Source organism: Acipenser ruthenus, chromosome 39 (assembly GCF_902713425.1).
Source record: "Acipenser ruthenus chromosome 39, fAciRut3.2 maternal haplotype, whole genome shotgun sequence".
In the NCBI taxonomy this organism is placed as follows: Eukaryota; Metazoa; Chordata; class Actinopteri; order Acipenseriformes; family Acipenseridae; genus Acipenser; species Acipenser ruthenus.
In genome coordinates, this window is record NC_081227.1 from 3,572,315 (window position 1) to 3,690,629 (window position 118,315).

The 118,315-nt window shown below is 41.2% G+C and overlaps 1 protein-coding gene across 6 annotated transcripts; it reads right to left on the reverse strand.

The window, feature by feature from the left end:
- Positions 1-9,780: 9,780 nt before the first annotated feature.
- LOC117966620 (protein turtle homolog B-like) lies at positions 9,781-101,587 on the reverse strand. Of its 6 annotated transcripts, XM_059009647.1 has the most exons (22): positions 101,247-101,587; positions 75,766-75,963; positions 71,725-71,874; positions 56,910-57,061; positions 49,502-49,619; positions 47,126-47,267; positions 45,134-45,279; positions 42,420-42,562; positions 42,104-42,244; positions 41,060-41,176; positions 40,210-40,360; positions 37,340-37,463; positions 29,702-29,877; positions 29,138-29,364; positions 28,248-28,332; positions 27,195-27,356; positions 25,828-25,873; positions 21,992-22,078; positions 14,944-16,605; positions 12,482-12,606; positions 12,099-12,170; positions 11,403-11,513 (listed from the first exon to the last, which is right to left on the reverse strand). In XM_059009647.1, the coding sequence occupies exons 1-21, from the start codon at positions 101,308-101,310 to the stop codon at positions 12,103-12,105; spliced, it is 4,284 nt and encodes a 1,427-aa protein (XP_058865630.1). In that variant the 5' UTR covers positions 101,311-101,587; the 3' UTR covers positions 11,403-11,513; positions 12,099-12,102. The 6 variants fall into 6 exon arrangements, with proteins under 6 accessions (XP_058865627.1, XP_058865626.1, XP_058865629.1 ...); XM_059009644.1 differs by lacking the exon at positions 12,099-12,170 and having other exon boundaries at positions 9,781-11,513; positions 37,352-37,463; XM_059009643.1 differs by lacking the exon at positions 12,099-12,170 and having other exon boundaries at positions 9,781-11,513.
- Between the last annotated feature and the right edge of the window lie 16,728 nt (positions 101,588-118,315).

A 118,315-nucleotide genomic window follows, 5' to 3' on the forward strand; every position in this document is an offset into this window, starting at 1 on the left:
CATTCTGAGACGTGACACCCACATTCCTTGCATGTGTGTTTGTCAGCCTGCTGAGTAGAGAGGCAAAAAGATTGTGGGGAAATACAGCAATATCATATGTTACATAAGGCTTTGGTACAGCACCATATAGTTTTTTCTATCTTTCACAGAAGAAAACTTTATTGAAAAAATATTGAGTTCTTAAGAATAATACCTGAAGTTGTTAAAAAATTAACCCTCTGGCTGCCTTAGTTGTATATGAAATAAATTCAATTACCAAAAAAAAATGGAGTATTCATAAATCACAATGGTAATCAAGATAAAGTGTAACAATGTCATGGTATGTAAATCAAAACAGCAAGAATGATCATCAGGTAAGTGGCTTGAGTAAAACTGTATAGAACCCGGAAACAGGCTGGGCAGTGCAGGCGAAGCTACTCTGGTTTGTGAAAACCCAAAAAACATATTCCAAACCCTTCAAGTAAGCATTCATGCTCAGCTGGTCATGGTAAATATGCAAAAACACACAGACTTACAAGCTCGGAATCCTGTCCTCCCATCAAGGAAACACGCAATCATAACTTATGCAGTATTTCCACAACCTTCAACCTTAACCTTAATAAATCAGCCAACACAATCTCAACTGAAATACAGAATTACGACCTGTTTTGCACTCAGCTTAAATAAGAAAACTGCCAATGCGGTCCTTGCTATTCACTACAGCGACAGTAAATCAGTAGAGTATGAGGCAGGGAGGGCTGTCCATCCCTAAGTACTGTACAAAATGAAAAGGGCTTGTTAAGTGTACATATGGGCATCAAGAGGGTTAATGTTACTGCAGTAGTGTGCTTGTAAACTGTGGCGTGACACCTTTATTGGTATATAAATCTGTAAAAAGCGTGTGAAAGTGTTTCTTGCTTTGAGCTATAAGCTCGAACCCGAAAGTCTGGGCTGGGAGGGAGCGCCTTTCTCTTGAGTAGCAGCAGTGTGGAGTATAAAACTCGCTCAAGCCTCTGAACTAGTTTTTAAAACTAAATCTATAAAATAAAAAAAGATGAAACGCGTGTTTGTGAGCTACACTGCACGACCTCGATTTCTGTAAGAAAGCTACTCGAGCTGGAGGAACGTGTATGAGGTTGCATGTATACGATGTTAGACACACCTGTCTTTACAGACTCTACGTGGGCCCTATTCACAAAGATTTTACTATGTCTGATAGTTAAATGCAATTCATGAAACTGTTCTACACTGCTGCGTGTTCCTTTGACAACAGTCTACGACAGTTGCAAGCATACCAAACACAACTGACTTCATCCTACTTCGATATTTTTTTTGTGAATATTGCCCTTTATTTCTGAAGATGCTTTAATATTCACTTTTTCTCTGCAAAGGTATCAACTTTTATCACCCCAAATGGCCACGAACAAGAAACTTGTCACCGGTATAGAAGTTTGGAAAAAAACTAAAGAAAACTTTCACATAACGTGTTTGTGAAGCTCAAGGAAAGGGGTATTGCAACTATAGAGAATGCCCATCTGCCAGAACCAGGGTTTAAGTTGATACAATGTTGATGCTGCAGAGCACAACACAAGAACATCAGAGACAATGAATTCTAGGCTATTAAGTAGACTGGTTTGGTACAGGGCAAGCTGCAATAAAACTGCCGGACAGGTGTGTCAATTTCCATCTCAACAGACCATCTCAGACTGCATCTTTACACAACCGCTGTGTCTCCTGGTTCTGAGTCTACAAGCCAAGCCTTCGATACTCTGGATGCCACCATTCAATCATTATTTTCCCAACACTTCTTATTTTCAGCAACCCAGACTCCACAAAGAGCCCAATCTCAATTCACTCCATTTTTAACTGGACTTGTGGGAGAGTATAAGACCATCCAATTAACAGTCATATTTAAGTGAAATGAATCATCTTTCTGTCTTTCTCAGAAGTTTCCTCTAGGTAAAAAGAGGATGAAAGCAGATGGGAGATGAGGCTCCTGTGCAGTCTGATTAACTTGAACCCTCCAGTTGCTTTTTAAATGTGCTTACAAACAAATAAAAATGCAGCTGAATCTCAGTACAGTCATCACCAATGGATGGTAAATTCTAAACTGCTTTTTCTCCAGCATTATTCCTATGGCAGACGTTGTGTAAAGTTTATCCAAAACGTGTTTTAAAACCTACACTAAATAAATAAACCTTTTATTCATGATAGATTTCAACGATTTGAAAGGTAGTGTTCGTTCAACCAAATAAAGACACTTCCTTTTGTTTCTATTGAAGGTAAAGCCATCCAAGATGCTGAAATGAAGACTTGGTAGTGTTTCAGTGGTCATGGTTAACCCTTTGCCTTTCCTTCTTTCTTTCTTTCTTTCTTTCTTTCTTTCTTTCTTTCTTAGGAACCACTGATTTAAAAACCTACCCAGATACACCCAACAATCTCACTTCTCTGTCATGGTAATAATGAGGAGTTTTTTAATCATTTCATTGTTTTGGTAACACAAAATCTTCAACACGTTACAATACATCTCAACATAGTAACACAGCGGTCTGTACAACATTAATTAACAGTTAATGTAGTGTGATCACACCTCATTGCAATGCCATTTCATTGGACGTCCAGTACAGTACAGTGATAAATGCTGTAACTTACTCCCTTACTTGCGTGTGCGTTTTTGCTTCCCAAATAACAGCAAGAGTCACTTCAGGCAAGGTGGTCATTTCTAATGAAATTACCAAACGTATGCTCTAAGGACATAGCACCAAGCTAGCAATGTGTCAAGAGAAAAATCGGAAAGCACACCATTAAAAAGTTCAACAGTAATGTAAACACAGTGTGCATTATTTTGGTAGTTCTGTGACGGAGCCTAGTTAGCAAGACTAACGCATTTCATGAACAAGCCTAAAGGACATGTAACCTGATGCTACTGTACTTACCCTAACGCTGAATTACTGTATGCACACAAAATGATCTGATATTTTGAATATTATTTTAAAGCCTTGAATTAGAAACACACTTTTTTGTTTTTATTCTACATCAAACGCCCGGGTGAGGTCAAGTTCTTTTTCAATATTGGTGCAGACGATACGTTATAGTGTCCTACTCAAGAGGAATACAGACAAAGACTGGCTTCTACTGCACTGCTAGAATGAGCTCAGTGAGGCACCCGCTGTGTTGAAAGTGCAGCTAGCACAGTATATACATGTAGAGAGCATTCCCAAAGTCAATGAATGCTGAGAATGGTACAGGGTTCAAGTGGACCATTACAAAACATAACGGCTGGGTCGGGCATTTCAAACTTATCAGTCAGCATTAGCAAAGCCAAAACATTTACAAGGCGTTCAGTGGAGCTAAGCCATCATTATGAGTCAATATTTCTTAAACTAATGCCACAGTGTTGTAAATGAAGATTGCTGCCATCTGCACTGGTATTTTTAAAGCGACTCGCTACGAACGCAGCTGACAATGAAAATGAAGACTTTTTAAAAATCTTTTATTCATTTTCTACCCTAGTCCTGATCTGTACAGTATATGGTGTATGTGGATTTTGCTTTGCGATAATTCATTTTAGCGTAAGCTTTTAGTACATAACTAGGTCTAATCAAAACCGTGGCAGAATGTCGATGGTTACATCCGCCCGCATTTATATGTTGAATAGATCGTGCCAGAGCTCTTCTGCCCTTGTGCAGCATTTTGGGACACAGCTCCCCTGCTGTAGTGGTCATATGGACCCTGTACCAACACTTCAGCTTCCATTTAAGAACAACTTACAGTATTTTGTGTTCTAAGTTTGTAACTAACAATGTTTATATGTGAATAAAATATCTTCTTTATTTTTACTTTTATGATACAGTATTGCTTGAAGCAGCAATGAATACAAAAATAAAGTAACTTATGATTTCTATATATATTTTTTAATCTGGAAAAAATGGAAACGCTCTATAGAGTGACAACAAAAATAATATATATATATTTTTTTTACTTTCCAAAAAGTGGATTCCTCCATCTGCATTGGCTTTTATAATAATAAATATTCTGCATTGTATGCTGTATGTACAGTACCGGTAGTTAGATAGTGTGTATGATCCAGCTATACTCAAGTGTTCAACTAATCAATAAAGCGAAAAGAAACATTGCCACTTCTTTATCTGAACTCTTTCAGCACCAACTTTACAGAAAGATAACCCAAACATAACGAATTCAATCTGACGCTGACAAATAAATAAAACGCATGATCTTTTCTAGTCCTCTATACAGTGTTGAAAGATTTCAGTACAGTTTCGGACGCTGTGTTTGCTTGGGGACTCTTACACTGTTTAATATGTAAGCCACTGGGTTAGGGGCCCTGAAGACTGGGGCTCCCCCACGAAGACAAAAAGACGACTACGCCAGCTGAGATGCTTTTACCATCTATTGACTCTTACAAAAAAAATATATATATATATGTATAATTATGTCAGAATTCAGAATCAGTCACACAGTATATTTAGCTGAGATTTCAAATACTTAAAACCGCAAGAAATGGGAATTATCATTATTACCCTAACCCTTCATTTTTTTGTTGCAAATTTCAAGAGAGGTGTCCAGGTAAATATATAACTGTTCTCTGGGCTGCAATATATATATATATATATATATATATATATACATGTTAGTAATCTTTAATGAACCGGCCCAAAGTTCTGAGCATCTCTTTGTTTTATGGTAACAAACTATCTAAATAGCTAGGCTTGTATGTATTATTTTAGTCGTAGCAAATCTAAAGTGAATTTAAGGTTTCTTACTAGTTTGCCTCTAGTTTGATTAAATTACACCCATTTACAATGTGCACTTTAATGCTGAAATGAATGGCTAATAAAATGCAATCCCCATACACAAACAGACTAGTATTTAGATACATTCTACTGCATACAAAAATGTGTCTTGAACAGCAGCAATTATTATTGCCTTCTGCAATCAAACAATTGTGTACAAAATATTTTATTCCAAACACCCAACTGACACAATAAAGAAGACTTCAGAACTTAGCTTAATCAGGAAAATCTCCCTATTCTCATTCCTAGAGTGGAACTGAACCCACAGCTTCCTCTCAACCTCAATCATTTCAAAAACAGCTGCAGTACAGTATAAATCACCTATACAGTAACTTTAAACACTCGTGCGTAAGAACTAAACAGAAACTCCTATATCTGTACCCAACTGCAGAACTCCAGTTACAATCGTTTATTTCAATCACATCTCCTCAAACCTGCCTGGTCTGTATACCATTTCATACATCGCTGATTTTAAAACTGGCGAATGATTGTAAAGATCTGAACCTTTAAATAGTTTTGAAACCTTTTAATGTTGAAATGGAAGACTTGCCAATGTCAGACTCCACCCTCGTCCATGCAATAGCTCTCTGTTTTACAGAGAGAAACGAGTTCAGCCAATTATCAATAGAGGTCACAGCCAGCGTCCAAATCAAGCAATTCAATGTCCAGACCCAAAGTATCACTTTCATCTTTCTTTCTTTCTATCTAAAAGTGTATTAGTGTTTTTTTTTTCTCTTCAAGTACACCCTAAAGCCTTTACCATGCAAGGCAATCTCTCTGCTATGCAATGTGTACAATCCCTGGGACACAACATTCACGTTTATAATAGTATATCTCTCTCTTTCTATATATATATATATTTATGAATCTCTTTACTTTGATCCAACATGCAATCCAATATCTTTAAACAAATCAATCTGTACATAGCTGTATCATCTGAAGCACCCTCCCCCCCCCACCCCCACCTCTCCACCAACCCTCACCCTGGCCTTCTGAAACTCTGCTTTACTATAATACATTAAAAAATATAGCAATTATCGATTACTGTATGTATAGGCCAAACATACGTGAAAATAAAGTGTTAGCCCTTAATCTGCTACGGCACCAACCAATATAAGGACTAGGTTTGCTAAAGACTAGAAGTCTTTGTTCTTCTTTATAACCCAAAACTGTCAGGTGTCAGAATGGAGCGCAATGGCTCTGAAATTGTAGAAAATCTCCAGTTGTTGCACCGCAGTACAGCTAAACACACAACAATTAACCTAATGAATCTAGTTTTTGTTCCGTGGCATTCTCTGCCATACATTTTCACTTAGCGGTTTAATCCCTATATATTCAGCTCTTCCGTGGTTCATTTAAGATACATTACAAAACTACAAAGAGTGAGCTCTCTGCAGTTCCATCAGAACCTATGGAGCCTGAGAAGGAGAAGAGACCATTTGGCCCAACCAGGCTGGTTCCTTCTGAGGACACCCTTTGCCCAGACTAAGGGGGCCTAATTGAATAGGACAGATTCCTCATGTTTTAGATGGTGCTACTTCACCTGCCATGCTTGATGCATTTATAACTCTCCCACTTCCTGTTCTAAACAGTTTACTTAGCTTCCAGTTCCAGGCTCTGTGCTACATTTGAAGCAGTAACTTGGGTTTATGTAGGTTCCTATAAACTTCAATAAAATCCCCCTTTTCTCATCTTTTTTTTCCCCAAGCTGCAGCAGGTGATGAACTGTAGGAAAACTAGCATTTCATGTCCTCCCAAACGATTGTCTGAATCAATATCTTCTAGTGGTTTTTGAGATTCATGGTGCCTCTCTATTAGTTTAACAGTATCTCCAATATTTAAACATTTTGGAAAAAAAAAACCAAAACCCAACAACAATATTATTGGCAACATCAGAAGAAGCGACTCTGCAGGTCCGTTCAGCATTGCTCGCGTTAATCATTTCTGAAGGGACGTTGAGGGGAAAAGTAAAGCTTGTGTTATCTATCATTTTGTTCAGCTGCATTCGCTTCATAGATCTGAATTAAATCCAATAACATTACCCTGAAGGTCTTGTAACTCCTTTCATTGTCTCATTACTCAAACACTGACACCCAAGCAGTGACATTTCACGCTAGCTATGAAGCTCAACGCATAGGAAATGGAGCCACTTTATCATCAATGTGGCATCATAAAAGCATCTCAAGGGCTGTATTTGCAGAACTAACAGTTACATTTAGACTTTTGCTTTGATCCATTTTAGAGTAAGTTATCGTAACAATATAGTTAAAGAGAAAATTCAAATAGCAGTTAAGAATGCTCCAAAAAACTACAAAGCAGCCTGTCCTCAAATGATGACAATGGCAGGTAATCAGTTAGCGACACAGCCTAAGCATCCTTGACTACCACTAGCACACCACTACAGCCATCCTGTAAGATTCTCACAGAATGCAGAACAATGCTGGCCACAAAGAAGGGCTTTGTAAAAATTCATTTGAATTAGCAAGGAAGAAGATATTGCTCATTACCAAGAACATAAGATCATGCATCTTACAGTACAGGGGCAGCAGGTCCCACAAGCAAAGCATCACAATGCATTGTATCCGCAACTGATCTGATCCCAGGATCACCTTCAAATCGACCAAACCACTCCCTACTTTACAACTTTTTATAGTTCTGATATAACTTCATCACAAGCTGTGCTCTCAGGTCAGGACATCCCCTGAACCGCACTAAATACAGTATGCTTTACTCCATGTACTATCAATATACAAGAACCACTCACAGTACACTGAGATACTAATAGCACACAGTGAGGTACCAGGCAGGCATTCTGTATACTGCATTTGATAAGCTACCAGTATTTTAGCTCAACGTAGAATAAACCTGCAAAGCTGTATACCACTAGTTTATTATTTTATTTTATTTTATATCAGCTGCACAACAGTGATACTAGTAGTCTACTAGCATATTAAGCAAGGAACTGACTTTCCTTGTAGAAAAGCTATACATTATGAATATTCCAGATGCCCTAGTATACAGTTGTTTACTGGCTATACCATCACTTTTATATAAGCAGTGAAGTACAGTGTTGAGAAACTACATACAGAGGTTTTCTAAGAGCAACGTTTCACATCTAAAGATTAAATACAAAAAGGTATATCAAAAGAAAAAGTTTATCAAAAAAATCCTGTGTTCAGTTTACCCTTCGGAGACCACAAGCTGTATCACAACCATTTCACCCTAGTAAACAGCACCATGATCAGAGTCACACTCACTACACTGTATAGAAAACTGTTTTTTTTAATACTTTTTTAATGAATAATTGCGTAGGATACAAAATATATATTTGTATTTGTTTTTGTTTTATCTACTACTAGAATAAAGTACAGGTTTGATTCGTCCTTGTGGTGTCGTAAGAGTTAACCGTATTAGTTTAAAAAAAGAAAAAAAACTGTACTCATTGAAATGATTATTATTTTTTTTTTTGTTTATGACTGCTCTTGAATAATGTGGAGTACACCACTGTGAAATTCTTATTACTCCAGAGAGATCTATAACATAAAAAAAATATCTCAGTTTCAACACTTGTTATTATTTGCACCAGTTTCTTTTTTGTAATATACATATATTTTGTAATGCTGGAACCCCCAAAAGGTGTAAAATATTGTAGAGCATTATTATTATCATTATTACACTATGTAACACAATTTTTGTTCCTGGGTAGTAAGTGTTATTTCCTAATTGCTTATGCCTCAAAAGTATAGAAAATGGCTATTATTCCCCACAAACTTTGCTTTTGTGACCAGGACAGTGATATTTTGAAATTTATCTATTTCCAATGAGAAAACGGGCGAATTTGTGTCTTTTCGTTCACATAAAGTCAGAAAAAAACAACATATGAATCCAAATTAACATGTATTTATACTAAAGTAATACAAAAATGACTACAAAAGATTTAGAAGTGAGTAGTTTTTCGATATTTACGATTATACTGTAAATCACTTTCACGAATCAGCCCCCAAATGTAGTCTCCCATCATGATCTTGTTATACTGTCCTTCATTGACAGCTCATCCAGGAGCCTCAAAGCCGTGCTGCTCCATAATGGTAATAAGTACCCGTCTCTTCCCCTGGCTCACTCGGTGCACCTCAAAGAGGATTACAACAGCATCAAGACCTTGCTGGACGCCTTGAAGTATGATGAGTACGGCTGGGACCCCCGGAAGGTGCTGATGCCACCACTGCACATCAAATTGGGCCTTATGAAACAATTTGTCAGAGCTCTAGATAAGGAGTCGGCAGCCTTCAAGTACCTTCAAGACTTCTTCCCTAAGCTGTCTGAGGCAAAGGTCAAAGCCGGTGTCTTCGTCGGACCACAGATAAAGAAGATCCTGGAGTGCAATGAATTCCCCAAGAAGCTCACTAGTAAGGAGAAAGCGGCTTGGAACAGCTTTGTCGCAGTGGTTCGGGGCTTCCTGGGCAATCATAAGGCCGAAAACTATGTGGAGCTGGTTGAGACTCTGGTGAAGAACTACGGCACAATGGGCTGTAGGATGTCCCTCAAAGTCCATATCCTTGATGCTCATCTTGGTAAATTCAAGGAGAACATGGGAGCGTACTCGGAGGAGCAAGGCGAGCGCTTCCACCAGGATATACTGGACTTTGAATGCCGCTACCAAGGACAGTATAACGAGAACATGATGGGAGACTACATTTGGGGGCTGATTCGTGAAAGTGATTTACAGTATAATCGTAAATCTCGAAAAACTACTCACTTCTAAATCTTTTGTAGTCATTTTTGTATTACTTTAGTATACATACATGTTAATTTGGATTCATATGTTGTTTTTTTCTGACTTTATGTGAACGAAAAGACACAAATTCGCCCGTTTTCTCATTGGAAATAGGTAAATTTCAAAATATCACTGTCCTGGTCACAAAAGCAAAGTTTGTGGGGAATAATAGCCATTTTCTATACTTTTGAGGCATAAGCAATTAGGAAATAACACTTACTACCCAGGAACCAAAAAAAAAAAAAAATTTGTTACACGGTGTTATTATTATTATTATTAAATCTAGATGTGACCCTCCAAAACAAAACTGCAATACTAAATGTATCGATTTATAAAGTCACTGATGCGAAAAAAAACTTCAGAGAATAGTAAATAAAAAAATGAAGCATACAGTAAGTATTCAATTATTGTTATTTTGTTTTCAAGCTAAAATAGCCGCCTTTACAATAAATCAAAGCACATGCATTGGTTGAACTAGTCATTTTGGCAGTAGAACAGAATACTATAGTATTTTACATATGGATATGTAGATAGAAAGTAATTCCTATACAGCACCTTGCATGTTGAGAAAAACAAAATCAAAATGATAACGGCCACTGGCAGGCAGTTGTATCCCTGTTGCCTGTATAGAGACTCCTGGATAGTCAGGGTCGGGGGTCAATTCCTTGTTTTTTTTAATTCCAATTCCATTTCCAATTCCTTTAAAAAAAAAAAAAATCCAATTCCACTTCTTCTGAAGGAATTTGGAATTGGATTTGGAATTCGGAATTGATTTTAAAAACCGAAACGGAATTTGGAATTTCAAAAAAAAAAACAACAAAAAACAGGAGTTGATTCCGACTCTGAAAACACACACCAGAAATTCAGTGTAACGAGGTCATTGCTAAATCATGTGTGCACATATTAAACAGGGGGTTCTGCGCAGATCATTAAAACAGACCCCTTTAGCTGCGGACAATTGTAGCAGCAAATTGACTTTTGGACCATCTGGGTCATCAGGCAAAATAGAAGCACCGCTAATGTACAGGGCGAAGGGGTTACAAAGCGACCAATGCCAGCTACCGATTCTGCTATCTAAATAAAGTAGCAGGGAAGATGAGTGAAGAATTGAAGAGTAACAACTCTGAGCTCTTTTTTAATTCAAGTTGTGCCAGCATAAGCCCATCATACTGCCGTATCTGAGGGTCCTGCACCGCTAGATTTAAAAGAGAGCCCTCCCATATTTAAAAATACTACAGTATACTATGGCACAAAATCCCATAGTCCTTATACAGTACAGTGTGTTTTATTAAGGAAGCTGTTGTTTGTTTTTTGGCAGAACTATAGTACTTTTTTAAAACAGGATGCCAGAGTCTGTATTCACAAAACATTAGCACATAGGACAGCAATGTCCTGATTATTATGCTAATGCTTTACCAATAGAACCCCCACAGGCTAGATTTACTAAGCCTCTGCTCCAGTGTAAAGTGTGCAGCATTGAACTGCTTCAAAACTAGTCATAAAAACATCAATTTAACTATTTTGATAAAACAAACAAAAATAAACTGCACTGGAATTTGGTAAAAAAAATCTGCCCCCGTGTCATCTTTTAAAACATACTTCTGTAACTCAAAATCTAATAAAAATAATAATCAACGCCTTTACCAGAGGCTGGCAGATGAGTTATTAGGACTGACTGACTGACTGACTGAGATGAGGGTGGCGTGGTGGTGTGCCGCTGTGTCCGTGCTGCTGACTGATTCAGAGGAGTGTGGCGTGGTTGGGGTCAGCTGTGTCCATGCTGGCCAGAATGGCCTTCTGGTCCTCTGGCCGTCGGCGGTAGAGGAGGGCGGAGAAGCGGGCGTAGGGGTCCTGTCGGGACTGCCTCTTCTTGCGGAGGTAGAGAGCTTCTTCGAGTTGCAGTACCTGAGAGGCATGGGGCTGCTGTGTCTGAGAGGAGGGCCCAGCTGAGGAGACACAAAGACAGCAGCTTCAGGCAGAGTGGCCCTCTCCACATTCAACAAGTAAGAACTAGAAAAAAATACTATACAGTAGCATAATATAGTATATATGCATATGCATTTGAATAGAATACTATAGCCTTGTACATGTGGCTATGTAGACAGCCCCAAAAAGTAATTCTCGTACAGCCAGTATAACAGAGGAAAGTGAAGTGGACTAGTATACTGTAATTGTACACTGTTGTCTACTTGACTCCTTTTAAGTTTTGCCTTGTAATTGATGATTGTTTTTGAAGTGATCAAATAATTGCCTGTTCGGAATGATTAATTAGAGTTAGAGTTAGAGATGCCAGTAAACTGGAAAGCAAAATTAAAAGCGGAGGATGTATCGTCATATGAGTTTAATAGAAAACGTTTTTGAATTAACAACGCTCATCACAAAGCTGTTACTAATCATATTAAGAGACAGAGAGGCAGAGGTTGAGAAGAGAGATGCCACAGAAATGCTTGCGGGAGTTTGAAAAGAAGTGACGTTAATTATTCTACACAAGTTTTGACCAGAGCACTGCAGTCAGATTGTAAGCCTAATACCTTCTTAGACCTCAGTGGCATCGTGACAGGAAGTCAGTGTCACCTGGTGCATATACACAATGTGACCTTGGCCTGAAAAAAAGGAATTGCTCCATTAATCCCAATGTCTGCTGTGTTTTCAGTAAAGGACTGATGTGGACTGAGCTCAACCCTGTTCTTCTTGAGAACCGTTATGGAAATATTTTAACACACCAACAATTCTGAGCTCAAATCAAGCTGAGCCTGTACAAGCCCCTTATGCTGGTTATTCACAGGGGAAGAACTACATGCAGGTGTTTTCTAGGAGGCTCTAGAGGGCACAGTGTTTTCTATGCTAACTGGTACCCTAACTCAAACCCTATCTTAATAAGCCACAGTAAAAGCCCCCTTGTCTTTAAACTCACTTGTTTTCTTCCTGGATTTCGGCGTGCCGTTGGGGACCCTTTTGGGTTTTTTAATCCGTTGGTATCTCAGCGCTTCAAATCTCTCAGACGCAGCAGCAGCACCACTCGATGCAACGAACCGTTTCCTGAGAGAGAAAGAAGAAGAAGCAAACACAATTCCCTTTACTGACCGGCTCCTCCAGCACAGACAACAGCTCCATTGAGTCGCATGATTAATTCAACAGCAGCTAAAGAAAGCGTGGCTGGCCAGGGCTTCTTCATGGCTACAGGAACGAGGGCCTCACCTGTAGAGACACGTCCTGGAGACCTACAAAGCAACTGCAGTTAGTTAGTTGTCCCTCAGGGATCCACACTGCTTGTCTTCATCTGGCATATACATATATTCCACGTTAGCTGAGGTTTGGCATATACTTACCAATAATGGTAATCCCATGCAATTCCCTGTGTCTGGGCTTTACTACAGTGGTGCTGTACAAAAAGCACAATGGGCTTTTGCTCGTTGTCTGTGTGTGTGTGTGTGTGTGTGTGTGTGTGTGTGTGTGGGCCGGTATTACTATCAATCTGCGGACAAAATTTGAGCTGTGTGGAGTTTTGTCGGACTGGAGTTAGAAATAGTAAATAAAAATATAGTGAGAGTCAATGAGAAGTCGCCACAAATATTGGAATGCAAACGTGTGTGTGTGTGTGTGTGTGCATGTGTGTGGGGGGGGGGGGGAGGCAGTTTCAACCTGCTTTCCCCCACACTGCAGTCCGCAGCTCAAAACACTGAGCGACTGTAACAATCTCAGGCGAAAACATGATAGGATAAAACAAAGCAGTAAAAAGCTGTACGGTGTCGTTCTGCCGTCGCTGTGAAGAGAAAAACTAAGGCCTTTTAGTAGATGGGAAGACACTGCTGCAACAAAGCATTGTTAACATGTGTTTATAGACATGAGTACTTGTCTACAATGGGCTTTACCATGCTGACAGGGGGAGAGATGGCGGGAGGGGGAATGGCTACTTGGGAACAGTCACAGAAGGAAAAGAAATCAAAGCACTCGGACGACAAATGTAACAGAGTTTATCAAGAGATTTCTTTGTTTGTTTTTGTTTTTTGAAGAGCAATATTTAGCAAAAGCATGCATGGCATTTTGCACAAGTAACATGACTTTAAAGGGGAATACTTGTAATAAAAAAGAAACCCCATTTACTGAGAGGTTGAACTTCAGAGGTATCCAAAAAAAAACAAGCAAAAAAAAAACACAGGACATGGGAACGTGCTGTTATTGCCCATGTTGAATGGACTCTTTCAGACTGATCTGCAATACTGGTTCAAAAACTGTTTTTTCTGGTTCAATTAGTTTCGATCACTGCCATAAATATCATAACCGTACAACAAATGCTAGCTGAGTCATAGACAAAGAAAACTCAGTTCATACTGGAATTATTATTCTCTGTGCTGGGCATTCATGCTAGATAAGTGACACTGTCCCTCTTGCCCTAAATAAGGCCTGCTATTTTTGATACTAATGCTTCAACCATTTCTACAGGCTCTACTGTATAGCTAAGGATCTGTATCATTTTGATAAGGATAAATGGAGGGATATATTTTAAAATGTATGGCGAAGACTTTATTTGTTTTAAGTTTATTTGTTGTTATAATAGAACACTATAGTTTTTTGTTCCTCAAATTAAAAGCAAGACTCTGTTTCTTTGTGTTTAGCTCTCATTGTTCTGTTTCTGATGCTTTTGAAATACGGTATTCCCCTTTAAAGGAAGATGTGATTAAAAGCCCCACCTGCTGCCCCCCTCCCCTTTCAGACATGGATCCAACCCTTACCTATTGAGGTGTAGAGGACCTGGTCACAACAACGCTGCCCAGATAGCTGAGATCAATCAAAAACAAAGCAGTTAAGACTACAGGAGCCATTAAAGAATGACGAATTGGCTTAATTAAGCAGATGAAGACAGAGCAACAGATGAGAGCGGAAATGTTTAGTGACAACGTTTCTTAATGTGCCTACCGGACTATTTCTCTTTTTGGTTACTTTAATAGGAGCTAGTCATGCTGTCAGACCACAAGGGAAGATAAAGGGTCTTCGTAATGTACTCTACTACCCCATTGCAGAGCAGTAATATTATATACAGTATTTATCAACCACTGTCATGCACTTTAACTGCTTAATCGGAATTAGGAAGTCAAATAGACAGAACTGCTTAAACAAGCATTTGTACTGATAGGACTCAAACCTGAACTACAGATCTGAGTGGTGGAGTGGTGTGCAGGATAAGAGAGTACAGTCTCCGAGGCACTTAAAGGAAGTTTAAAAACGTTTATTTCAGGACCTGAAACCTTTATTTTTTAAAACATTGGTTACAATGACTGGTAATACTGACATCATTTTATAATCTAACAACAACACAAAATGCAAAGCGACTGAAACAGTTTGGGATCTGCCCAATTCTCAGTTTTGGGCACCTACCCTGAAGACGACAACTGAGGTGGCGAGGGCTCTGAAGGAAGGATCTCTTCTTCCGTCCTCCTCTGGGACAACATCTGCCCGAAAATGTCACTGCTTTCCATGGGGGGAGAGGGAGACTGGGAGGGGTAGCTGGTGGCTGTGGTGGCGAAGGCGATCTGGGGCCGGTAGCTGGGGCTGGGCCGCCTGCTGCCCTGGGCTGGCGAGGAGGTGGGTGATGATGTTCTGGGGAAGCGGGCGCCAGAGGGGGGCTGCAAGGTGATCTCAGACATCTCCGGAGGAATGGAGGGCTGGATGAGGCCAGGCCGGGGCCGAGGGCGGACCACCAGCTCTGGGGAGCCCTCATGAGAGCTAATGGGGCTCTGGGTGAGGGGCGAGAGGCGGGATGGTTGGAGGACCACTTGGTGCAGGCTTGGATCGACTCTGCGCCCCTGCCTGGGGCTGAGCTGGGGCCTGGGCTCGTACCACCGGGTGTCCAGCCCACCGAATGTGCTTGTGCTGCCTGGGCCCCACATGTGGGCTGCCGGATCGGGGTAAGGCAATACCGGTACGCCCATACCGTTGCTGGTATGTCTTAGCTGCCCTTGACTCTGTGCCTGTTGCATAGGTAGATGCTTGGCTGTGGTGCCACTCGAGGCTGTGGACTTGACCTTGCTTGGAGACTTGCCGGGCTGGCTCTTTGGCGCCTCCAGCTGCAGAACGCCAGGGTAGGAAGGAATCACCGGGAGGGTGCCTCTAGGATGGGGGGGTGGTAGTGGAGGCTCAGGGAGCTCCCGATGGGCGTAGTGGTGGAGGTGAACAGGATGGTGTGGGGGGAACACCAGGGAGGGTCCCTCAAGACTCCTGAGGGGGAAATCAGGACGTCGCCAAAGCTCAGGGGATCGTCCGGAGGTGGGGGTGTGGGTCAGGGGCAGGGTGCTGCTGGAGGCAGTGTAGTGTGGCATCTCACCTTCCCCAGTCTCCTCGATGATAGTGGGATGTCCAAAGGGTCCCTCAGGCATTAGAGGCGGGGAGGACATGACTGAGCTCAGGGGGCTGACATCCGGCATGTAGAAGGGTGGGGGAGGGTCAGGACTGCCTAGGTAGCTGTAGAACTGGCCGTGTGGGAAGCCCCGATGATGAGGGGCCCTGATCTGGCCCGTCGCCTGTAGCCTGCTGCTTTCCACCATGCCCATGCCTCCCATGGGCCTCTGAAACCTGGGGCTGTAAGCTGGGGGTTGGAGATAAGACTCCTGGCTGGAGGAGAGTGGCGAAAGCTGGGATTTGAGAGCAGCCACTGCTGGCGGCATCAGTCCCGGGTCATCATTTTCCTCATCCGACTGTCGGAACTCGGGGTACAGATCCGACTCCTCCACAAAGGGGAATCCTTCGATCCTCCTCTGCTTGATCGACGGCTCCATCTCGGTAGGATCCATCACGAAGCGTCCATCCGGGCCCCGGCTGATGAGCTCGATAGGCGTGGTGGCCTCGGCCTCAGCCTCATGTTTGGAGACGCTGTATTTCTTGCTGGTTATTGCTCGCTTGGTCTTCTTGTAGAGGGACAGCTCCTTCTCCTTGCCAGGACTCAGCATCTTCTTCCCCTGCAGTGTCTGGCCGTCCTCCGAGGATTCGGACAGAGCGCGCAGTGTTCTGATGCTCTCCGGGCTCACTTTCCCCGAGGAGGATCTGAGAGGAGACAGAACACACAGGAGGCCTGTTAGACTCCTGCAGAGTTGTGTATCTTTGCTTTATTGTTTATTGAGGTACCCATTGGGCCCCCATACTCATCTACAGTACGTATGGATCTGGCTACCAGGATCTTGAACTGCGCCTGTGCTTATAGACGTTTGTGATATCTCTCCCACTACCCATGTGAGGGGAGAATTAACGCAAGCACTGACGTCAGCTCTCACCAAAACACTTATTGCTTTCCAGTCTACAATGTGAGGAGGCTTTCATACCCTTTCTACCACCTACAAAACTAATTATGCTTATTAATTCTACAAGTCTTAAGAGTATGTGGTGATTAATATTGTTTTTTTTTTCTGTTCCACCCAAGAGCCTACTTTTTAAAGTGCTTTTATTATATAAAACGAAGTATATTGAGTTCCATTTTTATAATTAATATTAATATTAGCACTCTTTTCATACAGGCATAGGACGGCTTTGAGTTAAAGTGTGTTTATCAAGGTGTACTTTATTCACAGGACAAGCCCTTTGTAATATGTTTTTTGTGTTACTTGATCTAATGAATGTGATTCTGTTTTCATGACGGATTGGAATCCGATTGTGGGAAGTTTTGGAATGGTTTTGTTGCAGGAAAAAAAGGTTTTACTGTAGCTGTACTGACACAGTTCTTCAACAGTTACTCCTCTTTCCATTGAGGAGTGCCAGCCAGCCATCTTTACTTAGACAATCCACTGCACAACACACCCACAGTCTCTGGCAAGATGGAAGCTGGTTCACTCAACTGAAACCATGGGCTTGCTGGCCAATCAAGTACTCTGTGAAGAGAGTAGTCAGGTACCAAAGTATATTGAGAGGGTTAAAAAACTATGTTTGTAGTGCTGTTAAAACTTGCAATTCCAACCACCCTCCAACATATATAGATTGTCTTGACGTTTAATTGTATTTTTTGTTTAGCTACACAAAAACAACAGTTTAGAATGCAAGTCATTTGTCTATGTAGGTAACAATAAGATGTATGTTTCATGAAATGGAATCTATGTGCAACACCCCCCCTGGATATCCTCCTAATCTCAATTTGCTTCAGAAGTCCCTTTATTCAGTGCCAAGTAGACTAGATTAAATGCCCTTTTCTGGGTTTTTTTGCAACATCAGAAACCAGTACAGGTGACTCTGGGTTATCCGGACACCTCTGCAATGTGGTGTCTATTTTACAAGTATTCCTGGATAAATGAGCCAGAAGAGCTACCCAACCATGAAACAGGCAAGGGGCCAAGGTGTTCACCCAAATAATGCAGGTCTGGAGTGTAAGATCAATCATGAGTCTATTGTGCAGAATTTGGAGAAAAAGAAGACATCTCTTTATTTGATTGTTTTTGTTTTGTGTTACACACTTTTACTGTTTCTGTGATGATATAATTCTCACAGCTATTGCTGTCAGGGCATTATCTTGTTTGAGTGTTTTGGAGGTACCTGTGGTGTTTTTCCTTTATTTTTGGTGATGGATGACTTGTTTATGTTACATGTTGCTTTTCTCGTGTTTTAATTCAAGGTTTACAGGCAAACAGAAAACAAATAGTTTTCTTGGTTTATGAACAGATTCTGAAGTGATCATTTGCTGAAGTCTCTTCTTCATTGACCAGTGGGCTGGCCCTTCAACTTTTCAACAAAAGGACCCCCCCCACCCCCCCCCACCCAAAAAAAAAGCAAAAAACCACAAGAATCCTCCTGTTTTATTAAATATGATTGCTATCCAATTAAAAACAGCTTCCTCTGCATGAAGTTCTTCTGCACTGTTAATTTAGCACCACAGCATTTGCATCTGGGAACAATTCTAATGCAGGAAATAAACAGAAGATGCACAAACTAATTATCACTTGAAATCCGCTAACCTGGATTTTGTGCAACAGCAATTTGTGTGTGCATATAATATAATATAATATAATAATATACTATACTATACTGAGTGTTCATCTACAGTAGTTACACCTAAGATCTCCTTGACCACAATCAGCAGTTGCAGTCCAGTCTTATTTAAAAGACTAGATCCTCCAAATGCATTTACTGTAAATTACACAGCCTGTGAAGCACCTACAGTACACATAGTATACATCAGTGGTTCCTAACCCTGATCCTGGGGACCCACTGTGTCTGCTGGTGTTCATTCCAACTGAGCTCTCAATTACTTAACTAGACCTTTAATTAAATTGATCACTTGCTGAATCAGACCTTTTTTAATTAACAGTTGCATATTTCAAGTTAGCAATAAAATTGTATAAGTAACTTGAACTCTACAAATGTTTAAAAGCTGAAAACAATTACAAAGGTCTAATTAAGCAAATTATCAGTGCCATTGTGCAAAGGATATAGCAATATACAAATGGATGTATTTTCACACCCTCTGCAGTAGGTCGCTGATACATGGTAATGATTGTCAGTTAAAAGTTAACTTTATTCCAAACCCTTTCCTTTGGGCAGCATCGAGTCATCCATGAATACCGCTTCAACTTACATTTGTACTTGTACATTATGCTTGAAATGTTTCAGTTACTTTCTGTGTTGTGCTCAATAAAGCATAGGGAGACGTGAACATGTATTTTAACACAGTTCACTGCATCAATAAAAATCAATTATAAAAATCATTATCCACTGTCTAATTATATTACGGAAATGACAATTCTTTAAAACACCCCCGCGTTTGCCTCAATGAGCCTTGATGGGTTCTTTCTTGTTCTAGCCAGTGTGCCATGCAGTGTGTTCTACTGGCAGAGCCCCCTGACTGCTAACCCAGTGCATCTCAATAAAGCTCCTGCTTGTTTGCTTTGACATGGAGGCCAATGGAGACTTGGCTATTCTTTCCATATTACATCACAGTCTCCTGGAGCGTTATATTCTTTCTTAAAGGTATCTTTATAGCAGCTAAATCATATGGAGATGGAATAACAGGTCAGTATTTCTGCTGAAGGACAATGATGCAATATTCATGGTACAATATTCAAGGTAGTGTCCATTTCACATACTACTACTAATACAGATACTTAATAATGTTGGGTATCCAATGAATTAGTACAGCACCTTTTGTGATACTATTCAGGGATGGAAATGAGACTGCCCTTGCATAGCAGTTTGATCCATTCCTGGTTTTACTAGGAGTATAATAAGACTCGCCTGAGCATGCTGCCCGTACACTATGGCTAATCAAGCTCCTAATAAAACCTGGAATAGGTGTAGCTGTTATACAATAGGAGTCTTATTTCCATCCCTGCAGTTCATTTTAAGTGAATCAGGATGTAGGCCAGTCAAGCTCTACAGGATTTCTTGGAGGATATTTCGTACATCATAGTCTTTGTTTTCATTTACCTATAACGTCACATACTACTGCGTCGATTCTACCATGAATGTGATTGGCCCAATCTATTTAATGTATGGCAAAACTCAGGAGCCTTTTGTTTATTTCAAATGTTTAATACAGTACCTTTACCCATTGCAAAAGCCTATTTGTCTAATTACCACTAATCATGAACAACCTTAACTGATGTGTATTGTGCATGACGCCCAAATCTGCTAAGATAACTGCCTGCTGGGCTTCCTAACAATTACAGAAAGGACTAGTTTATCGTTTTTCTAAAGGGAGGCGGGGAAGCCTCTGCATTACTGATCGAGCCACTGTTACATTGCTGCGCTGATAGTATAATATACTATAAGTGCTGCTAAAGCTGACTGACTCCTTCTCATCACTTGTACAATGAGACAGAAGAGGGTTTGGAAGGGTTTGGAATCGCTGCAAGCTCGCTGAAAGTGATTGCATTTGCTTGGCTTTACAGAGAAACACAGAGCAAGCCCAGTCTACCTGATATTGATCTACCTTTGTGTACTGTATATGTATGGGTTTGTGATACACAGGTGATTTACAGTATACATCAAACAAAAAGGTATGGATCGGGGTGTTTTAGGGGGATCCACACATTGCAAGTTAACTGTTTTTTTACAGATAGGGCCCCAAGTGTTACTCTCTACGCTATTTACACAGCCATATCTAAGTGCAAAAATATAATTTTCAAAGAAAAATAGTGGATTATAAAAGGGCTTAAAACAAACAAACAAACAAACAAACAAACAAACAAACAGAATTCTTATTTCATCCCTCTAAGAATTTTGTATCTGAAAAGGTAATAAATCACAAATGAAAAATGCTCCACGTAGGCACCACAGACTGGTGTGATGAATACTAAATGATTTTCTGGCCCAGTAGCTCGGCTACAGAGAGACAGTGGGACAAGTTAATGCCCAAGACCGTTTCCTCGTGTGCTAACTCTGAGGGCTGGAGTCTGAGCAAGAGACTGAACCCAGAGGAGAGAGTACGGCAAGTTTTCCAGTACTGTGGGATTCAAAACCAGGACTAGAGCTATCCTGCCCTGGTCAGAGGCATGCTTGATACATTGTGCAGAGTGTGTTGCGTTCCATGTGCTTTCCTGAGCTCTCTGCTGCCTCTGCTGTTGACTTTTCACACTGCAAGAAAAACGTTATTCACAATCAAAAGGTTCCCCATTGTGTTAAGCATTGTCAGTTTATAGAAGCTGAACCTTCTCATTATGGTGATCAGTTGCAGGGGAAGCTTTATTTTGTGCCCATGACCACATGTGTGGCGTCGAACACACTGTAGAGCTGCAACCAAACTAAGACGGAGGGGGAACACTTCATTCTCTGTTAAAATAGGCAAGAATAAAACCATGGCCGTGGTATGAAAAGAGAAGCAGCAGCAGCAGAGATAATGAAACCGCTGGCATGCTTAAATCAGGGCAGTTAAGAGAACGGTGCTAAATTGCCAGGTGAATTTCAAGTGGTATCAGCAAGATCATGGGTAGTGAAACCAGGTCTTTGTTTTTGGTTCGACTGCTGAAAATGACCAGTTGAATGCTGAAGGTGAACCTGCCCCTTCCATCTTCCGTAACAAACAAAGGAGAGAGCTAACTAAATACAAAAACACGTAAAAAGATGCACGGATTATGAAAAGTTATGTAGTAAAGGCAGGGGGGTATAGGCATCAAAAGTCATCAGTTCTCCCCAGTGGTTCAGCTCGAATACCTGATTCTTAGTCTTTAACCACTTCCCATCTTGGTAACATCCAGAAGTAACTATAAGCATATGCACACTAACGGCCCCTACTGGACACTAATGGCACTGCTGGAATAAAAAAAAAAACATGGCTATCCAATCTGGATTAAGGAGCAGTGCACTGTACTCTGTGTGTGTGTATTATATATATATAAATAAGATGTGTATTCTCGGTTGGCAGTCGTCACAACACACACATCTCTGCTCAGCACCGTGTATGAAGCATGAGGCTAAGCCAGGGCACACTGCTGAACAAGGAGCAGACACTCACAGAGGACTGCTGTGGGGAAACCTGTAGCTGTTCCTGTCCCTCCCCTCCCAGCAGGGCTCACTACCGGGCAGTGGGGTAAGAGGAGTCCTGCGGTGGAAAAGAAAATAAAAACGGGGGAGAAGCGACCGTCAATAAGGCTCGGTTCAAATAAAAGAGATACAGAGACACAAGAAAAGGTTGTGGCCAGTGAAATTATTACATTGCTGTGTTTATTAGTCACATATAATACAGAGTACAGTTCAGAGCTGCTGCATGCAGAGCCTATGATACGATCTCATGCCATTAGGAATGAACTGTAATAATTCTTTGTACTTATGTATATATTTATAGATGTCTATGCTAGACTTTTGGACGAATGCGTTGTTCACTGAAGGGGGGGTGACTTTTCGATTCTTAATCTGAAAATGAAAATAATAACAAAAACAGAAAATAGTTTTAAAAAAAAAAAAGATAAAAATAACTAAAGAATCAAAGATGCACCGATGCAAAATGAGTATTTAAAACAGAGCAAAACAAACCCAAAAAAAAACCAAAAAAAAAACGCTTTATAAAACCTGCTACTGTACAAATGGTGGCAACAGAAAACACATTATATATATATATATATATATATATATATATATATATATATATATATATATATATATATACATACATATATATATATATACACATATATATATATATACACATATATATATATATATATATACACATATATATATATATATATATACACATATATATATATATATATATATACACATATATATATATATATATATATACACATATATATATATATATATATACACATATATATATATATATATATACACATATATATATATATATATATATATATATATATATATATATATATATATATATATATATATATTATTTTTTTAAGTGCAATATTGTTCACCTTTATAACTTGTTTTTATATAGGGTGTTTTGGACACTTAAAAACTTGCACCACACAAATACAGCAGCCGTACCCTAGATATAGAGGTATTGGGTTTGGTAGCATTCAATATCAGGATGTGTTGAAAATGACCTTGATTGTTTTAGGTTTGTCTTCATTAACACTGTGCAATCTGTGGTGCATGTACAGTATACAGTGCAATGGGATTCCAGCCCAGGCGTTTCTGACCTGTGTAGTCTGTAACACTCCAAGTTGAGTCACTCATACCATATAAGTAAGCACCACTGAAAAGCCACACTGACTTCATACAATATTATTATACAAGTTAGCATACTTTAATTGACCAGAGATGTACAGACATCAGGTTTATTTTACTATACGGTTCAGTTTCTGTACAGCAACAAGTGGTTTATTATTTTATTAACACAAACACTGTTTTTACATGAAACCCATTCTGATGTGGCATTTACTGTCTGTAACCCAGATTTATTCCAGTCGTCATTAGTCTTGACTTTAGCACCGCACAGGTTCTTTTAGGTCTTAAAACAGAAAAGTACAATACTGCATAGAGGACAATGCATCATAATAGTAACAGAGTTACATCATTAAGCCACTACTCTGTATAGCAACTGACAAAGAAAATCCAAAATCGATCATAGGTGGAAGTTACTATAACTGGAAAAAGAAAAAAAGAAAACACACAGTAGTTTAGTTATATATGAAATGCACCTACAGTTACACAAAACAAATTCAAATTTCAAAACCACACACCATTCAGTTTCTCCAATGACTCCAGGTCTTGCATACCAAAGCGAAAGGCTTCGCTTACCACAGTGAAGAGGTTCAGGCATATATATATATATTTATTTTTTAACTGAAATAATCAGATTAACACTCTGCATTTTGAAAACCTAAAAAGCTGTAGTTCAAAATCGGACTTGTAAATGCATTTTCTGCATTTGTCATTCAGGTATTGCTGACCTTGAAAAAAGGTCTACTGCAGTATAGACTATGACAAACAGGCTCAGTAAAGCACAGTCGAGCATTGTGACAGCAAGGCAAAGCCAGAGCCACACACACTAAGAACACAGTAAAGCACAGGAAAAGCATTAAAAAATGAGCTATGAAACTGGCATCAGATTCACCATGGGAAACTTCACAAGGGCGCTGGTTAAAATGCCTGTCAGGCACCCAAAGAATAAGCGTCTCTAATCTGTTTGCTCCACACTTCAGTGCAGTCTCTCATAACTGATCCCAAGATAAAGACTGTTGAAGTTTTGGGAGGAAACTTGCAGAGTGTCCCTCTTTTAAAACAATCCTCAACCTCATAGCAAATGTGATCAAATGTGACCACACACACACAAGTTTATAACTTGTTATAAATGTGTATTTATTATTATTATTATTATTATTATTATTATTATTATTATTATTATTATTATTATTATTATTATTATTATATCCAATTTTATTTACATTTTTTGAAATTTTAAAAACAGTGTCTGTGAACTCTATGGAGTTCGAGAAGTTGCCCTGCCAAAACTTTGAAAAAACAAAATATGCATTATGAAATAGATACATAGATAGGAAACTTAACCTGGTACAATTGTGCACACAGTGACTGAAGGGGATATTAAGTGTGTGTGTGTGTTTGTGTGCGTTTGTGTCAGTGTGTGTGAGTGTTTGTGTCAGTGTGTGTGAGTGTGCATGTGTGTTTGTGTCAGTGTGTGTGAGTGTGCATGTGTGTTTGTGTCAGTGTGTGTGTGTGTGCATGTGTGTTTGTGTCACTGTGTGTGTGTGTCAGTGTGTGTGTGTGTGTGTGTGTGTGGGGGCGCTGTCAGTGTGTGTCAGTGTGTGTGTGTGGTGGAGGGGGGAGGGTTGTCACTGTGTGTGACCAGTTTGAAGTATTTACAGGTGTGTTTTCCATTCTAGGTTCTCATACCCTTTCATAATCTTCACTTTATTTTCTACCTGTTCACTGCATCCTCCAGAACATTTCCATATTTAGCAGTTTTGTAATAAAGGAGGGGCGTGACTCTTATCAGAATCAACATTCCTGATCCAATATCATTTCTGCCAATTCCCTCATTGCTATTTAAAGAGCTCAGCCAAATCACTTTTTTGTTATTGCTTTTTAAATAAAATATTGTCAGAGCCTAGAATAAATAGAAAATCTCTTTATGAGCGACGCGCTTGTACCAATAATAATATCTGTGTGTATAATACCTGCTATGTCATTGGAAAAATATATTGTGTTATGAAAGAATAAATGATTCACATCAGCTGAAGGCTTGCTTTCCACCTCGCTGTGCACAGTTCTGTGACTGCAGCTGGATTAATGAATATTACATGCATAAAATACATAAATATATACTTCTGTTAACCAGCTGCTCATAAAGTAGCTGCTTTTTCAAAGGCTGGAATATTGGAAGTTTGACTATATGCAGCTGAACGTCTTTGCCAGCTCTGGTATCATACTGGCAAGAACTGGTAATTATGTTATATTCAGCTGGGATTAATGGGCCAAGAGAATGTGTTGCTGTTTTTCTTAGAACTGGTAAAGCTGGTATGAGAATACTTCACTGTCCAATACTGCGGTCAGATTATTGGTGCATAAATCAGTTGACCTATAACCTTTTTTTTTGTGTCTGTTTTAATAATCATAAAGAAACTATAATAATGTTCGAATTCTAAACTGAAAGTTACTGGATTCTGAAGCAGGAACGTGGACCCACATAACCAGCTAATGTTGGGAACTCTTAATATTTCCTCATAGAAAAACACTAAAGGACTGATGCCAAAGGGTTTTGCTTTTGTTATACCGTGTCTGACTTCTCCAAGACAAGCACAGAAGCGAACCACAAAAAATAAATGAATAGAATCCAACTGTTTGCGTTGTATTACTTACGGAGTTTCCACGCTTTTTCTGCAGTGAGTTATTGAAAGGGGAGGGTCTAGAAAAAGAAAGAACAAGCAGTCAGGTATCCCAGCACGTCTTGGTCACAGCAGTGGTAAAGTGAAAAAGAGGGGCTGGGTGGCTCAGCGAAATCACTGTATTAACAAGGGTCCCATCTACGGATCCCAAATCAGTGAGAAGCACAGGAACGCCGTTTAACTCTCAGAGGTTACTGTTATACAATACCTGCTGAGCAATCGGCTCATCCAGTTGATATTTCCCGTAATAACCGGCCAGTTATTACGGGAAACACAGGCTCATCAACACCAGAGCGTGAGCCCCAGCGCGAACTACAAGCAACACAGAACTTAGAACTCTGGCAGGAAAGAATTGCTCACCAGAGATTACAAAAAATACTGCATGGGGTAGTGTGTGATAAATGAGAATGTAATGCCCAGATCACAAACTACCCCATGCATTAGTCTCTATTTATTATTACCATTATTATTATTAGTAGTAGTAGTAGTTGTAGTAGTAGTAGTATTGCCTAGTTGAGATGTGCTACTAAAATGCCAGCAATCTGCTTAGAACCAGCCAGTAAAAACTGCTGCCGGAGCTTGCAGCTCTGCAGCACCTCCTGCAAGAGATCCAGGCAACCACAGAGAAAAAAAAAAACTGTTCTACTATAATCAGTTCAGAGCAGATTTAACTGAGCAGATTCCTGGAACGGATGGCTCTAGCAACACATTTCAATGAGGTAGCTATAAGAAAAAAAACCGGTCTGGGTGCTGAGCAAAAAGATCCCCTCAGCCCTGAGGAAGTGTGATTTACCTCTCTATGCATATAGAGGTACCGTCTCAACAGCAAGGGGCTGATAGTCATGTGTATATTAATGCAGGATCACTGAAAGCAGAATGAGTAGTGGTACTGGGGATGGAATCTGGGGTTTTAAAATGAGATCCCCCTAGTAGGGGTGAATGATGTGCTGGCAAGGGACGATCCATCACAAGGGTACCCTGGGTGGAGACTAAAGACACCAGTCCCTTGCTGACAGTAGTCCTCAGTCATCACACATTTACTGAGAATGAATGTCACCATTATTGAGAGGCCAAGCATTGACTGCACATCAAGACTATAGTACCCATTTAAGAGCAATTGATTGGTGATATTGGGTTCCCTCCAGCAACTGCCCTGTAGATAAACAGTGGGCTTCAGTCTCCACAGCAGTCATCCTTTCACAAACACTGCATTCATCACAGACAAAGAGGGAAAAGAACACCCCACAGGACACCCCCCCCCCCCCCCCCCCCCCCGTCACGTAGCCAACGGAAGCCAGTTCCATGCTCACTATGGCTATTCTCATGCTACGGCCCGCCTACCTCGCTTCCTCTTGAGTTTGCGTCTGCGCTGCTTGTTGACGAAGCAGGCCGCTAGGGTGCTGAACAGGATCGCTGAGGCCAAGAAACAGATGGTGGCAACAATCCCAGCCACCACGGGTCTCGCCAGCCCTTCCTCTGGCACCTCCAGTGGAGGGAAGAGATCTGAGCGTGATGGGGAGACATGCGGCACGTGAGAATCGTTTTGCAAGGGCCAGGTTCACTGATTCACCAACTGGATGCAGCAGCTTGTCACTCACACGCACTAACCTCAAGATCTTTGACAATGCCAAAAGACAGCTGAAATAAATACTAAAACAGGTAACTCCGTATGACAAGACAAGACCAGAGCATCCTAATTGCTCAGTTGTATAGCAAAACATAAAACTGTATTGGAAACTAGACCACCCCTGGTTCTTTTTACATTATTATTATTATTATTATTTATTTCTTAGCAGACGCCCTTATCCAGGGCGACTTACAATTGTTACAAGATATCACATTATACATTATTTCACATTATACAGATGTCACATTATTTATATATTTGACATACAATTACCCATTTATACAGTTGGGTTTTTACTGGAGCAATCTAGGTAAAGTACCTTGCTCAAGGGTACAGCAGCAGTGTCCCCCACTGGGGATTGAACCCACAACCCTCTGGTCAAGAGTCCAGAGCCCTAACCACTACTCCACACTGCTGCCATAAGGTAAAGGCTGTGTGGTCCAGTGGTTAAAGTAAAGGGTTTGTAACCAGGAGGTCCCCGGTTCAAATCCCACCTCAGCCACTGAATCACTGTGTGACCCTGAGTAAGTCAGTTAACCTCCTTGTGCTCTGTCTTTCGGGTGAGACGTAGTTGTAAGTGACTCTGCAGCTGATGCATAGTTCACACACCCTAGTCTCTGTAAGTCGCCTTGGATAAAGGCGTCTGCTAAATAAACAAATAATAATAATGCTGAAAAATCACCAGTTTCAGCAGTTGGCCACTAAGTTGGCCACTAAGGTGCAGTGCTAGGCTGCTAGATGTGCGTGTCGGTCTCTCAGTCCCTCACCTGTGCTGGAAACTGCAACAATGTTACTGGGTTCACTAATGAGGTCATCCATCACAGCCAGCACCCGAAACTCGTACCAGGAATCCTGGAACAACAGCAACAATCACAAATCCAGCTCCCGTCATTGAAAATGCACGAACCTAACCCTCAATCTCTGCTACAGCACAACACTTTAATTACAGTATACTGTATATCAAAAAGAGAAAGGGGGTGTCATTTGATTACATCTGATTAAAAAAAAAAAAAAAAAAAAAAAAAAAAAACACATTTTCAACCCAGACCGAAATAATATGATCTGGGGTGATTTGTTTGTATCATTCCGAGCGTGCTTAACTGTAATTACTGTTGACCTTCAGCAAGCTGTTTTCCCCTCCTCCCACATGACTACTGGCTCTATTGAAACAATTACCTTTTTTTTCCATACCAACCCTGTTATTCACTGGATCATACATTATACTTTCAAGGCAGTGCAAGGTTCTCTTCATAATTACTGTGTTTGGTGACTGCATACTGAACGGGTCACCAGAGGACCAACAGGCTGGTTCTGTGCTACACAAATCCCTAACTTTATATGGAAGTCCCAGAACAGCTTACGAATGACACCGAAATGGAGGTCCAGAGAGGCTACAAGAGTCATTACACTGGACATATAAACACAGCGGTTCCCAAACTAGGGGTCCGGGACCCCTGCTGGGGGCCGCAGCGCATAGAGAAATATTTAACACAATGGAGTTACATTCAGAGTTCTATTCTATGCCAAAAGATCCAGGCTCCATTTGCAGAGTATACAGGTAGGACTTTATAGCGCTCAGCTCTATCGTACAGGGTTCATTTATTTCACTATAGTTAGCCCTATATCTAATGTGAAATGAATAGAGAGCTGCCTTTACCTGGACTAGGTCTCTCGCTAACAGTTCTGTCTCTCCTGCTGGGATGGAGTCATCCAGGATGTCCCACCTCTCTCCTAGGCGGAACTCCATGATGAAACGCGCGATCGGAGAGCTGTGATTGGCCGGAGGGAGCCATGACAACAGGACTCCTTGCTGCGTCCGATTGGCTGTTAGGCACCTTGGTGGTGAAAGCAGCACCAGGGGTTCAGGGGTAACAATAGGGAATACTAAGAAAAAAAAAAAAAGAAAAAGTATTTCTGTGTACAAGAGTTACAGGGTTCTACTGTACAAAGAAAACTCCAGGAAACCAGGCTCCCTTAGCCCATATATAACATTTGTACGTATGACTTTCACTACTGTGTAAGGCAAAAGGATTTTATACAATCATTGTTGTTTAAGACTATCAATTCCAATTCCAATTCCAAGTCCTTAAAAAGGAATTGGAATTAGGAATCAATTTTAAAAAGGAATTGGAAAACAGGTATTTATCCCAGCCCTGAGCATTACTGACAAAATGCTGTGTGGGTGGAAGATGGGAGTAATCGGATTTCCCCCCCAACCTACCTCGTGTGTTCACAGTGACGACCTCGCTGAAGGGCCCTGTGCCCAGTTTATTTTGAGCTAGAACACTGAACTGGTACGCCGTCTCCGGTTCCAGACCCTCCACCAGCAGCCAGCTCATACTGCCAGGCACGGGGAGGGAGAGCCAGTCATGGGGCCCGAACTGAGCCCTCTTCACCCTGCGCAGAAGAGAGGCGAGCACACAATCACAGGAGACCTGATCACCACTTCATCCAGAGCCGGGCCACGTGGTTACAAAACACAGACCTCTCTCCTGCAGTGCTTCTCAACTGTACAGTTTAAAAGGGGGTTCTTTATAACTGAAACCCCTTTTTTTATAAAAGCAGTGTCTCTATATATAGCGTTGAGCAGAACGACTATAAAAAAATACAGAATCAGTCCTCACTGGCTTTTTATGTGCAAGGAGATTTAATATAGGTCCAGTTAAAACAAAAAACGTGGTTGAGTCTCTAGCCACTGTCATTGAGAAGCACTGCTCTACAGTACTGCAGAAACTACACTGCCGTGCGCAAGGGCTGAACTGCACACCTAGGCGCCTGAAGTCCCTATGGATTCAGTAGTCGACTTGTCGTGTTGACCTGTAGATAGTGTTTTTTATTTCAAATCCCTCAAGTTAGCTCCACCTCCTGTCTTTTATAAATCACACCCTTGAGTTCCTCACCCCAGGGGTAGTCCTGCCTGTAGCTCCTTCTAGACTGTATTGGGGCAGAACTCGGGTCAGTGATACAACGCTGTTTCCTTCAACTACAAACTTACATAACAGCTGCTGTATTATTTTCTGCAATACTGCAGTACAGTGTAGATTTTGCAGATGGTGTTAACTCTTTCTTGTGCTGCTGTAGGTTCGTAATGAATTCATTATGTTAGACAGCATTTGGTTTTCTAAACTGGAATAACGTGGGTATATGACAGTACCCAAGCAATAGCTTCTCCACCACAGCTGAGGAGCATTCATTGAAACTGCGGTTTTAGGTTGCCTGGCAATCAGCTGTGCTGGAGGAGGAAGCAGGACTTGGAAATACCAAGATAAATCTTAACAAGATCAATCTGAACGCAACTAGTTTTCAAATCAATAATAAAACTGCTCTCTGACGTTGTGTTGTAATAGAAAGAAATGCCCTCTATGAGCTATAAGTTACAGCTCTTAGTTGTCATTGAAGTGTCCTTTTTGAATGATTTAATTGGCACCTGGGGTATTAAGATCTTTCACTGTTTAGATCAGATGAATACACCTCATAGACTTGTGTGCCTTTTGTACAGTAAGATTACATTAATAGGATTGCAAATCATCTAAAACTTAAATCAGTGTCATTTCTGTCTGCAAAAGTGGTGTTTTAGTTGGGATGTGCAAAGACGCACAGAGACATTATCCAACAGCCTTCTGGATAGATGCCAGTCGTTGAATCCAGCAGGTTAAGAGTTAACACCACCTAACACCTGAGAGCACTCACTTCATGTTTGCAATGCATTTTGTTGCAGCTGTGCTTTTACAGCGAGTGCAGTTAGCAAGGCTTTTTTTATGAGTGACATTCCTTTGCATTCCGTGTCGATGATGTGCAAGGCATGCCAGAGTGAGTACAGCATGTCGTGCGTGGTGATATGACAATTTGTTATCTGATGTCTGGTAATGCAGCACCCTCCCAGGATCCCAGCAAGAATTAAAATGGAATTAAAATCACCGGGGGGCTGGAAAAACAAAGAAGCACACAATTTATTTTGTGTGTCAATTGGCTATCCCTCGCATGCCTGGTTAATTTGCAATGCAATGTGATGTGTAAAAGCTGCATCTCCCTGTTGCAAGTCAGTTTTAGGTTCAGGCGCGACAACAAATCTGGTAGTAGGCTCTCGATTGGCTGGTTTTGCCATATCCAAGACTGCACAAAAGTACTCACGTTTCAGGAAGCTGCAACTGGTGGCCCTACACCCTAATGACAGTGGTATGGCAGGTGCTTTTAGTTTTTTGTTCAGCCCCTGTATATGCAAATACTGTAAACACAAACATGTATGCAGTATACACAGAGTACTGTACATTTACACATACAGCACATGTACGTACACTGCAGCGGTATACCAAATACAAACTTGCTAACTATGTCTTACATCATTTTCTTTACATCACTGTTCATTAGAATGTATGGGGCTACCCCCAGTCCTTAATGTATTTTTTTTTTTTTTTTTTAAAGAGGAAAAAACTCTTTTACAAAAGTTCTGTAGCATTTATGTAGAATTATCTCTTAAAAAAAAAAAAAATTTTTAAATCAAGCAAATTTTGGAGTAAATGCGCCTCTCAGTCCTCACACTACTTTAAATGGATGTTAGATTTTTCGTTGATAAATCAAACCCTAACCAGAATCTAGAATGCGTGCACCAAAAACCTGCCATGCATATAAGAAAAATACCAACATCCATTTAAATAACAGAGACTGAGCGGGATACCCGTCCATGAAAGACTGCCAGACGAAATCCACTCTTTATAGACACGCTGAAACTTGAATTCATCGTAAATATGTTGCAAAAGAACGTCCAAACAGCAAAGAAGCTCCCTCGCACACTGTCAGTCCTTCTCCTTATTTAAAGGGATCTTCACTGTTTTGTTGGTAAATCACATTTGAAAAAAAATTGTCTCTAAATCGATCTGTCCCAGTGCTGGAATTATCTCCCACACTAAACCCTTTTCTGCCTCACCTACTGTACCCATCGATGAAATTACACCATCAGTACTGAAAAAAGCACATTTTAAAGTTTAGGGTTCAAAGCCTAACCTACATTTACTCAAAACTGTCCTTCCTTCATAGTTAACCAAATCACCAACCTTTACCAAATGGTCTTCAATGGCAGTGCAATGGTCCTGCCCTACGGGTAACTGTATGAGAATAATTCATTGCTGTATCATGGTACCAAACACCACTGCGCAATATTAGTTCCAAATGTGTTACCATAGCTGGGAACACTGTGCTCTGCTAATTGTTCTGCTTGGGGAATGTATTCAACCAAACTGACAAGGGAAGTCACCAAGGAAGACAAGGACCTGAAGGTCAGCATCTTAAAACTGATTTTAAAAATCAATGCTGTACTTGGTAGTGCTAAAGAACACATCCACCACGCATGCTTCCATGCTTATTAACTCTGCCAACAACGGACAAGAATAGCGGCTTATAAATTAGGAGCAATTACTGGAAGTGAATGAGTTTGGGAGTAAGAGAATATAGTTAGGATTTCATATAAATGAATGTGGGATGCATGGCTTCCACCCACGGAGGATCCCTATTATGTTTCTCCTTATTCACAGACACATAACCAGGGAGCTTTTTCATCTTATGAAAAGCACATTAAAAGGGCATTGGGGGAGACGGATGAAGACTATAATTTCTGTGAGCATGATTCTCATGTTGAATGTAGGCGATTTGACAGGGTTGTTATTAAGTGTGACATGAACTAAGGAAACTGGGAGCATTATAATCACTGGTGTTGCTTTCCAGAGGTGCCATTTCTGTGTGTGTCACAACCAGCGATCACCTTGACAACCTCACTCCCCACACAGAGATGCAGCACTGAAGAGGCTGATGGGGGCCGATTCTACCTTTTGTTTTCTCGTTTTGACTTTTTATCTGAAGCAGATGAAGTGCTGCCTCGTCCAGCCCCACAGAGGGCTCGTATCATCCAGGGAGAATGAGAATAAACCGAAACAGAAGGGGGATTTGTTGCGCACGCTCCACTAAAGGACCTTGAAATTAGAGCGCTAGTTCGTCTTAATCCACCAGCGATGGACTCTCTTTGAATACAGACGATGTCCTCTGCAGCCAGTGAGACTCTCAAAGTCATTACGTGAGCTGCCTTCTCAATCAATGCTCCACCAGCCACTGCCGCTGCCTGCCCTTCGAATTAGGTTTACAGCGTGCAAGGTTACTGTCACCTTTCCAACCAGGCCTGAACACACACCATTGCGAGCAGGGAGAAGGACACACAGGCAAGAACAAAGGGAACAAGCTGTTCATGAGCAAACGATTAGGAGAACAAGGGTTAGATATCATTGCTGAGGGTCTGCCTTGAGGTTAGAGCTAAATGGACGCAGTGCGGACCAGGGGCTAAAGCTGAGACTGGATGACAATATAGCCTATTGGTGGGATCTGTGAGGCTGTGACTCTAGTAGCTGGAGGACTTGGGGGGCAGTATGGCTTAGTGTTTAGAGATGAGGGACTGGTAAGTGGAGTAGAGGGACAGGGAGGCAGTGTGGTCCAGTATAAAGAACTGTCAGCATTGTTTTCTTAAAGCCAGCCAAACCAGCGAACAGCATGGCTGGGTAGTAGGAAAGACAACAAAGTACAGCACACAAACTTGACTGGTTTTAATCACCGACAGAGTGATCAGGGTTGATCTACCGCACAGGGCTTGAAAATCTACCTCCTGCTGCCACAGACAATGCACAAGCAGTAGATCCTCAGTCAGACAGAGGGCAGGGTGCCAGCAGACTGGCACGCTTCAGTTTCAGTCACTAGAACAAGCTCTAGACGGGCACTGAAGCGAGGCTGTTGTTTCTAATCTGAAACAAGTTCTTTAAGAGGCAAATCCCTGGCAATACTGCTAAACCCCCACATAATCCTCTGAGCAAGCATCAAGTCAAACACATCCTTTAACTAAGGGATATGCTTGTAGCGTATGCAGATTGTATTTGTAAGAAATAAAGTACGGATACATTGTCAGACATTGTTGGACTTGAATGGCTATGGTGAATTGTGGCGAAAGAAGGCACTATAGCTAACTCAGCTTTGAAAAAAAAAAAAAAAATCCTTTAGCAGCTCTTCAAATAACTGTAAAACACCTTGAAAAAACACAGGGCCATTTATTATTAAAACCCGAGTTGGATTTCTGGGCCACACTGCTAGACTGCTGTTAAAAGACTTCAGGAATCGGTCATTACTCACTGCTCGGTCCTAACGGCCCTCTTATTCAGACACAGCTAGCGCAAATGGCAGAAGTGCAAAACAGGGGAAGTGTCTGTTCGCTTGCTGTCCTAATAGTGTGCTTTGAAAAATCGTCAGACGCGTTCTGTAAAGTATTATCAGAACAACATTCAAGGCAAAGAAGTTTCGCTCTCCGCTTTGGTTCACTGGTTGAGAGAATCTTAACGAGCTCATTTAGAACCCCCTATAGCTGCAAGAAGCAGAAGGACTGACGGTAACCATGGGAGGGTTATGAGAGAGGACGCGTGTGTCCTGGGAAATGTAAACTAACTGTACTGCCAAAGGTAGGAGAACATGCATACATGGCTTATTTATAGAACAAAGTGGTAGACAGATGCCAAATGGTTACACTGTAGTATAAAGCCTGATTGCTGGAAAGGTGTTAAGTGACTCTAAGGCCTTTTTTGGGCCATTCTATATACCAGTGAATTTTAAAGAGAACTGTAATTAGCGTCAAATATTTTATTTGCTTTTTCAGGTTCCCCTACTATTTCATGGATAACCATTCAGAGCGTAGCAGGGCTCTGTTTCTCAAAAAACATTATGCCGTTACTCAAAACTGATTACAAGAATGATTGCAAACACACACAGAACAGCAAGGGGAATTTATAAGCAATTCAAATGACGGCTGAGGCAATTTCACTTATAATCAGTTCAGGCTCAGTGGCAAAAAGCAGCCATCAGCAGCGACCCTCATCTGTGGTAATTATTCTGTGTGCATCGTCAGACTAAAAAAAAACCCAATGAAAACAAATACATAAATACAAGGACAAGGTTGATACAACAAACACAAGCTGATAACATGGGAAATGGAAAAGTATTTAAGCTATTGAACAGTTCACTCTATGTGCCCTTCAGAGGAAATATCCATTCAAAGTGCCTGTCCACAAGACAGTGTCTTTATATGAAGAGTGCAACCTGACAGCTTCACGTCCTACAATTACATACTCCAAGTGGCTCCTGTGAATAAAAGCTGCAGTTGCATTGAAGAGAGTATAAAACACAAGATGCAGAAACAAAAGCAGCCTCTAGCTTATTCTTATAATTCAATATAACTGCATTAATCTTCAAGATCGTTGCATTGGAACAGATTGTCAATACAGTACAGTGCATATTGCTCAACAGTCTAACAGATTTTCACTGCAGCTTAATTACAGTTTTTATTTTCCATACAACAACTTCTAAAACAGTCAAGCTTTGAAAATGGTAATTATTTAAAGCTTCAGAAAAGACCAGCTAGCAGTTCACCACCCTGCCTAACGATCTCATTTAGCTTCATTTAGTGAAGAGTCATTGTCTTGCATGGTACATAACTTGAACGCCTACTTGAAAAGCAGTCCCAGGATTTCTACAAACACCTAATCAATCCTGCTCACATGCATCACTTAAATGCAGAGCGAATTGGACAACTGCCCATCCTCAGTAAAAACTTTCTAATGTACTACACATCATGTTGTTTACTGGCGGAGATTATAGTTGGGCTCAAACATCTACTATTATTATAGCTAAAATTATTATTATTTTTTTTTTTTAAATAACCGCTAATCACATAATATTCTAATTGAACAAATCCATCCATTATCTGTAACCGCTTAATCCTATAGAGGGTCGCGGTGAGCTGGAGCCTAACCTGGCAGACACAGGACTACACCCAGTCCATCGCAGGGCAAGACACAGGACTACACCCAGTCCATCGCAGGGCAACTAAGGGGCAATTTAGAGAGGCCAATCCACCTAGCCAGCATGTCTTTGGACTGTGGGAAGAAACTGGAGTACCCGGAGAAAACCCACGCGAACATGGGCAGAGCATGCAAACTCCACACAGACAGACCCCTGAGGCCGGAATCGAACCCAGGACCCTGGAGCCGTGAGGCAGCAGCGCTAACCACCGCGCCAGCATGCCACCCTTTGTAATTGCACAAATATTTGATGAATTTGTCGTTAATTAATTATCCAAATCCCTTACCCACCCCACATTTTTTTACATACTGTAAAATCGTGCAAGTAGGCAACGCTTATAAGAAGATAATTACGCTGACACTTGGAAAAAAAAGAACATATTGCTTATGTGGATTTATAATATCATTTCCTAAACCTCTATTTTAACAGCCCTGGATATGCAGTGGGCACATGTTCTTGTTTTTCTTATAGGTGCACGTTACTATCTGAGCCATTATACTGTTGTTGTCTGTCCAGCACAACTATGAAATGTACTCAAGCAAATAAAATGGAGAACTAGTTCTGGTAGTCTTAGCCCAGTACCTGGTTGTGCCTACTGTGAGTATAAATCTAATAGATGAAGCACTGCCAAGATAGAGCTAAGAGTGTGAAAGGGAAGGAGAGAGAGGGAGAGGCTGAGCTATTGTACGGCTGTGTTTCATCTCCCCCAAAACAGAACTGCCATCAGGGTAGTGGGAACAACTCCTATTGTGATTGCATTAGAGTCACTTATTAATGACACTAGAGTAAATTGCCTTGTGTTTCGGTTATTCCTCACGCAATTGGTCTATAAACAATACACTAGACCACGGTACTACAGTATTATAAAAAAAAACATCCCTCCCTACCCCCTCCCCATGATGCAGCCTTACAGAAGCAGGATAGAGTTGGTTAGTCATTAGGAAAGAAGCAGAAAGCAAAGCATGCTGGGATGACTCACACAGGGCCGTACCAGACTGAGAATGTCTGCTCGAATCCGCCGTCGTAGCCGGGGTCCCAGGACACGTTGGCAGAGCTAGTCGAGGCCGACACACGCACATGGGCTGGGGCGTGAGGGCTTGTGCCTGGAAAACCATCAAAAACAGCGTCATTAGAAAACGAGCAAAGTCTGAGAAGCAGCCATTAACTACTGTGCCAAGGCCTGGGTTAAATCAATAGCAAGGCGGTGCCTATATAAACTAAAGAATGAGCCAGATAGGAGCTATTGTGAACACGTACATACGCTGCCTCCCTGCAAATGGGATGAGCTGCCAAGGTGTGAGAGAGCAGTGTATTCTGACAAACAATTAGTGGAATGTAGTTAATCTGTCAATAAGTCATTTGATCTGACGCACTTTGACCCCCCCCCACACACACAGGTGACTTCACTGCCCTGGGAAGGTTGTTCGGAGCCGGTGTTGTGTGAGGTGGGAGGACAGACAAGCTTTGCTCAAGCATGAAATTAAAATGAAAACCCTTCCGCGTCCTTTTCCATGTTTCCTCCACACTTCGGATCTTCACACCCCTCCTCCATTCCCTCAGCAAGACATTTAAAAGATTAACTAACACTGAGACCACGGTTACCAGCAAAAACCGTGACGCATGGGTCTCTGGTTTCATTCTATCAACGGGTTACAAAAACCTACTCCTGCTTCGTATCAGCACTAAGCTATAAGCGTGATAATGGGGAAAGTAACGGCTGGGTGTGGCTAAGCTTCAGTCCAACCTGACTGTAAATGAAAATGACTGTTCTAGGCATCCTTGCATGACTGCTATCATGGTAAGTCGATCGGTGTTTGTCTAGTGCCCAGTTTTCAATGAAATGTTTTCAACCTGAATTCATATTACAGTATGCGTCACAGTATTAGGGTAGCGTATAGCAAATATAAAACTGGTCTGATTTATTTTTATTGATGTTTCACTTTACATGGAGAATTACAGTGTGGTTTATATCTGAGCACGCTTAGATAAAACTGATCGCTAAAGAAATGAGGTTTTTATAAAAAGGAATAATTATTTTTACAATGTACAACGGATCTTTAAAACAAAGCTTTAAAACTGAATATGATTTATCATCAGGCTCGTAATAATTAAGCATGAGATCTCTCCAAACCAAATTACATGCTATTAGATTAAGTGATCATTTAAATACAATGAGTTTCCATAACAACATGCTGTGACTGGGTATCACTGCAATCTTCTGTAGTTAATGAAAAGGACCCCTTTGCTTCAGATGTGTAATTGCAATATGAACTCACTATTGTCACATTGTTACACAGACCTGAAGAGAGTTTCTGTGAGCAGACATTCTCTTCAAGTAGTATAATGGGGTTGCACAGATGAAGGGGCAAGCTGAAACAGTTGTCTACTTAACTACGGAGCTTGACTTTAAAATGCAATCTTTCTGTGTGCCATCGGGATGGACATGGAAGTGAACGGAGTCCTGTCCTGTTCGTATTCATCAGCAGCAGATCAAGATTGAATGATTGGGACTCTTGACAGCCCCAGTGAGAATTTGAGCTAGAAGAACTCGATCACTCCAACTCCCATTTTTGGAGGAAGTTACCTGTGCATACAACAGGGGTTTGTAAACGTACTGCAGAAAATAAACTGTAGGAAGATGAGAGAGCTGTGAATAAATTCTATTATCAGGGACATATTGGATGCAGGTTTATCCATTTGTAAACGGCTATTTGGACTGGCAGACTCGAACTGGTGCAGAGTCCTTGCTTTCAGTGGCCAAACTGAACTTGGATTTAATTGCCTGCATAGTTTTAAAAGCCACCAAAAGGTCATTATCAAATGTCATCATTAAAGCTGATCTGCCTGCCATTGGCCCATCACGTCATGCGTCAAGTTAGTGAAAAATCAGACAATTTAATGACCCGTGAGGCTGCTGGGAGACGGGCTTAATGAGTCACTGATGGTGACGGTATGTTTATCTCACAAGGTGCCGGGGGTCAACAGTTTTCAGAGAGGAAAATCTTTAAATAGAATCGAGCATGATAGCTGAATGCATTACTGTTACTCACCTGAGAATAAAAATGCACATATGTAACAGGGAGAAGGCTGTGCGCTAACAGTTCTTTCACTCACTCCCCCAGCCAGGCTGATTCCACAAGCAGTGAAAGAGCTTTTAATCTCATCTCACTCCTGGGGTCAGAACCTGTGACGGCAGCGGGGTCGACAGATGCTGATGCAGTGGTTAGGACTTCCAATGAAGCAAGCAAATATTCAAGACACATCACAAAGCAAGAACACTTTCTGGGGCAACTGACTTCTAGCTACTCTTCCTATTCGTGAGATATTATGACAGCAAGCAGATAACTCTAGGAGGTGACAAATCGGTGCACCTCCCAATTACAGTGAGGAGAGATCTTGACAGCACTACTGAACACATCCCATTACAGCAAGGTGACCACTGGATCACGGAGACCACCAGCTAATATCAGTGGGCTGATAAATCTGGATAGCAAACCAATTTCAGAAGAACTGGAACTTTAACAACAGAGACTGCTCAGCGAACACAGCCCAGTGTCAGTACACAGAGAGCAACCATTGTACCCAAGCCTTATCTTATCAAATGGGAGGCAGGAATACATTTCGAGAGACTACAGTGCTGTGACTTCTGCAGGAATAAATAGCTGCTCTGCCAGATGACACAGAGAAGGATGTACATTGGCTCCAGCTACGCATCTCTTAGTTAAAGTTGGAGAAAGATAGATAAGCCCTTTCATTGTGACTGCATTTTTTTTTTCAACAGGTGCAAAGACAAAGACAAGGTTCCACTGTCCAAGCCATTTAAAAGAGGATCGTAAACGCAGCCCGTACCGATTACTAGAAGATGAGTGCTGGCAGTGATGCTTGTGACGACGTTGGTGGCGACACACTCCCATTCCCCATGATCCTCTTTGCTGAGGGATTTGAACTGTAAGCTGCCACTCGGAAGGACATTGTGCTTGCTTCTGCTGGGCTTCCCTACCTTTACAAGAGACAACATGGGTGAGCAGGGCACTGTGTGCTGACATTGCATCTCTCATGGGTCACATTGCATTGCCCTTCGGGGTTGGGATCAACTCCTGGTTTTCAATTTCAATTTCAATTCCCATTCCCTTTTAATCAATTCCAACACATCAGTGATCACAATCGCAATTAGCAGTGTTCTGTTAAAACGAGCTTCCCGCAGTGGCAACAAATAATTACATTGAAGTCACTGTTAGTCAATTAAATTGGCTTCAAATGAAAGCAGTTAAGCAAAAACGATTCTTATGTCTCTAAAATATAAATGAGAATTGATTTTCAAAAGGAATTGGAAGTGGAATTGGAATTAAAAAAACAGGAATTGACCCCAACCCTGCTGCTCTTAAGAAAGTATACTGTGTTAAACATAATATATAGTGAATGCATGTGTAGCAAACTTCAAAATCTACCATGGGTACCATCATTAATTCAAATCTGAAAGCAGGTCGTTTAAATTCATTTCAGTAAGCCGTTATGCATATATTGCCCAGCAGGTGGCGTCAGCGTGTATCCTTATGCAAAGGAGATTTGGTCATGAGTTTACAGCACAGATCACATCTAAATTTGAAATTATCATTTGCAAAGTTTCCTCTCCTACCTGTCTTCAAATATTATGGGTAGCCTAGATGCTTCATGGATCAGCAAAACTCTTATCCCTTACCTTCCTCCAAGCGATAGCTGGAAATGGATCTCCGGCAGAAGCACAGGGGATCACCAGCTCTCTCCCAGACTCCTGCCTGTATTCCCAGCCCGGTAGCACCGTGAAGTAAGGGGGATCCTGCAAGCAGAAGGAACACGGACAGGCAAGTCTAGTTTAGCACCAAGAGACCCGGTTATAATTAGGAACGGATCCTGAAATTATACTGGAGCGTACCGATTCAGCAATTTTGATACATTTATTCTCTGCCATCCAAACAATATTGCCCGTTCGAGTCACACCATCAGAACTTAATTCATGCAGCTCACGTTACGAGATATAAAGCAGAGCATCCTATGCAATTACTGCTATCTCTAAAGACCAGTCTTCATTTTATTCACTGCTGTACATTATCTCCCTCATTTTTGCTGCTCGCTATTATTATTTCTTCCTTTGTTACTCGATCCGACCACATTGTACAAACACAAAGTTTGCCCCCGTCTCTCTGTCACACCACCGCTGGGGGGGTAACAACGACAGCTCTGAGAAGGAGACACTCTTCTAATTGATTTCCAGTGACTGGTTATTGCTAAGTCATTGAGCTCTAACGCAGAGGAAAGGACTTTCTGACCAGATCAGAGACCTGGGAGAGAGAAGCAGTCATTGCAATGGTAGCTGCCTTCGTATCGTTGAGTGGACCATGGTGTGGAAGCAATGGATTCAAGCCCCTCGCTGTGCAGCTTAACAGCCCCTCTAGTGCCGATTGTATTTGCCCTGGTTTGAAAAGCTGCTTGGGAAGTAAGTTAATTACCTTTTTTTAAATGAGTTTTGTATTGGGGAACTGTGATTTCGCAGCGCTACTACTGCAGCTGAATAATTCTTTCTAATTTAAGCGAGTCATGCAAAAACCCTGTGTCTTGACTCCTAATGAAAAATAATTGTTTGTACCAGCGTGGGCTGCGATATCCTGGTCAGAATTCTGGGCTTGATAGACTACACCATGCCTTGACCAAGTCTACCACTACACTTACAAAGAGATATTTAGTCAAGGCAAAAAGCAGACACTACCTTTAGCACCAGGCGGGCAGGGGGGGACTGTCCCATAGTACCCAGGGTGTTGTAAGGCACACAGGTGTAAGTGCCGAGAGAATCTTCAGTCACCTCCTCCACTCGGATCGTCCCATCTTCCAGCTGGCTCCAGCCACGGTACTGGAGGGGCAGAAAGGTGAAGGTTATTTTTTACTGGAGAAGCAGAAGCAGGTGGTCGCAGACTAGAGACACTAAATGCTGTATTTGTAATTTCGTCAAAATGTTTCTAGTTTGAAACTGCAGCAAGGATCTTCGAGGAAGAAAACGATGTTCATAACAGACGAGCCACACTTGCCTTCTCGATTCTCAGCGGACGCCCGTCTTTGTTCCACTTGACCGATGTCACTGGTGGGTTGGCGTCTGCTGGGCAGCGGATGAATCCAGGCATTGCGATGGGGACGTAGATGATGGGTGGCATATTCACAACCCGGGCAGGATCTGGGCAGGACAAATCAAAAGAGAGACAGGGTTAGGGGTCCGCAGCGAGAACCAGCCTTAGGTTTAGAACGACCTTGACAAGTGCTGCAAATTGCAATAGACAAGCATACTTGTAGGAAATTCCAGCTTACATCAGTGTACACTTGTACAAGCACATCATTCTTTTAAGAATTAGCATAATGACGGTTTCTGGGGAAATAGTGATTAAAGGAAAAGTATATTATCTGACTACACCCTTAATAACACAATACAGTTTAAAATCCCTTTAAAGGATTCATAGCACAAAATACCGGACAAATGGTACATAATTATCTTCCCCATGAAGAATGCAGGCCTAATTAGGTACATTTGCTTGGATTAATAAGTATGTTTTTTATATGCATCTGCTGATTGAAGAATGATTTAATGGAACAGGAAGTTAATTAAAAAGAAAAGCATTATATTTGCATAATCTTAAATTTGGAAGCATCTGGCACCACTTCAATAAGCAGTAATGTTATTTATCATACTCGCTAGCCTGTGGTTCTACATACTGTATGAGCTATTAAAATGATCATATCTTAAAATAAATTCCAATGCAATAACTCATCCTTCATATCTCCCAAAGCAGATGGGAGGACGCGGACCTGCATAAGCTACTGAAATAGAAGGCTCAATTTCCCAACGATTTCTGACAACGTCACAACAATCTTAATGATCTTCCCCTTTTCTTTTTAAATTAATGATTTTAGTTCCACGTTCAATGAAGTTATTAATATCGGCACCCTAATCCTCAAACAGCTGCTTCCTCTTTCACATGGTCATTAAAAGTATTTAGTGAATATAATACAAGGTTAAATAACATCCACACTACCTCAATAATGTGCAACCAACGCGCATTGAAACCACGTGATTGCCATCCACTTAATTCATAACCAGGTGATAATTGTGCCTTGTCCACTAGATGTGCCACTGTATCGATCTCAAAAAACAGACCCCTGTCTCTTTACCGGACACAACAATTCCAACTGAATGACTCACCTTACAGAAAACACTGTTCATGGGTAAAAGGACAAAGTCGTTAACATGCAGCTTGGCAGCAGACGAAACACGCTGTAGCTTGGGAACAGTTGGCAGACAGGCAGCCGTGCTTGTTCCAAACTGTCGCCCCCTTTTACGGAGGATTGGAAAGAGATTGAAGCGTATGTATCTGCGTGCGATTCATTTTAAACCCGGCTGTCCAGAACAATACATGCTAGTGGGTGGAATCACAGCAGACCCCTCCATCTCACCACTAGAACCTGAGACAGCAAACTAACAGCTGGTATTTAGGGGATAAGGAGCCGTGCACTGGAGGCAGATACACCCCATGTTTCAGGTACTACATTCTTGCATACTGTTATCACCAGCTTACTTGTATTAGAGTTGTGTGCTGATCTTGAATACTTATCTACATTTAATAGCCATTAAAATCTTTCGTGTAGCCAAGCTTTGTGTATTACATGAACCAGGACCTGGTTTACACAAGGTGGTAGTGACATGTCTATCATTTCTGTTTCAGGATCATATTAAAACACCACTGTACATCCTCTCAGCTGGCATGCCAGCACTCCAGGGGTTCTGAGGAGCGTGCAGCAGCAAACGCGGTAAACAGAGCGAGTCTTTCGGGGCACTCCGGCTCAAAGGGCCGAGTCTGGACGGCTGCCAAGCCTGGCTCTCCTCTCTGACTCTGACGGTGCTGCTAATGTCTGAGCTCCTGCTGAACAGAATATTGAAATCGCACTCTCTGAGCCAGACTGCCTGTCGCAGCCATTACTTCTAGAGCCACAGCCGCTGCTAATAAGCTTTACTTATACACAACGCTTCCGTCTGATGATGGAATTACTGGACTGGTTTTTCTTTGGGGAATGAGATCGCGCTTGCTGGTGTTTTTTAGTAAATGAGTGCGCCTCTTTTCCTCCTCTTGCTGAATTAGGACATCGCGTCTCCCTGAGAGGGGAACGGGATGCTCCTGCTGACGTCTTCCTCTTGTTTAACTGGAGGGCCGCTTCCCTAAGGTGTCCCTCGATTTGGGTTTTCGGAGAGAAAAAAAAAAAAAAAAAACAGCAGCAGCAGCAGCAGCCTCGCTTTGAATTCCTGTGCTGACTAGATGTGTTGCAGGCGCGCTACAGTGATCTCCACACACAGTTGGAAAGTCTTGTTATTTTGATCTAAGGGGGAAGGGGAGGGGTGCATACGCGAAAGTCCAGTTTAACTAGGACTGTCGTCCTCAACAGACAAGACATAAAGAAATACAATTTGTAATTAAATTAGACAACTGTTTCCACTAAAAAAAAAGTCATTTAAAACAAACTGAACACACTTTTTTTTTAGGATTACTGTATGTCTTTTTCAGAAAGCCTCAAAAGCACAGACGAGCACACTGTATGCTGTATAGTTTTGCTTTGGCTGTTTGGTTGTATTAAAGCGTATGAGGCTTATAACTTCTGCTCGCCTTGCTGGATGGACCTGATCATGTGTGTACAGCTTCGTAATGAAATAGGCACAGTTCCAGATTATTATCCCAAACCGTCCTGCCTGTCCGGTACTTACACTCTATTGTCAGGTGTGCAGATGCGGAGGGCGAGTGTCCCAGACTGTTGCTAGGAATGCAGGTGTATTTCCCAGCATCCTCTGGCTTCACCCGGAAGATGATGAGGGTCCCGTCAATCAGGATCCGCACTCTGAGCTTTAGGTCACTGGCGGAACAAGGAGAGAGGAAAGATTAACAAAACTACAATGAGGATGTTCATTCACACATGCGGTCTCTCCGTTAGTTAGGTATTCGCTTCTCCTAGCTAAACTGAGAATTCAAGTCCTATAGTACATATGTGCATGCGTCTCAATCTTAAACTGACATAACTTTGCTGCAAGGGTCATTCTAACATTCTCTGTTTGTTTCGCAAAAGATACGCAAAACTCCACTCTAATTTTCACTTTACTTTTTAATACAAAAAACAATTATAATAATTGACAGGGAATCTGTACTGTAAATGTATCCCTTGCATGCAAATTGTGAAACAGCAGTTTCGTGTTTGTGTAAAAGCTTGACACTAGAGGGCAGTAGGTAGCTTGACCAACTGAAGAAAATTCTTCAGTAAAAAAAATTGCTCATGAAAAAATATATTAAAAAAAGAACATTGAGCTGTTAAGTGATTGAACTCATTGGACAGCAGCTGGTTTTACAAAACAGGAAGCGAAGCAGCATGACTATTCTTAGTCATGGAAGCCATGTGCTTTATACATTTTGATTACCACAGCAGGCCTTCATGTTTCTATAGAGGAGCTTGCTTCACAGACCACCCCACCCCCCATTTCGATATGTTGTCAACTCCACACAGTGCAATAAAACCACAAGCTCTGTCTGTTAGATACGAAGCAGAGAAGAGGGTTGCAGGTAACATGCATGGCGTCTGCAGCGATCAATCACCCCCTGAAGGCAGCAGAGGTTCAACAGCTATCTCTGTGTAACAAAGCGGTTAACCAGCCTGTATGCTTTTCTACAGAGTCTACATGCCCTGCTCCCCATGAGGACCCACACAGAGTGAAGAGTTCCCATTCCACAGAGCCGCGGCAGCACGCATGAGAGGGTGCTTTGCGCCTCCAGGCTATATTTTTGATAATCAGCGGCAGTGAAGAGTGTGATGCGACAAGCGCGGTGTCACATGAGATTCATGTCAGGAGAAAGCAACCTGTCCTACACACGATACACACGAGCATGGATCTGTCCAGCAGGAGAATAAAACCAGCCAAACAGAGTGGCCTGGGTCACAGTTCTAAAACATGTTGGTTTGCTGTAACATTAGTGTCCACTAGGTGGATTAGGGGCACATAGTCCTGCATGGCTCAGCTGGTAGATATGGTTCCCTATCTCACTTCTAGAATGGCCATATAATTCCCATCTGAATTAGAGCCATCTAGTCTTGACACAGTTACCTTGTGGTCTTTTGGTTTAATAGCCACAGCTGTCCCATCTTGCATGGACACCACACTGCTTTGAAAGTCATGAAAGGTGTTTTTTTTCTTCTTCTAGGGAATTATAATTGAATAAGAAGAGCGGGGATTGCTGGCACGGTTTGCATGCATAGATGTATTTCATGTTTCCTTAAAGCTATTTAAAACTACAGCGGTTATCATGCATATTACAATGCAACAGGGTCATACCTTACAAGTGACATTATTTGCTTGGTTGCCTTGAACCAGTCTAGCAGTTATGATGCAGATTACCCATGTACTGTAAAAAGCTGGCTGGAGGAATTCTGTTCCATTGTATATGACATGCGATGTACGTGGGCTTTAATCTTATTTATGTTGAAGTGCTCAATCCGTTATGGAAATGCTGGAGAAGCCTGCCAGGAGCATTTATATATGTTCTATCAGGGGTCTTGGACTGGGATTTAGCACACAGTGCCCCTGGTGGCTAAATGTTAGAACCGCAGCAGGTCAAGTCTAATTTGCATCTCAAGCCTGTTCAGCATCTAGGTCCCTATTCTTATCTTAAGGGGGGGAAAAAAGCAAGACATTGCTTTGATGAAACAACTTTACTTCTTAAAGAAGACGTTATCTTCCTCCCAGAACCAGGTGTAGGTCAGGTTGCCGGGATACGCCTCTGCTTGACAGGTGAACAGTGCATCCTGGGATATGTTTACGGTTATGTTCTCAGGAGGCGACACGATAAATGGTGGTCCTGCGTGGAAAAATAAATGAAAACGGTTACTCTCTTACTCTGAATATATCACCCATACCTCTCAATAGTGCTAAATTTTGAAATACCAGAAGAAACTTAATAAATTCAATGACACACATTTTTGCTACCAATCTTTCTCAATGTCCACAATGTTAAATATATCTTTATATATTTGCTTTGCTTCGTTTTCTGTTTCACTCATCGCATCCCGGTGATGAATGCACCCCTGTCACTTCTATTTAAAATAACATGGCAAACCACGATAAACTACGGTAAATGCAGGGTCCAGACATAGGAACACATGGCTGCCAAATGACTGTGATACGCCTTACTAAACCATGTCACTAGTTTACAGGAAATGGCACACTGTGCCATTTTGGACAGATCAGTGAGCATTTGTTGACGCCCAGCTCACTAGAAAACAGTCGAAGCTGGTTCTTGGATACAAGTTTTTAAGACATCCAGTGCAAAGAGAAAGTCTACAGTTAATATAGAGGAGGGGGTGGCGAATTACATTGACAAAGACTCAGTAATAAGACATGATTGATAAACACTGATCTCACTGCTGTGTATTCACTGTTTTTAAATGGAAAGCTCAGTTAAGATCTACCTCCAGGCACTACATAAATCAATGGTGTGTTTAACAAGGTTTTTATCATCCCCATTGGCAGTGTGTTACAGATTTCTCTCTTTCTTTTGCAGTTTGACAGCATCATTGATGTGTGTTTTCACTGAACGTTATAATTCTGGGTTTATTACTGACAGTCTTCAGTTTAAAGAAAATACGAAGTGCTCATCCATTGCGACAGTAAGTTTCCATCTGAATACAGAAAGAAAACTCTTGTTTTAAAAATAAACAAACAGATTGCTAGTTAATGTGATTTACTTTTGGATGTGTTGGTTAAACCCATCTGTTACAAATATTGTATTCTTACAAATATTATAAATATTGGCTTCTTACTGTTTTTTGTATATAAATAAAATGGTTTGAACAGCAAGGAGATCCAAATTGTGTGATTTTAAGTTTTAAAATGATTTTCACATACATGGTAAGAACAGACCAAGTATATTGTATTACGTATGTTATCTAAAGGTAGATTCAAACCTGGGTCACTGGCTATGAAAAGCTATAGTGCCACTGTGCCACCTAGCCTCCAAACAGTATATCAATCCAGATAAATAATGAACAATCACTTACAAAAGCGATGTCATTAGAATGAGGCGGGTGTCCTCTCTCCAAGATGAACGTGCCCGTGTGTAAAATCCCCTTTGACAATTAGGTCGCTGCTAATTTCCCTTTCATGAGTCTACCTACGGGCTTATTCCCCATGCAGCGGCCCGCCATCATGGATTTTAATCAAGCCCTCGATCTTTCCCTGCCTTTGACTAATTGTGCATGAAACACCGGTTCAATATTTAATCTAAGAGAGTGAGTGCCCGCACATCCCCAGAGCCCCCAGACAAGGAAATGCAAAAAAGCAGCTCACGGCATGAGAGCGGAATTGCGTTGGCACTGCCTAACCATTTCTAACCCCAATGCAGCATGTTTTAAAAGGGTATGGACTGAAAATAATGTATTACAGTTCTTTATCAAGCGGAGAACCCTCACAGGATTGAAATAAGAAACTCCATGAACGTTTATACGAACATAAAAGAGAGTTTCCCAATGGGAGGAAGCCATTTGGCCCATGAGAGCTCGTCCGGTCCCTGGTAGAGCCGACTGACCTCAGAACGCTGTCATGCCGGGTCTAAAAGGATCCAAGTGTTTCTGCCATCAACAACAGGACCACTGTGTGAAGAAGCATCTCCTTCCCTCTGAGCTAAGTCTACCTCCTCTTCGTTTCCAGCTGTGCCCTCTGGTTTGCTTTACACAAGAAGTGAGCTGTGGGAAGCTGCCAGGTGGTCTGATTCTCTCTCTGATGTCACATACATTCATTTAATAAATAATACAGTGCTCTTATTCTAGTGCTGCTCTACAGAGTGAGCACACAGCCCACCAATGAGCTTCAAGCCTGTCCCGGGAGAAACCACCAAGACAGGGGACGAGGCAGTATTTCCGTCTGCATACCGACTTGCAGTTCTCAGGGCCCATTAGCAGTGATGATGATTTCTGTGATGTAGACACCTGTCCACCAGGGATGAGAGAATTAGAAGGACCCAAACGGCACTCTATATAGATTGGGATGTTCAGTAAAGCAGTGAGCCGGTACACATGAAATGTAAAGATGAATCACCTTGCACCAGCAGGCGTGTTGTGTGCACAGCCTCTCCCTGGACGCTGTAGGCTCGGCAGGTGTAGGCCCCTCTGTCCTCCCGGCTGATTGACAGGACTGTGAGACTCCCGTCACTCACCTAGAGGAGAAGGGGGGAGGGGGAGGAACCTTTAACCCTTTCAATCCTCAGTTATTTTTGTCGAGCATACAGGACCACATTATTTTTTTTACCTATATTTATACACTACCTCAGACTGGGACCGATGAGATTTCCGACAGCACGTCTTAACATACGGTGGGACCTTGGGGCCCCGCCAGGACTGAAAGGGTTAACTGACCCAGCATTGACAGTAGTGTTTTTCAAGAAAAACAATTCAAATGATAACAAAAGCTAATAAAAGCAAAAGCGCTGTATGTAACGCATTCATAAGCTCAGGGGGGGGGGGGGGGGGGGGGGGAACGAACAGGTATTTAGTGATAAATAATATATAACCTTTACTGAGGTGCACTTAGAAGACCTCTCAGAAGGTATTACTGGATAATCCTATTGAAGTCGTCTGTAGCAGAAACTGACATCTGGACTGTGTTATCAAAAGGCATGCTAAACAGTTAAACGCCGAATCAAATTTCCATACATACTGTGCCTGCATGCAGAATGAATAGAAGGCTATGGATGATTCCTCCAGTGTATTCACATAGTCTTATCAGGGCTAGTGCTGTGAGAAATATCAGTTAGTAACATTGTTTAAGCTGTTAGGCCTGCTTCAGACATATTCAATGACAAATCATAACAGTGATAATAACAGGAAGCCGCAGCGAGAGGGATCGGACACGTTGGCTCTCATATTTGTTTTTACCAGTGCAGCGTCGGCATAATTGTTAATATCGATCGTCTCTCTATTTCTTCTAGGTGTGAAATGTCTTTAAACAAAAGAGGAACAAATTCTGATCTAGCAGAAAACATCCTTATCGGCATAATACATGACACTGCCTGCGAAGCCTGACTCCTGTGACACCCTGTGCAGCAGAATGTATTTCATGACATTAATTCATATCTCAAGCAGTATTCTTTGCATCCCGTTAACACACATTGACAAACGGATGCACGCACAGCAATGTGCTCACACTTCTTTAGCATCGCATTAGCATGCTGTCCATGCAGGCGGTCAACATCTCAGATGTAATGTGTAAATCTGCATGCTGGAAATCTAAAAGCGACGTTCCGGTCAGTAAGCCCGGTGGGATCTACGTACTCTCATACCAGACCGTGCTTTAGGAGTGCACCCTGCAGCTAATACATAGCGCGCTGGCTGTTGTGTTGGAGGATACCAGATTCTGTAATACTGGTTTCTAACCCCATTGCTTCCCTTCTCATCCTTTGGTGCCAGATCTTGGGTACAGTCTGCTGGGATTGTGACTCAGATGGTTCCTGGTTGTATTTTGGTCTTAAGACTACTTTTTTTTTTTATCTGCTGTGATCGCTCCCGTCCCTTATTTATTACAAGGTCTGTAATTATCATCAACATGCCAGTGAACATCCCGGCCTGCCTTGATCCCAGTGGAACTTGAACTGCAGCTCCGATGACACTGGTTTACCCCCTTCAATTATTCACTTCTTAAGTGTCAAAAATAATCAAGTGCCTCGTTCTTCAATCTGCGCCTACAGCAATATGCATCCATTAACTTCCTTTTGATGCATGTTTTTCATATCTTGAATATTCTCTCTCTCTCTCTCTAACTTAAATACATCTCTGATGTTTAATTCACCTGCAGCAGAAAATGTGCACGTTATAGTTATTAAAAAAAACACTGAAGCAAGTGCCTGCTGGGTTGAACAAAAAATATCACAAACAACCCAGTGCTTTCAAAAGCAGTGGTCGGCATGCTGCTAAGGAATAGTTCTTCGGTACACAACAGCCCCATTGCCAGCAATCTTCAAAGATATTATTACCTACAGCACCCCCTGCTTCTCTGTTCTAGGCAGCATGATGAAAAACAGCCCTGTCTCTCCGACGCTTCTTCAGCACTTGTTTCCATGTTGGGTCTGTCACAGTGAGGCAGTACAACCAACATGATTAACAATCCCTGAGTTTCTCAGAATATCAGCAGCATGGTACTGCATGTACTTATAATATAATCCAGGGGGTAGGACCAAAAAACAAATACCTGCTATTTGGGGTGATATTACGTGGTATATCGTATCGAATAGAGGTATGCATCGCTTGTATTGCGATACAAAACCAAAAGCACAACATAGCTCATTGTAGATCACCATATGGTTCTTGAATGAAGAACGAGCGTGTTTTATAGTTGTCCCTCATTAAATGACCATTTGATCTTATTATGCATTGGACAAGTACACAATCAGGACAATCACATGTATCGTGACATATATTGTATCACAAACTGCATATCGTGACATGCATTGTATCGTGAGATTGGTGAATTGTTATACCCATTCCTGCTATAGCACGGTCTATGAGGTGCAAGTCAGGGGCAAAATGAGATAATTAACTACTTTGGGGTCTGCCTGGAGGTTCAATTGGTTCAATTAAGCAATTTAGAACAGGGCTGGAACAAGGCTATGAGTGGAAGGTCAACTTCAGACACCCATCATCCCATTTACAGAGATGTGCACTACATATCAGCTACATATCACTCCTGCTGAAGCGTGTTTTTGTTCATGTATACCATACAGAAACGAAGATGGGGAAGCTACTGTATTACCAGCTTTATCTCATGCATTTACTTTGGCTGTAGGCTTCACACAGTCAGAGAAGACCGCTAGAGAACGGTTAACCTCAATGTACTTGTGTTGTTTGCCCTCAGGACAATCTTATCATCTAGTACTTCCACGTGCCTGAGGCTACAAACCAGCCAGTCTTCTCCCACTCTCCCCCAACTCATTAAGCCTCTTCTTTTTTTTATCAGCGCTGTATGCAAACCCTTCTTAGCACAGGAGGCACGCCAAGGCATTGCATCTGCTGCTTCATACTGGAGGTGTACAAGACTCAGCTAAGCAGTACAGGTGCAGCTGTATACTGTACTGGAGCAGCTATTTATCCCAATCTACTGTAATACAATTTCACTGAGGTCCCTTCTACATGCACTAACAGAACAGACATTTCACAGATGATCAATTTCTAAAAAGTCATGAGACCTGACTTTTAATTGCACGTATTTCTCCCTTCGGTTTTCATTACCGCACACATTGCTGCGCTGCACACTGCGTCGGAAAACACCCTGCGTTTGCTGTTTTCCCGTCCTGCCGCTCCTGGGAATGTGCAAGTCAGAATCCGGGATCCTTCTGAATTATGCAGCAGTTAACGAACGTGTTGGAATGTGACCTATTGATTGCAGCCAGGCACACGCAGATCGCCGCGGGACCGTGAGCGACGCTCTCGAGCCCTTCTCTCTCGGATGTACTGGAGATGCATGTACTGCAGTCAGGAGACCTGTATGCTATAGATCCAAGGATCAATTTACTTATTAGAACGGAGTGGCACCATGGGGCCTGATGGATCTGTGCATTGTCAATGGGCCTCGGTTGGGGGTGACTGTGTTATAAATGAATAATGTATCTAGTCGAGGGGAAGCCCTATAACAGGGGGAGAGTGTGGAAGCTCCAAGTAGAATGTAAAGCTGGATTTAAATGCGAACAATCTCTCTTTGTAACGTGTCTGTTGCGATGCTTTTGCACATCTCCGGTTATGGTTACAGTAATAGTGTGTGATTTGGCCACAAACGGATTAGCTGTTCTTAAGATCTTCCATTTGAAATCATTATTACTCTGTGGCCATTTTTTAAGGTCATCTTAAGAACTACCAAACGCGAGTTATTCACACGTTGCTCCTACGAAATTCTATTAAGTTTCATATAAAATGTGCATAAAAACTAAAAATAAAGACTCCTGTGTAATCCTATGAAACTCCATTGCAGCCATTATATCATAGTGTTGTTTCTGACACATCTTTCACTTAAAATTCAGCAGCAGCAGCCAGGCCAGCCAGGCCAACCATCCCAATAAAAAAAATAATAATACGAGCCCATCTCTCCCAGAGATGCCTCAATTGACTTTTATCATCCCAGTCTTTGCGAGAACTATAATAGAAACACGTGGATCTGCCGGAGAGAGAGCTGCTCTGATTAATGATTCAGCGCTACAAGAGAATGCCAGGGCTGAGTTTTTAAAGATCATACATGTGAACAGAAACAGTGATAGAGCCCATTTGCTTGGCGGGCAGACACAGTCTGCGTCACTGACGCTGTGAACATGCTGTCGAGCGGCTGGCAGGACAGTTCTTGTAGGGAGTACAGCCTTCGGCTAGCCCAGGTGGCATACTTCCTAAAAAGAGCCTGTAAGTATTTGACAGTAGCAATCAGGCAAAAAGGCATCTGTTGAAATAGCCATGCTGTTGAGTATGTTTTTCAGAACAAACTAGAAAACAACTGATCTTGAGTACATTTTTGCCTCTGATTGACTGTGGAGAAATTATTTATAGTGTATCAACTATCTTAAGAAAACTGGTTCCTTTGTATCATTCTGCAATAAGGTTTATAACCAGCCTGGGTCATTAAACACTGGTACAGAATTGTTTATAAGGCTATCTTATCTCAATAAATTGCTAATTATCTCTAGCAGTACTTATAATCTTAGATCTCAGACTGGTCTAAGTTTCTCAGTTCCTAAAGTTCATATGAAATTTGGAAAAAAGGAATAATTATGCACATGTATGAAAACAAGTACTAGTACAAAATAAATAAGCTACTGACATAAAATAAACACACACAAATAAACACTATTACATGTCAGGGGGTTTCACCTCATCACACAGCCCCAACCTTTTCCAAGACAATGTGCACACGGTCATTTAGCAGTCTTCCCATGTTTTAACTATGGATATACTGTGCATTTACCACAGCATTTACCATGGTTTGCCGTTTTTTATATCCCCCTTCTGTCATGATTTTTCATCACATTTTTTGGGAAACTTTAAAACAGTTTATGTGAACTCTATGGAGTTCAAGAACTATAACTTTGAAAAATCATATATGCATTGCAAAATAGATGCAAAGATAGGAAACTTAACCTGGTGCAATAGTGCACACAGTGACTGAAGGGGCGATAATTTGCTAAACCTCTCCAGGTTTTACAATTTCACTATGCATTAATACACATTACTTTCACTAGGAAGGTGCAGTTAAATTATTGTTTTGACTGTAATAACTACCCTGTTCACAAAAAACCTACAACAGCGCATTCAAATATGCATTGTTTCAATTCTATAGTGGTTTTCAATCCACTTAACCACTGTGATAAACGCATCAGCTTCTTGTGTTTACAATCAATATGCCCTTAAGCGAAACGCACACACACACACACACACACACACAGCCATTCTAGGAAACGTAATTCAATTTTTCCACAGATCTCATGTGGAGCTGTATGCTGTTTTTTTTTTTTATTACCCTAGAAAACACATGAAAGAGGCACTCATAACTGAGCTGCCATTCAGGAACAGCAGAGGCTGCTTTTTAAAAAAAAAAAAAAAAAAACGAACGAAAGAGAAAAATAGCGATCCTGACATCGTCACGACATCGAGGTATCCCCCTGCCTCGAGAACATTTTGGACAATGATTAATCTGATCTAAATTATAAAATGACATTTTGAATCGATTAAAGAAATAAGATAAAACAGCATTGATTCATTTAAAATGATATCATGTGCAACTTGAATTAAGAACCCACCAATGAATGGAGTGTACATACAATCACGTGCTGACAATGACAAACCTCAGTTTCTTTACATCACCCGAACAGTAATCTTACACATGCATTTTACTTTGCGGGTTGTTCAATACCTGTGGGTTTTAATGTCGATTTGCAGGTCACTTCGGTGCTCTGTCTAAGTAGTAATGCTTAACAATGAATACATGCCTTCACGGTGGATTCAACTCATACAGTATAGATTTGTATATGTCTTGTGTGCACTTAAGATTTTGGCAGTTGCTCAGACAGAGATGCTCCCTTTGCCCGCTGGCTAGATCATCTCATTTGTAAAATATTTTCTCCTCACTCTTCTGTGCCACTTTCTGCTTCACTCCTGCCTGTTTCATCTTCTCAGGAGTATTCCCAGTGACATCTCAAGTGCAGCATTTAAAACACAGCTGTGTGGCGTGACAGAAGACAGCGGGTCTTGCTGTCACATACGCTGAAGAAGAAAGTACACTTTCCTCCTGCAGTGGTCTTTTGAGCCATGCACCTACACAGGGAAGCTATTTTAAAGAGGACAGCTCGTCCGATGTTTAGCACAGCATCTTGTTTTCATTGACTGCTTTTATAAGGGAATAGTAATCCACTAAGTACCATTGCCTTCATTTGAGGACAGGCGGCTTTGTAATTTTTTGAAGCATTTTAAACTGGCATCTACCTGTTATTTGAATGATATGTTTCTTGGTGTTTTCTTACCCACAGTGATGATAAAGCTCAATTTTTTATGTGTTGAGATTCACAGCTGCCGTGAAATTTCACTGCTCTGATCGCGGGCACGTCTAAGACTGTAGTAAACATGTTTCAGCAGCTGCTATTTTGAGGACAAACAGGTGACATCTTAAAACTGCTTAAAATAATGCTCAATTTTCCAGCGTGCGTGTGGCACATTTAGCAACAGCAATTCAGTTGTCAATTTTTTGTCGTCAACTAGAACCGACAATACAAATTGCTCATGTATCTCTGGCCTAGCAGTAGCTGTAGTGTTTCTTTAATTTTTTTTTAAAAAGAAGTGCACATTTTATACTCCCCAAATGTCTTTAATATCCATGAAGTTGGCCTGTTGTCTTATTCAAAAAGTGGTGCCTTACAGAGGACAGCGCCCCCTAACACCATGTTGAAGTATTGGTTGAGCTCTGCCCCCCATGGAGTCACTAGCGTCACTTCATAAACTGCCCCCCCCCCCCCCCCCCCCGTGAGATCTGCCATGAACGGACTCTGAAAACTGAAGACTCAAAGAGAAAGAAGAAGCTGAGAGTGTAGTATTGGCCAGTGGCACAACACAAATTCATTACCCAGAAACCTCTCCTGCCCTACTATATACCACTCCAATTATTCATGAGAAGGACAAATGGCATTGGCCTCCGTGTAACAGGAATTATATTGTGCAGCCTACCCTTCTAATTAAGATTTGATCAATTATTTGGTGCAGCATTTTTATAGGACAAAAAAAATAAATAAAAAAAAAATCAGAAAGTGCTGGAATGATGTATGAATATAAAGCAACTGGAGCATTACTTACATCAAAACAGATAATATTATGAATTAGCATTTCAATGAAAGGTTGAAGTTGGCACAGACGAAATGTTCTGTGCAGATACTGTTGGTTCAGTAAAGCAGCTGACAGACGGACGGACGGACAGACGAACATCGGCCTACCTTGTATTTGGCGTCGCCCCCCAGGAGCTGTCCTTCACGCAGCCAGCTGACGATGGGGTTAGGGTTCCCAAACGCGGTGCAGGTCAGGGTGATGCTTCCCCCCTCCTTCACCTCCACATACTGGGGGGGAGTCTCCGTGAAGGTGGGAGGGGCTGCACAACGAGAGAAAAAAAAAAAAGAAATAAAGGTTCTGTGATTTTGTTTAACGATTTTGCACGATCATAACAGTTGCTATAAAATAGTCTAAAAAAAAAATGCAGAGGGGAACAAACAATGAGGCAATAATTAAAATATACAGTACACAGCAAGAAAGGAAAGTCTCCAGGAACAGAATGGCATTTCAGCAAAGGAAATCTTTCATGCCGTCAGTGAATGTTGTAGTAATAAGAGAATGGTCCTGCATAAACAATGCACAGTATTCCGTTGCAATCAATTACACACCCCTGACACAGCATTTCCAAAGCCATTTCTCACCTGGGGGGGCCTCGTGTGTGAAAAAGCTGCAAAATCTCAAGAAAAGAGAACAGCAGAACAGCGACTTTTCCACTGTGAAGGCTTATCCACCATGCAAGCACAGTGAAATTGTGGCAACACAGTGCAAAGCAGGGGACTTCGTTTATATGAGCTCATTTACTGTGGTTAACTTTCTTAAAAGCTGATCTTTTCATAAATACTTTGTGATGAAAAGTTTGCATTCCATTTCAAGTGTGTTCTTGCTGGAATGTATTCCAGCTCAGAGAAATAATAAATGTACGCGCTGCTTGTGCCGGTAACTTGATAGGCTTCATTCTTTCTTTCATGTGAATTATATCTCGCTGCACGTACCCTGCACTTCTCTCAGGACCCTTTCATTTCCCGGCTCTTGATTTAGTAAGTGCCCCACAGCTCTCTGTTTTAATAACTCACTGACTGAGAAGGTAGAGCCCTGGAGCTCTCCTTTTCTCAACCCAGAACAGAGCGCTTCACTGCAACCACATGACTAATACAGTACATGCAATTCACTGGTAACCAAACTGAACTGGATAAAGCCGTGTTTCCACTGGTACCATGAAGTCTAGTTACAGTATGAAAATTGGGCTGCTGCGGGTTCCTTCTGCAGTCTAGCACCCAATCTGCACATGGAGAGTTGCATTCCTGGTGTCTGTCTTTTGGAAGAATAAGATATCGTTCACTTGTTGTTTTTGTATGTATTGTGCATTGACCCCGCCTTTAAACTGACGCTGACAGCTGCTTAACTCTAGAGTGAAGATACTCACTGAAAGACTGTGCACTTTTTATACAATATATTACACTGCTTATTATATAGAAGGCCAGTGTACTGCCACAACTGCATTGCCACATTTGATTGGGACTAACACCTGGATATACTGTCTGAACTGTACTTAAATACCAATTGAATATTACTGCAGTTATGTTGAAGCTGCAGTTCAGCACCACCAAAACTGCAACCAAACTACAGAACAAAGTTATTTCATGCACTTTCACCGAAGTTTAAACTCGCTGCTGTATAAAAACAAACATGTGTTAACGTACAGGCAGTATACAAATCTGCCTTTTTTTTCCCTTCTTCAGTTGCAACTCCAGTTTCCACACATAAAAAGACAGCCCTTCGGGGTATTTTTTGTGCTTTTAGAAATCCGAAGCTATTTGTCTACAGGAAGTGTAATTTGTATTCCGTTGAATAGCCAGCTGTGATGACTGCAAGACAGTCTATGACCATGAAATGCATTAGGCCTTTGATTAATGACTGTGTACCTCTTTAAGCCTGTTTAATTCAAATAGAATTTCCTGGTGCCTTTTAGCAAAGAAATGTACAGGCTGCATGCTGCTTAACACGACTGACTGCTTCCTAGTCTAGCAGGTCCCTTATGCGTTTACTTGAGTACGGATCTCCTTTCTCAATTCCTACTGTCACTTTTATTAGAGTATTTCCATGAAGATGAAGATGAAGAAGAAGATGAAGAAGATGAAGAAGAAGAAGATGAATGAGAAGAAGAAGATGAAGATGAAGATGAAGAAGAAGAAGATGAAGAAGATGAAGATGAAGATGAAGAAGATGAATGAGAAGAAGAAGATGAAGAAGAAGATGAAGAAGATGATGACAATCTGTTGGCTTCTTAATTACTGTTTGACTGTAAAGAATGATAATTATCGAAGCTTTATATTTCACATACAGGACTGATCTTGACTAATTAGCAATACGGTACACCAGCACACTTCTGCGTTCACAAACTCATTCTGGAATGCAGGTCTTCGGAATTCTTGATGACAATGCAATACACTGCATAACTAATACAAGTGATGGAACGGGTACACTTGACAGCATGGTCCCAGGTGGAAATCAAAGCCACAAGGTCAAATGCTTATTAGGAGGGCAGACCTGCCGTTTTACACCTTCCTGCCTCTCCTGACAGCTCAGGCACAGCGGTTGGTAATGCTATTCTTTAAAGGAGTCGTCCTTCAAATGTTCTTGAATACCAAGCCCTGCTCTGTTCTGTGAATTTTAAAAAGTGCCCTCACTTATCGTCAACAATTACGTTCAGTCCCTAAACATCCTTCTATATTACTGCTTTTATATTACTAGATGTTTACCACTTAAACAGTCTCTCTGCTTACTGTCCAGCAAGCGTTAAAATGAATCCAGGAGTGTCGTGAAAATGTACTGGTGTTCTACCAATTGTAACCTTACGACAACCTCAGCAGTGCTTAGAAGCACCATAAACTGGCTACTGCTTCTTTAGTATACTCCTGTATTCTTTAAGCAGGGACATCATCCCGTTTCCCTTTCAATCACAGCCTGGAGAATTGTACCGTGTTAAGTTTCCTATCTATGTATCTATTTTATAATGCATAACTCCCTAATTCTAATAACCCCAGCGGGTCTTCCATACTCACATCATTAAACTCAAACTCAATCCAACTGGTGTTTTCCAGTTTCTTATATTTCGGTACCTTATATTGCGCCTCATAAAAAGGAGCCTGGTTTTGAAATTAGTCATTTTCAGAGTCGTTTTTTCCCCAAATGCGTTCGGTTTATTTTCCCAGTTCCGAGTGTGCTGGCTTTTCAGGTTATTAACGACACAGCAGGAAGTTATATCTGACCTCCCTTCCAAACTTCATCCCTTTCATTTTCTCTATCCGGATAATGCAAAATTACAAAATATTCTCTTTCAAGCAATTTATAAAAAAAACATAATTTAATGCTATTTACTTTCCAAGTCTGCTGCCTTGGAATTTGGTTCAGCGTTTGTATTTCCAAAACACACACAGACACGTAAAGTAAAGCATTCTGACAGGATGGAGAAAGACACTTTGTGGAAATACTTGTAGAAATTAGATTAATGCATTACCGAAAATATGTGTTACGGGAAGTTCACTATACAAGTAACGTGAATTCATAGAATAATAATTCTTGTTTAAGAAAATCTATATTTTAGTGGCGTTCCGGTAGCTTCAGATTTAGGACGACACCACCGATCTCAAACAGGAAATTATTGTGTGAATGTTCTTTGTTTGCTTGTGTCTTATTCTAAAATGAATAACGATAACTGGCCAAAAAAAACCTAAATAGGGACAAAAAAGCACCTGTTTAAAAGTGCCAAGTGCAATGAACTTGTTTAGTAATTTGGACACCTGCAGCACAGGAAATGGGTTGAATCCAGCAGACATTATTAGGCGCACATCTCCAAACAGCCAGCTGATGGGAATGAAACCAAGAGTGTGTGTGAATGCCACAGTAAACAGAAAATGTGCATCTAAAATCAGCCAGCACCTGCAACACTACCAAAGGGCTCTTTTCATGTGACTGATTATTCAGACCAACTACTGTGTGAAGGAATACCCTTGAATAACCCTTTGAGGAGCCCAACACTGCCACTACAGCAAGCTAGCCCGCTGGCTGCACCAAGGGTTAATGTAAAGCATTCGTCGCTGCCAACGACTAGAAACGCATGACATCTCTTTAGACTCAGCGATTAGATAACCACGCGCTCGTATAATGATCTTGCAAGAGAAGATTAAAACAGTGTGAAAAGCATGCATTAAAAAAGACCCTTGCAGACTATAAATGTACACAGATGTTAATTCTTCCCCTCTTAACGCGAAGGTACAAGTGTGATTTAATTGGCAGAAAAACTGCTTTCATGAGAACGCTGACAGAATGCCAAGATTGCTCCAAGCCAAAAAGCACAATCAAGGCATGCTTCTATTACTCTAGTACTGACCCAGCACTGCCAAACAAGACGACCGGGAACTTAATCGAAAAACAGGCCATGGCATTAATGCAGGCATCAGTCATGGTTTTGTTTTTTTTGTTTGTTTGCAGTGGGATGGGACGGATGTTGGCTGGGGAAGCGGAGAGGGCAAATGGATGAGGGTTTAAAAGAACTTCCGAGACGTGACGTGGCACTGAAATCGGGTATCAAGCTGCAAGGATGTTTATATATTAGCTCGTAAAGTAGGATACACCTTGCTGATCCTTGACATTTGCAACACATGCTTTATTTTTGAAGATACCGTTAAACAGAGTCACTTACCAGTTCAGCGCCATAGATGGTGTAAATACGGAAGAATTCTATCCCCACCCATTCAGCACTTGGAATTTCTTAACCCCATTCACAGCTCACTATGACTGTCACATGAGTACATAGGGAACGCATCAGAATGGCAAGGTAAACAGAGGATCCACTGTAGATCAATGTAGAGCAGGAATTACCTTAAATACCTTCTCTCTAGAGCTCCTTCAAGGCTCAACTGATTGAGCATTTCCACAAACCGCACCTCAATGGGACAAAGCCATGGAAACATTCTGAGAGCTTTTGATAAAGATAATCTAAGCAGATAAACGCCCACAGAAAACTCAAATCGCATGGCATTTTGGTATTTAAGGTGTAAAAGGTACCTAAATGCATTGGGAGGTGAGTTACAAAAAAACTGAACTGTCCTAAACTTGGAACCCTATGGTCACTCTACAATAACCTAAAACACTGGACAGTGTAAGAAATCACATACACTTGCTTTTATGAGTCTCCTAACATTATATACCCGTGGATCAGGTTCACCAAGCTGAGACTGAAGGCTCACAAGAACTGCAAGCATCGGCTGCAATTCAAACGTAATACTGCCTGCTTGTGAAAGGATGAAACAAGGCTAATAAATCAAGTAGGGTGTGACAAATGACAATGCTGTATAAAGAAGTCATTTATGTCACCAAAAGGTTGAAAGATAAGGTCTGCTGTCTGGCTCCTATCATTGATAAAATATTCAGCTTGGGCCTGAGCCAGAGTGCAGACGCAGAGGTGAAGACTCCAGCATCTGTAGGCCCTCATCAACACTGCGTCCCAGGACATTTTTTTTTCAGGGTCTGAGTCCTTGCTTCTATTTGTTTCTACCTCGTTATTAAAGCACTTGGTGCCTTCAAGGTTAGAGTGTTTTTTTTTTTTTTTAAATGTGCTGATGCTTCAAGTGATGTCAGGGGGCTTGTTCTCCGAGGGATTGTGCATAGCAAGGCATGTTCCCTGACCTCTCATTCTGAAACGACACCTCTTCATTCTCCAGCACCCATAGTAACTTCAAATACCGGAACTCAGTGGGGAAGGACATGCAAATGTTTCTTTAGTTTGAATCTGTAATGCCGCTGCAGGAGTGTAACAGGGACGTTCGCAAACGTGTTGTAAAGGAGTTCAAACTAATACTGAGAAATTGCACAACGGTAATTACATGCAACGGTGCTCCGTGTTGAGCAGAATGTAATAAAATAAACTGTCAAGTAACATTGGTACTGAACCAAGTTTAAACATTAAGTGAATGGGTTTTTAGTAGGAAACTAACCTGAAGCATGGACACTTTTAAACTGAGCACTCCTAATTTCAGTTGAGAAATGTACAGTACTTCAATTCCTTAGATGTAATGCACCACCATAGATCCATCCAGCATCAATATTAACATTATTCTGAGAATATATATAATGAAAATTTGTATTAACCCTTAAAATATCAATTATGAACAGTTGAGTGGAAATACTCATTGAAGCCCACTTTATTCATAACACACTAAGGTCTGTCCATGCCATTTCACATCCTGCAGAACACAAATTCTGGAGCACCTCACTATAGAGAGCCATTAAGGCTACACTCCCATCAACCTTGCTGAAGCAGGTCAGTGGTCCTGCTGCACAAAATGCAACCAGACAGCAAATACTGTAGAGAAGAGCCAGTCTGCATCATCACGGGACATCTCCAAATCCTGCAATGGAAATGGTACTCCTCTATAAAAGTGAACAGGCCAGAGCTTGGAAAGGCTAAATGGATTGCTACTGTAACCTTTTTTTCGTGTTTATTTGACCCGTTAATGAAAGCTAACTCGACCTACTACACCTCTTGTTAAGAAATGGATCTACGGCACTACAGGCTTTACCAATTACCCCTTCTTGTCAATACAAACTACTCAACCGGGGCTAACTGTCTCTTAATAACAAAGCTCTATTGAGTAATTCATTATTCAATACTGTCAGCTCAAACGCAAGAAACACAACCACCACCGTTCCTCCAGCAATCTACAGGTCATGAACCACAGTGTGAGACAGACACTCACTGAGTCAACGTCCATGCATCTACAGGACAATGATAAAGGAGGGAGAAGACTGTACTACATACAGCTAGGGTCAGACGTTTTGCATCACCTAGAATTTTAGGATTGAGACAATTAAAACATATATATATATATATATATATTATATATATATATCTCGCAAGTCAACCAGAAGCCATAATAGTAGTACAGGATTTCATGTTAGATTTCAAATAGTCACCTTTTAAGTCTATGGAAAACTACAAAGCGGTATGTAATTAAACATGCTAATGTAACATTATTCAGTAGGTTGCATTCGACATTATGAAGCAAAATGAGTTACTTCTATAGGCCATGGCTGTGTGCTGTACAGTAGATACTGTCCTTTTGTTTGTCTAGTAATAGAGCTCTAAAAAAAGACCATCATATAGATTAATACAGTGACACAATACAATGCTAAAAGTACTGTCAGCATTGCTGTATGCTTACTCACAAAGCACTGGATCTATTGCTGACTGCAAACACGTTTCAGCATCAGTTTTACTGAGAGCCATGGCTTTATTGGATGTGCTTGAGATGAATCTACCGCTGATATAGATGCATTCAACCTGTCTTCTGCTTTATTGGGTTACATAAAGATGGTTTGTGCTCTGCTGCCTGTCCTCGTGTCTGTTTGAAACTGCAGGGATTGGTGCGACGCTCTCAGCACCTGCTGGAGGAGCATTTCACACCAGGATAAGAGGCTGGCAGCGCGGCACAGGGGAGCGTCACGAGATCATGCAGCTTCTAATTATAGAGAGCCGGCTCCTGCTTCTCCGACCTCGTCGCTATTTATTTAAAACAATAATGTCGACTGAACCGCCTCACAACACCACCACTGTTAAGATTGCTAAGGTTTAGATAATGAAACGCCCGGCAGTGCACCAGGGCCCTGTTTTAATATTGTAAGCTTAGCCAATGTTTAGATGCATTGAATAGGCTGCAGTGTTCCGTAATGAAAACTTTTAATAATAGGCACCTGTGTCGATTGGTGCAGTGGGTTAAGTCACTGGCCTGGGTTCGAATCCAGCTCAGGTGTGTAGTCAGTAGTACAGGTCAGAAAGCCTCTTACAATCTTACTCAATAAGAGTCTTGAACTCGTTCTTTTATATATATATATATATGGTATCGCTGTTAACTGGCCATTCGATTGCCCAAGAAAAAATAAAGCTATTCCTACTGGCAGCTGCTGAAATCAGTGCAAACCCACCACTTCTAATCTGCTCAGCACAGCAGTGAACGGGACCTGGTCAACAATATACATGATGCTCTGGTTAAGCTCAGACTAATACCACATGTACCATATATCCTTCAAAATGCCTAAAAAAAAAAAGGTTTTCCCTAGTTCTTCCATTTTTTTCCATGTAATCACCTTTGGAAACCTGATCTGCTTATAGCTGTTAATCCTTGGTTTCTCCTGCTTTAGTTGCTGCTTGCATGATGTTGTTTATCCTCAATCTGCAGCAGGGTGGCTACAGCATTAACAGTGACTCCTAAAGGCAGGGCGCTGCACTTACAGTCTGCCCTTAGTGATTCAGTTTTGTTTTCATATTGGTACAGGTGGGTATACAGGGTATTTTACTCAATAGCATCTTCACTGTTTTTTGTGAGCAGTGCAAGAATTAAGGTTAATACACTGATTCCTAAGAAAAAAAAAACTGCCCACCTTTCTTACACATATTGCATATTACATACGATAAGTTTTATATAAGACACTGTTTCTCCCTAGTTGCAGTATAGGTATGTGAGTTCATGATTTTATTCACACAGAATCGGGAAAACTACATGTAGTATATGCATGTTCTATGTATTGCATGCATGTTGTGTATTATATGAATGTTATATGTATTGCATACATGTTATGGGTATTGTATGTATGTTATATGTATTGCATGTATGTTAGTCTTCAGCCAGGGTGACTGTGCTTGCAAAACGTGGTGGGGGGTGTTTATTGCATGGAATTGCGGTCTGTAGATCAACAGCTGCGTTTCAGCTCTGAAGAAAAAAAAAAAATGATTTAAACAAACTGTAAGAAGTATTTCCAACTTCACGCCTGACTGCCTCCGGTAACCCCAGCAAATGAAGACTGACAGTACAGGCGCCTGGCTTGATCCGGAGTACTTTCACAGCCAGGCTGCTGCAATGCCTCCTTCACCTCACGGATTAAACACTGACAGCTCTGCCATCGGCTCAGGCTCTTCACTGAAGTAACGATGCACGCGTCCGTGACAGCACCCCGCTGACAAAAGGGTGCGTAAACTTTTTAAATTCTCCCTAATCTTACCTTGGGCTGCGATGTAAAGGACTCACTACTTAGAATTTGGATTGTCACAGGATTTTCTTTTTTGTCTAAGATCCCTCAATATTAGTATATCTGTGTCGCTGGAATGGCCTTGAAGAAGCTAATAACACAATCTAATTCTAATTCAAGCTAATAACACAATCTAATTCAAGCTCTTAACACAATCTAATTCTAATTCAAGCTAATAACACAATCTAATTCTAATTCAAGCTAATAACACAATCTAATTCTAATTCAAGCTAATAACACAATCTCATTCTAATTCAAGCTAATAACACAATCTAATTCTAATTCAAGCTAATAACACAATCTCATTCTAATTCAAGCTAATAACACAATCTCATTCTAATTCAAGCTAATAACACAATCTCATTCTAATTCAAGCTAATAACACAATCTAATTCAAGCTCTTAACACAATCTAATTCTAATTCAAGCTAATAACACAATCTCATTCTAATTCAAGCTAATAACACAATCTAATTCTAATTCAAGCTAATAACACAATCTCATTCTAATTCAAGCTAATAACACAATCTATTTCAAGCTAATAACACAATCTCATTCTAATTCAAGCTAATAACACAATCTCATTCTAATTCAAGCTAATAACACAATCTATTTCAAGCTAATAACACAATCTCATTCTAATTCAAGCTAATAACACAATCTAATTCAAGCTCTTAACACAATCTAATTCAAGCTCTTAACACAATCTAATTCAAGCTCTTAACACAATCTCATTCTAATTCAAGCTAATAACACAATCTATTTCAAGCTAATAACACAATCTCATTCTAATTCAAGCTAATAACACAATCTAATTCAAGCTCTTAACACAATCTAATTCAAGCTCTTAACACAATCTAATTCAAGCTCTTAACACAATCTAATTCAAGCTCTTAACACAATCTCATTCTAATTCTTGAAAAGAAGAGGCTGTGTAAATATTAGTTGTGGTCGAAATCCCCCAGCCAGGTAAGACTCAAAGATAACATCGCAGCTGGCCTGACAATGAAGTTGTAAAGAAGTTGGGTATAAATAGAGCTCGGTAGAGGCTGATGTTAGATCAGAGAAGGAAGGGAAGACTGCAACACTCTGCATCTCCCAAATTCATATACATGCATATCTATTCTGCAATGCTTAGACTGAAGTTTTATAAAGTATCAGTATTGAACTTACCTACTCTTGCTGTACTGAGCTAATGCTTTGGGTCGATCCACAACATAACACTCAATTCGGTGAGCCACTTAGCAGGAGTAAACCTGTCCAGCAGCTTTGCTTGCCCACTAAATCTTCTTTAGCAATCCCTTACAAACCTGGATTCTTGCTTATCCGCAGTAGCTGAGCTAAGCTGCTTGACGAGTGCACAATAAATTAATTTGATCACGAACTCAAACTGCAATAGCATTGAGGAAAAGCATGTAGATCTGGAGTAGAAGCCCACGATTTGCAACACTGTCTAGAATAACCCTCAATACAATGCAATGCAACGTTCACTTTACAGAGCCTTCCATGAATCAACTCAGCTGAACAGATTTAGGAAAGTCTGGAACGCAGGCAAGTTAGACTGAAGGATACAGAATATACTGCAGTAACGTTCAAGAGCTGAAATTAAATCACTTTACAACAGCCAAGGATGACTGTAAATGATTATAAAATAAAACCAAGCACTGTCAACAAAATGCAGTATCTTCTCTACTGGAAGCGCTGCTCATTTTTAAAAAATATGTCAGACAGGGTGAACTGCACCGACGTTACAGGAGAAATAGGAAGATATGAAGAATCAAGTACACTACTCTCCAACAACTAACACTAACACAACCACACGGGCATTACAAGAGAGGCTCTGCCACTGCACTAAAATCCAGCATGTCAGTCACACCTGCCCGTTGCGTACAAATCGGTCTGTTCATTACCAAAAGGATGGAAATACATGCCTACATTAATTGGATGTAAGTGTCCTGGTGCGAACCAATTAGACGAAGAGACTGGCAACTCCTTCGTGGCATGGGTATGTTTCTATGCCTGTGTTCTTCACAAGGAGACAGGGAGCAGGGAGTACAGCCGAGCAGAACTTTCTCCAGGGCTCGGACACAATCGCCGTCACGTGTGTTTCTTTATCATGCTCGTTTCAGAATGTTAAGGATATTCTTAAATAGACATTCTATTTTAGAAATTCTACATAGACTCTTCCCCTTAGAACCTGCATGGGCCTAATTAAATTCACTTTTAAAATCTCAAGACTTAAAATGTAAAATCTCAGGAGGTCCAAATTAAAAACACATGATCCCAGTGCTTAATTTGCAGCATTGTTTTATGAAAAGGCAAAAATCTGCCTGCTAATGGTACTGAACTACAGTAGCAAGCTTAATCAAGCATTGCTACACAAGAAAGCACCACTTCTAAGCAATTTGCTTAGAAGATTGTAGAAAAGAAAGAAAAAACTATCCTGACACCTACCATAGAAATCTCAAGACAACTCTCAATAAGTAATATAAAAATATTAACAGATAAAAACTGGCCGAATCTGCTGGCCAAAAACAAAACATATCCGTGCTTGCTCAAAGCTCATCTTTTTTCTTCTTCCCTGAAGCAGGCAAGAACACACTGTGGTCACATGCCACTGCACTGTGGATCTGACTCTCTTAATTAACTGTAAACCGCTTTGCCTTCTAATTAGCAGCTGATTGACCTGTCAATGACGTGATGTACTGAGGTAAGGAAGGAAAAAAAGAGAGAGAAAGAGACAGAGAGAGAGAGAGAGAGAGAGAGAAAGTTGTGTCAATTTAGCTGCTTGTTAGACTGAACTATGGAAGACACAACATGGAATGTGACCATGGTCCTGGAACACCATACAGCCAGCGTAGGGAACAGGAGTGGAGAACATTGATATACAGAGATTCACTGGCATCTTACAACAGATACGTAGCCCCCCGCTGGTCAGATGACTAACTACGTTTGTTAATAGAGTACCCAAGAGGGAGGGGCATATTAACCTGTTAAAACCCCAGCCCCTCACAGACAATTTCCGCCTGGGGGGCTGTGCCCTTAAATAAATCACAATATCTTCCAAAGTATAGACAGCACAGGCATGGTTCAGGGCTTGAATTCAAGGTAACCCCTTGGGCATCAAGACTAAAACCTCAGGTGTGATAAAAGTCTTACTCAGTACCACACTGGAAGGAGATATCCAGAAAAAACACATAAAAAAACAACAAACGCTTTTCATTTTTTTATGTTCTATAGTCATTTTTTCAACTTGTAGCATATGAAAAGAGCCAGATTTTTTTCCAGTGCTTCACCAACATGTCTAATATACTGGGTAAAAATTTGGAACTGTTTGAACAAAGGGATCAAATTCTACAGGAGTTTTTACAAAGCTAAGCCCAAGGGTCCCCAAACCTCTCCAAAAATAAACATTGTGTAAATCTTTATGTCAATTGATATACTAAGTTCTAAAAGGGATGTTATCTTCTGGCACCTCACAGGCTAGCCATTGCCACAAGCATTTGCCTTTGAAAGGTTTTTTTTTTTTTTTTTTTTTTTTTTTTTTCCCTTATCTCATTCAAGAGGTGGGCGTGTTTGTTTGCACATCAATTACTCTGTGATGTATTGGGTTACAAACACAGTAAAGGCATGAATGGAACGCTTGTGACCTCCCCTACCACGTGATCAGGGAGATTTCATCGTCATGAAGGTTGTAAGACCACAGCAGCAAAATGCAAGCTAGTCGATTGCTTTTGTTTTGAATGCATGGGGGTACTAGACACATTGTGAATGGGATATCTCAGCGGTGAAATGACGGATTCGAAAAATTCCTTCGCTGTTTGACGGTAGGAAAACAACGATTTTGATATCGAGTCAGCTTTTTTCTCTTTTGCTTTTGTAATAATATTAAAAATGAGTTATGAAATATAATATTTACGTGCAGTTCCGTGTTCCGCCGGCGGGACAAGAGGGGCGTAAAAGGACAAATCGTAAGCAGACATGATCTTGAAGGAAAAATGGTACACGGCCTATTAAATTCATAATAGCTCTCTAGCACACCCTACTGGAACAATAAAGTATTGGTTTTACAGCTCAAGCTGCACCTGTGCCAAGCCTCGAACTACCACAGATTTACCATGGCACTGGGGAAGTTTAACACAGAACCCACTGTACAGAACCACATCTGCAAAACACTAAAAACACCTCTGCTATGAAAAGCCTCTCTGTTGCTGTAGGTCAAGCTCAGGAGTTAGTCCTTAGCTTCAGAAGTAACATTGTGTGGTTTCGCACCAGTATAAAGCAAATTATTTTGGTTTTCCAATGTGGAAACACATTGTGATTTAAATTGGCAGACAAAACAGGGTCAATGTCTGTGCTTTGTTTTAATTCACCATTGAGATAAAATCGCTATCTTAATTGCCATGGAGTTCAATTTCCGAAACTAAACCCATAATCTTCTTTGGGGATTAAAAGGGGTTCCAGACTAATATGTTCATAAAGCAAGGAGATCAGGTTATTAAAAATTAATTTAATTAACTCTGCATTTACAATGGACTCAAAACCTAGAAGAAGGAGTCTCATCCTGAAAGTTTGATTAAATATTGAATGAGACTTCTAGAAACATAAGAATTAAATTTAAAAAAAAAAAAGCTGTGCACGGTAAAACAAAAACAGCCAGTGAAAAAGCGCCTTCCCAAGAACCTCCTGCTCCACACACCGTGCAATGATCAGCAGAAGCACTGCGTTGAAAACGTGCACTGAATCCACAACGCCTTGCAATTGGTTTCCACAGCCTTGGTTTACAGAATCTCTTCTTTCTGCCTTGACTGCTTTTTAATCCTAAGGGATTAAGGTTGACCAGGAGGCATGTAAATCAAAATCCTTTTTAAAAATAATCTTTTTTCTTTCTCTGAAACCAGAACTAAACTGCAAATTGGAAAGTATAAAAACACAAGCCGTTTTGCCTGTAGCACCGTAAACCCACTGCCCTCTTTCTTTTCTGGCCATTTCATTGACTTAAAAGAGTCGGAGACGTCTTCAAAAGTACGTTTAACTAAGCGCACGTCCTCTTAACTGCAACGCCTATGTCATGCCACTCTGGTAAACATCGATCTGCTCCAGCTTCTTGTATATGCCTCGGCTCACAGTCAATAGAAGCAATGGCATTTAAGTTTTATACCCAGTGATCTGGAAAGTGATCTGTGTTAAAAAACACCATTTACAGACTCTTCTGTTTCAAGGCAAAAAAAGGCTCAGGGCTGACGAACAGGGCTGTCCGCACAACACTCCCAACGTGATCAAGACCACATTCAAGGCATGCACTGTTCTCCTTAAATGACTAGGATTTCCACTGCAGCACAGCCTTAGTGTTGTGGTAACTTCAGGGCTATTTTGCAATGTGCTGCGTTTAACACTGCACTCTACTGCTCGTAATTGCTGTACGTTTTTATCACGCTGCCCTGTGCTTTGCAAATCCTTCGCCGTGCTTCAACTATGCTTTACTACAATTGACCATGTTTTCACACTGGTAAACCACTGCCAACTTTTATAGTGCTGAGACAAAACACTTGAATAAATGAACAAGCACTGTGATAAACAACCTTGTTTGTGTTCTCCAGAAGTATCAAATGTTATTTCGCCTAGGTATAAAGAAAACGTTATGAAACGAGAGGAGGCCATTTGGCCCTTCTGTGTTCGTCTGGTTCATAACATATCGTTCTCAGAACTGACGGCTCTTAAAGGATCCCAGAGGATGAGTAAATAAAGTCTCTGTTTCCTGCCCTAAATGTACGCAATGAATAGAAGGATTGTAAAACAATTTGGAGCCATGTACTCTTTAAAAGCAGAACTAACTATAAAGAACAGTTGTACACCACCACTTCCTGGTGGAAATACCCACAAACCCATGCTTACTTACCATTCACCGTGAGGTGCACCCAGCTGCCGTTGTGAAAGGTGTCGTACTGCTGGTCCAGCAACAACAGGACTTTACACTCATACCAGCCCTGGTCCTCCGAACGCACCTGCTCGATTCGCAGAGAAGCCTTGTCATGCAGACTGGCCCGACCTGCAACAAGACACACAGGAGGGTTTAGTGCACAGGATAGCCAACATGTCACTGCAAGGAGTGTGATCAATGGGAACGTTAAGCTGGATGTTAACCCTCAAAGAGGACAATGAGCTGCTCCCCATTGGCTTCTTATTCCATTCAGTAAACTGTTCAAGAGTTGATCGTCAGTTGAAGTGACCTGAATTAGTTAGAAGCAAGCAGGTGGCAGGTGTGACAAACCTTGACCAATTGTGGGGTGGTTTTTTGGATGCAAGACTGCCATCCACTGAGATAAACCAGATTCAAAGAGGCAGGGAGAGTGGAAGGAGTGAACAGGCTTTACCATCTGCAGCAATGTGTCCCAGTTAGGATTGCTCAGCAGAAAGCGAAGTCTGAGGTTTCAGCTGCACTTTGGCAGCCATCCAGCGTGGGCTACAATGCAGCAAAGAAACAGACAGCTGAAGATTTCAAGGAAATCTCTCCATCCTCCCTGCTGCTCACACGAGCTTTAGAGCCTGATCTGAGAGGACTGTTTTTTTGCTGCAAGGGTTTCTTTTCTAAACACCACCCGCCCTTGTAAGGTTAAGCAATCAGACAAAAGGGGGAAAAAGCAGCACCATGTATTGATCCAATTAGGAAGACAGATAGGGTTGTCTAATTGGATCACCACAGCTAACACAGCCAGTGTGTGTGTGTGTGTGTGTGTGTGTGTGTGTGTGTGTGTGTGTGCTGGGCTGCCACACTTTCAAAGGGAGGGGCAGTGTAGAGGCTTCTATCGCGGGCAGCTGTGAACTCTTAATGGCACTGGACGTCCCGGAACAGCAGCCATTTGTAGCTTTCCCTTTCCATTCCCTCGCTCATCCATATTTAAAAGAAAAGCATTATTGTGGATGGAGGTTGGGGAATCTGAGTAATCCAAGATGACATGACCAGCACACTGTACAAGCCGAATAGACTACTTGGTTATGCATCTCGCTGGTAATACATGCGTATAGTACATGCATACTGTACATACAGACAGAAATACACACACGCACCGCTCTGATTTCACTGCTCACTCTATACGGAAGAGTGATTCCATTTTAGCCAGGGAGAAGATTCCCCCACGGAGGATAAAAAAGAAAATGTGCGTAGTCGATCGTAAATTATAGATGAAGAGAACGCCAGAGAGCTGGGCAATGAGATGAATTAATATTCGTTATAACATTTAGTTGTAGTGTCCCGCAATCAAAGCTCCCCACAGGTCCTTTAATACCTCAGTTATACAGCCATACGCCTGCTACTAGCTTCAGCTGTAAGAGCTTATGAACGGGCAGTGTTGTGTGATGCACTGCTGTCATGTATTCTGACTCCTGTTAAAAGCTCCATAACCACACCTGCAGAGGAGCCTGGCTCTTTCGTACTCGTTTGGGCTCAGTAAGAGACTGATTGATTGAGAAAGCTTGGGCTTGCTCTTCACTTGCCTTCCAGCAGCTTGATCCCAGCTCATGCTGTACCATCCTGAACCTGACTCCGGCTAATGAATGAATGAATTCTGAGAGGAGACAGGATGTATTCTCCCCATCTGAAATCTATAGCGCTTAGGTTATTGAGTTTGCTGGGACTGAAACTTTAAGCCCGCTCTGGCTGCACTGATTCAGCAAAAAAAAAAGACACCGTCACGGAAAATAATTCTGTTCATTATTCATCGTTTTATTATTCATTCATTCAGCACAACAGCACAAAGCTCTGGCTCCAGCTGATTCAAGATGATTTTTTTGGAACAACTAAGAGTTCAGCATTTTCTGAAGAGAAATAGAGTTGGTAGAGTTAGGGTGGTCCTAATCCATGAGATTTAAAATCAACACGATAACAAATTGCAGTACTTATGTTTCAGTCCTTTCCTTTGGTCCCTCATCTGCTACAGTAGGATGTTAAACATGAGCAGGGGAAGGTCTGTGTTCATGATCCTATCCCAATGGCAACCATTAGGTCCATTCTTGAATGTGCACTTCGAATCAGGCTTGTTTGTGTGCAACACTCTCAAATTCTCCAAGGAAAAGAAAAAAACACTTTTAATACGTTTTTAATGAACATAACCTTTACCGGGTTTACATTTTAACACAGCCACAAAGTGTTGTGACAAGGGGCACGGATTTAACTGCCAGCTTGTAAGCAAAGCAAAAGCGTCCAGACAACTAATTTACATTCCTTGGAAGGATCAGCCCATTAAAAATGCATGCCTTGCCTGTAGTGACGCCTAATAAACTATCATCGTTTCTTTCCTTTTATTAAACCCACACGGTTTTAAATTGCACTCTTCGTGCCTCTTCATCTTATCTCCAGCATACATTGTAATCTTCATAATGAATGCGTTGGTCGCTTTTTCCAAATTTTGCTAATCTTTTGCAGTGGCACATTGGCCAGCTGGCTCACTATCATTAGGCTTGACAGCTGTCTGCTGAAGTACGCTAACCAATCATTTTTTATTAGAATATTTTTTCTTCTTCTTCTTCTTCTTTCTTAAAGACCCCAATCAATTGAACAAACAAAAAAAAGGTTATGCTTTGCATTTGGAGGATTTCAACAACATTGACAGTGAATGATGAAAATGAAGGGTCACCTTCTTCTAGTTCATATTTCAAACCAGCAAACAGATGCTTGGTAATTAAGACATTGCAACAGAGAAAGGACTGAATTGATGTGCTGTAGTGAAAGTGTTGCTGGTCCCAGAGGATATATATATATATATATATATATATATATATATATATATATATATATATATATATATAGGGGGGAGAGAGAGAGAGAGAGAGAGAGAGAGAGAGAGAGAGAGAGAGAGAGAGAGAGAGATATTTAACATTCCGATAGTACATAAGAAAAAAGAAAGATGTCATTATGCATCTATTCAGAATTTTGGCGAATGTAACATCAAAAGGTTTTGTTTGTTTCTAAATTTGTTCAATGGATTTAAACAGTATCTCAATGCCATCTCACATTTTTCAAATCACGAATCTATTCAGAGCATGCTCTGCTCTTATTAGGATTATTCCTGTATGTTAATGTCTGAAGACAGACAGATACACTTCTTTGTATGGAATGGGTTACCTAGCTAGAACGGTCATCAAAGCTGAATCATTGGGATCCTTCAAGACCCGACTTGATTACGTTTTGAGATCAACCAGCTACTAGGAACCGGAAGAGCACTGATGGGCTGAATGGCGACCTTAAGCCCTTGAATATCTCTGCAGTGCTATCCTTATAGTGGAACAAATATCACTGATGTTTTTTTAGCATTATATGCAGCCTTGTCATGAAATAAAGTTATCATAGTTTTGGTATTTTATTTCTAAAGGCTGCTGTAAGGAGAGCAGTGCTGGCTTTGCAATGCAACCCTGTCTTCATTTGGGCGTGCATTATAATCGTTACTCTGCTCTCTGAAACTCCCGGCAGATAATTAATATCTTTACAGCAATTTGCAATTTGTCAGGGCTAGAGCTGGGCGGGGGAGCGGTCAGCTGTGTAAACAAGACAAATAATGAGAGTGCTCTTCCAACTGAAGCTGTAACAAGAGAAGGAAATCGATCACACACAGCTCCTCCACGCAAAGACACCTGCCTCATCACTACCGACGACAAAAATACATTGGAGTGAGAACATTTATAAAAAACAACAAACACAACACACACACACACACACACACACACACACACACACACCCTGTGTGCTTTCAACTACAGTTATGTGACTTAGCATCCTGCTTGGAGGGCAAAGTCTTCAAACAAGCTGTCATACTTACCATTATTTTGCTCCTTCTGGTACACAGCAGTTTTCCTTTTTCAAATTTTTTACAGAGAAAGTTAAGATAAAAAGGGAGACGAGAATTAAAAAAAAAAAAACCAAAACACACAGGTCTGCACAACCTACCGGCATACTCGGGGTCCACATGAGGAAGATAGAATCCGAACTTGATAAAGATGGGGATGGGGACTCCGAATTTGAACCACTCCACCACATAGGGAGGATGCTGGCCAGTCAATGGCTGGACCACGTCGCATCCCAGTATGACGCTGTCTCCAGCAAGGGCCGTCACAAACTGGGGCTCCTCCCGGACTGCGTGGGCACCTGAGATACAGTGAGACAAGAGCAGAGAGCTGAGTACACCTGCCCAGAATAAAACACCCCCAACACCATACGCTACGCAGACTGAAATACAACAAACATGGCACCATGTTCACAAAGCACATACCCCCCAAGCTACATGTGCACACCTTGGGCTTTATTATCCTTATTGGAGTGCTCTGGTAGGAAGGACTGGCATTGGCTACAGCTTACACCCTCAGGATTCTGTTAATGTGGCTGTTCCAAGGGTTTGAACATGGATAGGAGAATTATCTTTTGCCTATCAATTCCCGAAGAAGTGGAATTGTTTCCATCACAGTATAAAGGAATCTCATGATCTTTCGTTCTCTGGTTTTAAAGATCGTATCTGGGAATTGCTTAGAACCTCCTGCCAATGCTTCTCCTTCACTCCACATTAACTAATAGACATGTCTTATTTATTCTATTCTTTGATCTCTGTATGCAGTTGATTAAGTTTGAACCGCACCTGTTTTCATTGTGTTGTTTGTACATTGTAATTGTTTTTTTTATACATTGCGATTGTCTTTCTTTAAATTGTTTTCCAGGACCCCCTTGTAAATGAGGCCTCGGTCTCAATGGTTAAATCTCCTGGTTACATAAATAAAATATTCACAACGCCTTTACCCCCACTAAATGTGCACACCTTGGGATATATTCAACTTATCTACTGTAAATTAGATTTTATTAACCAATGCCATTTAAAACAATAAAAAAGTGCTGCTCCCTGAAGTGTTTTATGTTGTGTTAAAGATACACACTAGCACCGTTAGACTCTAACATTACCATAGACTGGGGTGCTCTAAGACAGTGGATCTCAACCCTGGTCCTGGGGACCCCCTGTGTCTGCTGGTTTTCATTCCAACTGAGCTCTCAATTACTTAACTAGACCCTTAATTGACCATTTGCTTAACTGACCATTTGCTTATTTAGACCTTTTTAATTGTTTTCCGCACTTAAACAGTTGCAGAATTCCAGTTACTTATAAAATGTTATAACTTGAAATAATAAATTTCACACCCTGAATCTTCATGACAGTTGTCATTAAGGAGTCAATCTCCTGTGGTGGTATAAAGAGGCACTGAATACAGCCCCTCCGATAGCATTAACCCCAAGAGCACAATGTGGGGGGATTTCGGGTCTTCAATGCACAGGGCCACCTCTTAGTGTTGCCAGCTTCCCCGATAACCCTCGCCCCCCATGCTACACATCCTTAGTGTACTGGGCTAGCCTTCTTAAGCCTCTTTCCATCACAGAGTGCAGTAGAATAAAGGGAACCCTTTGAGTAAAAGGATCTGAAGGCTGAAAGAAACAGAGCGTAGTGTTCTAAACCCAGGCCTGACCCTTGAAGCTGCCTCTCGGGTCACCAGGGGTGGCTGAGTGACAGGAGTTCGAAAGGTGACTGGTGGAAGTCAGAAGAAGGACCCGAATGAAAATTGATTATATTAATAATATAAGAGCCTGTTTGTAATCTGGCCCAGGCTGCGCTATTCCACCCACCCACACGCCATCCAAAACGACATGGGAGGAAAACCGCTGAGACACAAAGTGACGATTTAGACAAAAATATAAATGAAATAAAAACCTGTGCTGCGGACTCGGCAGGGAGCCCAAAACAGAGCCCAGTGTATCAAAAAGAAATACAGCAGCCTACAGCATCTTGAGCAGATGCATACAAAACACACTGGGATTCTGACCAGTGCGTCACGGTGACTGGGTGATTTCTAAAACGTGATTCACACATATAAACCTTCACAAGAGTCCACTGCCTGCCCCTAACCCAGCGGTTCAAATGCTTTTCCGAGTTAACCCGCTGTATCTCCAATGAGCATTGTTGTAGTTACTGTTCCCTAAACACGAATTACGCTGCAAGCCACCTTCAGATTTAACACAAGCCCTGGATATTCAGTTGGGAGCAAGCCTGGCACTCCACCCCACCTCCTTCCCTTATTGTAAAGGACATAAAGTTAACAAACTCAATTTGCAGCACAGGTCTATTCACAATGCTTTTCTTGGTTCCAAAATCAAGATGCCTTTGGAGCTGACTTCCAATCGCTGTGTCTCCTTCAAATTAATTGACTTACATGATTACAAACTACCAGCAGACTTCAATATGTCTTTACAGTATTCGGGGTACAGCTCATTATCTTTACCTCCTTTAAAGTTTTTAATCTGAGTACACTGCAAATCTGCTTTCCGAGACTTTCCAGATAAAAATGTTCAATGAGGATTTTTAGCTGGAGGGAAAATTATGTATGAATCGCAGGAATTATTAATGTGATACATATAGGAAGCTGCAACTATACACTGTACACATTATATATGCGTGTGTGTGTGGGTGGGTGTATGTGGGAGTGTTGCAATATAGCAGACACGTTAATACTGATCCTAATGTGTCAACAAAGCCCCTCCAGTATCCAATCCTATAAGTCATTCCTATAACCACTCTGGATCTTTTTTTATCACACATTATTTCACTCAAGAGTTTTCTGTATTCTGTAGATGCAATCAATAAAGTGGCTGGCTGTGAAGCCTGCCTCCCCATTGATTGAGAACGAGCTCTCGTCTGGAGGAGGAGAGCCGGAGCGAGGAGCTCTGCTTTATTGTTTTAGCTGTCGATCCCTCATCCCCCCGGACCTCGGGCTGCCTGCTGGAATGGCAGAGGTTACAGTTTCTGCCTTGGCAAAGACAGACAAGCTTTTCACATGGATTCTCTCCTGCAGTGCTGCGCATTCATCTATATGCAGGCAACAAACGCAGCATGAACGCTTTTGGAAATTAGTGGTGCAGAAAAAAAAAGAGATATAATTTAGGGGTGGCGTAATCAGAAAACTTTATGGTGCAACTACTTGCATTAGGGGCGCGCTGCATTTACCGACTTGCTCAGGATTTATCAATACGTCCCGTTCTAGTTCAAATCATTTCACCCTTACTGCCAAATCGGTTCAGAATCCTGGAAATTCCTGATGTGGATGAAGAAGTATACAACCTCCGACATACCTGTATAGGTTCCTATAGTACAGTTCTTATGATAGCCAGGAAGTCAAGACAGTCTGTCCTTCACACTCACGGAGACCAAGAGGATATCATACAGGAGTACAGCCAACAAACATGCTACATGGGAGTCAAGCTCAAACTCAAGTGTGCTAGGGAAGAAGCATTTCTGTTTGCCCCTCTTTCAGGTGTCCCACCACGCTTTTCTACAATGTGCAGAGAATGAATGACTCATGCTAGAGCACCTGCACAGAAGTTCGTATGCTTGCATGAACACACAGCATGCAAACACACTTTCAGCAGCGTGTCAGCAGGTTACCATGCAAACCTGCGATAAGGGATTGCAACGTAAGATCCTCTGCTTTGTTGTTTCACATATCCTTGGACATTGCTGTCATTTATTAATCTGGGACACAAACAGATTCTCCAGCTATGCATGATGGCTTTCTAGAATGCCAATTCTTCATATAAATAATGTGTGAAAATGAATATCGATTGCCTTCCGAGGAAGCTATCGTATCTGTCTGAAACGTTTGTATAAATCCTGTATTATTATGATTATTATTATCAGTGCAGAACCACTCTGCATGCACCCACATCACCCTGTTCCTGCCTCAGCAGAGATCCCTGATTGGCTGACAGTGACATCATGGTCTGCAAAACAAGGTCTCTCACGGGTGACATCATAGTTTATATAAAGGTGAGCAACAAGCAGTAATTAGCAGACCTCATCCTCCCATGGGACGCTTCTGCAGGTTTACAATCAAAGTCTCCTGGGGGCGGGGGGTGAAAGAGGCTAGCAGGTTCACGTTAGCAAAAAAACAGAACACAGGCTGCTCAAGCAACGCTCACTGAGCTGCACATCCGCAGACTACCACCAGGGGGCGCTATATATAATTCAGTGACTCGCCATGGCTTGGTTGTGAAAGGTACATCTACTATAGACCTTACAGAAAACTGCAATTAAACATCTATAACAATCTTTTCAAAGCCGAACAATGACAGAAGTACCCATTTGGCAGTCATGCATCACACCAATTGCCCCTGCTTGCACTGAAACACAAGGAACTACAATCCCTTCTGTGTATTAGTAAGATTGTTTGGCAGGCTCTGTGAGCTGCAGATGGTCGGGTCTATACAAAGCAGTTCAGCCACAACAGAAGAACACGTGTTAACCCCTTACCCAAATGTTACAGGTGGCCTGATCGGAGAAACGTTTGCCATTCAAATGTGCCCCCTGAAATCTCTCACAACTACATTCCTTCAAGGGGAATATAAATGACACAGTAAGCACTGGATAGAAAAAAGATAAGAAAGGAGAGGGAAGGTAGATGTTCTGTTTAAAATGACTGAGAAACAGAGAGAGAGAGAGACAGACAGACAGAGAGAGAGAGAGAGAGAGAGAGAGAGAGAATATCTTTGGATTTCAGCTCTTTATATTTTATCGACTTTCACTTCAGAGGTACTTTGGATAAAAGAAAACATCAGAGAGCAAAACTTTGTAATCAAGTGGGATGGCGAGAATGGACACAGTCAGCGTACCTTGGCAACCACAGTAACACTGCAACAGTAATCTTTCTTCAAAAGGCTGATCCTTCACTCAGAACTCTAAAAATAAAACAGTCCCTTCAACCGGTACAAAATTACAGTTTTGTAGAAAAAGTTTTTAAAACCCCACTGTGAGCATTTCCTCAACTGCTCTAGATTCCTCTAACTTTTTTTTCCTTTTTTTCTTCAAATTAAAAACAGTGTTCAATCAGTGCAAATCATTTCCATAATCCAATTCAGGATGAAAGAGCCCTGTTTTCTGTTTATTTAAAATGCTATTCTATATAGCATGCTTCCAGGTTTACAAATCTATGTATTTAGTTTGTTTTCTTTTCCATCCTTTACCTGGACAATCTCTACTTTATTAATCTAATCATGCCTCTATTGAATATAATAGAATTTTATTTTTCAATCATTATAAGTGATATATGTAATCCTTCAATTTCTCTCTGAAGAGCTCTTCATGCAAGGTTGAAGAAGCACCGCCTTAGGAAACTGCTGAAACACTTCCAAAGTGTTTTTCCTGGACAGAAAAGGCATTTTCATGAGTCCTCCTTGCATATTTATACCAGCTGCTTCTTCACCCCAGCGAGGGTCTGTGGCTTGCTGTGAATGCTGAATATAGCTTCCAGTTTCTTTGGGATTATGGACCAAGTATCAAAGTTTCAGCTCAGTGACATACTTTTCTTCCGATGCAAGTAGGGTACAAGACACAAAGGGGCAGTTTATCAATGCCTTTACACCAATGCACAATGTGGACCCCTTTTTGGGTGAAAAGGAAAAAGGAACTGTAATTTTCCAGTAACTCCAGGCCAAATAACCTGAAACTCATCATTGCATCTTCTCTCGTCAAAACGTGTGAGTCTTCACTTACACCAGCTTCTCTGCATGAGATAATAGCTTCACACCAACAGTGCTGTCAGCTGCTTTGCAGATATATTCATCTTCCTCTCTGTTGTTTCTCATTAAATTAACATTTCTTTGTGTTCATGTGTGGGTAATTAAGGGAGCTGGCTGCAGAACAGATACATGCACAAGAGCCATCATCCACTCAAACTCCCACTCGCTCCGCTCTGCCCTATACTGTATGAGCATCTCTTCCTGCTTCATTTTTCAACTCACAGAATGAAGATATTTTACCGGGAGGTCCTGACCCCACCTGTGTTAGTGCAGCGAAAGGTCCAATCACCCTGTTAGGACAAAGACGCACTTCCCATTGGTGTTCCCTATGTGGGACAACCAGCCCAAGTTAAACCCCAGGCTCTTCAGTTGAAACTCCAGAACAGTTCACTCTTGGTTCACTTTAAGAAAAGGTGTGGTCTCAGGAACAATTCAATCCAACAGAAAAAAAAGTCTATATCCACCTTAAAACAGTTTTGCTTTCACTGAACTGTACCCGAGCCAACTAAATATTAGTTAGTTTATTAGTTTAAGTCCCTTATAGCCCAAGCCAATCAGATCGAGAGGAATTTTCAATTTCCGCAAGCTGTCCTCCAGTGTAATTTCAGTGTAAACAAGATTACCATGCTCCGTGCTTCCCTACAGATCTCTCCCAAATGAAAATTGCCAGTCATTTAATGAAGAATCTGCTGGTTAATGGCTTCTCAGCAGAAATCAGCCTGCTTTAAACTTTTATGAAAAAAAAAGAAATAAAAAATGGTTTTAAGATTGATATCAAAGTTTTTAAGTCTCAGAGGCATCCAAGCTCCATACTGAGAATGCATGTTTACTGTTGCACAACTAATACTAAATTCAATTCAGTGCCTTTGACATTAAGAATCAGACAATTAGGGATATAGACAATTAGGACATTTACCCATAAAGTGGCATCAAGTGAGAGGCAAAAACACCATTAGAAATCAAAAGTAAACAGTAACTGTAATGAATCCAGTTCACTAATTGAACACTGATGAACTGCACACATTTAGAATCCTGTTATTACCTCTGAGAACATCAAAATGGTAACGTGTTAGATTTTCTGTGGGCTTTGCAGAGCCAGTGATGGCAGCGTTGGGGCCCCTAAATAATTTATGTGATCCTGTTGGTTGTCTGTGGCACCGGCGGTTATGTATTCGCCAACGGGGACATCAGGTAAACAAGGAGCTCCTGCGGCAAGAAGTGATAATAACCAGGCAGAGAGCGGCCGGTGTGACACCACAGCTAGCACTTCAAGCACACACCGACACCGTTTAGGGACCGTCTACAAAGCTCCACGTTTATCGAAAGACGTACACTCTTCTGTACCAGGTGCAGATTAAACAACGAAAAGGTTAAAAAAGCACCAAGACCAGCAGTAAGCAGCACACTGTTTTCCAGTAAAATCTTTACTAGGAGCTCAAGTCATTTCATGAACTTCCGACCTTGCTGGTTGACATAAATCAGGATTACAGTTTAACCTAGATTGGCTTTCGCTGCTATTCAATGTACTTGTCCTGAAAAGATTGAATTAAAGGCCCCACTTTTCCAGTTACTGTTGGCTTTAAAATAGTGGCCACATGGACTGCAAGAACATACAAAATATATAGAAATAAGAGAAGGCCATTCGCTCCATCAGTGCTCGTCCGGTTCCTACTAGCTGACTGATTCCAAAACCTTATCCCGTCAGCTCTTAAAGGATCCCCAAGAAACCACAACCACGCCCTCACCACTCTCTCTCCCGTCTGTCCGACACCTGTCTATCGCCACTTCTATTCCAACAGTGTCCTTTGCGCCCGGTTTCTGTGCTGTGATGTTGAAATTATTGGCTGGGGAAACTTTGTCAACTCCTTTTAAGATTTTAAAAACTTTTTTTTTTGTTTTATTTTAAGATTCCAAGCTTTAGTGCTAAACAGATCCCACAACCATTATTCATAACTCGGTCCGGTTTATAATGATGGCCAATGGCACATCGTAGATAGAACTAGCTTTTTCATTCGAGTTAGAATAGATTTGCAAGCATTGCTTGAAAGAGTTACCCAAGCTACAGCATCTCTCCCCCCCCGCCCCCGCATCAGTTAGCAACCGTGTCTGCTTCTTCAATCCGCTTTCTTCTGTCGAAGAGTTCATCCACTTTATTTGATTAAGCTTGCACAGCTTTCTGACTGCAAGAGAGCAGATTTAATCAAATTCAGTTGTGTGGGGCTGCATCCTGACTCGGACTCTAATTGTTCATTTTTACAACGCACAGGGGGTGACGTACAATCAGGACCTAATAATTCAATCTTTCCCCGGGCAAGAATGCTATGAATAAATGCAGTAAAACTAATTGTGTTTTATGAATAAAATTAAAAGTAATATAAATACGTTTTGTGAAAACGAACAGCTTCTAAACATTTTGCATATGGTGTTTACAGGAATCTGTGCTGTCAGTATGGGTGTTATTATATGGTAGTCTGGGGTGCCAACAGACATATTGCTTTCTCTGTGCAGATTTAAATTACTATAGAAACCAACACTTCAGTCTGACTACAGCACAGTCTGTGTACATCGGTCTCAACACTAAAAGAAGCAAGCTCCTTCTCAGGGTCTTTGTTCATCAAGCGTGATGCACAGCAAGTGATATTATTTTGGCACCAAACATATAATCACAATATGTCTGCCTGGCAACTTTTCTGAATGCTAATGGAATAATTAGAGGTCTCCTATTCGCTGGATAATGAGCTGCAATCATATAGTGTGCACTCCTTTTATTTAGATCATTTAGTTTTTACACAGCCTTCCTGGGTGTAATTACCGCTGTTGGTCCAACAGGCGTTGCAGGGTATAATTAGGGCTTCTGATTTTCAGCCTTCCCCCCCCCTGACTTTTCAACTCTCCTTTAAAAATGCAATTGATACCTCTTGAGCCTTTCGTGTATCTCAATCACAACTGGGAAACGCGTCTAACTTTTCCATTTCAAAGCAGAAGCGACCCCTCTTAATTAGTGTAAATACAGCCACACTGCAGAACGATGGTAATAAAGTGTGTCCGCCATCAAATTTGTCATTATCGCTTTAGTAAAAGATTAGTCTCTTATTATAACCTCGTTGTACGTCCTGCTTGTAAATAAAAAATGAAAGGCTTGGCCAATTTAGTTGTGTTTCACAGAAAAAAAACAAACAAACAAAAAAAAACACACACCTGTAAATAAATCAATTTTACTATGAATACGTTTCTCGGTTGTGATTGAGATACACAAACGGCTTAACGGGTATCAACTGAATTCTTAAAAAGGAGAATAGAAAAGTCGAGGTAAAACACGGAAATCAGAAGGTCTTGGTATAAATCACCAGGACATGCCTCCAGAATGCCAGGTACAGGAAGCAGCAGGCTGCTCCTAATCCACCGATTGGACGGGCTGAACAAACAGTGAAGCTGCTCCACTACACTGAGAAGACAGCTGAGCAGCTTGGAGGCTATTTTGCTCCTGCTGCGGAATTTCACTCACTATTGCAAGCGACTGAGCTGCTGGTTATGTTCACTACCTCTAAGGTTTTGTTTTTTTTTTATATGCTGAGGGCTTGGCACGTATAACAGTAGACAATGATATACCATGTTAAAAGCAGAGCAAAGCACAGTAAAGCACAGTGAAGCCCATTAAAGCAAGATCAATCGCAGACATCCGTGCGGTATTGTAAAATCTAAACAGTAAATCTTTGTAAATACAGCAAACGCATGAATAATTAAAAAATGACTGTCCAAATTTACTGTGCGAGTTTACAGAAGTTGCTACAAGAGTCCAGTTAGGGGTTTATTGTTACCTCGGAAGGTGGTTCAATGTTTAAAAAACAGACTCGTTTTTGAGAAACTAGTTTGTTTTACGCACAGTTCTTCGGCTCATGAAACCAAGAGCGGTAAACGATCTTTGCAAAACGAAATACCAGAACTGAGGATTGTTACCTGAAGTAAGACTAAAGAAAATTCTGCATTGCCAGAACACAGTTTTGGAAGCTACAGTATAATGCATACAGAATTTCCTCAACAAGAAGAAAGGTTGAAAGTAACAAGTAGTCGAGTAGCTTTTGGGCTAATGTCTCTATAAATAAGAAAAAATATTGACGCATCTATAAAGAGAAGCCTTCAAGGACTGCCTGTACTGCATCTGATATTGTATCAGGCTAGTCTTCAATGCAGAGCTTCAAGGCAGTGCTAAACATAGTCAGCACAGCCAAAGAGGAGAAGGGGATGGAGAGCTGCCAAACTGTATATAAAACCCATTGCGTGTGAATACTAAAAAAAAAAAATACTGGATTGGAACAGAGTGAAGGGATATCAAATAAAACCTTTCAGGTGTTTTAATATAGCAAGAGAGGAGCAGACAAGGAGACTGCAGTAAGATTACTCATTATCAGAGGGAAACGGCTTTTCAAACCCTTTTTGCACAATTTCAAGCTCAGAAGTAGGTGCATATAAAAAAATGAATGCATTAGTCAGCAGTGTAGTGTGTGTGTGCATGTCATGATTATATTAAGAGATCTTTTAAGAGACTTGTTTTTTAAAAAACAATATTGCAGTAAAAAGAAATCCAATAACAGACTTTAATAAACGCTCAAAATCAATAGATCCTAAGGCAAAGCTTAAAAGCTGACAAAATATTAGCGTGACTAATTTAAGCCACAGCATTTTATTTCGGCTTCTACTGTTTAATATTTGCATAGACGTTTCTTTGCGTGTTAACACCTTTGGAAAGTGCTGACTGCTTCTTTCTAGGAATGCTAGAGCACTTTGTCACACTTAAGGAGTTCTGCTCCATTTCCCACAGTTGTTCCAGACACTGGGATGCAATTTAGAGTACTCTCTTATGAACAATCAAAGCTTCAAGCTTAATCACAATCCCAGAAGTTGCTTTATGTGCTCATGTAACAGTATTTCATAATCTAAAAAGCCAGCGTACAGTATCCAGCGCTCTTCGTTTCTTGTATAAATGGCTTCAAGTGCAGAAAAGCTCTGTGGGGTTTGGGGTGAAAATGCTTGGAATATTTCCAGTGGTTTCGTTGTACCTACTGCATGTTGGAGAGATCAGGAGCCTATTGTAAACCCTCTTGATTATATGTGGGTTACAGTCTGCATGTGAACCATGAGCAGAGTTAACACAGATTCATTTCAGAACACGGCTGCTTTATTCCCTGTGCTTGCATTAAGAAACAAAAGAACTGCAGTGTTATACCCTGCATTTCCAATCAGCGCAATTAAAGGGGATAATTCATTCACTGCCCTGCCATTCTGCAGCTGGGAATTCAGACCCATTGATTGGCTCAACGCTATCGAAAGGTTTCAATTCCACCTGCCGTGAAAATGATTCTCAGAGCGGTGGAGAGGGGCGCGTACGTGGGTATTGCTGACACTTCCCCGTTCCTTTCTGCTCATCAAGCTCGCTTCAGCATGAAACTACCCAGGGGACACTATATAGATCCTTCTAAAATTCAGCTGGTATTATCCTGCAATTAGATGCCAGGAAATCTCTGCTGAAATGAATGCTGAATTATGGGATTGTTTCTGTGGTGAGCTTGGAATGCTCAGATCAGTTAAGCAGCCCCGTAGACACAGCGACAATTACATTGCTTTTCTACTGTCTGCTAATCTTGACAGACTAGGAAGAGCAACGCACTCCTCTTCTTACACGTTACAAAAGAGGCAGGACAATGTTTCACAGATAGCGCTGTGCCTTAAAATCTGTCGTCAGCCACTGAAGCACAACAATGGGCACCAATCAAATCCACCACTTTCCTAACACAGTTGCTTCCTAAGCTGATTTTCGTCTGTCAGAAGCGGGGGGGGGGGGGGGGGGAAGGGGGGGCAGATAAACAGTTTCTTTGGATTATCCAGTGTCCAAATAATTGAAGTGTGTGAATCTAATTAGCCTAATTGAAAGTTTGAAAACACTCTGGATTCCAGCCAGGTGGTTTAGAAGTCTGCTTGCTCCTGTCTGAGGTCGTCAAGGCTTCCATCACAAACCTCCCCATCCGTGAGCGTTCCTCGTGCCCACACCACCCTGCTCGTTCTTCCTTCTTATTCCTTTTCATTAGTCACGCTATTCGGATGTGGTGACATTTGATTCAAACGCCTCCCATTAACTATCCGGCTGCACCAATAGCCCCTGCTGTATTTTCCGCAGTCTTACCTCTTTAATTGTATCGCTCCAAAAATAGGTCACCTTTCCTAGTTTCCACCCTTTCCCTGCTAGAGAATCTCATGAAAAAAAAAGAACCAAGATAACACTTCCACAGCCAACACCCATTAAACTAAGTGCACTGTTATAGGAAATGGGAGATGTGCTGTAAGGGCCTGCATGTAGCTATTAGTAGCTCAAGCTGATTACTGGAAGTGCTAACATAACCTCCTCTTTGTACAACACAATGCTGCGCAGCATTTCACTTGTTGTCAGAGTGCTTCCCTAAATGCAATGTTTGTGTTTCTCTATGCAGAGGCTGTATCTCATACAGCGGCAGAGTGCACGGCCCTTTCTGTTAAACAGTATTACGAATGCCCTCACGCTCCAGCAACAATGAAAGAAAGCAAAACAGGGCAGGCAACTGTGGCTGAGTGGAGCTGGCCAATTATCCCAGGACCATGTGCTACAAGGATAATACACCTCTCCATTCATAATATCAGAATCGCTTCACAGCATGACACCCCAGCACAGCGCAGACGGTACTATACTGGAACAAAGTATTAAGAAAGTTTTTCTGGCTCCCTGATGTGTCCGCTTAATTATTCTGATTTCTGTTTTCATTTTACATATATATATTTAACATTGCTCACAGTGCCAGCAGAGCTTGTAGAAGTCAATTGTGTTAAAGTAAAAAACAAAACAGTCTAATCTGAAGCTGTACAGGATAAGGAACACAATAGAACACTTTAACAAAAAGCAGAACCAAAGCCTTCTTTCATTAAATCAAACTATATAGGCATCAAGTAATTAACAGCCTGTTCACAGTGGGGTACCTTATTAACACCAGCCTGTCTTTCAAAAAACAAGAATTAATGCAGTTTTAACAGCAAGTTCCTGGTGTGGTGAAGATATGCTGAGCCCAATTCAATTAATGTATTGGCGTGCGAGAAACGATAGCTATGTTTTATTAACAGAGCTAATGGGGGTTACTATTGCTCTAGATTGAACTGAAAATCTCGACTGACTGCCTTACCAGTTGTCTCAACTGAGAATCGTACTGTACAAGGAAGGTGCTCAGAACTTCCCCTTTCCTTGGTTACCTACTGTACACACATACACTGAAAACAACCAGGAGGTTACAACTTGAGAAATACATGGACTGGATTCTTCTGGCTTGAACCCCTCATTGTTACAGGCTTGCAAATCAAGGGTGATGTCTCACTACTTCATCAAAACTAACTCCAATACCAGATGTTCTGCAGTGGTTTTGATTGAATCGCCCCGATCAGGTCACCTCTCCTTGTTTCTCATCCATCTCTGCAAGAGGAACGCTGCAAGGAGCGACTGACAGGATCCCTACCACAGGATGAGCAGATACAGCACACGAAGGCCAATTCGTGATCTACAGAGACAGGCTGAAGCAACACGAGACTGATAAACCAGGGGAAAGAAAAGTGGTTATTCCATTAACCCTGTAGAGACCATCCTTCTGCTAGCACATCATCAGCATTCAACCTTTTTTCTTTGACTTTTTTTTTTGGAAGTAGAAGATCGCAATAAAAGAGGGAGCCTAGCGTGACAGATCAAATTGTCTTTAAATCTCTATTATTGCTGCAGATGTGTTTCCAAAAGCAATAAAACCAGATTATTAAAATAGACCCCCCCCCACCCCACAAAGCAGCCTGGCGACATACAAATTCCCCCCAGATGCGACCTGCAGTGGCTTTATACTCTGGTCTGATGAAGCTCTCATTTCCTGCGTTGCCTGACTGTCCCTCCTCTCTCCTCCGCTCTGTGCTTTTAACACACTTTTAATTTCACACACGGGCAGCGGGCTACTGAAAATCAGGAACACAGACGGTTGACTAGTCACTGGAAGCAGACCCCCCTAATCGGGCTCCCGTTTCACTAATGAAACTCCTGCCATTAGCTAAAGCTGATGGGGGTTTCACTGTTCTGCAACTGCCACTCATAAAAATCGGAGTTGTAATCTGTTAGATGTCCAGCAGGTGGCGTTGATGTATAGGGTCAACTTGTCTTTAAAAAGGATTTTACATTTTTTCTTGTGGGCAAGTAGGGTTAGTGACTCATCCCAGTCCTCCCCCAAGCTCCCACTTACAGGTACAGTAACACCCAGCACTAGCCATAAGAATACACACTATTGCCACCTTGTGGACACTAAATACACCACAACTAACTGAAATAAATTAAAAATACTATTTAAAAATGATGCCTAGCCAGCATCTTTCTTTCTCTACCTGCTCAACCTAATGGAGTATACAGTAGTCTTTTGTTAAAATACTGAGGTCTGCAGAGTGGCAATGCCTAAGTGATTGACTGTCAGGGAGAATTGGCTTTGTCAGTGCTATATTGACAGCCATTGAAGCAGAAGGTTTATTTTTATACACTACTGTGGGGGGTTCACAAGAGAACAGTTAAAGACTCAAAAGCTAATAAATGAATTTTGTAAACCGTATTGATTCCGGACTGTTCACAATGTTGGTCTCACATGAGTCCTAAACAACAGTATTTTAACGTACCCAAATCATGCTTCTTGAAAAAAAAAAAAAAAAAACATTTGACGTTTTCGAAGCATACTGCATGACAACAGTACATTTGCTTGAACCTGATGAATTTTTAAAAGGTTTTCTCTATTTTCTATCAGACCTCGTACAATGCCCCTGGGCACTCCCAATGCTCACTGACATTAAACTCTCAGCGGAAAGCAATGAACAAAAGTCTCACATTTTCTCAAAAGTCTGCTTACCACGAAATGTAGTGCTATCCCTGGAGCAAAAAATGCCTTGGGAAACTCTTAATGCCCTTCCATTCATTACATAGGAATCATTATGTGGACAGACGGTATGTATTTTTTAAAAAGCGCGTCAGTCACCAAGCAAAGCAACTGGTTGGCTTTTGAAAGGAGAGAAGGTTTGAAGGGGTGTAGACAATGTCACTCTGTAGATGAATTGGCCCAGGAGGTGCAAGACTTGTAAGCTCTACGTAGTAAATGGAAGCACAGAGCACAGGCATCTCACTGAGTTTGTGAAGATGACAATCCCACGCATCATCCAACACGATATGGCATCACGAGATGTAACATCAAGGAAAGTACAGACTGCAGCTGTTTCAGCAGTTTCCCCCAATCACACAGGACTTGTGACAAGACTAGAAAAAGCAAGGAGCACTGAGGCGACATCCCCCCGCATGAAACACAACAAGCACAGACACACGCGCTCTCAGGGGTGGGACTGCCAGGCTGTGCACAGATGATTCAAATCACGATGATTCCGGTCCAGGTTCAGATTGCTCTTTTTTTCACATCACTTGGGGAGATGTTCAGAAAGCATCAGTGCACCGGGTATTGGTTAGGAGGCCTGCCACTTTGAATTGAATGAATAACACACGGCAATACATTTCGTCTTTTAAAATGCTTGTGTTGTGCCCCATCAAAAGTGTTGTACAGTACAGAACACAGAACTGCCGCTAGACAACACAGACCTAAACAGTATAAAAGTCTTCAAGATAATCTTGCAGGGCTGTACAGATGTCCTGAATGCATTTTGGAATTGAGGTTTTTGAGTTTAGGAACTTTGAAAAGAGACACGCTCCCTGCGGAGAGACTATCTCCATCAGCAAACAGAACCTGGCAAAACACCTCCAAGTTACTGCAGCCAAAGATTTTGTGTTGAAGTTAAGACCGCACGTTACTAGAGCTGCAGCAAGTGTGGCAGAAAACATACAGCCTGTCACAGTCTCCTGATCCAGCCAGGCCAAGCACTGGTATAAATTTTCTGTAAACAGAGTGAAATTAATAGACAGTTCCGTTCCAAGTGCTGGCCTGTCAGGGCTTAGTGACTTATCGCAGTTTGACTACGAGCTGGCCTTGAACAAAAGCAAGGTGTCCAACTGCATCCCACACACACACACGCTGCTGCTAACGGATGTGTGCATGCCAACTGCAGCCACTTACCAGCAAATGTCCTGAATGATGGCATTACATTTGAAGACACAGCAAATGTACTTTCTAGTCTTCAGTAAAAGGGGATTGCAAATGAATAAGATACTAACCCAGCACCAGGTATCACTGTACTGATCAGCAAACATAATTATTAACACTGCCACAGAAATGAAATTTATTACACCTGGGAAATGTCAGCTGCAGCAACCTTCAGACAATGCTGTTCAAAGGACTGGTCAACCCGAGAATAACTGGTGACGTCAATCTGTGTGCCAGTTACTTCCCCAGACAGCCTCCAGTAACTGTGTTCAGTTATTCCTTTAGAAAAGGAAAGATCACTTGTCTGGCATCTCCATGAGTCTCCCCTCCTTGATTGATCACACAGTCTCTTCTTATGTAATGATCCAAAAAGTGGCAAATCTACATAGATCGCTGTTGAAATCTATTTTAACACAGCAAGGGTTTCCCGCCAGGGACGACTTATTGCCCCACATATTATTACGTATAATACAAACACATGCAAATTAGGACGCTGTTAACATCCACTGAGGTCTAGATCGTTAAAATAGACAGCACTGACGTTTGTTATTGCATTACACTCTGGAAACCTCTGTCTATTCTGTTGTTGGCATCCCTGACAAGTATTTGTTTAAGCTTGTTTCAGTCATAATGAGCAACAGAGCAGACTGAAAGAGGGCTGATGGTAGGCGTTCGGCTGACATTCCTGATGTTTCACTGTGTCAAAAGTGACTTTATGGGCCTTTTGCAGATGCCCACACCCGGCTACTGTGTAAGGAGGTGGCAAAATGAATCATCTGTCTTTCCAGAACAATTTTAACACCTTGCAGACCAGTCGTGTGGAAGTTCCTCCACTGACAGCATAAATACAGCTGATTCTAATGGGTATAGCCCAGGCAAACGATACAGTGATGTGAATGACACAGTGTGGTTTTAAACACTGTTCAGTAAATGCACAGCAGTAGCATGCAGAAAGCATGGTGAACTGCAACACAAACTGCATGTTTTATATTCTAATTTTTTTACAAGTAGGATTCAAGGAGCGGAAAGGGAAGAGGAGATATTTCCTGAGTTGAGTTCGCACTGCGGTGACGGAGTACTGCATTTGCAAGTCAGGCATGAATATTTAATGGTGCTCCTGGAAACAGCGAGGATAGGGCTGATAGCAGTGCATCGATGGCAGTGTAGGCAGAGAGAGACTGAGTGAGAGAGAGAGAGAGAGAGAGCTGTAAGATGAGACAGAGGACAGGAAACAGGTCTGCCAAGGGGCCATGTGAGACTAAATAAGAGGCACCACAGGCCAGGTCAAGAACAGCCCACCCAGCTCCACTCCCACTCTCCCAACACCGCCAGCCAGGATACACTAGAACACAGGAACTGTCTGTTACTGCATATGGGGAGATGAGTCTGCATTGTTACACCTAATATGGTCAATGGGTTTTTCCTGTAGCTTAGGAAAGAATTAGCAAACATGTATTTTTTAAGAAATGACAGTCTCACGTGGCTTCTGTTCTACTCGCACTTTCTATGTTGTTTAATCATGATATTCTCTCGTCTCTTCACAGCCTTCTTTCCTGGTATTAACCAATTAGCTGCTTCCCGTCATGACTGACATGCATTGCAGCCAGTAACATGCTTTGACCCCAAAGACATGGCTGAGGTGCGATGACCTAGGTTGTGACAGTGTAAGGGACTGCCTGACTCTGTTATCACATACAAACTGAGAGCATTCTTTAAACCTAGCATGATTCAGAGTTGATTGCTATGGAACTAGGAAGCACAGGAAACCACAAAAGGGCAGACAGCAAGCACTGCAAGCCGCTCAGTAAGTAGAGCTGAAAGACAGCTTTAAGGGAAAAATGAATCCGACACAACACTTAAAGCAGAAGAACCACTCAAAAGGATTGAAAAAAATAAATAAAAGAAAAGTTTCCTAGAAGTTTCTCTTCCTGAAGAAGCTGAGAGCAGCACTAATTGTTCTGCCCGATTACTGGCAGGGTTTTTACTGCGGGCGAGAGCTAGCCAAGCGTACAGCCTGCACAGCAAATCATCCTGACGCTGTGAACCCGGGACTGTGTTCCTTCTTTCATTTCTACAGTTATACATTCATTGCAAACAGTGCCTCGTCAGGCAGTCAATGCAGAATGTTTTACAGGTTCAAATGATGTATCATTTATTCGAAGATAGTCATGAAGCAGTGATGTGGACCCCTGCTTTGGTAATTGGAATGCGTGCTGGAGTTTAGCCAGGACACAATACTGAGTGGAGAGCTAAGCCCTGGGAACACAGAGTCACTTTGTGGCTTGGAACTTGGTTTCAGGACCCTTCATGGCACACCAGGGGAGACTTGAGGAGACTTATGGCACCATTTCAGCCAAGCTTGATACAGCAAAGTTGCCTCAAACTAGATCACCCAGTCTACCGGAGCCAGGTTTCAAGCCACTGCTCTTGAAAGATGACAACCAAAGATGAAAATCTGCCTGTTGCATGACAGCTACGGCATTCATTTCAGCTTGATTCTGAAAAGAAAATATATATATCTTGCCCTACCTTTAAATCCTGGGTTATCACCCCTGGTAGAAAACTCAGAATTGGATTAAAATAGAAATGTTAAAATATATATATTTTTGGGTGGTATGATAATGAAAAGCTCTCGGCTAACACAAAAATCTGATAAAAACTGTAGCCGTTTAATACTGAGTGATGAAGAAAATTACCGTACAGAAACAGCTTTCTTGCTGACAGTATTTAATCACCAGGTAATGGAAAACAAACAAGCCTGGTTTTCCAATTGTCTAGAGGCTCAGTAAATTCTACTTGGTTAGTCAAACTCAACAGAGACACATAAATCCCAGCTCCTGCTCGAGAAGACACTGCCTGCCACACATCGAGCGTGGACTGTCACCACTGCTGCCCAGCGCTTCTGTCACAACTCAGCACAGCAACCTGGAGATCCCAGAGGCTACCCGCTCACTTCTCAATACTTCAGATGAACCCAAATCCCGAGTGGTAGTGGAAGACCTACCGAACCCACTGAGCCACCAGGCAAAGAGTAACAGAGCTTACAGAAACATGTGTAGCTAATTTATTCCAAATGTCTTGGCACGGATCACCACTGTAAAAAGCTAAGGGCACAAATCAATTCAGTTTTAAGCAATGCAATATTTCTTTCAGACTTCTCCCTGGTTGATTTCAAAGTCGCCATGCACCGATCCTGAATATAATTATTATATACCGTACACTGAAACCTTGTTCCCCATGTTAACTATCTTGAATTAGAATATCACTGTGACATCATCTGACACATCTATAGAATTCCAAATCTAGAAAATGACTGTTCAAGAATAAATAGTATGAATCCCTCATTACCTACACATTAATAATGAAACAGCTTATAATGAACAACTGATGACATGCATTAGTATTAAGGCTGTCCAATTCCCTATCCTATTCTGAATGCAGGCTGTTCCCTCCCCCTGCCCCCATGTTTTAGCTGATGAAAGACAGTTGGCACCCCTGTTTTTAGCTCCCCCATTTCCCTTTCCCTAATATAGGCTGTGTGCTCTTCTGCAGTCCATCGTAGTCCCTGTCTGCTCCTGCAGTGGCACATGGCCGGCATTTTCTCACAGACTAATCAGTTTTTGGAAACGGGTCGCTAGGCAACCCGGCAGCCTCTCTCTGAGACGAAAGGGAAAGTCAGCACAGATATTGATGGGCTCGGAACGAAGGAAGCAGCCTCTTCCAGAGACACCGCTCACCAGCACAGCTTTAGGGAGAAAAGCAGCAGCAGCAGCAGACAAGTAGTGGTTGCACCAAGCCCAAAGAAATACCAACAGCACGTAAGATAATGTGTGCTCCTTCTGTATATCGTGGTAAGGAAGGAGCCGCGTTCAGTTTGCAGGGGAGCGGAGAAGCATTGCAAAGCTTTGCAAAGCCCTGTCTATTTGAAGGGTGCCCATACACTGTATGTCCCTGGAAATGGACTGCTGCTGGCCTGTTCAGTGCTCTAAGGCTCTCGTTGAAGATTTTCAGTGCTACGCCCCTTAACCAGAATCAGGCACTCTCCCTACTCTGAACCCTGGCAGTCCCAACTGACCTGTGATCATTAGGATCGTTATGAAATACGTGCTGGTGTTTAGAAACCACATTTACAATATCAGAATTATATGGCAAGTGCTTTTTTCAATGTTTTTTTTTTTTCTTTTTGATGAAAAAATAAAATATCATTAACATAAAACAAAGGCCTGAGGCATTTCTAGTATGGGACATACAATGATCAGTACACTGAACAAATCACTAATCTGAACAGAGTCTGGTACCAACGGGGTTGAATTAGTAAGAGTCTACAATAGAAGAATAGGTAGAATTACATAATGTAGATAGACAGATTCAGGACACAGATAGACAAACAGACAGATAGATAGATAGATAGATGGATAGATAGATAGATAGATAGATAGATAGATAGACCCCCTGGTCTTTAGGAACAGAGACTGTTAACACTGACTGAGTAAAGGGATTGCTTTCCTAGCCTGTGTCCTTGAGCTCTCCTATTTCAACGTATTGAAATATCCGTCTTCTCTCGGCTGCGCTCCTGAAATTCCATTTGTTTCTACACGTAGTTCATTTCTTTTGCTGCCACTCTTTATTCAACATAATTACAAGCCGGTCTGTGATTTCCAGGGATACTTCTTTAGTCCCAAGAGAGAGACCGAAATAATAAAAAGAGTATGAACTGGAGTGCATGGAAAAGGGTTAGACCCTTAATCACCATTATTTATTGGTTTAGCCAGGACCCAGTGAGATGTATAACTTGTATCTTGGGGGGGGGGGGGGGGGTATCGGGGGAATTGAAGGTTGTGTAAAACAGCAGCTGTACTTCCAGACGAATGTATTGAAAGTCAAAAGAGCATCTCTCTGTATCTGGCTATAGTTTTAATGATCTAAACAAATCTTAATACTGTGGCCCTCAAGCCTGTAGTTCTGCTCCAGATTGACCTCTCTCCTCTGTACAGTATTACAGTAAATTATTAAGGGCAGTAATGAATCACACTGGAGAAATCAGCAAAAGGATAAACACAGAATGTCTCGCACTTCCTAGAAAACGGATTCTATTAATACAAAGAGTATCATTATTAGGGAAGAAATTGTAAAGTAATGTACATAATTGTGTGCACCAGGGCCAGGGCTCCTAAGATACATTAAGGATAAGTATCATGCAATAAACACGCACACGGATATTGAAACTGACGACCCCCAGGAGTATCACAGGAAAGGAGCTCTGCTGAGCTGCCTTTGAATCAGCAATTTGGGGAAAGCGCAGAATCCAGGCCAGTGGCAGAGACAGCCCCGACAGCGTTTGTTTTTTCTGACATGGGTTTCTTGCAGGTCATCACAACCAGCATATGTGTCTTCTTTATGAATTCAAGTTGCCCCTGCCTTTAATGCCGTAACAGTGTCTGCTTGTACTCCAGCATCATTCTTCCACTGTTAAGCCTCCTGTGTGGAATCAGATCTTGTTAGCTGACCAGTTAGTTTATACTCTCTAACTGTAGTTTCCTCTCTGAAACTGCCTGACTCCTGCTACTTGTAGCAGAAAGTGGGGTGGAAATCTGCATAAAGTGGAGCGCATTTTACAGAAACCCCTACAGATCTCATGCAGGGTACTACAGCTTTAAAAATAAGAAACTCTGTTTCTTTAATGTCTCACACAGTCAAAACTCGGACCTCTTATAGAAGGAGAAACGCAACCATTTCCTTCCAGTAATGCCCACCAAGGTGATTGATACAGTCTGTCTCACTACGACTACCTTTGCCGGTAGGTATCTTGGGAGAAGAATGTTTCAGGAACACAATTACAGCTGTCTGTCTGTCGGGAGAGATGGAGGTGACATTTCAGGGCTTGCTGCTGTGTCACTGACGAATGCCCTCAGTCCATTGAAAGGGACACGGAGGCAGCTATAAGATCCATGTCAGACCTGCCCCTGACTAATCCATACATTCAGGTCGCTGTCCCCAGGCTTTTGTCATTGTCACAGTAATCTTCCATCAGCCCCAGCAGTTCATTATTCATAAGCGGTAGAGGTTGTTACAGCAGACAGGTTGCCTTTCTCTGAAATTCCTAAGGCGCTTGTCCCTTGAGACGCCGCCATTTGATCGTTGAAACTTATATACAGTGCCGTGGGGGGCTATTTACACTTCAGAAAGAGATGTTTACACCACCATTAAAAAGCATGTTTAGTAAGCTTTATGGTGTATGGTGGAGCCCTCAAACATTAACATCAAAAGGAGATCTTTTATTTCATCTTTTGCAGTTAAAGTATATTGGAAATGAGTCATTATTTAAGCATTTTGGTAGACTATTATATTTCAAATGAACCAACTATGCACACATATCATTGAAGCCACTGCTACAGAAACACAGAAACAAACACAGAACCGTGCTGAAGCAAAAGTATAGTCAAGGGCAGCAACAGCAATAAGAGGGGTCTATAATGACACCCAAGCATGTTACAAACCACTAACAATTAAAGCTTCAAAGTGTACACAACTGCTACTACATGCAGTACTGTATCATTACACCTTCGCTTAAACAGGCTTGATTAGTATTTACTTACAACACAGCAGCTGTGGATGGATGCATGCTGGACTGTGAACTGCAGCCCCTCGCTCGATCTGTGCTTCTGCAAAAGCAGCTCTGCAAGGTCTTCTTGTGACAAGATAACAGCAGAGCGATGATGCTTTAATTCAGCCCACACCCGAGATAACTACAGCCAGGCCTGCGTGTGTGTGAGTGTGTGTGTAGGATAGCGGTGTGACATTCATTCAGCTGTACAGATTAGTCATAATCAGTTTAAGGGAGATAGACGTTATTGGGCATATGTCCATAATATCATGTTTAAGAATCCACTGCCCCCACCGTGGGGTTTGCACAGGAATTCAACAAGAATTTTAATGTTACAGGCTGGTGCCACAAACCCTGGAGGTGTCCGATCAATTGGCGGCTTTACAGCGCTGGAGGCTTCCTAAAAAGGATGCTTTTTAATTGGGTACAGTCTGTGTTGGTACAAGGCTGGAGCTTTTCCAGAACGATGCTGGTAAGAGTGAAAGTGGTTGCCAGCTGACAGCTTCGGAACCCAGTATTAGAGTAGGATAAAGCTGCAGAAAGTGCATGTTTAGATGAATCATGGATGTGTGTGTGCGTGCGTGTGTGTATAGAGGAGGATGCGCACGTGGGCACAAGTCTCTTGTACAAGGTTGGGTTCATTCACAAGCCTCTAAAGGTCTTAGCTTGAGTTTAGGCTAATGCAGCACTCCAGCACAATGGACAGTCTGCATAGAGCCACATGGGGTTATTGAGGTTCATTGGCAGATCTTTAATAGGAGCCAGTGGCATAATCCCTCACCATTCATTAAAAAAAAAAAATCTTCAATACTACATTAGAGCTGTCAGCTGTATCGTGAACATGGACTACATCCCTGTTCCTTCACTGAATGAGAGGGAATGGGCAATCATAAGTGGCTCTCAAGACAGAGCAGGGATGGAAATAAAGACTCCCATTGCATAACATTCCTGATTGTACTATGAGTTTACTACGACAGACCTGAGCTTGTTGCCTGTATACACCGTGGCTGGTATTAAAACCTGGAATGGGTTTGCAACAGAAATCTTATTTCCATCCCTGTACAGCCTTCAATATGCAAGCAAATGAGATGTCACCAAGTGTCACCAGCATGAAAAGAGCTTGGGTTACAGCTAATCAATTAAATCCCTAAATGATACCTCTATGCATCACCCTAGAGGAGAAATACTCCTCCATACAGTGGCAGTCTAATGCAGAAGCTGCTCTTTTGCTTAAACAGAGCTGCCAAAAGCACTATACACCTAGCTGGGAACAGTCTGATCCTCCAAGACAGTGAGTCTGGCTTTTAAAAAAGCACCAATTCATCCAGACATGAGACATCAGCATTACCCTGCAAGATACCTAATTTACTACAGAGACACAGCACTTACTGGTACACGGCATATGAAACAGAAAACCCCCCATCACAGACATTCACACCTGCCATGGATAATATTTCATGCTCTCTGTGTTGTTAATGTACATACCTGCCACATGAAACAAGCACTACAGGCACATTATAGATGCCTACTGTGGTTTTTTTTCTGTTTTGCAAATTGTTACTGAATGCTGACTCTGCCAAGAGTGAGGCAAGCATTACAATATTATTTTAAAAATGCATGGCTCTATAGAACGGAATAGTACATTACAAATAAACGAGGAAGTATGTGAAACTCTGTGTTTAAGTGCACTGAAGCACATCTTTATAAGAAAAATATGCACGCTGTTTTTTATTAGCGCACGTTGTGTTGGATTTTAAAGTGGTGCGTCTCCTGCTGGCGCCATCTGGTAATGCAAGGTTATCTTAGTCCAATATTGCTGCCGACAAGAGAACATTACTTTACACTTTAATGTAATACAGATTATTTCATGCGGTGTACTTCTTCCCCGGGTTATTTTACATGTAAATGTTTATATCAGCACTCAACAGTATACAATTATATTACGTCGGTTTAGTTTGTGAAGTATGTAATTAATCACGAAAAACAAAAATATACAAGGGAAAACAATTTTTAAAAAAATACGTTTAGGTTTTGGTTGAAAAACATTTATGTACAACTTTTTTTTCTCAACACAATTTTAAAAAGTGAATTCCTTCATTAGATATTAATAATACCCTATTATCGGTCTGACTGATTGCTAAATAGGCCTACTCGTTTAAAATAAATCGTTACATTATATGCACAAGAACCAACGCATCTGTTGCGGTTACAATAAGCAAGCGACTTTGCGAGAAGAGCAACACATTACAGCTGTGAAAATACAAAATGCGGTGCTGTGCGCTGGAGAACGCCATGCTGCATCACGCCCCTTCATCATAGATACTATAAGACAGCCTTCGAGTGCACTTACACACAACACACCCATGGAAAGATCAATAACCACTTCAGAAGCACTCCAAGAGGGATCCGCTATATTTGATTTTTTTGTGTCAAAAGGGTGTCAAAAAAGCTATACTGTTGGTTGGTAAGCTGTTGCCAACATTACTACAGCACACAGCCTCTGCAATTATTAGGGAGATTTGTATTTTGGTTGCAGCCTGCGATAGACTGCATACTAATCTTACACTAACCGCTTAAATATATACATTACGTTTACACAAGAGGTACCACTAACACGTGTAATAAATGGCAAAGCAATATATATATATATATATATATATAAGTTTTTATTTATTTATTTAGTCGAATTCCACTACACCGTGAAATGCAATAACAACACTAATAAAAATAATAATAATAATAATAATAATAATAATAATAATAACACATCCTCATACCACTGCACATATAAGCTTCTTAATATTACACTCTTACAATGTATTACTCGCCAGATTTTTTTTTTTTAAATTAAATTACTCACAACTTAACCAGGTTTGTTACAGCGCAAACGAGTTTATATGCAACTTTCTCATTTTGTCTAACGTAATATTGCAAGAAAAAAAGAAAAACACAAAACACAACAGGATGCAAACGAACAAGAAGCAGAGCACGCGAAAACTTGAGCGCCACAAACAGCACCCGCACCACGGCATAGACATTGCACTTCAACTCACCTTGAGCCGCCGTTCCTTGGGTCCTGATTACACTTGCTATCAAAGTAGCCACATACCAAATCATAGTACTACTGCCAGCCGCAAGGAAACCACATCATATCTCAATGTGCATTTCTTTCAGTAAACCTTGCATCGCCTTGACCCCAGGACAGTGAACGCGCAATCCCCAGATGACAGCCTTTTTTTTTCTCATGCCCTGTTCACTTGTTCTTCTGTGCTTGCCTTCAGTCTTCCCATCCTCTTCTCTCCATTCGCATCCCCTCTTCACAGATAGAGCACCTGCACCAGCGAGCTGAACGCAACCAGAGCTAGCTCAGGAGTCCACAGCGAAACCAAGCCTGGGAATTTAGAGTCTGGATCCGCCCCCGCCGCGATCTCATTGGACGGTGTGGGAGGACCGTGGGCGTGGATTGGCCGCTCCTCTCGTCATTCGGTTTCGCCAGTAGAAGGCGAGCCCGGCTTCAAGGTGAGGTGGAGCGTGCAGTTGCACCGGAGCCGCAGTATCATGCGCAATAACAGAGAAAGCCGAGTTAGCATCTTCTCATGTCTCCCTCTGGATTTTTTTTTTTTTACACTCAGCTGCATTGAAGTTTACAGAGGGAGAGAGCGAATGAGTGCCTGACTTCCAGATGTGTTCCGCGCACGCTGTAAAAAAAAAAAAAAAAAACAACTTAAATTTAAACCAGAAGACGTTGTAACTGCTCTTGTAAAATAAACACATTTAATTTGGGATGGCTCGTTTTCAGAACTGTAGCTGCCCCTTTCTGGAGTGTTGGGTGTTTTGAGTTTTTCCAGTTGTCAGCTCTCATTAATTATTGCTGAAATAAATCGGACTGCACTTAAAATACTAAAATTTCAACACTTTCCTTTTGGACTTAGATTAGAAGAGACATTAACCATTTTGTGTAGAGATACCAGCATTCACAACTTTTAAGTTCCTAACTTTGGTACATGGACGTAAACTGTCCCAACCTTGCTACGGTACGAACTGTATTAGCAGTTACCTCACTACTCTATGTATGTAGGGCAGCAGTGTGGAGTAGTGGTTAGGGCTCTGGACTCGGAGGGCTGTGGGTTCAATCCCCATTGGGGGACACTGCTGTTGTACCCTTGAGCAAGGTACTTTACCTAGATTGTTTCAGTAAAAACCCAACTGTATAAATGGGTAATTGTATGTAAAATAATGTGATATCTGTATAATGTGAAATAATGTATAATGTGATATCTTGTAACAATTGTAAGTCGCCCTGGATAAGGGCGTCTGCTAAGAAATAAATAATAATAATAATGTTGTAATGTAGCAATTCATTCGTTTCAGGATATTTTACACACTTGTTTCATTGCGTGACATTTTAGAGTGTGGCATGGAAAGTGGTTTAAGTTATTTTTGTCATTCCAATGGAAAATTGGAGAAGGTAAAATAAGCAGCGAACAGAAATACCACATAAAAAAAACACACTCGAGTAAAGAGCCACACACTTACAGTGCCTTGTGTTCATTGGTTTGACGTTTCGGATGAATTGCTACCGACAACTTTGCTGCAATGTAAAGCATGACGTCACTATGTTCAGAGAAAGCGTCGTGCAAAAATGAAAGCTCAGAAGTGAATCAAGACTGTCAAAGATCACAAACAGTAAGTCTGAGCTGTGCCCTGTCATTGCCCACCCACTTCCAAAGACCTTTGAGAAAAAAAAGTTGCGTTCATAAAGTCTGAAACTCCACTCAGCACGCAAGAACAGAGTGGGCGTGAGAGAGGGAGCAGGGCAGGAGTGTGACGGTTTGGTGGAGTCATCTGTACTCATACATCGCAAGAAACCAGGAAAGAGGTACGCATGACAGAAACGAACCTTCCTAGGTTAATATATGACTCCATGTACACTCCGACAGCTTGGGACAGTTCAGGCTTTTCAACTCGCATCGCAATGCATTCTGGTACGTTCTACCTGTTTCAGGTACCTTTCACAGCAGGACTACACTTCCCAGAATGCATTGGGGGTGTTAGTTGAAAAACCTGAACTGCCCCTAATGTTCTAGTGTACATGGATTCATATGGTAACCCTATGTATGACCAAAGGGTCCTGGATATTTCTCAATAAATCAAAGACCTGCTGCAACTTCTGATCGTAGGTCTGTTTCTTATGGGCCTATATGTGCCTTCACTTACAAACTCAACCCTTACAATAATTGCCAACCAAATCCCTTAACTCAATGGGCACTTTTACATACAATCTTGCATTGCACCTGTCTCTTACCAGGCAGTAAACCTAAGAACAAACAGAACATTCTTAATCAAGTAAACCACAAGCCGTTAGCTGACTGATACCAGGGCCAGGGAGATTATTAAAGTAAGGGTGAATACTCTAAAGAATTGAAAGACCAGGTATCTATATAGTGTTTTCCAGGACACTAGGTCTGTTGGTGTATATACCCTTAGCTATACTATACTGTACGTTGAGAAGGCTGTGTGGTCCAGTGGTTAAAGAAAAGGGCATGTAACCAGGAGGTCCTCGGTTCAAATCCCACCTCAGCCACTGACTCATTGTGTGACCCTGAGCAAGTCACTTAACCTCCTTGTGCTCCGTCTTTCGGGTGAGACGTACTTGTAAGTGACTCTGCAGCTGATGCATAGTTCACACACCCTAGTCTATGTAAGTCATCTTGGATAAAGGCGTCTGCTAAATAAACAAATAATAATAATAATATGTCATAATGAAATGAGGGCATATTTAACTTTAATACAAACTCTCAATCTGCAAATCATATGATGTGTTACTTTCTCATTATATTGTGGAGTAAGTAAGAAAAGTGCTGAAAGTGGTAGTCTTGACACTTACTGTGTTGGATCTGGTAGCAGTATGCTTGACACTATTAGAGAGCATATGACTTCTGCAGACTTTCTAATTAAAGCACAGTAGATTAAAGAGACAGGAGGATATATGCAATTCTGTTTAAACCTAAGAGGGTTTGTGTAATCAAGCCTGGCATAGTGTTGTAAGGAGCTTGAAAAGAGGAAGAAGGGGTCAATGTTAATTACAAATGTGGGGAGACGAGAGGAGCAGAGATGCCAGAGCCCGCGCACCAGCTTCTAAACCGGCAGACTCCTCAACTCAGAAAGGAGAAGCAGGCAAGTTATGAGTGATGTTCATTCCTACAACATGGCTGAACCGGAGACCCCGCACACCTCAAGCAAGCATCTTAACCACTATGCAAAAGAGCCGGGCTCGTCTGTATTCGTGGTTTTAGAGCTTTTAACCTCATCTCAGCGACAGGACAGAATCCTGTAGCTGCAGCGTATCACATCACACTGCCCTTTATACAAGCATAGGCTTGACGTTATAAAAAAAAGCATTTAGCTGAAACAGCTTTTAAGGGTGCGAACAAATTGCACTGCCAACTAACAGAGTGGAGTGCACAGAAGGATAAACAGTAACAAAAAAAAACAAAAACACGTATTCATCTTCTTAAAGAGAAGCCCAGCTTCAAAATCAAGATGCTTTAATATCAGGTAACATTATGGCCCCTGCTTTTCTGGATAACAGAAAATATCGAAAAGTTTCTAAGACAGGCTCAAAATCAAGTAGTATTTATAGACATGTGCACATGTTTCTGTTAGCACACAAAATAAACGCATCCCTGCTGTTTGGTGCAGGAGTAATTACAGGGCCTTTCTTCATAAACTAAAGTAATCTCAAAAATGTTCTTTTAGTGTGACTCATAAAAAACAGTGTGTACTCTAGGCAATACAGTACATGCATTTCTCAAGTGGAGCACTAATGAAGCCACATAAGATGCAGCTAAAAGCAGCAGAGCTAAAAATAACCTAGTTCCAGTATTGCTTTTCCTATGTGAAGGTGGTAAAGCAGGTGGGTGTTGCAATCTACATTATGAAGGACGGCACTGTATATTGAGGTATTAACTTTGCATATTGCACTTTTTGAACTGCTCTCCCTGTTCAGTGGAACCTTTGTGTATGCTAATGACTGCATCTAAAATTGTTTCTTCTAACTCGTATAAACTATATGTAAAACCTTTTTTTTTTTTAAAAAAACAAAAAAAACATGTGCATTTGGAATATTCAAAACATGATTGTGATAAAGAGCGTTGATTGCAAAATCTTGGTTAGAGGTCTTGAACAAATGGTTTTTATGTACCAAATTTGAAACGCTCAATCACAATTCTAAGGTCAAACAGCAGGAAAGCGAAATCAATTAGACAAACCTTTCGGCTACACTGACCGAGGCACTCGCCTAAACGTTTGTCCTATTGAGATCTTGCAGTTTTCCTTCAGAATCACTTCAGCACAATTCTGTTCCTGTTCATCGCTGTAGCCAGTGTCTTTCTGTGAGCACTCTGCTCACACCCACTGTTTAACTAATAAAGACCACCGTGTGTGAATGCAGTGTAAATTAATACTGGCTCCTGCTGCTCTCCTGACAGCTCCACTTGGAATTCAAAGTAGCAACATGGATAGACGGAGCCTGTCACAGCAGAACTAGACAATTGTTCTAGCACCAGAAGCTGCTGTTTCTCTCCACTTGTCAGTGTTGTCTTTTTATTAAATCCTCAGATCCCAGCTGTGACGGGCAGGGAGCACAACAGTTTTATCTCTGAAGCTCCCAATTCGCTGGTTCTCAGGTGACAGCTTGTCCACATCAGACAAGATCTGCTCTCACAATGGGAAGTACCTAGTGAGGCATTGCTGGCAGAAAGTAAAAAGGTGTTTGAGAAGAAACAAAAGCCAGTTCAAAGCGTGGCAAATTGTTTGTACGGTTAGACCTAAGGGATGCTTTATAGCAGCTGCATTTTCAGAACACTGTAAAACAATCAATTTGCATCATAATAATCAAACTTATCATTTACCCTCATTGACATCAAACTTATTTTCAAAAAAGATGACGGTATCCTTGACGCACAGAGCAGTGGAATCTGTGAGTTACACAGTTCAGCTCTCTGCAAGATAATTCAGTTCCCCTTGCGTGGTGCCCTACGATCAGTGTTTGTATTTCTGCCTGCTGAACTAACTCTTGCCTCCCTCTCCTCAGCTCACAGCTTAATTAGCGCTTGGCAACACAAGAGGAAAATGACAATTGAGCTGCCAGGTTTCAGAAAGAAAGAAAGAAAGAAAGAAAGAAAGAAAGAAAGAAAGAAACCTCCTAATCTTGCTACAGGGGGAAGCGTCCAAGTTTCACCCTGAAAACAATAATAAAAAGCAAAGGAAATGCAAAAAAAAATCAATTTAAACGGCATTTGAATCATCGATCATATAAAAATAGCAAAAAAAAACAACATGTACCTTTGCACTTGCTTATTTGTGTTGCTGCTGTAAGTTTTAAGATTTGCACTGGTGGAAATGTTGACCAACCTGACCCAGCATGTCTGGGATTAATATCCAGTTCAACCTCTTTTTGTATCTCTTAGGATATAAATTCAAAGCGCTGATGCAGTGTCACACCTAGGACTGTCCTGCAGCCTCATGTTAAGTGACTCATCAGAATTCTTTGTACAGTTTGTGACCTGGACATTGGAAAAGGCACAGAGGTGAATTTGTCAACAACAAAGCTGAAGATAATAGGAGCTGAAACGGGCTCTGAAAAGCAATACCTGCTCATGTTGAGCTGTGAATAGTTTGCAGATTGTAGATGGTTAAGCGTGTACTTTAACTCATACCAGAAGGGGGCAGATCTGTGAGACAGTGTTTGGATACAGGCAGATGAATCAAGAGTTATTCACACACCACCTCACCGCATTGACTCATAGCTCACAGGAACATTCTGTTGTTTCAGCTTTGGCACTTTTCAGGAGTGCAAAATCTTTCTATATATATATTTTATTATTATTATTATTTTTTGTCGTGATATGAATTTTGAATGCTGCCAGACAGCTTAAAACAGCAACAGCAATAAAAATAAGCAAGTGCAACGGTACATTGCTATTTTTAAATCATGGATGAATAAATAGCATTAATTGATTTTTTACATTTCCATTGCTTTTTCTGAGTTATTAGTTTTACGGCTCATTATTTTCAGGGTAATTCTTGGACACTTCCTCTGTAGCAAGATTAGGAGGTTTCTTTCTTTCTTTCTTTCTTTCTTTCTTTCTTTCATTCTTTCTTTCTTTCATTCTTTCTTTCGCCCCAAAACAATACTGACCTGAACAACCATTTCTGCTGTTCTGGCATCTCTATTATTTGTGGGGCTGGCTGCTTTGGAGTCGGCTGGCCTGAGACCCCAACCCCATTAATGATAGAGAGACCTTTCCAACCAACAAGAGAAGAAGAACGTAAAAAGAAAAAAAATGACAGCATAATTAATAGATGACCCAAGGAAAATGGTGTGGATAGAGATGGACAAAAGACTATTGTAACCCAGGTGAAAGGTGGCTGTGTTAGACCACTGACTCTCCATATATACCTGTACCTATTGTAACACTTAATGTATTTGCTTACGATTGTAAGTTGCCCTGGATAAGGGCGTCTGCTAAGAAATAAATAATAATAATAATGATATACAGTTATGAAGGAGACATTTTGTGTTAGTTTGGACAATTTTACATAAACATTTAGTCAATGGATCTATTTGTTATGTTAGTTAGGTAGTTAGGTAGGTAGGTAGTTAGTTAGTGTTTTAAGGGTTTGTGTAACTTGTAAGTTTCCAAGTAAAGAGCGTTTAATTGTGTTGTATCTTGTAACAACCCTTACAAAAGTGTCTCATAGTAAAGCATAGCAAAGAGTAATAAAGCATAGTGAAGGCATGCTAAAGCATAGGCAAGCATTGTAAATAACAAGGAGGTATAGTAAAGCATATTAAACAATGGTAAACCTGGTAAATGCTGGTAAATGGATCGTATAACCACAGGAAAACTGCAAAAATACTATGCAAATGTCATCTTTTATAAGGGAAAACAATTTGCTGTACAATTCATGGCTCTTGTTCATTACAAAAATCTGCTGTTGAGATAAGCCAAGTGCTAGGCACAGAATGGGCACATTTTTTAAAGCTTCTCTTTCCCCTGCTGTGTTTCCCCGACCTTGGCAAGATGCTTAAAATAAAAAAAAAATCAATAAAAAAAGCCTCTGTCTTTGTACCTTTACAAAACAGGGTGTGGCTGGTAGATACGCAGAATTAATTATTGACCGTTTTTAGACAATATCTTGAAATTCATTGTTTACCTGCCATCCAGTACATGGATTGGTTTATTCGTTGACTGATTGATCAACTGGAAATGATTACATGGTTAATGGTCATGGTCTTTGTAAAGAATGATGATATAGTGAAAGCGAAAGCTATTCAACCACTGAGGAGAAACACCAAGAGTTCAATAGTCATTGAAAAGAAAGAGCGATGATGATGATGATGATGATGATGATGATGATGATGAGGTGAATAGATAGATTTGCATTTTAATACAAACACCAGGGATCCTGGTGTCTAAACGTTCAACGTTGTATTTTCCAGTGTTTACAATAAATGGTCTCAAACCTTCACAAGAAGCACTCCAAAGCATCTGTAATTGTACTGCCTGTCTGTAGTTTACAGCTTACTGGCCAGGACGAGATGGTATATAAGTGGTGCAATCGGAGACCGATACAGAGGTGATGCATAACATCAGAGCAGACCACCCCCTATGAAGCTTTGCGGAGACAGATATTGTGTTCTCAGAATTCCCTGCCACTCCCGGGCTCCTTGCCTGTGCTGCCTGTCTCTTCCAGTTTGTTTGAAATGATAGAATATTAGTCTCTATAATCAAAACGACACAGTGCCTCTTATCGGAAGAGACTGCCGTACAGATAGAAGGTATTTTTAAGCCAAGCTTTGCAAGCGTCGCAGTAATCGGCACTTGTGTGCTTGCAGAGACGGTCCCAGAACAGGAGAGTTGTACTCGTCTGATTGCAGCTTGCACTGAAGACTGTAATGGAAAAAATACTTGACTCTCTCACTTGCATTGTGTGTAACCTGCAATCTTCTTCCATTACACATTTAAGCATTAACCAACCCTTAAAGTGTCTTTAGTTGTGTAGCTGTAAGATACAATGGTTTTGGTTTGATAATAGCGACTTTGCAGTCCACCAATCAGATAAGGGGTTCACAAGATATATCTTAAGAAACTGTGACATGCAATTCTGAAAGCGCAAATTACACCTGTCTGTTTTTTTTTGTGTGTTTTGTTTTTAATTGTCCTTACATGTTGGTTGTCTGGTCTTTTTAGTGTTCTGGTTCGATCTTCATGCTTATATTTGTTTTATTCGTTTTTAATCAGGATGCATTCTGCTCTTGGAATGCAGTCAATCGGTAAAACAAAAGCATTGAATGCGACCGTTCTGCTTTTTGAGATCTATCACCCTGGAAACTACTTTTAAAAGTCAAATAAAAGTCAAGTGTCCAACTCTGAAAAACCAACCCCGTGCTGTAGTATTATTTTTCTTTGAAAGCGTTCTTCCTGCCCTGTGGTGAAAGAACAAATTACAATGTGGCTATTTCTAGCAGCTGATGCTGTGAGAAAACCTTAAGCAGAGAAAAACAAGATAACCAGCAAAAACTGCTTCTGTAATTACTGGTTAGTGAGATTTAAAGACCCCCAGATTGTGAGCATTTCAAGTGATTATATGCATCTTATAAGATGACTAAGTTAACACTGAATGACTGTGTATTTGCATAGTAGTTATTGGGAAATACATATGGACTTACACATAATTACAATGCTATTATGCATAGTTACAATGTACTTAATGTGTAAATCTTTTTGCATGATCGAACCCTATCCCTATCTTTTTGCACGGTATATGTAAGTGCATAATTGTATCACAAAAGGGTTAGGGTTGAGGGCAGGGTTAGAGTTGAGGGCAGGGTTAGAGTTAAGGTTTGGTGTTTGCTAGGTAACAGCTATACAGATACACAGTAATTAGAGACACTTAAAGCGTAAAGTGTAACCATGACTAATAATATAAATGTCTCACCTCATTACCCCATGCTATTAGGCAGCAGTGTGGAGTAGTGGTTAGGGCTCTGGACTCTTGACCGGAGGGTCATGGGTTCAATCCCCGGTGGGGACACTGCTGCTGTACCCTTGAGCAAGGTACTTTACCTAGATTGCTCCAGTAAAAACCCAACTGTATAAATGAGTAATTGTATGTAAAAATAATGTGATATCTTGTAAGTCGCCCTGGATAAGGGTGTCTGCTAAGAAATAAATTATTAATTATTATTACTGGGGTGTGCAGGGGTGGGAGTTGGGACAGGGGGAGCACCTATAAGCCAACAGGATGGGTAATTAAAACCATGCACCAGACAGCAGGTTGATTGGACCAGCAACTATTTTTTGTTAGCATACCAGCTAACTGCATTGCAAAGAACACATTGGAACTGAACGTTACAGACTAGCTGATTTAAATACATAACTTCAGTCGGAGTGTAGAGTGCTGCCCCCTATTGGTAGACCAGGAAATGGAACTGCTCAATGGAGTCAGGTATAATCAAAAGGAGCCTTGAAGGGCGCTCGCTTTGGTAAGTGTGTACTGCTTCGTGGGAGCAGCTGGGTTAGTGTGATCAAAGCAGTCTAATTAAAGAGCGCTCACAGAATAGAACAGCATATTGTACACTCTCTGTCATTACAATTTCTCTGGAATCCAGTTTGCAGTGCTGCAGAGCGTTTGCAATCAGCAACGTTTGTTTGTGAAAAAAGGGAGGCTAAATCATTCTGTTTCTTCCAGCTTGTCAGAAATAATAATGACATTGTAATCGGCTGAATTGTTCCAGCCCTGGCGCTCATCCAAGCTTGTACCCAGAGGCCAGCATGCATGGAACCTCCGTCTCTCCTCCTCACTTTTTGGGTTGAAAAGTAGGTCAAACTTGGTGCAGGCAGGCAGCTGAAATTCCCCTTCTTTAATCATCCTCACATCTGGTTTAATTATTGTGCAGCCCTGATTTGCCAAGGGAAGATATGAGTGTGACCTTCTTGTGTTGCTGTGAGTTGGCTGCCCAGAAAGGACAGGACTGTTGCTTCATAGATTTTGCTTCCCTCGTTAAGTTGAGGGACAGCAGCATCGTACACGCACAGTGCATCAAATTAAAAGAACTAAACAGAAGGGTGTTATAACATAATTTTTTCCCCCAATTATTTTAATTGCAGTTCAGAATGTCCAATAATTTTTTCCCCTCTCTGCAGCTCTTCTGAATTTTCAGGTGCACAGGACAGCCCCCTGCCGAGATCGCTACCTTGAATGTCCTCCTAAAAATGCTTCCTTTCAGCTCTCGGCTGCCCATCTATATGGTGATCTATAGGGTACGGCAACAAGGCAGCGTGCCCAAGGTCATCTCCCCATCTGAGCAGCATTACGAAACAACCCAGAGTGAACTCTACAAGTGCAACTGCAGCACTCCTATAGGGATAACTTCAGCACAAACACTGTGGTGCACTTTGTAGTCATGATTTCCTTACTGTAAAATGTTCAGTATTGCATCAATTCCTATTTCTATTGTTGCACTTGGATCTAATTTACATTTAAAAGAACCAGGCATAAACAATATCTGTAATAATATTTCTGTAAGGGTTTATAAAGTGTGTCAGACACCTGCTGTCACCCTAGTGGTAAGTCATTTAATTGCTCCAAATCTAGCAAAGCAATTTGACTTGTAGCAAACAAACAAACAAAAAAAGCGACTGAATTCCGCTGGCTTTGAACCCAAACAGTATATAAATGGAAGCAATGGCAGATGGGAATGTGTTTAAGCATCACGTTTTATGGTTTGGATGAAGATAAAATGCAGCCGTGAGTTAGTTATTTTCAATATCATAGATTTGTACTATTTTTACTGTTATGAAAACATTTACTGCCGAAGATTAGGCTGGCCGGTAATGTATGTGCTAATGCTGCTAATGCATAATTCGTATGGGCAGGGATGTGGTGTGCATGGGCATCTGTCCGTCAAAATCACTAAACAAGTTTGTATTGCCACAACTCAGAAGCTTTTTAGATCTCAGCACTCTGCGCTTGCAGTATTAGCAGCTAAATTGGCAATACGAGAGACAGCAGTCCGCATTAAATATGCTTTTCACTCTGTTAAACAATCTGCACGGCTATAGCCAGACATCTATTAAACAGATAACTTGCTCCAGCCGGCCTCATTAGGATGTCGCATCTTGCTGTTAATGTGTCTGGCTTATGGTCCCCTTTCTGGTGTGTGGGAGATGAAGAACTGGAGGTATTACTGCAGAACTGGCTGGGTGGAAAAAAAACAAACTCTCCCAAAAGCAAACCTGAATAGCCGCAGTATTATAACATTATTATTTAGTTTCCACAGTGCATCTAATATAAACACAAACACACGCACACACACACACACGCACACACACACACACGCACTGACACACACACACACACACATATATATCAGTTGTTGACAGGTCTTGTATTCAGTCTTCTTGAACTCAGTGGACACAAGATGATCTGGCTCTTTAATCCTGTGCCCATCCATTTTTTTTTTTGTTATCAGTATCAGGATGAGTCCATTTAATTGTAAGCGCAGGCAGTAACACTTGTCAGAAAAATGTGGTTCAAAACATGAAGCATGCTTTGGATGCAGAATGACCTCAGAATTCAAGCACATGCGAGTGACCTACAGTGAGCTACACTGCGTAAACTGGTATATACATATCTCCAAAGGGTGGTGTCTGTAATGTGTTGAATATCTATCAGAATGAATACTGTAATGACATTTTCCCTCCAGTTTACAGTAATATCCCTTGAATACAGTAATGCTGGTACTAAACAAGGGCAAAACCAGCAGTTTCAGATCAGTTCAACTGCAGTCAAGTGACACCAGTTCTCTCAACTAGTAGGCCTGTATTATTCCTGTCGCTCTCACATCCTGGCTTTTTTTAAGACTAACAGTAAAAGTTTAAAGCACCCCATGGCCCCAACAGAACTCACATAATCATGTCTAAATCCTAAACACTTTATGTACTCCAGAGTGTAACCATTAACCTCTCCCCCTGCAATGTGGATGTAAGAAACACAGTTCCACACTTGCTCTATGTGGCATTTCTTACTGATTCTGAGACCGGATGCGATATATGAAATAGAAAACAAGAAGAACACATTACTAAAGCCAGCGCTAATATTTCCAACCCGTACAGCGTCGCTCTTGAATCTGTTTGTCATGCCATTAAACTCCAGTGGTTTTCATCTGGGGGTAACGGGGCTGTGAAGAGTAAATCGATTAGTCTGAATTCAGTTAGTTCTGCCTGTTTGGATTGACCTACATTGCTGGATCATTCAGACAGCTGTCCCATTTCAAGGCAGATTGGATAGAGAGCAGATGTCAGTTTCTACAGTAACATACAGTGGCGTTCAGAAAGCTATTTTTAATGCTGTGTTTTTGATGTTCACACTCAGGTCTCTTGGCACCCCAGCTGCAGTAGTAGCTCTGGAGGCTGCCAAACGCTGCAAGGGAAAGATGAATGGCTGGCAGCTCCAGCTCACTCTGCCTTCATTTTTATTAAATATTCAAAAATGCTTTATGTTCATCCCTATATCGAGTGTGCATGAAAGCATATGTGCAACTGTGTATATGTGAATTAATGCATCTGTTTAAATATGGGTGGGTATGTATGCCTTTCTATCAGAGAGAACTGTAGCAAACTTGTGTATGCAGTAGGTATTATTATTATTTATTTCTTAGCAGACGCCCTTATCCAGGGTGACTTACAATTGTTACAAGATATCACATTATACATTATTTCACATTATACAGATATCACATTATTTATTTATTTTTACATACAATTACCCATTTATACAGTTGGGTTTTTACTGGAGCAATCTAGGTAAAGTACCTTGCTCAAGGGTACAACAGCAGTGTCCCCCACTGGGGATTGAACCCACGACCCTCTGGTCAAGCGTCCAGAGCCCTAACCACTACTCCACACTGCATGTGGGGGCTTACTTGGTGAGTTATTACTTGGGGGGGTCTGGGTTCTCCCCAACTACCTCCCAAAGCCAACCGCCAACCTATGATAAAATAGGATTGCATCAATTTGAGTAAAGAGTTAATTGAGAGCATTTCTGCTATATCTCGTCTCACCAGCAGGGGTCAAGATTATCTGAATTTAACATGACAAAAAAAACACATTTTGAATAGAAAACTTGTGATCCTGTACTATACCCAAACCACGTGTTACATTTCCAATGCATTGAAAGTTACTGGAATTGGTGCAAAACATCTTCTGGAAGCTTGCAGCCAATCCCTTCATTTTGGCAAAAGGGTGCTGCTATCAACGGTGCACTGTGGCATTGCTTGTGCTCTCCCCTCTTACACGGCTCCCAGATTCAGTGAACACTCGAGTCCTTTGGCACTGTGCCTTATTTAGTAGCTGCAGGACGCTGCCAACTGTCACCACCTGAAGATGAATCTGTGATTCCCAGCTCCCTGCCCTGTGTTTACTGTAGGAGCAAACACGCTAATTGGGTTTTATTTAGTTGGAATCTTTAAAGGCAGGAAAAGCTGAGCAAATGAAACAGGCACCGCAGGAGGGGAGGAAGTGGGGGGTTGTGTCTGGAGTAGTTACGAGTGTGGCTCTTGAGGACACACATCAATGCTACACAACAAGAAGAATACATTAGTCAAGATAAGTCTGGTAATTCACACCTGCACAAAGTTAGTCCTCCGGCTATAGGCTCTAATTACTCTAATAGTAGTTACATAGTAAATACATGTGTACTTACACATAATTACAATGTTATTATGCATAGATGCAATATACTTGACTTGTGAATCTTTTTGCAAGATATATGTAAGTACACAATTGTATCAGAAAATGTTAGGATCAGGATTAGGATTAGGGTTATATCATGCAAAAAGATACACAGATTAATTTTTAAAAAGGAAACAAAAAATACTTTTTTATTTGTTTCTATCATTAAAACAAAATATCTATCTATCTATCTAGATAGATAGATAGATAGATAGATAGATAGATAGATAGATAGATATACATATACAGTCACAGACAGAAGTATTTAGGAAGTTAAAAAATGAGAAAGACCACAAAGAAAGGGATTTCTGCAATTTCTAATTGTTCTATTGAAAGATACAAGTTAAAGTACAGATTCAGCTTTATAATAAAACAACAAATGATCACATAACATGCATACAATGAAAAATAACATGCAAAAACGAATTTCATACTTTGACAAAAGTTTTCTGGCACCCTTACATTAGTATTTTGTGTGCCCACCCTTTGCTTCCTTTACAGCTTGCAGTCTTTTTTGTATTTTGAATCCAGTTCCTGGCATCTTTCCAGAGATACTTTTGCCCAGTCTTCAACACGTACAGCTTTGAGTTCTGAAATCGACTGAGATTCAAGTCTGGGGACTGAGATGGCCAATCCATAGCTGTAATCTTCCTTTTTTTCAGAAATTCCTTTGTAGACTTGGCAGAATGCTTAAGTCATTATCTTGCTAGAACACAAACTTCCATCAATAAGCCTTCTGGGTAACAAATGAGAGTGCAAAATGTCTTGATATTTTGCAGCATTCATTGATCCTTCTACAATACAAAGGTCGCCAGTGCCTGAGGAAGAAAAACAAGCCCATCCCATCACACAACCTCCACCATGTTTAACACTGGGCATGATGAACTTTTCTTTAAATTCTTCTCTCTTCATACAAACATATCATTGCTTTCTTGGTGAAAAACATGTTATTTTGGATTCATCTGACCATAAGATTTGGTAAAAGAAATCATCAGGCTTCTTCAAGTATTCAGTGGAAAACTCCAATCGCTTTCTTTTGTGTATTGTTTTTAACAAAGGTTTGCATCTTGGCTTTCGCCCATGGACATTCATCTTGTTAAGGTATCGTTGAATTGTTCGCTCGTGTATTTCTTGACCACCTGCTCTCCATTGTATCTGCAAATCTTTTGCAGTAATCCGAGGATTTTGCCAGGGTGCTCGAACGATGATTCTTCCAGATTTTGCAGATCTTTCTTGGTCTTCCACACCTGGAGCTAGTTGCAGTAGTTCCTGTTCTCCTGTGTTAGTCAATAATAGCCCACACAGTGCTATTTTTCTGTCAGTTTCTCTTTTGTCGTTTAGTTGTATCACTGTCATTTTGAGATTGCTGCTGCACTAGTTTTAAGCATTTGCATTGCTTTTTGAATCACACATTTCCAATTTATTTTTCAGCACTTGATTATGCATTTATTTATTCTATAATTATCATCCTCGTTGGTTTTCAATCATGATAATTGTCAATTAGCAACAAATGGGTTTCATACGAAATATGCTGATTGCTCAAATACTTTTGTCAAAGTATGAAATTAGTTTGTGCATGTTATTTTTCATTGTATGCATGTTATGTAATAATCGCTTTATTATAAAGCTGAATCTCTACTTTAATTTATATCTTTCAATAGAACAATTAGAAATTATAGAAATCACTTCCTTTGTGGTTTCTAATTTTTTTAACTGCCCAAATCTGCGACAAATATAATGACACAAAACTTTGCAAATTTGTAAAATAAAAAAAAGCAACTCACATCATATAAACACTATGCTTAACCATAGTCAGACAGAATAAACATGGTCAACAGCAAAAATGATCTGTGCAAATCCACCATTGTAATTTTTTGTTATGTAAAATAAATGGAGCAATTACAAGGCAAGCTCCTGTTGCTGGACTGGGATTTTAAAGCACGGGGTTAGCGGCGTCTGCTTATCTGTCAGTTGGCACAAACCAGAAGCCAGGTTTGCAATAATTCTTCCGCTTTCATGTGCATCCCAAAAACAGTTACTGTCTGTAGCCTTGGAGGAAATATTAACACAACAAGCTCTGTGAGCAGGGGTGCCAAATTGTGTACTTCAAGTGCTTGAAATAATAATGCTGCCTTATTGATTTGTATCACGTTTCTCGTATCCATGAAGCTGTGTACTGTATGTGTTACGTCAGTGTTGATGTTGAGGTATTTTATATTGCAATTTGTTTTTTTATCATTAACTACAATTGGCAGTTGCCTGGGTTTAACTGAAATGAATGGAATTTGACCAGATTATTGACAGCAAGCCTTTTCTTATTTGTTTTTATTTGTTTTTATTTTTTTAAATCAATAATAAATATCCAATATTCATACCTTTTCATTTCAGGATTATATACAGTGAGTGATCGCCCTTGTATTATAATATGCAGGTATTTAAACATGACAACATGCAGTGAGGGAGAGGAATGGAGAGAGTGTGTGAGAGAGAGCGAGGGGGAGCACACACACCCTTAGTGCAGTTAAAGAATAACTTAAAGTAGCTATAGTGTGAAGCAGGCGGTTTGTAACCAGCTAATCCATTAATATTTGAAACAGTTTAAAAACCAGACTTTATATACTCCAAAAAATGAAACAAACCAGTCTATTTAATTCTTCTTAATCTGCAAAGGAACACACTGTGAGATCTGCTATGGAATGTATATGAGTACTGTTAAAAAGGATATATATATAATGTTCTGTTATTAAACACAATCCAAGTTATTTCACACAGTGTTAACAAATACACTGCATTACCATACATTGCAAATTGACATATGCAACCAATGGTATGTTGAGGATCCTTATTAAAAAGTTTTGCCACCTGTCACATTGATCTCCCCCACACAAAAAAAAAAAACCCAAATCCCTGCAAATAGCAGTGATTGATTTTGAATTCTGCTATGATGTTAAATCCGGGTCGATTTGGTAAATAGGACAAGATGATTTTGCTATCTCATTCTTTAACTGCCATGAGTTCTTATATCTTGCCTTCAGTTTGAAATACCTCAAATCAGTCCGCTGACCCCTTCAGTACTGGCGCAGTAATATAACGTTTAGCAGATAGATTTCTGTGTAAGCTGCCAGAAAGCTCAAGTATAAATGAATGGCTTAATAGATTATTATCCCCAGAAGACCGTTATTATTTCTGTTGTATTTTTTAATCTTCTTATATCCCCCTAAACCTGCCTCAACCATTAGATTCCAAAGCCCTGTACACGTGTACTCGTGTATCAAAACTAATTAAAGCTAATCAAAAACACAAGCCCTTCAACAGAGACT

Excerpts from the sequence above, each read along its gene's own strand:
- LOC117966620 (XM_059009643.1), bottom strand. The coding sequence starts at position 101,310 with ATGATTTGGTATGTGGCTACTTTGATAGCAAGTGTAATCAGGACCCAA. Across the intron at positions 41,177-42,103 it reads CTGCCCGCCTGGTGCTAAAG|GATCCCCCTTACTTCACGGT; the intron begins GTAGTGTCTGCT and ends TTCTGCTTGCAG. Across the intron at positions 12,607-14,943 it reads CCTCAGTTGTCGTCTTCAGG|GAAACGGTTCGTTGCATCGA; the intron begins GTAGGTGCCCAA and ends TTTCTCTCTCAG.